This window comes from Gymnoscopelus braueri (genome assembly GCF_963280865.1).
Source record: "Gymnoscopelus braueri genome assembly, chromosome: 7".
NCBI lineage: Eukaryota > Metazoa > Chordata > Actinopteri > Myctophiformes > Myctophidae > Gymnoscopelus > Gymnoscopelus braueri.
Genome location: NC_137608.1, coordinates 29,443,342 through 29,587,520, shown reverse-complemented (window position 1 = coordinate 29,587,520; position 144,179 = coordinate 29,443,342). Strand labels below are relative to the sequence as shown.

The 144,179-nt window shown below is 42.0% G+C and overlaps 4 protein-coding genes across 4 annotated transcripts in view; 2 read left to right on the top strand and 2 right to left on the bottom strand.

Moving 5' to 3' along the window:
• The window catches only part of LOC308087894 (guanine nucleotide-binding protein G(q) subunit alpha), a 20,470-nt gene extending 1,827 nt beyond the window's left edge, over positions 1 to 18,643 (bottom strand). The window contains exons 1-7 of the mRNA XM_080432125.1: positions 17,620 to 18,643; positions 12,708 to 12,892; positions 6,223 to 6,377; positions 5,093 to 5,221; positions 4,094 to 4,223; positions 1,538 to 1,691; positions 1 to 1,238 (exon numbers count right to left, since the gene is read on the bottom strand). The exon at positions 1 to 1,238 is cut by the window's left edge and continues 1,827 nt beyond it. Of these exons, the coding sequence (XP_080288251.1) occupies positions 1,048 to 1,238; positions 1,538 to 1,691; positions 4,094 to 4,223; positions 5,093 to 5,221; positions 6,223 to 6,377; positions 12,708 to 12,892; positions 17,620 to 17,755 (1,080 nt within the window). The 5' untranslated portion in view covers positions 17,756 to 18,643 and the 3' untranslated portion in view covers positions 1 to 1,047. The remainder of the gene's footprint in view (positions 1,239 to 1,537; positions 1,692 to 4,093; positions 4,224 to 5,092; positions 5,222 to 6,222; positions 6,378 to 12,707; positions 12,893 to 17,619) is intronic.
• A 6,286-nt stretch (positions 18,644 to 24,929) lies between these two features.
• On the top strand, positions 24,930 to 34,910 carry wdr31 (WD repeat domain 31). Its single transcript, XM_080433999.1, has 10 exons — positions 24,930 to 25,180; positions 27,515 to 27,563; positions 27,977 to 28,109; positions 29,462 to 29,536; positions 29,700 to 29,844; positions 30,339 to 30,439; positions 32,193 to 32,260; positions 32,943 to 33,084; positions 34,086 to 34,248; positions 34,421 to 34,910. Exons 2-10 carry the CDS (start codon positions 27,517 to 27,519, stop codon positions 34,624 to 34,626), a joined length of 1,080 nt encoding a protein of 359 aa, XP_080290125.1. The 5' UTR covers positions 24,930 to 25,180; positions 27,515 to 27,516; the 3' UTR covers positions 34,627 to 34,910.
• An 8,507-nt stretch (positions 34,911 to 43,417) lies between these two features.
• On the bottom strand, positions 43,418 to 52,770 carry bri3bp (bri3 binding protein). Its single transcript, XM_080433331.1, has 3 exons — positions 52,439 to 52,770; positions 50,102 to 50,204; positions 43,418 to 49,899 (listed from the first exon to the last, which is right to left on the bottom strand). The coding sequence occupies exons 1-3, from the start codon at positions 52,622 to 52,624 to the stop codon at positions 49,478 to 49,480; spliced, it is 711 nt and encodes a 236-aa protein (XP_080289457.1). The 5' UTR covers positions 52,625 to 52,770; the 3' UTR covers positions 43,418 to 49,477.
• Positions 52,771 to 54,308: 1,538 nt separating this feature from the next.
• On the top strand, positions 54,309 to 138,544 carry stpg2 (sperm-tail PG-rich repeat containing 2; the record flags this gene model as incomplete). Its single annotated transcript, XM_080433561.1, has 15 exons — positions 54,309 to 54,414; positions 54,957 to 55,066; positions 56,809 to 56,976; positions 57,632 to 57,796; positions 62,229 to 62,344; positions 70,489 to 70,600; positions 75,442 to 75,549; positions 77,485 to 77,547; positions 79,149 to 79,175; positions 79,720 to 79,879; positions 80,990 to 81,153; positions 81,993 to 82,085; positions 116,861 to 117,029; positions 118,972 to 119,087; positions 138,365 to 138,544. 15 exons carry the CDS (start codon positions 54,309 to 54,311, stop codon positions 138,542 to 138,544), a joined length of 1,857 nt encoding a protein of 618 aa, XP_080289687.1.
• Positions 138,545 to 144,179: the final 5,635 nt, after the last annotated feature.

The following is a 144,179-nucleotide window of genomic DNA, read 5'->3' as shown; positions in this document are numbered from 1 at the left end:
AAAGCAATAATGTGGCACAGTTGAACATGATTATTAAACATTGTCTCATAAATTATCACGTCTTAAATTTGTCCACATCTACGGAAAGCAACCACCATTATCATTGTCATGGCACGTGTCAAGAGGAGACATTCCTCTGCACTTCCTAACCTAAATACTCCTCTCTTCAATGAGCAAAGCAAATCTTCTTCACGCCAGCTTCTTTCACGTTTCTGAACTCTGTGGTTATGCTTCAGAGATGGCAGGTGACCAAAACTCAAAGGAGGATTCAGGCTATTTCCTCAGACTCTCACCATGGCCATGTGCTTCCAGCGTCATACACAATCTACTCGCTGGATGTACCAAAGTCAATGCAATGTCATAATAATAATGATTAATGTGAATCAATATCAAATCAATATAAAATAATTTAAAAATCACAGTTTATACCTATATATCAAGATACCTGCCAATCAATCCTTCAAAGGCCACAGGAAACCATTAATTAGAGATCTTTGATGTAGTTTCCTGTTAGGCAGAGGAGGGAAAGAATTGCTTTGGAATGGACTGACAGAAAAGGAGGGAAGGTCCAAAGAAATTACTACCTTTTTCTTTCTTTTCTTTTTTTGTACAAAAAGGCAGGACCTTGCATTCCAGCTCTGAGGCTTCAGACAGGCTGACAAACAAACCCCTCCCCCCAGCCATCGAGTGCACAAACTAGTTAATTCCTTAAAATAAAATAAAACTTCACAACGCGCAAAGCCTAAAAATGAGGATTGGCGCCCACCCAACCTCATCCTGTCACATCGTGTCCCAGTCCTACCCTCCCTACATGTAATCAATTCCTTAAATAGTAAGAGAACATTTACTTTGCTTACCCCTTAAGGACCAAGGGGTTAACAAATGGCAAATAAATTAGTATTATGCAACCATTAGATATTTTTTTTCTTCTGATTTTTTTTTCTTCTTGTGTGTTTGTTTTATCTTTTCACAGATTGTGACAGTCAGTCAGTGTGTTGACGGCCACAAGTTCTGTCAGCACACCCAGCTCTGCTGCTCTCTGCGCCACTACACCAGGTTGTACTCCTTTAAATTGAGCTGCAGGATGGTGTCTTTGACAGCAGCGAAGACGAAACGGATGTTCTCCGTGTCGGTAGCACAGGTGAAGTGGGAATAGATGATCTTGTCACTGTCAGGGTTTAGGTCCACGAACATCTTGAGGATGAACTCCCTTCCTGCTTGGGGGTCCCTTTGAGGGCCTGGGTTAAACAGAGATGATAACTTATAGATACATCTGGAAAGAGTGTAATTCATGCAGATACATTATGGTGTCAATTTGAATCTTCTTGTTACCCAACTTAGGGCCAAGATGATGGAGCCTTGGACTAATGTTACAAATACTGTGTACATTTTTTATGATATTTACAAAAGGCTGTTGTGGAACGAATTAAACTGATTACTTACTCAATAATAATATAAAGTTTAGAAGATTAGATGTTTAAATTCAGAAGTTTATTAATTTAGAAGCTTGGACGTTGCTCTAACCTATGCTACTCACCATCATACTCTGGGAAGTAGTCGACCAGGTGGGAGTAATTGATTTTCTCCTCCAGCAGATCCTTTTTGTTGAGGAACAGAATGACTGAGGAATTCTGGAACCAAGGGTATGTGATTATCGTCCTGAACAACGCTTTACTCTCCTCCATCCGGTTCTGTGGAGAGGAGAATGGTGGGGGGGGAGAAAAGAGAGACAATGGAAAGAGAGACATAAATACTTCATTAAGCCAGTACTTCATACTCCAGTACAGGAAGGGTTAAACTGAGATTTGTAAGGAGGGGAGCCCTAGCCCATCTTCACATTTAAAAAACATTTTACTCTAATAGTTAATTACAGCCCCTTTATTCATATTTTCTCTCAGAACACATGCGCTTCAGCCAATGCATCTGAAACGCAAGCCGATGCGTCAGAAGCGTTTCAACAACAACATTTACCATGTTGTTGTTGAAAACTACAAACAATATGGCTGTGGGGTCAAACCACAGTGCTTCTGTCTCATTGGTTGGTGCCCGGTCAAGGTTCATCAATGTTGAACCCCATGCTTCACACACGCTTCAAAGCCATCAACGCGCCACAATGGGCCACTCCGCCTCTTTTCTCCCATATAATGGACAGGGAAGCTACCCCGCATGTGAGAGTCCAGCCTAAGGGGCCACTGAGGCGTTTTTTCCTGAATGTATGATTTTGACTATGGTGACATCGCAGTCTAACACTCATTCCGTAAGAAGTTTTATTTTTTTCTGCGAAAAAACTGTGCCCTTCTAATGTGGGCGCCCGTACAGTGGGTCGTACCGGGGACGGCTCGTTAGGTCTGGGCTGGCGAGCCACTTCCAACGGTGCCGGGCTTGAGTCTGTCCATCGCCCCCCCAGCCGAGGGACCACCGTGTTTTCACACTGTTACCACAGTCATAATTTTACATTTAGTATGTCAATTAGTTCTTGTTTATTGTTTTCAATGGGAGTGCCATGTAATTACGCTGTGCTGGAAACGACAGCAGTGTGATGAGGTGCTGAGCGTCTATTTTGCTGTGCGTTCACATGTGGCATTTTTATCTGCTTGCTGAGAGTTTAAATATTTTCAACTGTAAAAACCCTAGCGTCCCTATACTGGGACAAACAATCTGGAAAATAGCCGAACTACAAGCTGACAACTGATGATGCGAAATCATATTATTTATTATATTGCTTAGCATTGATGAGCTTGTTTTCCTAAAAAGCTGTGAGCTGAGAAACAGGGCTTAGTCTACTATCTGCTTACTGTAGATAAGGCCAGAATGTTAAGGTCGCAGGTCACAGCTGCAAGGGAGTAGAGTAAGCGTTTGTTTTATGACTATGCTCAGTAGAAGAGATGAAATGTTTTATTGTTTTCCTTTAGCCATTTATAAGCTGACAGTCAGGGAGGAGCAAGTCGTGTGCTCTGCTGGTGTATGATGTACGTGTATGTTGCAGCGTCACAACGCATCACAACGCGACACATTGTGAGCTGCAAGATATGATATTTTCAGCAAATACATTTGGTATAGAGGGAAAAAAGGAGCAGACATAGTAGATAGAGCACTGGCGGACACGGGTTATATAGAGTTCAACTTTAAGAGTGACCAAAACAGCTCTGTTCAGTGTGTACTACCTCACACTGTATACTGGAAAATGTATGTGACACACTTTCCCCCAAAACAGCCAAATAATAGATGTTATTATTATTGTGCTTTTGTCGGCTGCATACTTCCATACTTCCACTAACATCGAAACACACACACGCACGCACACACACACACACACGCGCGCACGCGCGAGCGCACACACATGCACGCACCCATGCACACACACACACACACACACACACACACACACACACACACACTGGCACACATATGGAGTGCCATCCGAAGAAGAGCCTGTGACCTGAGGCGGTATTCAAAACAGGCTCAAAACAGGTTGGCTGATCATTTACAAATGCTTTCCAAGGGAAAGAGAGGTCAGGATGCTAGGCAGAAGGAGGGAGCCTTATTTCCATTGTTGACAAGCTTTGTTTTCACCTTCAGACCCACGGAGAGAGAAAGAGGAACAAGTCTACACAGCCACATCACAACTACACTCAGCTTCAAGTACTTGAATTTTCCACTTCAGATAAAACAATGAGACACTCTGAATATAAAAAACATAGGATTTATATCACAAAGAGAAGTCCAACGTGCTTCAGCCAAGTTGTGAGTTGAAGGGCTCGGTGCTCAACAGTAGGACAATATAATATGAAAAGAAAGTTCCCTGGGCACTTCAAAATAGACTACCCAAATAAATTACTGGAGCACTCAACTGGATCTGCACGTTTTGTTAATTTGCAGGGGTGACTAGCGTCTTCCTCAGAGACAAACCAGCTGATTCTGAGGAAGATGCTGGTAGAAACGTCAGTCAGCCTTGCAAATGAATAAAACGTGAAGACCCAGTTGAGTGCCCCAGTAAGTTATCTGGGTAGTCTATTTTGAAGTGGCCAGGTATCTTTCTTTTCATGTTGGGATTAATGTGTTTGAGGATTCAACCCAAGCAGAGTCCACTCACCTCATTGTCAGATTCCACCAGAACTTGGTCGTACTCGCTGAGCGCCACCAGGAACATGATCGAGGTGACGTTTTCAAAACAGTGGATCCACTTCCTCCTTTCTGACCTCTGACCCCCCACATCCACCATCCTGACAAAGAGGGCCCACAGAAAGGATAGTTATTACACACAGTAAAATCCTCATGTTAATTTAACTCAGAAGAGAGTAAAATGGAACCAAAAACTTAAGGTGCAGATTTGATTCCATTGTACAATCTTTGGAATAAGTCAATTTGGGAAGGCCTGAGATTGTTAATAATCTCATCAAATATAATTTTCCGATCTCACTCAAACAGACCTAACTCGACCCCTTGCACACAGTGTGTGTGTTTACTCATACTCATACTAAAATAAAATGTATCAACACTCTTTTTTTCAAAGACACAAAAAGACAGTCCTGGTTTTCTGAAATCCTTCCATGGCGACAGAGGAAACAGGAAGTACCAGCGTCAATCACAATCAACTATGCTTAACTGAGCACAGTCGAGGACGTTGTGTTGACGTTTGTTAAGAAAACATTAAGTCATATACATTTTTTGTTCACAAGAAAAGGTGAAAGGTCAGTCAAATGTCAAAGTCATAAAGTGTGATATTGTGGGAACTACCTCAACCTTTACAACTTGGCAGCTAATTTGGGTGTGACTTCCTTGTGTTGAACTCTTAACCAGCAAGACAAAAGACTCACTATTAGCTTAAGATGCTAATTAAAGTTACTTGCATTATGTTTTGTTATTGAGAATTAAAGTGATCTGGGCCAATAATTAAAATTTCAGTTGCTTCCCTCCCAACAGTTAAGGTAATTTGATCTCAACACTAGAAAATGGTAGAAACAACATGAAATGAGCACCATCTACTGGTATATTTCTCCCTCTACACTTTCCTTCTCCCCTGACAATAAACCACAACCACTGGCAGAAGTACACAGCTGTCTTCCAGACCTGAATATATCTTCATGCTCACCTGAATATGACACTTTGTAGGTCGAAGGGGTACTCAATGATGCCTGTGGTTGGGACTCGAACCCTCAACACATCTTGCTGAGTTGGGAGGTAAGACGGCTCAGCGATCCTGTCCAACGCATTCAGGTAACTGGAGATAGAGTGTGAAAATTAATTATGGTCTGTTTTCATAATACTGAAGGGTGAATTCAGAAAGAATAGATTGTGCCCAATGATAGCACCATGAATTTCCCATCAATTGCGTCCGCTATCTGCCCCGTATTAAGGTCTGATTCACAAAAGATATTGCTCTAATCTAATGATATGCCGGTGCAAACATGGTCATAAAGTTTTGCAGCTGAGTGCAGTTTGACCTTGTTTTGTGTCTGATTGCATGTTCCCATCTGACAAAGTATAGCCTAAATGGTGGCTTTACGCCACAGTACTTATTTGTGTGGGGTGATGCAGGTTTGATTGTCACTGAGGAGTTTGTGAAGCTGGTGACAAGGCGTTATGTAGCAAAAGCCTGAAAATGGACAATACCAGTTTAATAAGCAAAAAAATAAAAAACATTATTAGAGCCAATGGAGCCATTGGCATTTTGACACGCTTCTGTCTTAAAATAATATTTTAAAAACTTTTCATATTTGTGAGGGTTTAGTGGCCTGAATTCGCTTCAGAGAGTGTATGCGTGCTTAAGAACATAACGCTGGATGTAATATGTGTCACTTCAAATTGAAATGAAACTAGAAAAAGTGCTCTTCGGAGTACAGGTCTCCGCCAGCAGGTCAGGTTGCAAAAATCGGCATCCTGGTGGCGCTAAAACAGGCGTGTGTGAACTTTCACAGCAATCGGACGCTGCATTCATGATTTGAGGCATTTTGTTCAAAATGCACCACTCCTGCAAACTTTGGAAGCCAATCTTAGCCAATCGGACAGTAGAAAAAAATATATTATCTGTTCACAGACAGACACACACACACACACACACACACACACACACACACACACACATGTGTATACATGTATACAATGTTCACTGTATAAATGCACTAAAAAGGAAATAAATTACATCCATCGCTGATTCGGACATTCACTAACATGGGAACAGTGTTTGTAGAATTTGACTGTTCTTTTTTTCAGTCTACTCACTATTTGGTGGAGTCCGAGAGTTGGTATTCCCTCCTCCTGTCATATGCCTCTTGGATGCCTGGGTCGTTCCATAAGCTCTTGATAGCATCTATGTAAGGGTTTTCAAACATGCTGATCTTCTCCACATCCACCTCTCTCAGGATGTTTGCATTGCCCTAGGAGAATGAAGAGATAACAACAGAGTCACTCTTTTTGTGAAAATTGCTTACCAAGAGTGCTAATAATACTAAAACAAAACACTTTTCTATTCCAGATACCAGTTTTAATGCTGTTATTGACATGTCAGTCTTATTGAATGGTCTGAAGCTGTGGTTCTCAAAGTTGGGTCCTTGAGGCGGTTCCATGGGGTCCCCAGCTAAATTATTAATAGTAAACAGTAGGAACCAAATGAATGGACCATTTGTGCACTCGGGGAGTTAAAGAGGTCCATGGGCCTAAACGCACACCAAACTGGGGATTAAAACATTTTTTGAAATTAAAACATTTGATAACCACTGGTCTAAAGATAAATCTACTTCCTATGTCACGTAATAAACCGTCCTAATTGTCTATGTCAATTATTATATCCTCGTATCCACGTATTCTATCTCTCCAGTGATTTTGTTTCTGCCCCAGGCTCTGGCATGGACCTAATACTGTAACCTCAATCCTGGTGGGCCTATTATTAATTTGAAAATAGGGGAATGTTTTTCATCGCCCCAGATACTCATTTAGAACTCTCCTGGGTTGAATGGCAAGATTAGCAGATAGATGTGTGTTCTGTCCAAGTTCTCCACAAGCTCATGTAATAATACATACTGATTATTACACCAGAGATGTCTTTACACCCTCAGTATGCTGAAGTTGAAATAGGATATTTATTTCTTCTAGTTTTATTTTGTGACATAATAGTAAAAAAATCTCTGGCTTTTAGCTAATTCAGGGAGTTAGTAAGACAAGCAGTATGCAGATGGCAAACACACAACAGTGTGAGCCAGATTGTCAATAACAAGGAGTCCGCCTACAGGTATGAGGTCACTTCATTGGCACTCTGGTGTCAGGAGAACAACCTCGCCAAGGGCTAATCATGGACTGCAGAAGGGCCGAGGAGAGAGCATGCATCTATCTTCATCGACGGTGTGGTGTGGCTGTAGAAAGGGTCCATGAGTTCAAGTTTCTCTGTGCGTACACATCGATGAGGAGCTCAGACCACGCAAGTGGTGAAAAGGGCTCAGCAGCGGCTGTACTGGATCCGTCGCCTGAAGAAGCATGGAGTGGGCCCCCGCAACCTCAGGCTCTTCTACAACACCTCCATTCTAAAGTGTCTGGTCAGGCTGTGTCACCACCTGGTTTAGGAACTGCACCGCCTGCGAACGGAAAAACCTACAGCGGGTGGTGCGGACGGCCCTGGGGTCGTTGTGGGAAGTGAGCTTCCCTCCCTCTAGGAATTATACGAGAAGCGGTGCGTAGTCAAAGCTCAGCGTATCATCAAAGACAATAACCAATCTGTTCTGTTCACGCCGCTGCTGTGACAACCGTCAGGCAAACTCTACCGCAGTATCAAGTGCCTGGACACCCGATTTCTGAACAGTTCCTACCCAGCTACCATCACTGTTAACAAGGCCTGAACACCACCTGTCGCCAGCAAGCTTTTCAGTTTTCATTTGGAGTAGTCGGTATTCGCTTTCAGAGTGTATTTCCGACAAGTGTGTACTGTGTAAAGGGGTAGCACCTGGAGAAGTTTGTTTGGACCATACCAAATCACAGACAGTGGAGCAGTTGTGCATTTGGAGTGCTACAGTACGTGCAGTGGAGACAACAGAGAATTTGGACTCATTGTGTCACAGTAATATATCGCAAATAATAAAAAATAATATATAATGAAAAGTAGAATTTACAATAATTTGCCCAGAGACTGGAGATTGCGGTGTGACAATATAGATGATTATGATTGTTGGATTATAATGTTTGAAAAGGTAAAAGACATTTTGATGGTGACATTATTGGCACAATTCCAAAGTAACACACCAGTTAATAACCTTTTAACTAGTATTTGCACACACACGCACGCACGCACGCACGCACGCCACACACACACACACACACACACACACACACACACACACACACACACACACACACACACACACACACACACACACACACACACAGAGAAAGATAAAGGAAGGATTGTTTGAAGAGTTCATGCTCATTTCCTTGATGATGTCAATGTATTTATCTTTCCTAGCTGCCTTCCTTTGCAGTGCCAGCAATGTCAGATCATGGGGAAGTTGCCAACAAAATATGATCACCACAATACACCAGAATTATATTACTCTTATCCTAATCTCTCAAGACAGATTCTTTTTTTTTGCAGATGGGTTCCCAGATTGCTCTTATCCAAATCACCTACGTGTCTGTGTGTGCGTATCATGTACTTGAGACCCTCCACCCAAGGCAACCCAGGAGTGTTGAATCTCAGTCAGTGCTGCTAAAATAAATTCAAACCCACAATGTTATTAGTCAAGATTCTGGCCATTATGTCATGAAAACTGAATCATAATGTTTTGAGCCCAACTTTTTTTGGGGGCTCTCATCAGCCCAACTTATAGCATGTAGTTTTCATTAGAATGATCGTTACCAGACCAATTGTTATTATTATTGTTATATTTCAAGCAAATAAGGACATTTCATTGCAGCTGTGTGAACCACTATAAAGCATTGCAAGATATAAAATTCAAGTAGGGCTGAAATTATCAAGCATTCTTTTTAGCAATTATTCTATTGACTTCTTTTCATAACTGAATAATCTTGAAACACTTTATTTCATTTTGATATATCAACTAATCCACGTGAACAATTTTGAATAGATGTTTTATAATTGACAACATCAATTAGTCTGATTAAAGCCCTATTTAACACTTTGTCGTACAACGGTGTTGTGCAAAAATACAGAAAATGGCCGATCTACAAGCTCACAATGCATACAGTATACCGGTATTATATTTTTAGCCTTCGACTTAACTGATATTGTGTATAAATCGATTTCTTAATAACAATGGTGATCAAGAAGGCATGGGAGCAGTTCCTGGTTATTTTCAACTTTACGTATTTATGTGATTTATGAGGACAGTGGAATTAAAGACTAACATCAATATCATTATCAGTGGTCATTTGAGGAGGCTTGTGCTGCAATTCCAAAAGTAATTCAAGCTTAACTACTACAGACGAGGATCAGCAAAAGATCCACAGACTCTGTGAAGAGGCACATGTATGAAACATAGACCATTGGGAAGTTCTGGATAAGCTGTTAGACATAATTCCCAGAGCTTACAGTAAAAGCAATGCCATGTTTTTGTTTTTTACCTTTTTACATACCGTATCTCTGTCTGTGAGTGTTTTTTTCCCCCACACTGACATACAGTACCTGAAAAATAAGTACAGGTCTAGGCTGGAGTCATAAAATGTGGCTCCAGCTACCTACTTTGTTTATGAAAGTAGGTAGCTGATATATTGCACTTTTACCTTAGCACTAGGTATACTCTTAGTTGCTTGTTTTAGAAGAGAATGCACTTAATACTTCTGGTGATTAGTAGTTTCGTTCCCTAACTATGTTGAATGCACTTATTGTAAGTCGCTTTGGATAAAAGCATCTGCTAAATGACTGTAATGTAAATGACTGTAATGTAATAAAATGATGTCGGATTCTGTCCCTGTCCACCACTATAGGCAAGAATAGACAGACAGACCTTAATCTTAACCCATATCCCCACTCGACACAAAAGAGGTACCCAGGTTGATTCTTAGGGACATTCACACCACAAAGTTGAATGATACTCAACTCAACTCAAACTTGATTTATATAGCAAGTTTACAACGACAAAGGTCGAACGAAAGTGCTGAACAAGAACAAGTTAAAAGCAAGCAAACAGATCAGAAGAAAAACAAATGAAAACGAAAGAAAATGAATTAATATACTGTAGTTATCCTTATAGTTATAGTGCTTAGTGTGAACGGCCCTTCAGTCAGGATGGTGGTCCCTGGCTCCCAATCAGCTGAACACGATGTGTTGTGGCTAGGGCGGACCAGGGGGACTAGGGATGCTAGGGTTCAAGTGGTTAAACTGCTACACTGAATAATAGAACTGAAAATAATTTCTGTGTTTCATCTTCAGTCCTTGAAAAGAACAATAAAGCACGCACATCCACTCACTAAAAACCAGGTTCTGGGCTGAGATCAGAATCCACAAAGAAACATTCTGCACACTGGATCATGCTCCGTGCTCATCATCAGTCCTTCCCAGTCTTTCCTCTGGACACATGTCTTGTCCTGCCAAACGTTTTGTCCGACCCTTTCACAGTACCTCCTCTACCGCCCTAAAGTAGGACTGAATCCTGAAAGTTTCATCCCAATGCAGAATGTGTCAGGCAATTATACAAGATATATTCCGTATAATTCCCACAAGGTCAATAACTGGGAGGGAATTCCTGAGATATCTGCTGATGAGACAGATCATCTCTGAGGAAATGTGTCGTATATGTTGAATCATGGCTTTTGCAAAAGTTAGAGATTCTCAGATGCCATACATCATAATCATTAGCCTTCTCTAGAACCACCAAAACAATTCTAAAACACAAATACATATACTTTACAGTAGGTATAGCATAAATGTGACTACCATAATACAATTATAAATTACACTTTCTAATATCTTATTTCATTATCTATCAAATATATTACAAAACCACTTTATCTGTCTTGCCCTAATCCTAGTGTCTCCCACATGGTAAAACATTCAAAAATAAAAGCAGTGGAGGAAATATCATAACATCCACTTAAATCTTTCCAAAGAAACATTTAGAGTGCAGAATGCCCTGTTTCCAGGCCAGAAAGCAATGGAAGCACTGGTCAGCCATCACCTCAGATGGTCTTATTTATGAAAAATTTGAAAAATAAAATCCCTGCTGAGATATCAGCACCTATACTTTTTCCTTTTTTCCGTTTCCTTTCATTTGCCACCCTCACTGGGAGAGAACTGCACGTGTGAGGTTATTGTCAGTTACCAAAGCTATGAATAAGAGGGCAAGTCTTTCAATTACCTAATATGTAATTATAATACATAATAATAAAAGGTGTGTCCAGTAGAGCGCAAATCTAAAAAAATAAATTCAATAACTGGGGTCAAACTGAGTGGAAACAATTCAGAGATTAAAAACAATAATACAAATAATTTAAAAAATAGCATCGCAGGACCATCCTTCATATTAGGATGGTATCAGGATTGGTTTTCAAAGCAATAGGCGTAGGTAGGTACTAGTAGGTTTGTTAGTGCTGATTTTCTCTGCCGTCCAAGCCCATTCAATGAAATTAGATTTCCCCAGACATGTCAGTAGGTGACTCTCATTGTCTGGCTACGCAAGACTTGCCCTAATAATAATAGTGATGTACTGTATGCAGTGAAATTACTACCTAGAGCCATGAAAGAGTAGGTACTGCGGCATGTGATTACCAGTTGTACATCATCTCTTCTGTCCCTCCATCTCTTTCACACACACAGAGAGAGTGAGAGACAGCTCAGACAGAGTTGAAGGTGCGCAGATATTAATTAATTTGGGACAGACACACACACACACACACACACACACACACACACACACACACACACACACACACACACACACACACACACACACACACACACACACACACACACACACACACACACACACACACACACACACACACACACACACACACACACAAAAGCTTTATCCTTATGGAGATAATAAAAGTGGACTGAGGAAGTAAGTTACTGAGGTCAAGTTTGGGTGAGTGGTCTGGCTTACTGACATTGACCTGAAGTTACATTGCACTGTACTGTAAGAGTACCCCCCCCCCCCCCCCACACACACACACACACACACACACACACACACACCAGGGGATGGGGGATGGGAGTGGTGTAAGGACACAGGAAACATAAAAAAGAACAGGAAGCGATTCTGGAGGGCTGCTTCAAATAAGATAGACAATACTGAAAAGAAACATGCACTCAATACATACAATTCTCATGGCATCTGCACCACTGTTTGCTCGCATACTAGTTGTCTCCTCTTCCTATATCCCATTTAGACCTGGAACACTTATACGTTGTTGAACTCTGGGATCAACTCTGTGTGTAGTTGTTGCTATACAGTATACAGCAACAATATATATAAATTTGAAGTTTTTCAGAAAACTCGGTTCTCTCCGGCCTAAATGGGATATACCAATTACTTTCAGTCCCAGTGCATTTCTCACAGTTCTATTTCATGAGCCTCTTTGTAATCGTTCAGATGAACCACTAAAGACCTATTCAAATATTTTTGAAAATGGCAGATCTACAAGCTCACAGCTCACTTTGTTTTGGAAAATGTTTGCCTATAATGACATGATCGAAATAGGAAGGCCAGGATGAAGGGGGTTAAATCAATTGTGGCTGCAAAACGGTGCAAGTGTAAACACACCTTATTGTGCTCATATTTGTAGGGGATCTTGAGTGAGTCTGTGGCTCGGACCATGGACTGCATCGCCGTGAAGATGTTCTGGTAGACCAATTTGGTGAAACCTCTCTTGTCGTCCTCTGTGTAGCCGGCTCCATGGATGATCCTCATCTGTTTGATGAAGGTACTTTTACCACTCTCCCCAGTACCTGGGAAAGCAGAGAGTTAACATTATTTAATTGCACACAAGGACAAGTGACAAAGCTCTGTCGCGTGTCCTTGCGTGCCATTAAATTAACACACACAATAAACATGGTAAATGGTGGATTTATATAGTACCTTTCTCCAAAATGCTTTACAATGTGCATTACATTGACAAACAACAATAGAACAGCCATGCAAGGCAGTTGCATGGTTGCAGTTAGGTCTTAAGTGCTTTGCTCACGGACACTTCGACACAAAGCCAGGGAGCCAGGAATGGAACCTGGTATCCTACTGATTCCAAGACAGCCACTCTACCTCCTGACCCAGTAGATTTGATCCTTTCCACACCTTTTGTCCCAGACAAAAAGTAGACCTTGAATTTATGGAATGGCTGCTGATAATATGTTGATATTATTGTCATGTGTGGCCTCACCAGGAATATTATAATAAGCATTTCGGCATCATGTTTCTTAATTTCAAGCTCACAATACAGCCTAGAACTGTTAAAGTGTTAAAAGATTGCATGCCTTTACACACACAGATATCTGCTCCCCAAAGGCACTCAGATCCTAGTTCATTTGGTCTGGTAGTGGACCAAGAATAACATCATGTCTCTATGGAGACAAGCACTATTTGGGTGTGAAGAGCTAAGAGCTGGCGTTTCTGTTGGGTTCTGTGAGAGGCTTGGCAAACCAATTCAAAAGTGTAACTTTACCTCACTTCAAACTCTTAAGCGTAGTTTGGCCTGTGTGCTTCATTCCTCTGTAGCCTACAGACCCTGGTTCAAGCCACTGATTACATGATATAGATGATAGAATATAGCCATTTTATGTAAAGAGAATATTTTTTCTAAAAAAAATCAGATCAGAAATTGGGTCAACACTATTCCTTAAATTCCTTAAATTAAAGAACAGGTATCTTTGTCTGACCGTGCACACAGATTTGCAGTATTTAAAATAATGCTTCTCTAAAGCAAACATTTTAAGGATCAATCTTCCATTTCACATTTCTTTTACTGAACAAAATGTCTCCCATCTCTCCTTGAGACAATGATAGCATAATGGTTTAACTGTCTCTGTCTGGCCAGCAGGGAAAAGCTGGGAAATGTAATGCAAAATGTTCTCCCCTCCCACAACCACTATTCTCAGCTACCCTCAGACCAGCACCCAAGTTTCTTGTGAGGTTGCTCAAGCAACTGCATGAAACAGTTGTACAACTGTGTGAAACTACAGTTGTACTGACATCATACTACTGGTGTAGAATGGTGTGTCCTCCTTCTTATAACTAGCCCACTTCAACAGGCTGCTTTTGTTTGTGTGTCCTTAGTCTATTCCCAAATTGAACATGGGTAAAATGCTATACCTCTCTAATGAATTACTTAAATCTAATGGATCATATTGAGAAAGGGAAAAGATGTTAAGATTTAAAGATTGAAACTGAAACACTCAGTGTGCAATCCCTGGGGAAAGAAAGCAATTAGTGAGTTTAAGAGACTGGAAAGGTTTAACAATTTGTGAAAAGATAGCAAGGACAAAATATATCGTCCAACCTAGGCTCATTGTAGCCTGACAGCGTGTCGCGGGTTCGACTCCCGATCCTGACGGCCTTTGCTGTGTGTCACTCCCCATTTCTCTCTCCCCATTTCCTGTCAGCCTACTGTCCTATCAATAAAGGCATAAAAAGCCCCCCCCCCAAAAAAACAAAAAAATAATAATAATAAGTTTGAAAACTTGCGATCAGTTTTTGTGTGTAGTATGTATGCCTGCCTGATGGCATGATGCAATCCTTTGGGACACAAAGCTATTACAGAGTTTGATGGCCCTCAATACACTCCAGGCATATAGGTTAATGGAGCGATATGGAGTATGCACCACTTCCTCCAGTTACTCAACAGTCCATCATTAATGGTTGCAGTAAGGCTCATATGGAGCAAACACATTTGAAATAACATTTGCTATGTCAAATGTGTGTTATGTGTTGCATACAAGGCTACTGTGTCGCAAGACAAATTTCAGTGAAAGCTGATAATAAAGTAGTATCGTATGGTATCGTATACTATTAAAGCACACACATATGATTTTACTGATAATTCAGGCCATATCAATATAATTTCTGGTCTGGCCAAGACCTGTCCTGTCAATTCTCACGGTCAGCTTCTCAAAACCACTACAGATATAATTTGCACGATGTACAACAATATGACTCAAAGAGGGTAACAAGCCAAGTAAAGCAACTGCTGGGATAAATAGAATTTCTCATCTCAAAACTTGGCATTCAATATTATCTATTCCATGCCAAAAATGCTATACATTCAGTTAACCTTTATGTAAAATGTGATTTTCAATATACTAAATGATGTTCAGTGATGTCATCTGTTATGGATTAGCCTAAGTTTAGCCTCACAAAACTGCAACATTATAATAGCGTGGGTCATATTGATTATAATCACTATCTCTTTAGTGGTTAAGTCCAAATGCACATGAAGTGAGCTAATGAACTAAATGAATATGGCCAGTCTTTGCCTTATTTATTGAATAGATAGCCAGAATTCTGACAGCAAACAGGGCTACAGATTTCTTTAGTTCAAATCATTTACTGAGATTACATTTTTGTATAATGAGGTAGTGGCTGTGTAATAAAGGAGAACTGGTCGCATACAGTCAGGAGCTAAACCATGGTTTCCTGATCCCCTACATTACAGGGTTAACATTTCAACAACTAACAAGGGCGTGAGAGAGATGCCTATACCCTCTTAAATCAACTCCCAACTGGCTAAACGCTATACTGCAATATGCCTACTTGCTTCATTCATGGGATGTTTTGGATTTACATCAAGACATTATAGAAAAGAACATAGCTAGCTCTATGTTTGAACACAGCTCTATGTTTGAACATAGCTTTTCACCTGATGCTGTCCTTGCATTTCTCAACAAATGTATGCATGAAAATAATGGTGTGTCAAACAAAATAAATGTTCTACGCCGGATTGCCACAGCCCCACCCTCAATGCTCAAAAATTCCCAAAATCATCACAAATAATTTGGTTTAGACTAAAGATAAGACATGGCAGTGAGAGAGTTTCATGAGGATTTTGAAACTGCTACATGATGGGGTTTAAATGAGTTAAAAGGATATGGTTTGATTGAACATGCACAAGCTTTAGGCTATGAGATCATGACATGCACCCACCCTCTAACCACTCATAGGCCTAAGATATGACAGTGTTGGGTCTAAACTGATATAGCCTACTCTTTGCTCCCAATAAAACGCGCTAGACTTTGGCCTTGTAGGTATAACATACCACCTAAACAGGCTTAGGCTTGCACAGATTGCAGCTGGGCAGGGCATATAGAAACATAGTTACTAGTCCAGGCCCGTAATGTTGTCTGACAATTGTTTCCTGGATGTTGACCGGCTGCAGTTATTCAAATCAGGTGGTTCATGCAGGGCTCGCTGAGCAACATTTCCTCATCCTAGAAAGAACTATCAATCTGGGCACGCGACTCTTATAACAAAATAGCAAACACCGTCCTTCCAACTTCATTTAGGTGTGCAGTGCAGCATAGTAAGACTAGAAAAAGTGCTCCTCTGAGCACAGGTCTCCGCCACGTCAGGTAGGTTATTGTGGGCCAGCAATGTTGATGGAATATGAAGAATCGGACAGATTCATCTCGATCACATGACTATAGACATAATGTGTACCGATTTGCGTGATGTTTGGACAAAATCTGTATAAAAGAATCGGCCTCCTGGTGGCACTATATTCGGGCAATGTTAAAAGGGTGGCATTTGTTCCTCAACGTAGTGCGAATGTGCATGCAAAGTTTCACGGCCATCGGACGCTGCGATCATGATTTGAGGCATTTTGTTCAAAGCAGGCCACTCCTGCAAACTTTAGATGTCAATCTTAGCCAATCAGGATGGAAATATGAAAAATCAAACAGATCCGTCTTGACCACATGACTATACAGATCATGTGTACCGATTTGCGTGAAATTTGGATAAAATCTGAAGGAGTAATATAAAGAAATTTACATAAATCGGCCTCCTGGTGGCGCTATAAAGGGCAGATGTGAAAAATGCAGGGCAAAGGTTTTTCCTTGGCCTAGGGAGTGCACATACAAGGTTTAACACAGATCGGTGCAGTTATAGGTAAAAATACGAATCGGCCTGTTATAGTGCCACCATGAGGCTGATTTGAACATTTTCAAGTGACATTTCTTCCTCTGCCTAGTGGGAATGTGCGTGCAAAATGTCACGGAAATCGCACACTGCGTTCAATATTTGAGGCATTTTGATCAAAATGGAGCACTCCTGCAAACTTTGGAAGCCAATCTTAGCCAATCAGGATAGAATATGAAAAATCTGAAAGACCCATTTCATTTAATGACTATAGAGATACTGTGTACCGATTTGCTGCCATCTAGGGAGTGTGCGTGCACAGTTTCGCTGAGATCGGCCCAACGGTGCCGGAGATTAGCTGGTCACACACACACACACACACACACCACACACGCACACGCACGCACACACGCACACTCGCACACATGCACGCATGCAGCAGGCACACACACACACACACACACACACACACACTCACGGACGGGCGGACGGGCGGACAGACGGATAGATAGGCTCAATAACAATAATTGCCCCCCCCCCCTCCCCCCCAGGAGTTGTTTGGGGTTTTGCATCACTCCTCCTCCTCCTCCTCCGCCCCTTACCAGCTTACCGAGAAGCAACAGTTTCAGTTCCCGGCGAGCGTCCCTCTTATCCCGACGGAGCTGCCTTTCGATCTCGTCGTTGATCCGCCTGGCTTCTTTCCCCTCTTCGCTGAGGCAACACGCCATTACGGATTCCAGGGTCATTCTCTCTTGTTTAAAAACACTTCTACGCCTTTGCCTCAACTAATTCATCCAGATTGGTTTAAAAACCGAGGCCTAAAAATGTAAGAAAAAACAAAAAACAACCCAAAAAAGAAAACCGCCCTTATACAGGCCTACTTGTGGATAAATACGGGTGGACGTTGTTGTAATAGCCTAAAGAGCGCACAGATTGGGGGGAAAGGAAAATGTATATTTCATAAATTGTCTCCCCCCTCCCCCCGTTTCGATTCGCTTGCAGGGCTCTCCTCTCCCGACAGCTTCAAACAATGTGCAAATCCGTTGATGTTTGAATATTTGTCCAATCTTATAATTGGCGTGTAACCTGCTTTTCCTTCTCAATATGATCAACAGATCCCTTTAAGACATTTCCTCCGTACGTACAGTTGTTATGTGTGATCTCGTCCCATCTGTGTCCAGTAACTCCGCAGGTCAAAGTCTTCAATGCTGTTGTTTTGTACCGATAATATCCCTTATGTTGATGTTATCGTCCTTAAAAATGGGCAACGGGAAAAAAATGTAGAATATAGGCTATGTGTCCGTTTCCAATAGCTCGACTCCCGGGCGTGGTAAGGCAGAATATGGCGGACTTTCACTCCGATCCGCTAGGCTGGGATACAGTACAGTTATCTCTTTCTGTCTGGACAAAACACCAAGAAAGCCATTATAGTCACAATTTCACCTAGGCCTCGCGATACGGCAAATAAATGGCCTAAAAAATATGTAAACATCCAAAACTCGGCGTTGGACGAAATGAGAAATCAGCTCGTTTCGTTTCCCAGCCAGTCTTCTCCTTTTCCTCACTCCTCAGTTCCCTTCATGTATTTTTATTACAGAGACCATCCACCAATGTGACGTCGGCTGGGGGAGTGGCACGTCGTTGCATTGCTGCTTATTTCCCACTCAACTTGTGGAATAGCCTACGACATTTGTTGAGCTGTTTGTAATATTACAATTCATGTTATAGTCCGATAGTTGCCTTGTTGTTTTGTACGTAAGCTATCAGCCAGATCTTGAAATATCATGTATATCCCATGATGCTAATGCATGTTGTCAAATATAAAAGTTCACAACTGGCAGATGTCAGCCGCAAATCCCTATTATCATATTATGTACACAGAACGGGTTGCAGCAATGTGTTAAGCTGTTTTTATGCCAGTGCAGTGTTATCAGTGAAGTTAGCCTTGTTTTCATGTCTAACAAGCCAACCAACAAAAAAAAGCATATATGCTACCGTGATTATCGATATTATTCACATCTGGATCAACAGAGATGGGGTCTTAAAATGAATCCCAGCCTAGTTCTACTACAGCCAAAATAGCTAGCCTAACAGATTTATTGATACTTGGTTAGCAGATTCATATTGTCATACAAAATAAATAATAATAGTAGAAACCATTTAGAGATCACTAAAATTATGCTTTCAGACAGATATAAGAATATTAGGCCTATTTAGCAAAAAAGTAAAACAAAAATAAAACCCAGCATAATTTGAATTATTGGCTTATCCCTCACAAAATGTCCAGGGGGTGAATTAATGGACCAATTCTAATTTAATTGGAAAAAAGAAAGAAAGAGAGAAATTCCCTTTATGTACATAAGACTGTAGATACGTCTGTTATGCATGTTATGGTCTAGTTTTGGTATGAATGGGCTGCTCTTTAAGTCACTGCTCAGACCTTCAGTATTATGTTGAACCAATTCTCTGCTCTGCTGTCTGTGTTGGGCTAACAACATGATAATAGAGACACTCCTCCCATGCTTACCTAAAACTTCAAAATGGAAATGGTCTCACTCAAATGAGCTGTGGTGCTATTGGGGCGCAAAGTATACCAATTTAATAGCATCGTAAAAGAGTTATAGTTTGTGGGCTTTGGGGCTGGGCTATGAGACACTCAACAGTGTGACACTACTACAGTAGAATTTGCTATACAGTATGGTAACTTCTCTTAACAGTGTGTGTGGGGCAATTGGATGTTGTGCCATAAAGGCAGCTGCTATGAGGACTATTAATAGCCCGTGAAAAAGCATGTATTTTTTATCAAGTGCGTTTGGTTTGCTGAAATGTGTAACTTAATCACTCTCCAAAGAGTATCATAAATTACAGGACATACTTTTTTATATGATTATATTTTTTTGTCAGTGCCATTTATAGAGCCATGAACGAGGAATACAGCAACAGAATTGAATTAAAACCAAAACATTGACATGCTCTCTTCAAACCATTCAGCTTACACAAGGTGCCATATTTGAAGTATACTTCAAATTCCTTTGTGGCATTCTTGTGACACTTCCTGTCATGACAGGAACATATTGACAACCATGTTCTTCATGCATGGTTTACAGCTTAAGTGTCATACCGCCACTGCAGTTCCATCGATGAAGATAGGCACATGCTCTCTCCTCTGCCTTCTGAAAGTCCACAATCAGCTCCTTGGTCTTGCTGACGTTGAGGGCGAGGCTGTTCACCGGGCACTAGAGTGTCAGTGCCAGTAAGCTGATCTCATCTTAGACCCATCATTGTTGACAATCTGGCCTACTTGAGGATGATGTTGGAGTCGTGTGTGGCTGTGCAGTCATGCATGTACAGGGAGTATAGGAGAGGGCTCAACACGCATCCCTGGGATGCTCCAGTGCTGACGGTCAGGGTGTCAGATGTGATACTGGCCATTTTAACTACCAGACGGCAGTTCGACAGGAAGTCTAGTATCCAGTCGCACATGCTTGGGTGTAGCTTTGTGTCAAGCCTTGCTGGCAAAAGCTGAGACCCCCCAGCCCCCACCTTTGCACGCATGCATGCACTTATGTTTTTCAGACATGTCAACCTCTCTCCTCTCGTCCTCTCTCTTCTCGTCCTCCCTTTGGTTGTGTGGGTTTGTGTCCGATTGGTACAATCGTAATTAACCCTGTACGGATTCACGCTCTAGTAAGGCCTGCCACTAATTCTACAACCGGGGACCCGCTCCCCGGAGTTTCTTTTATTTCCCACGTCCATGGACTGTCACTACGGACCCCCAGCTGCGGCTCAATGCTGTGACTGCGGACCGGGCCTCTCCATGGAGCACGACCGTGGATTTCTACTACACTACACTATACCACTACACTATACTGTATATTATCTTAACATTCTTATATTATACCATTATATACTGCATACACACTATTGCTGTACTATATTATATTATCATATACTATCTTACACTATTATATTTGCTACTATTGTTATTGTTACTACTTGCACTGTATCTCTTTCTGTCTCTCCTCTGTCTGTCTCTCCCTCTCTCTCTCTTCTTTCCCCCGACACGGTCGAGGCAGAAGGCCGCCACCCTAGAGCCTAGGGTCTGCCTGACGTTTCTTCCAGTTAAGAGGGAGTTTTTCGTTGCCACTGTCGCAAAATTGCTTGCTCAGGGTGGGATGTCGGGTCTCTTCTCTACATGTAAAGTGTCTTGAGACAACTTGTTGTGATTTGACACTTTAATAAAATTGAATTGAATTGAATTGAATTAATAACCAATATACAAGCTCACATGTTGTACCGTGTTGTGAGCTTGTAGATATATTTTCACTATTTTTAGGGGGAACGAATACCTATATACAATTATACATGCTATATTAGATTCTGTATGAGTTGGACTGATACATCACATTGAGAACATACAGACAGACAGTGGATGAAACAAACTTATTCTGTGCAACATGTAACATTTTGGACTAGCTCCTAACAGACATGGCCTCACCCCCCTGTGATATTTAGCCTAGAATTAAAGCAATACAAAAATAGTAAAATGGTGCCATCAGAATGAATGCTAGGTGTCCTGGGATATGTCTGATTTGTCCTAGATTTGCTGCCTTGGGAGCCATGTCAATGATGTCAACCTGTAGCTGAAATGGACCAAATCAACTAAAGGAACATCAGGATCAAGCAACAGGTTTAACATCATGACCTGTTCATTTGAACATTCTTCTGTCAAATAGAACCCTTGCATATCCCTTTATCCCATTATTTAGGCATGGCTCCATACATAATATATGTCATAACACGATCTAACCTGGAAAAGCCAGCCTATCTCGAAAGGTCATGTCCACAAACTAAGACAAAACTTCAGTCTTGAACATTAATTTAGTCAGTGTACATACAGTAAAAAGACTTTCCAAAGCTAGGCAAGCAACCCTAAATAAGAAGACCATTAGACGAGGGGTCTTCAACAGGGGTCCCCAGGCTCAGAGTTACTACAGGGCCAAATCTTTGTGTGATAGGATCTTTTTTTGTTTTGTTGCATTAACTACTTGAACCCTAGCATCCCCACTTACAAAACAAAACAGCAACTTACAATGAGCTTGTAGATCGGCTATTTTCGGCAAAGAGGTTTGTTTGGTGTGTAGACTGTAGAATGTGGAAAGAATAACAGACCAAGTACAGAGTGAAATGTCAAGTTTACTATTGTATTAACAGAATGACAGTTTAAGTGGTAAAATGTCTGAAAAAAAACACATTAACATGAATCCAACACGCTTGACAGTGCTGTCAAACAAGTCTATGAAGCTATCTATGAAACCAAGAAGAACACAATTTTATACAATATGTAGACTGGGGGTCCCTGTTTCATTTCTCATGTTCTTTCTCTCAGCTAAGGGACAGGTCGATTTTTAAAGAAGGGTACCCCTGGAGAAAATGTATGTGCCCTAATCTAAAATGCCATGACCCTCCCTTTGACTAAAAACAATCAATGACCCTCCCCAAGTGATTAAAACAAAGATTAACCCTCCCCGCCTATAGGAGTGTCACAATATATTGTCCCACGATATAGCCTATCGTGGTATTAAAATGTGACAATAGGTATTGTCATCACAGTCAAACTGTATCGTAATATTTTTTAAATATTTGTTTTGATAAAAAACTTTTTTTTGCCGGTGAAAGTTATAGGAGTTCTTACTGGTGTATGATATGAAATGTAAAGCTTATCATAATCACAGTAATTATTAATCATGTCTTCCATCATATTCAAGGTATTTTGGAGAGAAATGAAACAGACTCCAGTCACTCAGTTTAAAGCACTGCAGAGGGGAGGTGTTGTGTGTCAGCTGATGCTCGTTGACGCTCGTTAATGTGACACGCATCAAAGCAATTATGCCTCTGCACTCTCAAATAGGCCTACATATAATCTAAGATTGTTTACATGGTATTATACTGTATCTGGTATTATAGATTTTTTTTTAGCTGTTGGAAATAACTAGGCTGCACTTGGTTGGTAAAGTACAGATGCCAAAAATATGAGGTTTGTGGAATTTATAGTTATGCAGTGTTATATTATATTATATTTCTTATATTAGTGTCTATCTGTCCTCTGAAACAATGGGTTTATAGTTAGTGAGAACTTCACTTCTCCCTTAAGCTTGCACAAATGTATTTATTTGTGTGTACAAAGCACTTTGTAATAGATTTTTAAAGTGCTTTATAATTGTTATTTTAAACTAAAGATGATGGCCAATGTTGATGATACATGAGAAAAGAACATTAATAATGTATCATATCGATATCATATGCCCAACATCATGTAAGTATCGTGAAATTAGTGTATCTTGACACCCCTAACCCTCCCCATCAAATACAACATGACATTTAAAACTGATAATATGTCTGATGTTTTGCTTTCCACATTGATTAGAACATTACTGTAGTGTAGTCAGTCTTGCTAAATGCACAGTGTAGTGTCTGTAGTGGTAGCAGAATGGACAGTGTTCTCAACTTACATGTGGGAAACCCATTGAATCCTGGTCAGATTGAAGAAAGTTGAGTATTTGGTAGTCAGTCGTTTACAACTTTTGTCACTCTGCCCTTTTAATTATTAACTACCGTGACTACACTGTTGCCTACATCATGGGTTTTCAGCTGGTGATCCTTGGACCACTGGTGGTCCGTGAAGGTATTGCATGTGGTCCCTGACCATGCATTTAGTAATGTAGGAAAGTGACCACTAGTTGAGAAACAGTATGATGACGTATCATTGACATCCGACTTCCAAGTAACTGACAACATTGATGCCGCATCAATGTTGTCAGTTACTTGGAAGTCGGATGTCAAGAACTTCCACAGAAATGGGAGTTAGAATTTCAAGGGAAACTGTACCGGTTTACCTGGTTGAGACATCATTAGTAGGAAATGTGCCCATATCAATCGCATGTGCTTGTTCATACATATGTTGCAATGATTCAGTTAACATGAGTTCAATATAAGGTTAAGAGAACAGAATAAGGGCAACCATGGGAAAGGAATGGATCATCATCATCATGATTTGTGTGCATGGGGTTCTCATCTTAAACAAGCTTAGTGCTTAATGAGAGTTCCAGTTTAGTAGACCTTGTATTGTGAATTTGTACTTCCATATACTGTTATGTACTGTCATGTACTATTCTCATGTCTTACTAAATAAACTACATCAATCAATCAATCAATCAATCAATGGTTCTCAATCTTTTCTGAGCTCTGGACCACTAGCATATCTCAGTTAAATAATGACTGTTAAGGGCTTGATTTTATTCACCTCGAATTAACAAATTAAATTAAGCCCTTAACAGTCATTATATAATTTCAAGCCTTTTCCCCCACACCACGCCCATATCCCCCCTCCCAACACAACAGTGGTCCACTCCCCAGGTTGATTCTCAGTCAGGGTGGTGGTCCCTGGTTCATAATCAGTTGAAAACCCATGGCCTACATGTAACAAATTAGGCTATCAATTATGGCCTGATGATTCTGGTTTTACTTGTGGAGCTAGGCTGGCATCTATGCACAACTGTTCATATAGATCCAAATTAATCACATGTACAGAATTACTTCAAATGATTATGAATATCCAGTTATAAATTGGTCATTGTAACCTACCTGGTGTATGTAATTCTATGAGCAACAAAAACACACTTAAAAGAGGATATCTCTGTGTTGGAAATTGGGATAATGCATCTCTCCAATATGCCCAACGCCTGTTGAAGTGATGCTTAATTGTTCAACCACTTTGAATGAGCCGATGTGCGATTTGAGACCTCGGTGCAAAACGGCCGTCAGCTTTTATTTTGAAGGAGAGACTCGATCGTGTGGTCAGGTGACCTCCCTTTCGCTTAGTTACAGGGAAGCGTCGCTAAGGAGAGGAAAGTAGGATGGGTCCTCTGCAGTTTGAACATACTTCTCTATCCTTTGCCATTCTAACTTAAACGGTAAATGGTATATCATCTTCTCACCTTTTGCCAATGGCACCATCGCGGATTCGCCATTTGTACGTTCGGATTTGTACGATAATAGTTCATTCATGTCTTTTGGCATGAGAGATAAAGACAGATTAGTTAGCATGCTAGCGAGCTAACCAACCCCAACAACCCATCAGCGACCACGCCTGCTGCCCGGGCCGGTGACAGGTAAGAAATCTAGTCGCTCATTCTGTCTATAGACTAAAGCAGGGGTCTTCAGCGTTGTTCAATCAGGCCACGGACCCCCTAGCCGAGAGAGAGATGCAGCAGGGACCCCCTCTATATTGTATGACATTGTGTTTCAGATTAAACTTTTTTTTTGGTACTTGGTCTGCTCTTTTCCCCCTCTACACCAAACCTCTTTGCCAATGTTGTGACTGTGAGCTTGTAGATTGGCTATTTGTGGCCAAAAGTTCTCCTCAGAAAAGGGATGCTAGTGGTTAATGTGAAAACAATAATCATGTCACACAAAGATTTGGCGACCCCCCTGTAGTAACTCTTGAGGACCCCCTGTTGAAGGGGACTAAAGAATTCCCATTGCTGTTTGAAATGTGTACGGCAACATAACGACTTGGGGGTCATGGATGGTACATGGTAGTAGACAGTTCGCAGCAGGTGTCTACATGGCACTAAGTCCTAATGATGCGGCTTTAATAGGATTTTAGCAGTGTCTTTTCCTGCTGCTTGGTTGGGATTCTGGGAATTACATCAGGCAAGGATGAAGGAGCTTATATGTGTCAATGTGTTTGTGCGGATGGTTTAACCCAGCGTTTCCCAAACAGTGGGTCGGGACCCATGTTTGGGTCGCGGACTAATTTTTATGGGTCGCAAGTAAACATTGCTTTTATTTTTTGTTTCCGAGATTTTGTTTTTAATTATGATTTCAAAACATTTAAAAAAAAATCCCACAAAATTCACAATTTGTCATAAACTAAAAACTGATTCGGAAGAATTTCATAACCGATTACAACAATCTAAGGAATTTCATGAATTAGGAAAAAAACGTTTAAGAAATAGTGAGAATAGCCGATCTACAAGCTCACAACGCCATTGTGAGCTAGCTTGTAGATCTGCTATTTTCACAAGTTTGGGACATCAAATTTCTCTTTTGGGTCTCGAGCTAAAACGTTTGGGAACCACTGGTTTAACCTCAGTCGCCATTCATGTTGGTCTTAAAGGTGTAATAAACATTCTGCAACAGGTGTTATTGCATGGTATGCAAAGCATGTTAACCCTAAATTGCTATAAACAGGTTAATGGTGAATGCAACTCATAAGATTACATTAAAATGATAAAAAAAATGAGTTTTCACATACTAAGAACACACTATTACAAGGTTATTAAACTAAATCAACTGCAACCTTGCCCGCTTGTGTTAAATGGGTCAACAAAGTAGAACTTGCAATTAATAGTCCTCCCCCATTTTCTCTAATGGTTTACTTAAAGTGTATATTATATATATATATATTTTATATTTAATTCATTTCAAATGTAACTTTGCAAATCACCTTCTCTTCCTGGTGCCTGGACATCGGCATTAGGCACACCAGTCAAAGCATGAGGATGCAGCTGTAGATCAAATCAACAATTAATTGTTGACTGCACAGACGTTAAATACAGATCATGTCTTTCACAGATGATTTTATGTTATAAATGATAAAGCAAACATCACTAAACTAAAATATTTAATAAATCTAAACAAAATACTAATAACCACCAATAAACAATGAAAAACAGTCTTAACCAAAATACACTTACTTAAACAATGCTTCAGAGAAATACAACAGTTAAAGACTCCAATCCAGCATGCATGCCTCAAACAAATGAAAAAAGGTCACCTGCTGCAACTATGGCTGGCTGGATTAAGACTTTTTGGTGGCCGGGGTTACGACCCGGTTCTGTGACAGTGTTACAGCACCGATATAGGGCCTTTATTTTTCATGTCTATTTTCAAATCAAATCAACGACATTACATGCCTTCAGTACAAATTCAAATTATAACAAAATAAAATAACACAATAGAGGCAGCGATAATAATCTATTGATTCTGTCATTCAGAAGCTCTTTCTAGCTTTTTGAAACGTAAAGATCGCAAAGAGCAACTTATTGTAGGTGGCCGCTTACATTTTTAGACTGCTGTAGCACACTAAAATGTCAGTATGATGTAGTGATAATGAGCAGACCAGCTAATGAGAGTCTTGAATCACAGGTACTGAGGCACGAGGCATGCAGGCACGGGATGGGGGTAAAACAAAAGTGTAGTTGTTTGGTGCTGCCAGTGATTTTGAGCTCCCCAGTGCTTGGTGCCCCGGGCTGCTGCCCCGTGAGCCTGTGCATGAATCCGGGCCTTTTCAGGTGGGCCTCATTTAATCAGCCCAGGTGTGCCTACTTGGTTTGCGCCCAAACTCGGACTGGACGGGAGTGAGAATTTTCCACAAACTTTATTGACTATCTTCCCTGATTGATTGTATTGTCCTTTGTGGTTGCTGATTTCTATCACAGACATGGGCAAACTTCAGAGCAAGTTCCGCAAGAGATCCGAACTTTACAGGTGAGAATGACACACCAACGCTTTACTTGACTTAGTATTCATGCTATGTTGAACCTTCAAATACATTTATGATTTAATTTGAAATCATGAGACAGCTGATGTACAAAATATTCTGTCCGTGGCTTGTACATCATACCATAATCACAGCATCATCATCACACAATACCATCTGCTATATTATAAATCACAAATATGGGGTATATAAATAGTGTTTGCAGGATAATAATGCATCCAAACAAATCTAAATTGTGTAGACTTGATCTAAAACAAATATACCCCACTGTATACCTATACTACAAAATAAAGAAAAGGGTAAATAGAAGGTCTGTGCATACACTCGCATTCATGTACGTTTATGGTATACATGTTGTTGTGTTTGATTGCTTACTATGATAGATTATTTTTCTGTACAGGGCCTCACGGGGAGATGGGGAAGATAGCCCTGTTGACAGTCAGGTGGTACAGTATGAGCCGGCCCATCAAGGATCCATCAACACTGTTACCAACCTCAGTCCAGATCTTTGTGTATCTGGAGGGAGTGACCAGGTTAGAGAAAAAAGCTAAACAGAAAACAAAACAGCAACCTATGTAAGAGTACTGGGGCAGATGACACCAGAATTCTTGATTTAAATCGTTAATGACTTCATACGGGCAGAGGTTGCCCTGGCTATCACAGACCTTTACATAATTGGCTGTATTCACATAGCGACCATTTTGCTTTTTAGCAAAAGGGCCACTCTGCGAATATGGCCAAAGAGTCTGTTTCGTGCTGAGCTATCAGACTGAAGACTTAAGCAGACACAAATCTTTACAAATAAACACTTTGCAAAACACTCTTCTAAGCAAGATGGTAATATTGGAACAGAATCATACCTTTTAATTTAGACATTAGGGTGGCCTCATGTGAGTTAAAGGGGAATTTCGGACTAGCCTTTTTCTTACCTTTTATATGATGTTATTATATCCTAGACCTAGGACGAGTGGCACAGTAGAACATTTTCATAACTCCATACCGAGTCCACCGCAGCTAAAAACCTGAGCGGACGGTCCATGCTCTCTAGATCGTGTATTTTAATAGCTTTTTGTTGTTGTTGGTGAGATCTGACGTTCTTAATGACAGAACACACTCCACAGTGTTTGTCTTGAATGTGCCCCACAGGAAGTCTCGCTAGACGAGATTTCACCCGTGACAGGTTTTGAACACAAAAAAAAACAATTAAAATACGCGATCTAGAGCATGGAACGTCCGCTCAGGTTTTTAGCTGCGGTGGACTCGGTATGGAGTTATGAAACATTTCTACTGTACCACTCGTCCTAGGATATAATAACATATAAAGGTAAGAAAAAGGCTAGTCCGAAATTCCCCTTTAATAGACTAGGATACTACATGTCTTCAGTCGAGTTTCCATGTTACCTGCAATATTTGGGGATTGTGGTTTGATGTTAATCTGTTTAATTGGAAAAACATAGTAATCCTAGAATTTGCATTCAGTAGAGCAAAGACCTCCACCAAGGTGGTGTCAGTTTAAGGTGTTGCAGTGTTTCTTTTGGCCAATATAGCTTCATGATGCATTAGTCTACAAATGGGGTACCAACACTCAGTGGCCTCTGGAGGTTGACAATGAAACCGTGTGACGAGTTAATCAGTTCTTCCTGGGCCCATGATGAACCTTTTTTATGCAAGTTATTTGCATTTTTTTGTGTCAGGCCACGCCCCCCTTTTAGACAATCTGCTTGCAAAGTTCTTTGGACCAGGACCAACATTTCCACCAAGTTGTGTATGCTAATCTGTTAATAACCGCTCGATATCCTGCTACCAGACAGGCATACATTCAGACTGTCAAAACAAGACCTCCTTGGTGTAGGTAATAAACATATGTATGTTTGTGTATCCCTAGGCCGTGGTGGTGTATGACTGGAGACAAGGGACAATGTGTCAGTCCTTCCAGGGTCACAATCGAGAGGTTACCAAGGTAATGTTTAGGGGTATGTGTGTGGACATAATGAAATGTTAGCATGTTTAAAGATTTTACAAATTCGAGATGGATGTCTTATAGTGTCCTGTGCTGGCTATTATATTTCAGTGTGTGTTTAGGGGAAAGTGTGATTTTTCTCTTCTCACCCATTATCTTATAGGTCCTGTGTTATCCAGGCAGCACATGGATCTTCAGTGCATCACGTGATAAAAGTATTTTGATGTGGGACTTAAACCAGGGGGATGAACCTATTCAGGAATTTTGTGGACATGAGCTGGTGGTCAACGGAATAGCTGTCAGCCCTGGTACAGACAAGAAAACTGCGAAACAATTTCACCAGATTACATTACAAAACACGTTAATGTTAACCAAATTGAAGCCCAAACACTGACTTTTAACTGACTATAAATGAATGCCCTACTTCACACTTCTTCACATGACAGTGTGGCACAAAATAACAAAAATAACAGATCTACAAGCTCACAACAGGTCGCGATGCAATGTGTTGTTGCGTTGTAGGTCTGCTATCTTCCCTATTTGTGAAAAAAAGAATGAGTTTTGAAAAATTTGAGAAACGTTACCTTTTGAAAGTTGTTAAGTCTGTCTGTGGATTTAACACATGACACAACACAATGAAATGTATGTAACAAGAGCTTCTGACTAAATAACTACATTGGATACATTGGAACACAGATTATTATTTTTTCATTTCCTTAAAAGTAACGGTCTTGGACATACAAGGTTTCCAACGACAGTGTCAGTATGTCAGTGCATTATCATTGTTCTGTCTATATCTTAGATGGGAGGAAGCTGTGCAGTGGTTCCCGGGACAACTACATGTGCCTGTGGGATATAGAATCTGCAGAGTGTGAACAGAAACACAACGTATCCAGAAACCTGGTGAGAATTGTGTGTGTATGTGTGTGTGTGTGTTTGCATGAGATATGCTTTTGCCAAACAATTTGAAGCCAGCATATTTACACTGCTTGGGGGATAAGTATGTAAAAAAAAGCATAAAGCTTTTATTCAACACACCATTCATTATAGCTTTTGTGTCTATAGCTCAGATTTTGTAGACTTTAAACTATCCTTGGGTTGCAACAGTTACTCAAATTAATCAATTTACTTGGCGAAAGGGCCTTTCTGTGTGGAGTTTGCATGTTCTCCCGTGTCCCCTACGGTAGGTAGTACCCTCACAAAAAACATGCAGTAGTCTCTATACTGGCTTCCCCTGGTCAGCCGGGGCACCTGATGGAGGGGAAAGGAACTGGTTGGAATAACGTGTTCCTTCCACGCGCTACGTCCTACCGGGGAAACCCCCCCCCCCCCCCTGTCAGGTGATAAGAAACGGCCTGCTCACTCCTCATGCATTGAAGGAAGCATACATAGCTCAGTTCGGGGCTCTCCCCAGGCTGGTAGAGTGAGTGTAGCGTCCAGGATTACATGCTTAGGCAATTGGCACTGGGTGAAAAATATGGGTTACAAAATCGTGGGATAAGAATTTAGTCAAAAAAATGTTTAAAATAATCCATTTAATTTGAATAAAATTATCGATTTTCAAAAATGGAAAGCAAGATGATGCCTGAACAGTAGAGAGGAATATACTGGTACCCATTGTCAAGAACAAGGGCGATATACAGTATTGTAGTAACTACAGAAGTACAGTGTGAAGCTGATAAGCCACAGTATGGAGTTATGGGAAAGAGTAGTACAAGCTAGGCTAAGAGGAGAGGTGACAATTAGCGAGCAGCAGTAAGGGATTATGCCAGGGACTCGGGAGTGATTTGTGACAGAAGGGTACCAGCAAGAGTGAGAGGGAAGATGTATAAGACGGTAGGTAGGTAGGTAGTGAGACCAGCCATGCGGTATGGCTTGGAAACAGTGGCACGGAGGAAAAGACGGGACGGAGCTAGAGGTGACAGAATCGAGGATGCTACGAATCTCATTAAGAGTGACAAGGAGGGACACGATCAGAAATGAGAGGATCAGCCCAGATTTTAAGGTTTGGGGATAAAGCAAGAGAAGCGAGGTTGAGAGAGTTTTAACATGTGCAGAGGAGGGATGAGGGGTACATTGGGAGAATGATGCTGAAGATGTAGCTGCCAGGCAAGAGGAGAAGAGGACGGCCAAAGAGGAGGTTTATGGATGCAGTCAGAGAAGACCTGCAGGTGGTTGGAGTGACCAAGGAAGATGCATAAAACAAATGGAAACAGATGATCCGCTGTGGCGGCTCCTGATGGGATTTATCTGAAAGAATAAGAATCGATTTTCTAAAATAGCAAAAATAGCTGATCTACAAGCTCACGTGTGGCATGTTGTCAGCTTGTAGATCAGCTATTTTTCATTTTTGCACTACACCATTGTAGGACTAAGTATAAAATAGGGAATTATTATTATTATTCATTATCTCGGCTACATTGAAAATGAGGGCCTGCCCCTCAACTGTACTCCGAGCTGAAATAAAGGTTATGATGATGATGATGATGATATTTCACGTTGATTAGGTGATATATGTATAAAGAAATATCAACAAATGCCCTTCAAGATGATTTGATTAATCTGAAGATTTTTTTTTGGAAAAGAATCTATAGAATAATCGCAAAGATTATAATCAATAGTTGCAGCCCTAAACATTTTTGTCATGTCATTCCAGGTGACTCATGTGTGTTGGGTGCCAGGCAGCTCTTCTATAGTACAGACCTCTGAGGATAAAACCATCAGGTACAAAACTATACCCTTAGATAGAAGTAGATCTCTATCCCAGTTAAACTGATGTGATGTCTGGCCAGCATCGTTCTATCACTAATTAACTCATTCCCTGCCTAGAACGACTAAAACGACTTTTGTCCTTTAAGCCCCCTCTGCCAAGAACGACTAAAACGACTTTTTTTTTTCTTTCTTTTTTTTTTTTTCTTTTTTTTTTAACCCAAAGACCAAGGAGATATGATTTGTTGAAGATCTAGACAAGCTCATCCACTTCCTTGTTAACTTAAAACTTAAACATTTTGTATCTCGGCTCCTGAGTACTTTTTTTTTAATTAAAAATCTCTGGCAGTGGGCAAACGCAAAAAAATAAAGTTCTGGCAGTGAATGAGTTAAGTATTGATTATTTGTTGTTTGAACACATGAACCCTACGTGTCCCTATTCTGAGCATGACATGATAAGCGAACAAGATAGGTGTACGTTCAGTTAAAACTATCTACAAGCTCACTGAGCTTGTAGATCGGCTATTTTCGTCCAAGAGATTTTGGTGTAGAGGGGACCAACTGTAGACCCCTGGGGGACCCGGTCAACGAAGTAGGCTTTAAGTGGTTAAAACATGTTTCAATGATCTACATCAGACTTGTCTTTCATAGTGATTTCTTTTTGTGCGAATGCATCTAATAATGTGTGTGCATGCAGGGTATGGGACAGTCGCACGTGGCAAGTGACCAATACTTTCCCAGCCAAGCAGTACATTCAGACCCACTGCGATGTTTCTTCTAATGGCAACTATCTGGTGTCCAGCAGCAATGGCTTTGGAGGCCAGGGCTGTGAGAGCACGGTGAGATGGGTGGAAGCGTTGGGGTCTGAATAGATAGTAGACAGATAATTCAGCTTTCAAATAGCTTTCAGCTTTCACAATTACATCTTGCCATTCTGTCTGGTAAAAGTTGATCCCAGTACAAAGTAAACACTGTGTGAAGTTGCCCCACGTTGACCATATTGTTGCTGTCGGGTGGAAACCTTGTACATCCAAAACTCTTTACTTTTCAGGAAATGGAAAAAAGAAACTGTGTCCCAGTGCATCCAATGTAGTTTTTATTTAGCATTATTATTTGAAAATATTTATTAAAAACCACAGACAGACTTAACCACTTTCAACCTTGCGTCCCTATTTAGGGCATGTATAGGTGAAATAAATGAAAATGTTCAGAGTAATTAGTTATTAGTTATTAAGTAATTACTTAATGAAAAAACATAATATGAAATATGGAGAATGGAGATACAAGATTTCAATGATATTCACACAGCAGCCATTTTGAGACTCAGACTCTACAGACCGCTAAATGAATGCTATTGGTTGTGTAGCTTGTCAATCAAATCATCCCGCCCCTCCTAGAGCATAACCTACTTTATCGTCAATTTTAAAATAAATAGGACCATAATTGACCAAAACACATATCATGATACTGAGTGAAAGAAGACTTTAAACTAGCGACTGGAAGCATATAGTATTTATGACAATGTTTATTAAGGTAATAATAAAATCAAGTCTAAAGTTCGTCAAAAACCCACCCAGTTGAATGGAGAAAAATTCTTTCTGACACCAGTAGGGGTAAAACAGCGAAACTACAGGCCATTCATATGAACTGCCACTTCCTATATAGACTCAAATTCAAAGCAGGAAGCTGGGCCCTTGTATCCCGCCCTCACAAAAATGACCAAACAAAGAACAAAATGGCTGCCTTGTGAAAATGGTCAATGGCATATTGCCTTATATGTTAAGAGATGTTGAGATGTGTGTGTATGTGTGTGTGCGTGTGTGTGCGCATGCATGTGTAGCTATGGGATCTGCGTCAGCCTGGCTGTAAGGTTGTGGAGTACAGAGGGCACCGCGAGACCACAGCCTGTTGTATGTTTATACCCCCCCTTCCTGGTGCCAATCCCATGGTGGCAACCTCCTCCCACGACAGCTCCCTTAAAATCTGGGACCAGAATACTGCAGGTAACAGAGAAGCAATTGCAGAGAACACAAGAACCGATAAAGATTCATACGTACAGTATGCACACACCTGTATAAAGAAAGAAGATATTTTAGAAGATTTTTTTTAATGAATGTACAGTACGTAAATATAATTTACTTGTCCTGACCTCTCGCTCACCTTTTGCATATCCAGTCTGCTTAGGAACGTTGACTCTGGATGGTGCTGGCCCATTGGTTTCTTTGGCCCCCAGTGACGACTCCACTAACCTGATATGTGCCAGTTTCAACACGGGTCTCCACCATATCCACTTGGCCCAGGGATCAGGTCAGGTTCAGGGATCTGGGACAGGTTCAGGTGGCACCTCTGGACTAGACATTAAAGTGGTGTCGCGCTTCTAAAAACACACCTAGCCTGACCTGAGCACAACCAAAGCAACAGCATCGATGGATGTGGACGCCATCTCTATTCTTTTATTTCTATTGGACAGTATACAGAGGAGTTGTCACTCCTCTATAAAGAAAGGAGTGACAGAAATGTGATGACACACAAAGGTCATGCACTGGATAGGCACCTAAAGCCTAAATTACACTTTGTCATGAGTATGTGGAACACACCCTAGACAAGATTCTCAGCACTTAGCCACCTGGATGCCCATTATGTCCATTCATATCAACATTAGAAGAACTAGACACTAAAATGAGAGTGGACTAGAGATGGTCAATTAGGTTGATGCTTCTCAGATTAGGAGATGAGGCAAGAAGTTGTCCACTTTTGAAATAACAGGGTGGGGTTGTGGGGGGGGTATATCCTTAACAGTTCTGACAAATCAACTTCAGCTCAACTACCACCAATTCTAGGTAGCTACCTTCTGCAGTGACAGTGTGGTTAAAGGTAGTGTAAGTGATTCTTTGGTTAAAACAAAAAGTATTTTGTTAAAACATTAAAGCTCTACATTCTGATAGTAATCATTGCTATAGTGTTTGTTCAATAACAGGGGTCTCTCGCTGTCTCTCCAGCTCTTTAATAAACAGAAAATACATTTTCAGGTGGGTGCCCATTTATCAGCTTCAGTTTTATAGCGTTCCAGATCCAAATTATGTCTGCTCACTTCTTTGTGTCCTCCCTTCCAATTTCACTTGTTTGTCCTGTATGAGTTCTCTCTCTTGATTAGATGTCATTGGTATCCCGACCTGAAAATGCATTTTCTATTTACCTAAGAGGTGGAGAGACAGAGGGAGAACTCTGGTATTGAACAAGCAGTCTATAGCAATGATTGATATCAGAATATAACATTTAGACTATTTAAAATAAAATTAAAAATCACTAATGCTGCGATCACACTGGCAGCTACAAAGATACAGGCTACCATTCTATTTTTCAATAGAAGCCAGCGAAATGAAGATAGTAAGAAACATCTGATGTTTGTTGCTGCTACAAAAGCTACAACAGGTACAAAGCTACAAATATGCTGTAGTTTTGTATATTTTGTATCTGCCAGCATTACACCTTTAAGACACTGACTTCTTAAAACCAGAGTAAACAACCCCCCAAAAAAACCAGCAACAACCTTGTAACCATGGGCAAGGATCTTATATTTGAATTCAATTAGCTAATCCCCAGACAAAGACTCATGAGCTTAATTTAATAACTTGGGGACCAAGACTCCAGGGCACATGCCATTAGGATTACACTTGTCATACAGGGACACTTTTGACTGAAAGGACGTGGTGAATATGAAAGTTAAGTTTCAGGAGGTGTTGTAGATCATTTCTATTGAATCAGAAAGGCTTCCCAACAACGCTGCTTTTAAGAGGTTATAGAACGTGTTAACTTATTACTCAAAGTTACGACAGACAACGACGAATATAATCACATATTAGTTTATTCACATAGTCAGCCATCCATAAGCCAATAACACAAGCTGAAGCAGACCGCTGCAGGTCTGCCTAGGATTTCACAGGATTCAGGGTGTCTTTATACATGAGATGAATGTCGTCACAGTGTAATCCAAGTACATTCATTAATGTTATTCGTAAAACACTTTACCCATCTGAGAGCTTTGACCTTTCCAAGTCCATGTCACATTGACTGGTCAAACCGGGAACCCTGTCTTACATTTGCCAGTTCTTGTCTATAAGTAACCTGTTGACTTTAGGATGGGATATCCTAATGTCCGAATCTATGTTGTGCTGTGTCACCAGTCATGCATCTTAACTCGTGTGTCTAGGTTCTTATTACTGTGGTGGTCCGTGTATTTTGCAATGAGTCTTTCACAACTCCAGGTATGACATTACGTTACTGAGCGGACTGGGTGAGAGTTTAGAGTGTCAGTTTGCAGCAGGCTGCAAACTTTCCCGCCTCTGCCTCTGTCCTTCTGTCACCCTGTATCTGACAAGGCCTCTTACCCAGCTCTCTACTAATACATTCACAAAGTGGTAAACTTCATATATAACACTAAAAGAGTACAACATTCCCTCCTTCCAACGGTTAAAACCGTTGGATCTATAGTTATATATGTGCTTTAAGCCGATATGAGATCAATATTTCTCATTGGCACGTTTGCGCCATGTTTCCATGTTTATTTTAATAACTGCTGTTCTTACTTTGGACTCCTTGCAGATGAAAAAACTCCTTTTTACAATCATTTTAAACAGTGCTGTGTTTTACAGAGTTGGTTTACATATTTTTCAATACATATACAGTACATTCACATTTGTATTTCCTTGCTTAGTTACATTACATTTGTGTGAGACTTACACATTAATATCTTTTTATTAATATATCTTAGCTCTTTACACTCTTTGGGTAATTAATGTACATCAATACAAACTTTAACTTTACTTGTTGGGCTTTTTTACTGTGACCCCCAATGTTGGGACGTGTGTGGTGTCCCTCCTTGGTTTACATTTTTACTTCAAATATTTTATTTAAAATATGTCATTTTTCTTAATCTAAAATTACTATCTTCCCTCCTTGGCTAAATTCTTTTTCTCCATGTTTGTCAACAATGACTGTTGATAATGAGAAACTAATCTCTCATTATCTGCCAGCTTTAATCACATTCTTTGGAGTCGATGGTCTGAAATTACTGATTACTTGCGTATTTCCTCCCCTCGTTATTCCCGCATTCGAACATCCCGGAAGTCGATGGTTGAGACTCTTACGACCCTCTTCCTTCGTTGTTCCCGCTTTGGTGCTCCTGTGATTGAAGTGCCATAGTCCTGTTGACTACGGTCATCCCGACTGTTGTTTCATTTCTTCCTTTGTCATTCCACTCAGCCTCTGAGGAGACAGTATGTTGTCAGATGGGGGTCCTATTGTCTTTATCCTAGTCTCCACTCTCGGGTGAGGAGCCTGTGTGTGTGACAGAATTTCTGTCCACTCTGTGATCTGGCCATCTTGCTGTTGCCCACAGGCCGAACTCCTCTTTGTAGTCATTCGTCTGGGGTGTCATCCAACTTTAAGGCGGATGGGTTCACCCCACCTTCTTGGCTTTCTTTTGCTCAAGTGTTGTCTTCGGGTTCCTAAAGAACTGTTAACATATGTGCTACAAACATATTTTATTCCTCATAGCCTAATTATTTCTCTAGATTCTGATCTTATTTAGCATTTTACTTAGACCTTGTATTACTTTATCCAAGTTTTCTTATGCTACCGCATCGTGTATTTGACTGTAAACAAAACAAAAAACAAAAAAAAACATTATTTACGTTACAATCTGATGTCCTGTATATATTTTAATTTAAATAAGGCCCTCCTTTTTCCCTGTCTCTTCTCCAGCTCTCTCTTACAGTTTTTTACCTTTAATTTTTGGGCTCTTTGTTATTATTCTTTTAGCATAAACCAATGTTTTAATCAGATCGTGTACCGTACCACAGATATTTACCTTATTTATTATTTTTTCAGTATAGTTCATACTTTATAAAAAATAATAATGTGGTACTCCATGTCTCCAATGTTACACATGATATTGTAATAACAATAATAATCTTTACATAACTTTCATCAGTGAACTTAATATTTCATGAAATTTTTCCAGTATTGGTACCCTCCTGGTGCATGTCATGCACATTACACCTATATTGTTATTAGTGGAAAAACACACAATTTAATGCTATTTCCTATCACATATGTAGTTTCAAATGCCAGTTCCCTGTCACCCATTTATTGACTATGGGTTGTATGCTGCCTGTAAATCCAATCTATGCCTGTCCTGTTTTTGCTTGCAAGCCTGCTTCAAGCAGCTGGGGGGAATCCCTTGTGGCTGTGTGGGGTTGGTTATCTGGCCAGTAGAGGCGGGAAATTCTCTAGGAGCACGATCACATGAGACAAACATAGTTCTCACGTTACAGGGAAACCTGCATTCTGTGTGCAGTCGTTCCCCACCCTCCTATTACCCTGCCCCCCCCTTATTATTTTGGCGTTTTTTCTTCCCTCCCATGTTGTCAGTCACTCTGTGAGTGACGGCTTGATACGTTACAGCCACACCCCTCAGACGGATCCTTGACTAAAAACGAACCTATCCCGTCTGATGCACGTAACAGCATTTTATTGGCTGCTTAATGTTATTGAGACATGGCCTTGCACTTTCTGGTGGACACAAATTCACTGCTTTCAGACTGTCCGGTTTCATAGTTTGAACCACAGGCAGTTTGGGAAAAACCGGCTTTTGACTTTTAACATACCTAAATTACTTAGTTTTGATGTTATCATTATTCCAATTCTGTTTATTTTATCATTTCATATCCTAATACTTTTGATATTACAATATCTGGTGCACACTGTGTACTCACGATCTCACATTGGATGTAAATATTTTATTTTAAAATTGACCTACTCTGACAGCGTCCTTTACATCTGAGGGCTGTTTGAAGACTCTTGGCACCTTTGTTCTATTGGGATGCAGTCTAGGAGAGAGAGAAACAGAGAAAACGTTACCTATGTCCCCAATACACCTCATATGTATCATACGTTTGTCTACTTGGATATATACTTAAATTTGTCTGGGAGTCTTAAACTTCTTTCTTCGTTGGTTGGTGGCTTTCTAAACAACCCAAAAACAAACATCAGACAGTTACTCTTTAGCTTCTTTCAAATATGTCTAAAAATGTTGTATTGGACATCAATTATTTTAACTTAGTCTTTCACTGTACAGTACCATCCCTCTGACCCAGATTCTAGAGAACAGAGAGAGAGAGTTACTAGCATTATTTTATAACATGTTTAGTTAATATTAACAGTTTTCAGTCAAATATATCAATGCATCTAGCCATTATTTCAGCAAAACCCTGCAGGAGTCTCTCTATATTCTATTAATATATATAGCTCCTCAAGTGTCTTAATTTCTTTTGGCTTTTCTCCCGGAAATGCCAATGGAGTCTTAATTTCGCTGGGCCTGATTAAATTGCTATGTGGCAAAGTTCCCGGAAATACCTCAACTATTTTGAGTTCTTACAGACATTGCCTAGGTTAATTATAAGTTTTAAGTCGGTTGCCGACAACATCATATTTTTTCCTTAGTGCAAATCCTAAATAGAGTAAAACAGAAAATTTCAAAATGGAAAAGGACAGGTGAAACAGGTGTGCCTACAAGAATGGCGTTCCCCCTACCTCAGCTGCCTAACCACCTCTAAACTACCACAACTTGCCCTGATCTTCCGTGGTCCTCTCCGGGTTCCTCTTTCCAACTGAGCATCCCGGCGGTACCATCCAATCCCATCTTTTGTGGGACAGAATCTATCAAACCATACAAGAAAGAAACAAAAGCACAACGAATCCCACAGGGGGAAACGCCGTTATCCTATTTGGGTGGGGAACACCATCATCCCTCCTTTATAACTTAATTTCCAAATTATGTTTTAACTTGCATTCTCCACTTTAATTCAAAATTAAACTTATTGTCTATATCCGAGACTGTTAGTCAGTAGAGCATCATACAGTTATTTTCTGCTCTTAACATTTAAACACACATTCTCACATCTTTTCCACACATATTCTTACACATGTTTGTGGTCATATGCAAATAGCCGAATATGCTTTATCTTAAGTGTTTGAAGAAAAACATGTTTTTGATTGATCAGGTCACAACCATGCTTTTCACACAATCATCATACTTGTGCTGACATTGATTTTTATGCTGTTAGTAAGGTAAAGCTGTGACGTCACATTTATAGCACTTGGAATAGCAATGAGCAATTTGACATTTAAGCACATATATATTTTCTCAAATGGAATGTAGGCAAAAAGGCTTAACACAAAGGTCCTTATAAAAAATATATCCACACGTAGTTGAGAGATTTACTTTTTTTCAAATAAAACAAGTCTCAAGTTTTTAGACCCAGCTATGATTACCACGTCCACGAATCGTAAAATGCTCCGAAAATAAATCCCAACATCTTTCAGAAGAATTATGATGCCACAGGTTACCATCAACTACATTACCGGACTGCTTCTTCTGATTACGAAACTGTAAATACCTTCACCAGGTATAAGTGTGATCAATCTCAGAAACAATGAAACCACCCTTTGAATAAGAGTGAAAACGTTGTAGCTACTAATCATTGTTTGATTACGTCTCCCGTCACCCGGGAGTCATTGTTTGAGTATATCCCGTCACCCGGGAGTCAGCTGTGTCTAAGGATAGACTCAGTGTGTTAAACCCGAGCCAATGCACATACATTCCATACATTCCTGTGACCTCTCCAGTTTCAGCAGTCCGTTGGGCCTCTGGTACGTTTCCCTTAATAAGTTTGGTTTAAAGCAAAACTGAGACCATTTCGTGGTAGCCCTACGGAATCTTTTCTTCACATTTCATACATTCCTACCCTCATATTGTTATGTATATATATTTATATATAAAAAAAATACATCTTTCTATCAAAAAAAGGTAATCTACCTGCTTGTTCAGAAGGCCTTCTTTCTCAGGGAATGTGCGTCTGAGATTCCGTTTTTTGGCATCCAGTCTGGTCTCGTACTTTATCCTGTTCGATTGACGCCATTAATGTAGATCATTTCTATTGAATCAGAAAGGCTTCCCAACAACGCTGCTTTTAAGAGGTTATAGAACGTGTTAACTTATTACTCAAAGTTACGACAGACAACGACGAATATAATCACATATTAGTTTATTCACATAGTCAGCCATCCATAAGCCAATAACACAAGCTGAAGCAGACCGCTGCAGGTCTGCCTAGGATTTCACAGGATTCAGGGTGTCTTTATACATGAGATGAATGTCGTCACAGTGTAATCCAAGTACATTCATTAATGTTATTCGTAAAACACTTTACCCATCTGAGAGCTTTGACCTTTCCAAGTCCATGTCACATTGACTGGTCAAACCGGGAACCCTGTCTTACATTTGCCAGTTCTTGTCTATAAGTAACCTGTTGACTTTAGGATGGGATATCCTAATGTCCGAATCTATGTTGTGCTGTGTCACCAGTCATGCATCTTAACTCGTGTGTCTAGGTTCTTATTACTGTGGTGGTCCGTGTATTTTGCAATGAGTCTTTCACAACTCCAGGTATGACATTACGTTACTGAGCGGACTGGGTGAGAGTTTAGAGTGTCAGTTTGCAGCAGGCTGCAAACTTTCCCGCCTCTGCCTCTGTCCTTCTGTCACCCTGTATCTGACAAGGCCTCTTACCCAGCTCTCTACTAATACATTCACAAAGTGGTAAACTTCATATATAACACTAAAAGAGTACAACAGTGTTTAGGGGAAACCAGGGCACATCTTGCAATTATGTCAGAACTGTATAATTCCACATTTAGACCAGAGTTTGAGTTCCTCATAAATATTAATGTGAAAGGTTATGGTTAGCCAGATCATAAACCCAAGCTAGCTAGGTTACACAAGCAAGTTGAGTGAAAACTATATGTTTTAGGTAGTTATGTACAGTATTCAAATGTTACTAGAGTGCAAGTTCAGGCCTTTTGTATATTCTGAGTTAAAGACGATAGGTAGATAAGGTGTACTCTCAGGTGATTCTAAATATACTTAAAAGTTGCAGAAACATCACTTTATTAAATATATATTTTGAATTATTAGACATAGGGCTTTAAGCACTCACTCCAACGCGCTAATAATAACTCAAAACAGACAAGAAACGTAATGGGATTATGGTAGTCTAGAATTGTTTCCAGAAAGCAAACCTTGTCAAATGTAATGAGTGGTTTTGTCAGTGTTGGTAATGACCAGGTAAAACCAGGCTTAGTTTTATGCAAGTGAAACCATGGCAGGCTTCTAATACCTTTTATGGAGCCAAATAAGGCATCTAGTTGCTTAGAATGTAGGCAATTGTGTAAATGTACTTACATGAGAATAGAATCAAGGTCACCAGTTGATTAGGCATTGATGCACAATGATAAATTATTTCAGTTTAAGTCTGCTTCAGCCCTGTGGTCAGTGATTTTTTTTACAACGGGATAATACTTTGTCATACAAAAGGTGTGTATATGTACAGTATATACACATATGTGTATATGCACTACTGTATATAAAAATAAAGGGCCTTTTTAAAAGGCATTTACTGTAGTCTTTGCACATCCCTAGACTTTTGATCCTTAACTTTTATACGCTACAGTAGGTCACTCGTTCCCAAACTGGGGGTCCCCAAATAATTTTGGGGGGTCCCCAGATGATTAGCTTAATGTGCAACATTGTTTTCCCACTCAACAGTAAACACACCACCATACAGTACAAGTGTATACAGGGTATCTGCACATTTATAAAGTGACAATTTAAGGACTTTTAAGACCTTTAATAATGCCAAATATTATGTAAGAAAGAGGCAAACATTGAAAATAGCTGATCTACAAGCTTGTAGACCAAAATGGACAATATTTGGTATAGTTAGCTTGTAGATCGGCTATTTTCTTTTGACGTACAATGATGAAGAGGAAGAGCGGGTTTAAGTGGTAAAACAGTCCAGTTTAAATCCACACTCTGTAGTTAAAGCTGCACTATGCAACTTTCCTCTTCAACCCCGGATTTGAACCCGGTTTCGTGCGCAAGTGCTGACATTTTTACCAGTGACATTTTATCCCCTGCTTGCTCAGGGGATAAATTGAATCTCTACCATCAGGTCAAAATCCGTGTCAGATCCTGTGTCTAGGTGAGACATGACCTTTGACACGATCTAAAGGTCTCAATAGAAGAGTATTAACATACTCTTATCATACAGATTGGACAAAATTACATTTTATTCATTAAAGAAAAGTTACATTGTGCCGCTTTAACATACAGTATATGAGACCAGTTTACATATAGTTTGACATATGAATATCCTAACAGGGATTTTAAATGGCTCCATTTGATTAAAAAAATTGGAAAATGATTAAACAAAAACTGTTTTATTTCAGAACCACACCCTTTCCTCAAGTGAAGAAAATTGAATAAACGAGGAACTTTGGTGATTAAGTTCATTTTATTCAAATCTGGACCTCATTTTCACTGTAAAACATCTCTTTGAAAAGGATGATTTCTCCACAAACACATTCCAACACATGATACACAATTGACAACAGGCAGGCAAAAAGGGGTTGGCACACCCCACATCACTTTAGTACAGAACATCTTCAAATAAAGTTTCTAAAAATAGGAGGGGAATGCAAAAGAAAATGACTAAGTCCTCTTGTCCTCGAGTCTTGAGTAGAGAGTTAAGTGCTTGAACTGAAGAAGCATTGTACAGACAAAAAGGAAAACTTCTTGGCACAGCACATCTAAAATAGGCTACATAAATTTAAAAAGATGGAGTTGTATCTTTTTCTATCTCACTGCAATGCCAATGGTCATTCAGAAGACATTCAATCTCAACAGAGAATGCATGTCATATTTTCACTGTAGAATCTCAGCTGGTCATGATCAGCAGATATGAAGTAGACAGTGCATAACGCCTAGTTACAAGTATTAAGGGATTTTATCTAGTAGCAACTTAAAGCATACGATATATCTTGCATTTCAAGAAAACGTTAGAATTGACAGAAACCAATCAGTAAAGCCTGTTCCTGGGGCATTTAAGATGGTTGGGAATTTACTTTCTCAGAAATGGGCATGAACCTCCATTTTAGTAACAACTATGAGCATCTCATCCCACTTAAAGGGTGTGTAAGAGATATTGTTTTTGTTAAAATACACTGTTAAATAGCTTAATATTCCTATAGTAATCATTGTTTTAGAATGTTTCTTTAACAGGTCTCCCTGTCTCTCTAGCTCTTTAGTAAACAGAAAATGCCTTTACAGTGAATTTAAAAATAAAAAATAAAAAAATAAATTGTAACGCTATCAAATCAAAGCTGATAAATGTGTTCTCTCCTCCTGATTAGATGAAATTGATGACCCACCTGAAAATGTATTTTCAGTTTACTAAAGAGCTGGAGAGACGAGGAGACCCCTGTTGTTGAATAAACACTATAGCAAGTATAACTATGAGAATATAGACCTTTTAACCCAAAAAATATCACTTACTGCAATTTCAAGCCCGGGTTATACTTGGTTGTGCAAAAATAGCTGATCTACGAGCTCACAATGCACCGTGATAGATCTGCTATTTTGGTGTGCGACTCCTAAACTAAAGTGGGCAACTAAAGTGGTTTGAATGGTTTTGTATATAATATTCAGAGAAATCTGTCTCCTTTTCTCTGAAAGAAACATGGGTCTTGATTTACTATTTCACATTAAATATGATTAACTTTTATACAATAGAGAGCTGGACCTCTCCAACGCAGCTAAGCAAGATTACCTCAGTGACCTAGAATAGCAACAAGATAATTGCAGAGATGCATTGGGAGGCCAGGTCAAATCTTACTTAAATTACAGTGTACATGAATATTATCCACCAAATTACACATCATTATCAGTAATACATATACACAGGTCACTGCCTAAATACTCTTACATGATGCTGTGACAAATAACAAGTATTGATGGAAAACTATGGCCTTGGCATGGTATTTTAAATACTTAGGCTATGTTTGTGTAAAACGGGGGCTGGATCTGGGCTGAATCATAGTGTGAGCAAGGGCTGGGAGATATGGCCAAAATCTAATATATTTTTTTGACCAAATACCTCGATATTGTGGGGATGACTTTTGAGGTTTTCACTTAATATTTACACAATTACATTTTTGGGCGGTGAAACCGCCCCTATATGTGAGGTTTGGACATTTGCACCCCCCAACCCTGCGCTGTGATTGGCCACCAGTGTACCCCCCTAACCCTGCACCGTGATTGGCCAATCACAGTATATTCAGGACTGTGATTGGCTAGTGAAACATGACACATGTGCATAGCCCTATAAATAGGACTATGCACTTTAAAAAAACACATTTATGTTTTTTTTAAAGTTAGGGGTGTACAATGGTTGGTGCACAATATTACTTTTCTTTAAGTGAACTTCCATCACTGTGATGTCCACTGTGACCACACCGCCCACTTCACACTGGGTGTGATTTTTGATAAATAATCAATATACCTAATAAATACGTGGATAAAGGTAAATAATAGAACAACTAAAAGTCATGTAAGTTCAGAAATTCCGACTGTAATGCAGTCTTTAAAACGAAGAAGAGACAACACTTATCACAATATGACGATATCCAAAATCCCAGACAATATTTCCCAGTCCTGCCCTAAGAGAGGTGTATGGTTTGGTCAATATAGTAATCAGTGCAAAAGTTGACCCAAACTATACAGACTTATTGAAATACTTAGAAAATCCACACTATACTGGAAAACTGGCTTAATCTAGCACTACCAGTCACAGTAAGTGCTCACAATAAGATAAAAAAGCATATAATTTACAGTTTGGAACATTCAAATGAGATTCTTTTTTTAGATTGTAAGATTTTAAGCATAAAAAGTTTAAACAGCATGTAAGAAAATTGCAAGCTGTTTGGAACTGTGGCCACAAATCTTGGTAATTGAGGGAGTTTTTGTAGGGCACAAATTGGCCATATTAAACTTTGCCTATTACCACAAAAGTGTGTTAACAGCGTGTATAAATCAAGACAGTCTGCATTTGAATGGAAAAAACTGCTTTTATAGTGCTTTAAAAAATGCTCCATTAAATTCTATGATGGTTGATCAAGAAGAATTGTTCCACAAAAGGTCCCATTTTTGCAAGCCTCATGGCATGTCATCTAACAGTGGACTGCCCTCCAGTGGACATGCTATGAAATGCCATTGACATACCAAAACATTAACAGAGTAACAGATTGGAAGTTGCATTATTACTAGTATAATCTATGCTGTGACTACAGTGTGCTCTATGGCCGTTGCTAAGTAACCACACATTCTATATGTGAAAACTTTTTAGTTCAAGAAAAGAGACAACATACTGACAGAGCAAACTGGCCAAACCCTATTCTGGTGTTACACAATGGTACTGTGCTGCTGTGAAACCTATGAATAATTCAGACCTAACATCACAGACACCCTTCTAATGATTTCTGTGTCGCAAGCTCATAAATTAAATCAAATTAACAAGAGACAATGAAATTGTCTACTTGGATTTTAATCACCACAGCGCTAGGGTCACTTGTCCTTTAGTGCAATGGATAATAGGAATGGATAACTGTAAATATAACTATGGTTGGAGGAAAAATACAGTACTTGAGAAATGTAAAAAAATAAATAAAAGGCAAGATCAAATGATCAGAACGTAAAAAAAGATTGGTTACAGTCATGCACATTGACTAAGCATGCATCAGAAGCACTATGAAATAGAAGGTCGACATTAGCTAGGGTAGTGGCAAATTTGTCATTAAAGTATTGGTACAAGTCTCTATCTTTCACTAAGGTACAAACAGTAATACAATTTTGGAGACTTGTAAGCCAAATTGTCTAGAGAAAAGGTAATACCAGTTTTAACTAATCGTTTTACACATGGCTTAAAATTCCCCATGTTACTGTCACACATTGTTACTGTAGATACCAATCATATATGAGGACAAGGGCGAGCAGAATGTGAAGAACATGTGTATTCAAAATAAATCCTTCGTTTCGACTCGTTCCCCTGCTCAAAGGTCGATGCCTTGACTAGATTGCAACTTATACTAGGGATGTGCGCGGTTATTTGACTAAATGGTTAAATGGTGCTGCCTCTACTAAACGTCTACTGAAATACTATTAGTTTAAAAGTAGAATATAGATTTTGTATATAGACAAGTTTTGTTTTACACATTTGTGTTTTGCCCCGAAATTACGTTCATGTCTTAATAAAATGTCGCTTTAAAAGAGCTAAAAATACGTGGCAAAATTGTTAACACTGATATTCCCAGCAGCACTGCAGTGAATCGAAGTAGCTACAGGATGTCTGTTCGTCACACGATGGCCGCAATAGACAGGCCATTCAGCTTTGTTGAAGGCAAAGGCTTCAATAAACTGATGGGACTACATCGAGCCGGAATACACAGTGCTGCAGGGAAGGACAATGATAATGGCAGGTACCAACATTAATTCAGCAAATGTGTATACCATTCCAGGCAACCAGGTGTAAGTCATTCAACAACTTGTTTAAACGTGACATTTTGTCTGAAATGAATGCATTTGGAGGATAGCCACGAGCATTGAGATGATATAAAATAAATAAATGCTCTGTAATTCAATTTGCGGCCATGCATTATGCACAGATAATGAATAATTATTAATACATTTTGGATTAGTCGATTTTACAAAAAAACATTGTTTACTCGTCAATTAAATGAGTCGCTGCGCACATCCCTACTTAACACATACGTCTAACGGTGTTTTAATGTCAGTGGTGTTTAATGTAACAAAAAGGACAGAATTGCAAATGTTATTTAGGGGAATGATTAGTGATTTAGCCCTGTTAGCCCTGTTTGTCCCTGTGTGAGGGCAGCAAATACAGTACTATACAAGTCAATATAGATTCAAACATTAGTTCAGAATTCACTATTCTGACATGATCTTAGTTAAAACAGAAAGGATACATGCAGCATTCATCCTTAATTGCTGCAAATGTATGAGATTGATACAGCTGATGTCAATATCTAACGTTTTATGGATTATTTCTGTCCATGTCCCTGAGATATTGCTGCCTGTCCGCCTATTTTTCTACCAGTCTGATGGCTACTTCACAATATCCAGTGCTTTTAACATTTCCCAAGCAAGAAACAGATACAGACACGCACACAAACAAACGCTTGCTTGTGCATGACACTCGCATGAATTCTTTCAAGCACACAAGAAAAAGAGGTCCCGATATCTGCCGCTTCTATGGAATGGAGACTAAATGACACGGTGACATCTATGCCACTTCAAACTGTTTGGACGGAAATATGTCATAGCTCTTCCTGCTATCAGTCGTTTAACATCTGCTGCATTCGCTGCCTTCTAAATACACAAATACGGTGTTTGGATGACAAACCCTACCCCTGTCCCACTTTGATAGCCTCAGAAAGGAGAAGGGGGTGTATGCAGAAAGGGAGCATAGGCAGATCTACTACCCAGGCAGTTTCCTAACCCTGCTGCTGTATGAGCCAGCAGACCGATCGGAGTGCTCATTTTGTTTTTTTCAAAGTCCCATGTATGGATTAGCGCTGTTTTTTTTTCCAGACAAGAAATTTCTTAACAGGTGATAATAACCTACTTTGTTCACCATGGGTTGACAACTCGGACAGCGTGCTTATAGATAGCATTGCTATCGGTTGCCTCAAGGCCTCGCCTGCCTTGTTTTCCATTATTATCTTTAGATATTTTAATTCATGAAACGTAGTGTATTGTATATGTAACACTAAATTCACAATTTTCATTCTCAGTCAATGTCTATAGACAGGGATATTCGTGTTTAACATGGAAATGTCCAGTCTGGGTTTAAAACTGCCTGGGCTGTGGATCTGCCTCTTTAAGTGTTCAGACACCCCATATATAAAGAGAAAGACAATATTAGACCCATAAGTTACCCCTCAGAATATTAAAAAAAAAGGTAAAAAGAAACAAACATACATTTTATATGCTCATTCATAAATCGCAACCCCCGAAACTTGTAACCCCATTTGGAGAGTTCCTCTGAAGATGTAGGATTAGGGCTGAATTCCTTTTCTCTTTTAAATAATCTTGCACATCTCCTTTTCTTAGTACCTCTTGGCAGATGTAAATGCTTTAAAGGACTTAATGGACCATACACAGTCTGGTAGATTTTCAGATACCAAATATTAATATTACCCCTTCAGAGTAACCTCCCCTCCCTCCCCAGTATCTCCCCACCCACAATCCACCTTTCTCTACTGGTCCCCGGTACGCTCCAGGCTGTCTATGACGCGGCTCAGCCTTATGTTGAGCAGTCTGACCTGAGTGTCCAGGTGGTCGATTTTCTCTTCCAGCGAGGCCGACGCACCACCCCTGCGCCAGTATGCGCCCACGGGTCCCGTCATAAAGTACACGGCCATGATGAAGCAGAGTGGCAGGACAGCGCGCTCGGGGTCGCCCTCAAACTTTTGCAGGATGTAGAGGCAGGACAGGGCAAAGAGGGTGACGCGGGCAAGCCAGAAGAACCGGCCGAAGACGGCATGCAGTAGGTAAAAGAAACCCCCAAGGAACAAGGAGAGGAACCAGTACGCCACGAGCACGGCGGCCACGAGGAGCAGGGCACGTGCCGGGGAGCTAGTGAGGGAGGTGGGGCTGAAGTAGTGGCTGAGGTTGGAGGCTGGTGGAAGAGAACGTGGGGATACAAACAACAGAAAGTGGATGGAAGAAGAGAGAGAAGGTAAGATTATTGCTGTGTCTTTAAAAGTCACCTTGCCATAAGACAAGAAATTTAATGTAGAAAAACACATGCTTTGCTAGATCAATTGTTCTCTGTTGTAAAAGAAATGCCACAAATATAACCTTAAAGATCACAAACGTACAGTCAATGCCCATGACATCCAGTAGATCAGTCCAGATCTTCCATATGGCGTCAATGAATCCATCCACTCCATGAACAAACCGCTCCGTTGTCTTAGAGAAGAACTGCAGATTGGGAAGCAATAAATATGTTTGCATTCATACAGAATCCTGGAGTATGTTTCTTTTCATATTAAATCATATAATAATGGATTATACAAGGATTAATCAAAATGTACTTGAAACTTAACTTAAGTAAGCAGTTCGGGCTCATTGGCATACAGGTTGGTATCTTATGTAGGTACAACAAAATATATATCTAACTCAAACAAAATCTTCATATTGCCTGTACTATTGTGGATGTAAGGACAATCTATGTCTATGACATAAAACGCTATTGATTAGTTAAGCAATACATTATATTTAATTGATTCTCTCATTTGCACTGCAGTTTATTGGGTCTCCAGTTGAGTGAGTGCTTATCAGGAAGAATACAAAATGACTTTTTGGGATAGGGTTAGCCTATCCTTTGCTAAGATTATTATAAGTTACATTCTAACTAAACTCTTAGGCAGATACCATGTTCTCCATGTCACTGCTGATTCTGCCATTGGACTTGCAGAGGCAGACATTTGAATTGCATTACAAACTGCACACATAAACAACAAGTTATTTAGAAATTGTCATGAAAACTATTAATTGTTGAAATTATGCCACATTTTCTTTTTGTAAAAATAATATGGAGTGAGTCCAACATACAAGTAATGCTCATCTAAAAGTAGTCTAACATGTAGGCTGCTCAATTCAGGAAGGAAGAAATGTTAGATTTAAATACAGGAAGTTGGGGCTTAAAATTGACTTTGCAATATTTGAGTTTCCTGCTACATAAAAGTAAAAGTGATATGGAGATCTGCATATATGATATCTAAAGGTCTCAAAAGGTCTCAAAAGCTTTCAAATGTTTCCATTTGAAAAGTTGAAATACTCTGGTCGGCTCAATTTGAATGGCACTTCTGTGAACTGTGGGTGCAAAACCAGTTACCAAGAAATCATTAAATAGTTATGTGAATTATCAGATGGACAATATTGTTTTTCTTCCAGATTAATCATGAGAATGCTTATCATCAAGTCTGCGTGTTTTAATGTGATTGACTGGCCCAATTCGCCTGATCCTTTCAATGTCACTGAACGTGTACAGTACATGTAGAAAACAATAGGCTATTCACCTGTTTCCTAGGCTGTGTGTTTTCCACTTCCTGTCGATTTCATTGGATATCATTGGTCATCTGACCAGTTTCATTGGATTTCATTGGATCAAATCAACAGGAAGTGGAAAACACACAGCCTAGGAAACAGGTGAATATGGTGCATCCTTACAAGGCATACAAGACAGGTGGGCACTAGGGACATCTGGGCACCATGTTTTTGGGACGAGTGGGCACCTGGAGAGGTGGGCACCAGGACAACTGGGCACCAAAACAATCTGGGCACTAGGGACATGTGGGCACTTAGGGGTGGAGATATCTGGGCACCTGGAGAGGTGGGAACCGGGATAACTGGGCACTAGGACGAGTGGGCACTTAGAGGTGGAGATAACTGGTCACCTGGATGAGTGGGCACCTGAATTAGGAAGTGTTTATTTAACTTACAGCATGCTGCTTTGATATTGGTAAGTGATATTTAATACACTGTTCTTGAATCCTAATTCATGTGCCCACATGTCCATAGCGCCCAGTTGGTTTTGGTGCCCAGTTGTCCAGGTTCCCAGTTATCTCCACCCCTAAGTGCCCACTCGTCCAGGTGCCCACATGTCCCTAGTGCCCAGATAGTTGTGGTGCTCAGTTGTCTCTAGTGCCCAGATGGTTTTGATGCCCAATTGTCCCTAGTGCCCAGATGGTTTTGGTGCCCACCTGTCCTGACGAGAAGTGCTGCATTGACGGAAATTCATACCAAGGTGTTCTCGACCCAGGGACAATCTTGGATTACATCGAAATTAAGAAGACAGCTGTCACGACCTGGGCCTATAACTGTTCTACCATCTGTGATAGTAGCCTGGACTGGTAGGCTTCATGTGACAGTATTCTGCAATGCATTGCATAAACAGTCTGTCTTCAGTACAAAGAGACTATCCGCTTAAATAGACAAAATGATTAATTAGGATGAACTCCTTAGGTCTTGCTCGCATTTCTTATCCAAAATGGCAACCATGTACCGTATTTCTGGTCAGACCAGGCGCGCTTTTCTGTTCACCGCCCATGCTGCCCTACAGTACTACATCATGCATTAAAAGCTGCTGGGATGGCAGTTGAGAGCAGAGCAGGTGTGTCTGTGTGTGACGGGCCGTGGCCGGGGTCACTAACCTTGTACAGTCCTCTGATGTTGTCCTCTCCGAACACATTGCTCAGGGTCTGGTAGATGCCGTTGGCCGCCCGTTTGAAGCTGTTCTGGGTGCTGGAGGACTCTTTCCTCCTGGCCGCCTCGGCTGCACCACACAGCAGAGCCGCGAAAAGCACCGATACGATGACGACGCGCTGGATTCCCTTCATAGTAGCACCAAAAAGGCCCCGAGTTTCCCCCAAGCTGAATTTAGTATTAAAAAAATGGCTCAAGTGTGGATCTAAACGGTTTAGTTAGCTGCCTAAATTATTAAGCACCTTGGAGGGATGATGTCAAGACGACGGGATAGCGCTGTGATCAGAGTTGCCAGGTTATGCGAGAGAAATAAGAAACTAGGAAAACAAGCCCAAAAGTAGCCCTAGAATGTCTGTGATCTTACATACATTTCAATGTATTTCAAATACATGAAATGTATGTAAGATTACAGAAATTCTAGGGCAAGCCAAAACATTTAAAAATAGCCGATCTACAAGCGATGCGGCGCGTTGTGATCTGCTATTTTCAAAAACTCTTGCAATAAAATGTGGAATATTTGGAATATTCTTTAAACATTCCCTGGCACAAAACATTTTCATGAAAATATTTGAGAACCACTGGTTTGAATACAAATCAAAACATCTGGAAGCAAGCCTAAATAAGCAAGTACACTTTAGAAACAAGCCCAAAAAAACGCAACCCTTACCCGCCGCAACTACCAATTTTTACAACTTTACAGAAAAGTCGCTTATAATAAGCGGACATGGCAACGCTGTCTGTGATGGTGATTCTTCAGTATGCTAGAAGCTAGGTTAACGTCTTAAGGCGCACGGTTGCCCTCACCGGGTAGGGAGTGGTATAACAACTCCCTTGCATGTGTACTACAACCATAGGACTACAACTTAACTTACTAACTAGATACACTTGAGGTTCAATTCATAATTTAGTAATTTTAGCAGGCGGTCTTACAAAATGCAAGAGCAGTGCAATAAAGGCCCTGCCATGAATTTGAATTAATAACATGAATAAGTAACGTTTTATTATGGCATAAGGCCACTTCTTCTGCCACTTCACTTCATCCACTAGGGCTTAGGCTACCCAATGCTACCATCTAGTGGATAATACAAATATGACAGAAATGCACCTGCTCGCTCATTTCCCTCTTTTTTTAAAAGTGTCATGTTCGAACCGAACGGAAACCAATGTTATGATGATGACACACACACACACACACACACACACACACACACACACACACACACACACACACACACACACACACACACACACACACACACACACACACACACATATATATATAATATATATTTGTATGGTCGATACTAAGCTTGGATGATGACATCATGAACATCATATATTTCCGTTCGAACGAGCAAGCAGTTGCATTTCTGTCACATTTACATGTCCACTAGATGGTAGCACTGGGTAGCCTGGTGGAAAAGTGGATCGTCTAACTAGGCCTACTTCACAGTGAAATGGCCTTTTAGTTTTAACTTATGAGAGAATGACTACATTGTGTTTCACATTTGTTGATACGGATGTAGCCTACTACAGCAGCAGTAGAACAGAAAGACATTTTTGTGTGAATACATCCCATTTAGTGTGTCTTGATGTGCATTTTTGGGTGAAAGTGAAACGTGAACTCCACCACGCAGTGTCCAGGCAACGACGCACTAACAATAACATTGTCTCGCTAGCAGTAGACTCAGTAAGTGAAGGAATTTTCATCCCCAGTCTTTAGAAATGACTGTGACATATGCGGCGACAGAATGTCAAACGATCTAGATATTTGTAAACTTTGCGGTTTAAGCAATCATCTGCTTACTAGTAAGAAACATGTACGGACGCGCTCCAAGAGTCACCTATATGACCGTAGGCAGCACGTCTCCCGACGTTGGACCGGGGTCCTACGACCTAACCAGAGACAAGGACAAAATATCAGGCAAGTTTTATGGTTGCCATGCAGGAGGCAATTTAACTTCCAATGTCAAAGGTACAGGTATAGTCCAAAGGGAAATATTCACCCGTTGAATACAGACAAGTTTAAACACCCGTTATCGATAATGTCTCAAGAGTGATACTGTGGGCCAGGCTGGGGGAGCCAAGCTTGCCCTTAAGGGTCCATTTGGTTCCATTTTGTACACTCTCAGAGTTGCATTCAAGCACATAGGCCCACTGCAGCAAAAAAAGTTGTATTTGTAAAATGTTTGCATTTAATTTTAGCTTCTCATACTAGGCTAATTATTAATAAGCTATGTCTGTGTTTGTGCAAGCGGGTGGAAGATCAATATCTTGGAGAAATAATTAATTTGGGCAGATGGGTGGATTATTTATTTGTACACACGGATTCGGGTGACGTCAGAGGTAGAGCCCATCAGGACATCTTTATTGTCTATTCGGTGCACATTCACTTCTGGTGTTTTCATCTGGTCACAGAGAGTTCTATATTGTCAGACATTCTGTATAACATTTTTCATTTGTTAGGTTGCTATGCCCCCTTCCTGTCCCTCACCAACAGAGAGTCAATGCTCATCCAGACCAGTCAGAGCATGCCGTTGCCAGGACCTGGACAGTATGACTGCTCACAAGTCAAGGTACAGTACTTATTTATAAAAAATCACACCCAGTGTGAAGTGGGCGGGGCGGCGTGGTCATCACAGTGGTCATCATAGTGATGGAAGCTCACTTCCAAAAAAAATGGATTTTTGGAAGTGCATAATCCTATTTATAGGTTATTAATGTCATCATGTGTCTCGCTAGCCAATCACAGTGCTGAATAGAGTCAGCCAATCACAGTACAGCTAGGGGTGTACTAATGGGCCAATCACAGCGCAGGAAACTAATACTAATGAGGTGTCCCAACCCCACTTATAGGGGCGGCTACACCGCCCAAAAATCCTGGTAATACTTTAGTCAACTTGATAAGCTAAGGTTGGGTCAAATCAGCGTCAATAAAATAAAACATGTGCAACCATCTATATATACAATTGAGAAAAGTCAGCACTTCCTGTCCCCGGCTGAAGCCACCCCTATCTATATATACAAACCGCGAACCCTTTTCTACCATGCCGTCGAAGGCACAAGGGGGTTGGGCGGGCACGCGGGCGGGGACTTCTTTCCTCTACAATAGAAGAGTTAGGACGTCACATTCTAATACAACCCGAATACCCATTTTTAGCACCGGTCTCAGTGGCGCACCTCGCTAATCATTGGCCTAAAGATCCACCAGCTCTGGGAGTCTGGGTTTGCCTCCCGCTTAGGACAATACTTTTTCAAACAACCGCAGAATATTTTTTCCGCCGATAAAGTATAGTTTTGGACCATGACGGAGGCGCGCCGACTCAGCAGACCTTGAGGCCGAGGAGTCGCGCCCGAGCGCCTCCAGGCGCGAGTGCCCGCGACGACCGGCCGATGGACTGCTAGTCGACTAAGCGCCGTCCGAGTTATGTACCGATAGGCACAGAATCGTAAATAATATTGGTGGGGACTGCGTTTGCCCCAACTGCCACTCACTGCACTAACCTAGCCCGCCAGCCACGCCCCCTTGTGCCTTCAACGGCATGGTAGAACAGGGTTCGCATACAAACCCCCCTGGACAGGAAGTGCTGAGGTCAGACAACACACTCCATATTTGGGCATAGCTCCATTGGGAACATCTCCTAGTATGGCTTTATATATTATAGAGACCAACAAACACAAAGCACCGCGCAGCGGATAGGGGGGAGGGGCGCGCAGTGCCCCGACCCTCTAGTACTTTTACAAGTGTGTTTTTACATGTGTTCAATCAAACTTCTGTCTCAACTTAAGTTTTTACCTGTTTATTGTTGTTTGAGGTATTGCAGTTACTTATATGTAGATATATAATATGAATACAAGTAGATATACATTATGTAGATATTGCCAAGCATTCATTCTATTGGCTGCTAGTCACATGACACAGCTGTTAGCCATAAGCACTAGTTAGCCAATAGCTCTGTGCCATGGGCTCAGACAGTGAAAAGGTTTGGTCAGCACAACTCAGCCTTGATTTTGATGAAGAAGTTCATCACTTGTAAGTTCATTTGCTTAAAATACATTGTTGTCAATTCATGATGTTTGTGGTAAAAATGTTAAAATGCTAAGTAATGTGTTCTTAATTGAATTTATACCTGTATTTTTTGGTGATACTATTTCAAGGCATGTCTTAGTTTTGTATTGCATAGATGCAGACGTATTTACATTTACTTTATTCAGCACATGCTGACTGTATTTAATTTGAGTTGTTCATATACTGTACATTTTTGTGATATTGCCTGCCCGCCCTTCTCTCACCTCACCTCTCTCCTATACTCACCAGTCCAACATCCAAGGTGGCCAGAGTCTCAAGAATCGCTCCAAGCGTTTTGAGGAAGTGGTGTCTGAGGTTCCTGGCCCTGGGGCCTACAATGTCCTACCTGCTTCGGGGAACACACCGAAGACCATGCCAGCTTATATAGGACAGGCTGAGAGGCGTGGAAGCAAAATGGTAAACATCATTGATGAAGAAGGTTGGGGGGGGGGGGGGGGGTGACATTGCAAAGTAAGGTAAAGTTGTGATTTTGGCAGCCAACCTAAAGGCTGTTGATTAGCTTTTGTGCCCCAAATTTCGGTGCATAATGCGTGTATTGCACCATCGTTGGTAGCTGGTTGGTAGTCGTTGGTATACTCAATCATACAACTGATTAAGTATGTTGAATCTGTGTCAGGACGTGTTAGAGAGAGAGAGGGAGAGAGAGAGAATACTCAATCATACACCTGATTAAGTATGTTGAATCAGAGAGAGAGAGAGAGAGAGAGAGAGAGAGAGAGAGAGAGAGAGAGAGAGAGAGAGAGAGAGAGATGAAATACTAGTGTTCTTTATAGAAACATTAAAATAAATGGAACCAGAGATGAAATACTAGTGGTTAAGTGTTCTTTATAGAAACATTAAAATAAATGGAACCACCTCTTTCTGGAACCAAAAATGGTTATTCTATGGCATCACGCTGAAGAAACAGTTGCGGTTCTGGTTGGCACCTTTAATTCTCTGTGTGTGCCCCCCTCTGTTTTGGCTTCAGGCAAGTGCCTGGTTTGTAAAGTCAAACATCCTTGGCTCGTCTACTCTCTTCCTCCCTAACTTACCTGTTCTTCTGTGGCTGCAGGCAGTGCCTTACCGGCTCTGGGTGGTTCATCAGTCCGAGGTTCCATCCATCCCCTCCCCAGGTCAGGCCTATGGCTATGAGGAGAACACCCAGGGTGAACTCTGCAAACAGCAGCCCCCTCCCAGGGACACAACCTTAGGACCGGCCTACTACAATCCGCTGCTGGTGAGGTTTAATACTCAAACACTACTGCAAAAGATACACTCAGGCACGCACGCACGCACGTGCACACATACACACACTCAGACACGTGCATAGCCACACGCACGCACGCACACACACACACACACACACACGGACTCACTCATAGTATGTCCATCCATCAGTGAAAGGAGTACGTGCGTCCGTGCATACGTGTATTCATTAGTGTGTCTGTGTGTGTCTGAGTGCACTTACTCTGCCCGCAAGGCAAGCTCCATTAACATTAGACAGATCTAATGCACCACTATACACCCCCCTCCCCCTTCGCCTTCATTTGGCCCAAAACCCATTTCCATAGCTAATGAATGCAGCTCCACTTTAAAAAGTCACAGTGCACCAATGCTCATCCATTTTACATGTCAACAAAGAGAGCCATTAGTAATTATTCTTCAAGCTATATTACAATATTCACTTAAAATAATGCACACGCCTGCTGGTCTGGCTCTCAATTAAGCCATTTTTCATCTGTTAATGACCAGGCGAAGTCAACAGCGTCCTTGAGCATTGGCCGAGGTTGTGTCAACACAACAGCACAGGCACAGAGGACCGCTGTGATTTAGGGCCATCAATGGAGCATCAATCCACTGCTTTCATCTGCCTAGACTTCTGTTGTTCTCAAAGTTCAAACACTGCTTCTTTCTCTCTTTATTCTTCTGTTTTTCTCACTTTGTTTTCCCTTTAACTCAGCCTCCCAGTCTGTATGTCTTTCTCTTGCTTTCTCGTTGATTCATTTCAGAGGTGGACCTTGGAAAGCACCAATAACAATGTTGGTTCCTGGATGGAACACGATATTATAGAAGTTGTCCAATTATGATACCAAGGCCAAGCACAATTGTATATGTGTAATGTTTCTGAAATCAAAGAAAATCCACTGGGTTTTCTGCCTTTGTCACACAAAGATGGATGTAATTTCTCTGCATCTCTGCATCTATCTTTAAATTCCAGGAATCTCTGCATGTCTGCCAGTCCTGCGCATATCTCAACAACCGTTCTTCCAATCAACTTCAAACTTGGTGGGTGTATTGCTGAGGACCCATGGGAGTGTTGAGTGTGAAGTTGATCGGATGACCGGTTCTCCTGAACCGGCCTGCTCCAAACAGGCACACGTTTCGAATGGTTGTCACACCCTAAGCACTGCACTAGTCTATCTATAAATTTGAATAGTGTGTGTGTGTGTGTGGCTAGCCAGCCTCATTCCCAGCCTTTACTCATCGCAGAGGAGAAAAGCCTGGTCACAACCTAATGCAGAGAGTGTCTATAGGGGTGGGACTTCCGTCATATGTATTTCCCCCGGAAACAATCTTTTAAGGAGAATGTAAACAGATTTGTGAAGCCTCAATGTAATTTCCTTGGCCGGTACTTCTGCCAAACTTCCGTTTAGACACTCAAACGGCTAGGTCTTGCCCAGTGTGGTATGTATGTAGGTTCTGTACAGTTCTCCACACTGCAAGAAGCACTTGCACAGTTCTCAACCACACTGCAAGCAGCACTTCTGGGGGCCAAGGGGCCGCTTGGAGCCCGCTCTGAATGGGCAGGTGCCTCGAACGGCCACGCCCTGTATGTGCACTGCACAGTGTAATAGAGAATTATCGTTTGTATATTGTTCAGTAAAAGTAATATAACACACCTGTATATCTGTTGATAATTAAACTTGAATAGGCATGAATAAATGTGTTACATGGCATTATAAGAGTGAGAGATAAAATAACTGTCTGTTTTGACAGATTAGAAGAGGGTTGGTGAAGGGAGGTAAAAAGATGGCAGTTACTGTATCAGGACATGCTGCTGTTTCTAAAAAAGTTCTTAACGTTTAACTGAAATCCATGTTGCGTGAGTACTTTACTGGCAGCAGGCGTACGGGATGCATTCAAGTGTACTGAACGTCCTCTGCAAACTGACTTTCACTGCAATATAGAAGCAGATATGTTTTTGCTTTACTTGTCCACAGTTGAATATTAAGCAGCCTTGTACATGTTTATGCCTGTGAGTTTCTGTTTTGTCTCCTTGACAGTTTGTGACTCTGAGCTCAATGCCAGCTGCCTGCGATACTATCATAAACCTCTTAGTTCTTCAAGAAATCTCACATCCTTACTGTGTTTGTTCTTCAAAACAGATTGGATGAAAAGATCACAGGGGGCAGAACCTCAGATCTTGTCCTGCAGTGTCTGTGGAAAAGGAGATAAGGGAACAGGCGCTGCAAGGAGTGAAGGAGAAACTTTATGACACTGCTTCCATTGGATTGTGTATAAAATAATAATAAAAAATCACCTCAAGTTGTCCCCTTGGCATAGCTCACAGAATATAAATTGTAGGGGCTTGCATTTCTAAGAAATAAACTTCAAAGTTTTCCTTTTAGACATATCTGAATACAAGTCAGTGGGCAAAGAACATACATCACTTACAATCAAGTTTAGAAAACCACTTTCTAAAAAAGAAAAGACGCACCCTTTGGGGTGCTGATAGCCGAGTGGTTAATATGTGCTCTGATGCCTGGCATTGAGTAGCCTACCTGTTTTGATACCAGAGCCTTTGCTCCCTGGCTCTATTTCCCCATGTTCAAAAAAAGGAAAATAAAACCCACCTTAAGGTCTTTACACACTGGGAGCATGACGAATAAACAATCTGAATAGTGTCAGCGAATATTTTGCATTAAACTATTCATATACTGTAGGTGATGCCCATTCATACAGATACAGATGGATGCCTTTATTCACTGTGAAAAATGTACCTTGTTCCAAATAACAATTGTGTAGCGCTATCGCCTTCTAATCATGTTTTGTGTGGATCTAGTCATTTACATAATATTTTATCTTTTCCAACTTAATATAGGACATAACATCCCTGAGCCACATGGCGGTGGATGGTTCTTTGGAAGACCATAAAAGTAGGATACATCGTCTCGCCAATAGTAGGGATGTAAAAGCTAATAGTTGATCCGAGTACAAGAACCACTTGTGACCCCAAATATCGCTATTAGGGGGATCGTCTGTCGTCTGTATTTCGAAACCCAAAACCTTGGACAGGATATTGAAATATTCACTCCAAAATGTATTGAGTTTGGAGCAGAGATAAAACATGACTCGGGTTACATGGTGAGGAGTGGCATCTTTCACTTTGATCTTCTATGGATGGGCAGTGGTGCCTTATCCAATGGGCTTGAGGTGCTGAAGCACAGGGCACCAACCTGGGGGGGGGGGGGGCACCAAGCGGCGTGAAGAAAAAGAAAAAACTGCGAAAAACTTGCGAAATTTAGAAGCAGGGCTCCGCGCAGCACCGCCCCCACCGAACCGGGTCCAAGCACCGGGCACTACGAAGGGTTAATCCGCCCCTGTCGATGGGAATATTTTTAATAAAAAGTGAATAAGCAACTTCAACTTAAATGTATTGTTACATCACAACTTTACATCTGGTATAAAAGAGTGGGGGAAATTAATTTGTCCCATGAACTGCAGTTATACCCACCTTTTCCTCCCCATTGAAGTGCCCTTGCGCAAGGCACGGAATCCTGACTGCTCCAGTGGAGCTGCCCAGTGGCCAACAGTAAAGAGGGCCGTCCATACTAAGCACTTTAACTATAACTATAATATACTATGCTAAAAATAAACTGTTCTAACTCAAGTGGATGGCAGAGTTCACACCACAACTATTACGACAGCAGTGGTTAACAATACTTATTAACACAAGGTATAGTTATAGTGGTGTGGTGTGGAAGACTGTGGTTGTACTGGGCAGCTCCCATGTGTGAACGTGTGTAACTGTATCACACATTAATGGATGATAAACATAATGCATAGGAAGCAGGGTGTTGCTGAAAAAATAGTATTCATGCTAGGTGAACCTTCCCTGGATAACTAAAAGTAAAAAAGAAAACAACAAAAAACTGCCAAGTTTGAAAAAGTATGGCTTCTGCATGACACTGTTTAACTTTATCAATTTAAATTCTACCTCCTGTGTGTATCTTCTTTAACACACCGGTGGCTGGAAATGCCCTGCTTATTTCCAGATGTGACCTTTCTCAGTCATTAAGCTACAGGTCGGCTTGACATCCAACTGAAAGACCAGAGCCAGAGGTACACAAGGCAACAGGCTGTAAAACACTAACAGATAAGAATCTCTGACATTTGATTAATCTTCACATTCACAGGCTGTGGGAAACGAGATAATTGTGTCAATGCTATTTTCAGCTTTGTTAAACTATTTATACCATTGTTTTCCTGATTTCCCAGTTTCTTACTCTCTCTCTCCACCATTTTTCTTCATCTCCATCGATGCCATTGATTGTCTCCTCTTGTTCATTCTGACAGCTAAAGGTCAGAGTTCTGATAGTCGAGGAGACAAATGTACGATTCTATCTCTATTTCTCATTCTGTGTCTCTCTTTTCCTCTTTCTCTCCAGTCAGAGCCGAGTATTGCCCAGAAGTATAAAGGGGTCCACTTTGGCAACATGACAGAGAAGAGACTGCAGGTGAAGCTGTTGGAGGGCCCCGGTCCGGGCCAGTATCAGCCTGAAGAGTGAGTATCTCCCATTATGTGCTTCATGCAATGAGATTGCCTCTCCCACATGGGCAAGCATTCTTAAAGACTCAACCATTGTTTTTCAGGAAACCTCTTATATTATTACTACACAGCAGTAATAACATTATATAATAGTGTTAATTTAACTCTGGTCTCGCTTACTTTTGTTTTGGAAACCTAATCTAAATAGACAATTGGTCCTTGAAGATGCATGCAAACAAGACAAAGCCGAGTCAAACAGTTTTATTTGATTTTTTGTCTGGAATCAAACTTTTTACATTCCATTTTCTTTCTATTTTTCTACAATATTGCACAGTAGAGATAAACAAACACTGGCCATGACAGCAGAACGGCTGGGGAGCTAGCTAATACTGGAGGTTGACTTGTTGGGAAAAGAAGTTCTCCCAAAGTTAAACTTTACTTTGCTTTAATGCTTCTACCGTATGAGGCATTCTGTTTGACATCACCTACAGAGGCTTTCTATTGATGAGGTTTGCACCTTACTAAGCGCTTCTGGGCACCAAACACTGTTATTCTTCACGCATCAACAGCTCAATAGTCAGAAAGGCATCTGTAGATGCACATGGTTGCACCCACAGAAAGTCTTATAGATACACATGCACGCACGTGTATTAGAACACGCACACACACACACACACACACACACACAGGATTATTGGAATCTTAAAAAATGCTTTACAAAGTAAAACCTCTGCCCTCACAGTTGCTGAGAGTTGCCTTCTTCCAGTCTCCTCCTCTCTTTCATTCCTCTTTGCCTCTTACCTCGCTCTTTTTTTAACCCTATATGTCTTCACCTTTTTTTTTCATCACCTATGATTCCCTTGACTGTCTCCTTTTGTTCATTCCTACTGACAGCTAAAGGTCAGAGGTCTGATATGGTAGAGGAGCAGAATATACGATTATATCTATATTTCTCTCTTTCCATCTCATCTCATCTTTGCTTTGATTGAATGCTTTAGCGGTCAATAAAACAAATATTAATGCATTAATACATTTCATTTAGACACTTCGGCTCAGAAATAACCAGACAGTTAGTGAACCATTTACCATTTATTAACCATATACCATATTAACCATTACTCATATATGCAATAATGTTGCAATCAAGTTTGGCGGTGTGACTCTGCTCATGTGATATTAAACGATTCCTGTGCAAACATGACACAGATCTCCAATCACAACCCCCAGAGCAGAGCATCCAATTCAATTCAAGTGTCAAATCACAACAAGTTGTCTCAACACTTTACATGTAGAGAAGAGACCCGACAATCCCACCCTGAGCAAGCAATTTGCGACAGTGGCAACGAAAAACTCCCTCTTAACTTGGAGAAAACGTCAGGCAGACCCTAGGCTCTAGGGTGGCGGCCTGCTGCCTCGACCGTGTCGGGGGAAAAGAGAGAGGGAGAGACAGAGGAGAGACAGAAAGCATGAAACATAAAATACAGTTTTAACATAACATTGAACCTTCAATGCATAATTAAACAACCACAATCATAGTACAATCCAAAAACATAGTACAATACACAGAATCATAGAACCACAGTACAACACAGAATCAACCTATAACAATAATAACTAGATGCCACGGGGAGGAGGCCGGGGAGGTGGAGGGAATTTGAAAACAAGCAGCTGAACACACCGCTTAGACAGCGAAGTACGTAGACTGAACAGAGAACTGAGGCTGCTTAAATGAACCTCCAGAGTTGCACTGTGGGTATGAGGGCGTGAGTGAGTTAACTGTAGCAAATGAGATGACAGAAGTTTGACACGTACTGACTTAAAGGAGTACGACTGAATTACTATACGAATGGGGGGGTCCGGGGAGTATGAATGAATATTATAAACATACTGCCCTCCGTGTCTACATGAACTATCGTGTCACTGGATTTCATTTAGACACTTCGGCTCAGAAATAACCAGACAGTTAGTGAACCATTTACCATTTATTAACCATATACCATATTAACCATTACTCATATATGCAATAATGTTGCAATCAAGTTTGGCGGTGTGACTCTGCTCATGTGATATTAAACGATTCCTGTGCAAACATGACACAGATCTCCAATCACAACCCCCAACACACGCTCACTTGCAGTGAGCAATACAGCGCCACACCTTAATCTATATGAGAATGTTTATCAGTTAAAGCATCGAAGTGACGCAATTTCATTTAAAACCCTTTGAACTAAATGAAATATGCTACATGAATTAACTATGCGAGTGTCAGCAATGACGCATTTCCTTTAAATGCATACCGAGATGCCCTTCACATCTAAGCCGATATTCTGCGCCAGCAGCGACTATTAGATGCACATTTTGGCAAAACACTACTGTGTTTTGATGTTAAAGGAAATCGACTATAAATTATGAATAACTATGTGTATAGACAGCAATGTCAAATTCCCTCTATATGATGGCAGCAATGCAAACCCTTCAGGCAAGTCACGCTCGCCCGAGCGGTGACCTGATATAGACGGAATATACTATTTAGTGATTATCAATAATAACCCTACCTTCTAGACCACCATTAAGCAACGTGAGACCCAACACGACCAATGCTTAATGGTGTACCATAATAATACCACTGTAGCAACGTGAGACCCAACACGACCATGCTACTAGTGGCTTACCATACCGTAGTGATTTACCACCTACCATTAATACCACTGTAGCAACGTGAGACCCAACACGACCATGCTACTAGTGGTTTACCACCTACCCTTAATACCACTGTAGCAACGTGAGACCCAACACGACCATGCTACTAGTGGTTTACCACCTATCATTATACCACTGTAGCAACGTGAGACCCAACACGACCATGCTACTAGTGGTTTACCACCTACCATTAATACCACTGTAGCAACGTGAGACCCAACACGACCATGCTACTAGTGGTTTACCACCTACCATTAATACCACTGTAGCAACGTGAGACCCAACACGACCAATGCTACTAGTGGCTTACCATACATAACATTAATACCACAGTAGCAACGTGAGACCCAACACGACCATGCTACTAGTGGCTACCATACCTACCATTAATACCACTGTAGCAACGTGAGACCCAACATGACCATGCTACTAGTGGTTTACCACCTACCATTAATACCACTGTAGCAACGTGAGACCCAACACGACCATGCTACTTTACCACCTACCATTAATACCACTGTAGCAACGTGAGACCCAACACGACCATGCTACTAGTGGTTTACCACCCATCATTAATACCACTGTAGCAACGTGAGACCCAACACGACCATGCTACTTTACCACCTACCATTAATACCACTGTAGCAACGTGAGACCCAACACGACCATGCTACTAGTGGTTTACCACCCATCATTAATACCACTGTAGCAACGTGAGACCCAACACGACCATGCTACTAGTGGTTTACCACCCATCATTAATACCACTGTAGCAACGTGAGACCCAACACGACCATGCTACTAGTGGTTTACCACCTTAGTGATTTACCATCCCTTAAATGTACCTGACCCCCAACCTGCGCTCTGACAAGAGCAATACTTAACACACGATCAATTATGCAACTCCTGAATTATTCCATAATTGATCACACATAACACTCATAGCTTTTTGAGCTGCAAGAATTTCATCCGTATTTAAACGAATAAAATGTTCGTAAGCAGCAGACGACCAGGGACCCATGGCTTTTAAGTGAATAAAGACCAACAATGCTGCTGAGGTTGCTGCGCCGATCCGAAAGAAGTGAGGAGTATACGCTTGGGGCAGAGTCCACATTGCTGGCACACTGAACACAGCCTGGCAGCAAACCACGCCCTTGACATGCCTTCCCATCATCCAAGACGACAGGATCATTTCCGCCAGGATTAACCTCCATTTCAGGTAGCAGACATAGAAAAGAACGGACAAAAAGCGGTATCAGTTCTTACAATAAATGATATTCCATTAGGATGATAACTGATTAGGAGTGCTTAATTGAAACATGTGAGCTTTCAGTGCAAAGCAATGCATTTCCCATATCTAAGAACCCATAAGATGCTGATAGAACTAATCCAAACAATATCTACACAATATCTACATTAGATAGTTCCTTTCTCCACTTAATAAAACTTAATCCGATGATTAATGTGACCTGCAATTCCCATTACTTCTCACAGCTAACTGCGTTCATTCGACATGAGCCGAGTGATCCACCGCTACTCTTGAGTCAAATCATGATTTAATTGATATTTCACAATATCACAACCCCAACGTGGAATGTAGCGATTTGAATATCCATGAAATTAGCTCAAAGCAACCATCCCAGACTACTTAAATATCCAAGATCATTAACAATCCATACCATTTGATATTATACACCTGAATTGTATAGACGTTGAATCCTTATAACATGAGTGTGAGTGGATACGCAGATCAAGCAGTGAGCAGCCGACAAGGCTTTCAGTAGACTTAACCAGGATGAGTTTTAGATTTGATTAATGAATGACCTGCCTCTCATGGCTTCAGCAGAAGTAGATCCAGGTATACCACCGAGGTGATCTTGATTACTGCTGTGCAATGACCATGGCGCTGCAGTAAAAATGAAGACTGGCAGCAACCCAGAACCTGAAGATTCCCAGCATCCATGGTGGACAGAAGGTCATGCCATCATCAACCTTGGATCACCATAATGGGCAGTCGCTCATGAAACAGAAAACAGAAGCAGAATGAGATCAAGCAATGAACAAATATCCCTTACAATGACATGGTTAAGCTAAAAGAGAAGATAACATCCAAGTTAATTCATTCGTGTTTCATTAATATAGTCACAATCCAACCTAATGAATAATTAGTGCCATGTTATGACCTCTCAACGCGTGTGGTGGTACACAATAGACAGCTAACAGTAGCTTGAAGAGACGATAAGAAGCAGTGTTTGAATGCTTATACCTCTCCAACCAAAATTCCAAACCAGTTTTAAACTGAACAATCATGAGGGGTAGCACCAATAAATAATGCTCACTACATACATCCAATGAAATAACACAAGCATAAGGCTACCAGAAATGGAAACTAGCATTAGCTAGCATGAAACAAACAACCTGGATGCTAGCATTAGCCCAGTGCCAAACACAACTCTGTATTGGGGAAATCAAGATAATCGAACGCCACATGGCTACAATGCACAAGCATCTCAGCATATGATTGCAAATAAGTTAGCCTACAACGATACTTCCAAGCATATTACTGAAGTGGGAAGATAAGCCGATGCACTGGAACCGCATGGTATAAAGACTCAGACTGAACTGAGTTTACTAGGAACAATTAGTGTCCACTAGGGTCGCAAACCCACAAGAAGATACAATTACCCCAGTGACACTAGAGGGCGCCAAACTACGAACATAAAGTCAGTTCTAATAGACAACAGCGCCTTAACACCTTTAAAATTTAAACCTATAGGACCTTAACCTTTAAACACTACTACCACCTTAACTTTAACGCTTTTACCACAAATAAACTTTACTCTTTAAACCTTTACCACTACTAATACTTTACCCTTTAACTTTATTCATTATTTAATACCAATTACCTAATAAACGTCCTTAGAGCCTTAACCTTAGAACCATAACCTTTTAAGACTATTAATACTTAACTCTAAAACCTTTAACACTACTAATACTTAAAACCTTAACTACTAATACTTTAACCTTTAACACTACTAACACTTTAATACCTTTACCATCAATACTTAATACTATAAACAACCTTAGATATCCCACACAGTTTCTTCAGAAACAGTACTTCTAGTATAAGAACCTATTACACGGACCTTAGAAACAACTCTAAAAGAACTCGGTGGCAACAGTAATATCTAGTTGAGCATCTACAAACTAAAACCCCCATTATAGCTACCTGTAATTTAAGAGACAAATGAGTTGAATAACCCAACGAAATGATCAACAGCTTCACTGAGTGGATTATATACTTGAATATCCCGTTTAGTAAGTACCTACTTAACATAACACTGCCTAGTTAACATTACCATAATGCCTGCACTGCCTAGTTAACATTACCATAATGCCTGCACAATCCACCATCCAGTTGAGAATCACTCTTGCCTCTTCACATTACTCTAACACAGTAGAATTAAACTAATCCTAATATACTATGAATGTGGCGGTTGCATGGACTACATTACCCATAATGCTTTGCTGAGAGCCACTTCCTGTATACTCCCAGCGTGATCTAGTGTGAGAGTGACGACACTAGCATAGACTCCCATAGATAGAATGGAATGCAGAAACGCTATGACTATCTCAATGGAGAAGTTCCAATGTTAGGAACTATAGCAACCAGCTTTGCAGCGGGATCAAATAGTGACGGAACTCTCTCCCTCTATGGTTCTGGTTACTTCACGTTGACTCGTCAACAGTTTGTGTGTGAGAATGTGTGAGCGTTTAAACCAAACTCCGTCTGCATGGCCCGACGCTATTTAACACACAAAATAATCACATACACAATGACCTTTATCTCCATAATGATCACACACAGAGAAGATTAATAGCATCACCTGGCATGAAAGATCATTGAAGACGATCAGGAAATAACTGCAAGCAGCTTGGAAGTGGCTGTGTTAACAGAAATGACTCGCAGCGCAGATCCGCCTCGATGTCGACTTGTGTAGGATACGTTACAGACTTACAGCAGCGACAATGAAACCATTGACATCCACTATGAACCACGCTGTTTAGCGTCGTGCCCCACCTGATCTTTCACCCAAACACAACTGCTATTCGTGATCAGAATGACACTCCTGCAGATGAATTCAATGACGATAACGAGCACGATCCGCGATTACTGGTGAGTTGCAGCAACAAGTTGATGAAAAGTTTGAAAACAGCTGAAACCACCCGAACCAATGTAAAATTTGAAAACAAGCAGCTGAACACACCGCTTAGACAGCGAAGTACGTAGACTGAACAGAGAACTGAGGCTGCTTAAATGAACCTCCAGAGTTGCACTGTGGGTATGAGGGCGTGAGTGAGTTAACTGTAGCAAATGAGATGACAGAAGTTTGACACGTACTGACTTAAAGGAGTACGACTGAATTATTACGAATGGGGGGGTCCGGGGAGTATGAATGAATATTATAAACATACTGCCCTCCGTGTCTACATGAACTATCGTGTCACTGGATGTCATCAACAAATACAAACAACTATATTTAGGAGGAGGAGAAAAAGGATGCAAGAACAAATTTCATAAATGTCAAACTGTGATAACAGTCTGAAAACAGGGTGGTCGACCTCCGTGGGAGGTTTTTCGCACCCAGGCCGGCCGGGGAGCGACGGGCAGATTCGGGCACCGTTGTATGTGCCTCGCCAGCCTGGATTCATCGCGTAGATCTACAAGCACCGGCCAGCGAAAGCCGCCTGTGTTCGCTCTGAGGAGTGCTGTGGCCGGCCACTGAGGGCCAGATTATATGGTAGCACACTAGCATTGCATCACCTGCTAATGTCTATATGCTAAAGCTATACGAGCACACATACCTGAGATATACAACGTTTTTGAATCTTCCGACATCTCATGACATCTTTGCTGTTATTATCCTGTTCAGTGAAATGCGCAATTTCTAACTTCACGGCACTCTGTCAGCCATATCGAAATCTGTGACCGCCCCTCCAGAGCATGGGAACTTGAGAAGCGATATGCGAACCAATCAAAAAGTCCTGCGAAATGCCAACATTTTGAAGAAACGCCTACTTTTCGCCGGGTAAATGTAGTACTGGTCAGTGGTTACCCCATTCAAAAAGGGAAAACAGCGGCAGTGTATGACACCTCCTTTCAATGGGAATATAATCTAACTTCACATGTGGTCTTCTGATGCTTTTTCAGGCCAGTTCTGAAAGAAGCCAGTGATTCACATCCCTTAATGGATGGTGTCAGGGCGTTCCAGATTATGGTGGCAGAGCAGTAGAATGAGAGTTTGTTCTAAATTTGGGGGGTACCAGATCGTGGTTGCTCCCTCTGGTGTGGCTGTAACTCACTTTGGAGAAGTAGTTAGACAGGTATGAGGGCACTGTCCCTTTGAGTATCTTAAATACCTTACCATCTCATCTCTCTCTCTTTCTCTCTCTCTCAGAGTCCCAGTAACTCACTATGAGAATGTGAATCTTTGTAAGGAGCAGAAGAGCAGGGTGGAGCTTATCATCCCCCGTTACCATGAACTGGTGCCCATGCAGGAGGAGAAGAAGGTAAAAATGTTTTTTGTGTATTGTATATGCAAAAGTGTGTTTAATTGTTGAATGCATGCACAACTCTAAATTGTACTAATGATTCCTATAAAACACAGAGGTATTTTTGAAGCAGCTGTTATGTCCGCCAGGTACATACTGTAATTCAGTACAAATGGTCTTGTGAGTCATGTCACGTCAAAAACACTCACTGCCCATAGGGAGCGCCACAAATGCGAGTAGCACCGTATGTCGTACAGATGCTATCCCCTGTTTCCTCCTCCTTGATGGCTGCAACCCATGACTTACACAGCCCTGGCTAGGCAACCCAGCCTGGTGGAGATATACGCTCCGCAGAGTGTGCCTTTCCCATTATTTTCCCTGGATACATTGTTCACTGTGATCATGGCTTCTGTGCTACTGGTGGCTCTGTTGTACTCATCCCAGTAAAAGAGGTCCTCTTGAGCGAGGGATTCTCAGCCTTTTTAATTTAAAGGACCCCCAGCATTAGGCGGGCCGCAGACCCCCATTTCATACAATTCTTTATATCTGGGCCAATCTACACAGTAAAATCTTTTACAAATGGAACCGTACACTCTCTGAGTTACAGACCCGTAAAGGCTTAATTTGGTAACTATCATATCATCCCAAATATCAGCTGGGGACCCCCTGGAACCCCCCCAAGGACCCCTGGGGTTCCCCTGACACCACATTGAGAACCAGTGATCTTTGAGTATTTTTTCTATTATTTTATACTGTAAGCAGTTCTGATTGGTCAAATATCTGTTGTTATCATGCTTTAGGATTCTGATCACATATTGTATGAATATGACATTGGTTGCCCATTTAGAGCTGTTTAACCTATATGTGTATACCTTTCTATACGGGACAGCACCTGTGTCATACATTTTCTTTTTTAGTTTTCTGGAAAACTGTTTGGATTTAGAAGGCGTTTTTAGACATGGGTTAGGTAACGTGATCGCACTGGAGCTTGTTCACCATGTCTTTATGGTTTCTTGATAACCTTTCAATGAGATACATTGACCTCCTAGAGAACCCAGAGAGTCTTGCAATAGCCTATGTAGGTCATTGTACTGTAGAGTGACAGGAAACCAAGGGCAGAGAGAGAGGAGAGACATACGAAATAAGACAGGGGTTGGATTCAAACCAAGGTCCACACTCTCAACAGGAGCATAATGGTCTGTGCACCTACTGGCCAGTGGGTAACCTCGCGTCACCAGTCTTTCCACCTCGGAGGAAAGCCTGGTATGCGATATTAAAGACCCATATGATCCGGTCTAGGCCACGCCTACTGAAAAAAAAAGAAAGAAAAGAATTCTCTTTCCGGATTTTGCCCATCCGGTTTTGCGGTGCCGCTTTGTTTTGGTTCCCCAATCCCTATTTAAATGGAATAGAATTTCCCTGTGGGATAATACAGACGCTAAATAGTCTCCGGAAAGTGCATTCACATTTATATTAAAAAAATAAGCTAAACTATGCTGCATCAAGGATTTTATTAGGACGGACCTATTTTGGGGTGACGTCTTTCCGGATCTGCCCATCCGGCCACCTGATGACGCGGATGACGGGCCTGGTGACGTAGCGTTACTTCCGCTCCCGACCGGATCATAGACACGAAAAGATATGCTGCCCAGGCTAGCCAGTGGGCACCCTGTTTGGAAGTTTTTGTAATAGTGATAGGCACTATACTGTCATAGTTTTGGGGAAAAGTTGAGAAAGCACATTACATGCATCATCCTTACAAAATCGCACACTGCAAAATCTGTGATAATTGAACTCTGTGAGTTAAAAACTTTTAAAGTATATTAACCACAGTATATACTTTGTCTTATAATGAATAGGGAAATAATAGCCGATCTGCCGTTCTCAGTTTTTTTTTACATTTTGAAAATGTTCAAATGTTTATGCCTATAATGACATCCAAAATAGGGACAGGAGGTTGAAAGAGGTTAAATTCAAAATGCAACATGGCATAGGGGGGTCCAGTCATAATTCTGACATCCCATTATTCTGACCGTTAGGTGAGTGTGAGGTTAGGGTTAGGGATAGGGATAGGGTTAGTTATATTGGGGCCAGTCGAACCAACGGAACATTGGAATAATGAGCCGTCGGAATAATGACATAACATGGCACCGGCATAGGCACAATACTCCCAGTCCCAACTAAATCATGTCCTTTAACAATAAGCCAGATTGACCTCTATCTGCTTTGCGGTGCAGATGACAGATTCTTTTTTATTTGATCTTAAAGAGGATTTTAATATGGCAGGGCTGATAATAATTCATCATGTAGTTCTGAACTGAGCAGTTAGCCTTTCTCACATGTTATTCAGCAGTTATTTTCTGCCTCTAGAGTGCAGTAAAACACAAGATTTACTCAATGGTTGCACAGACACACAAACACATGCATACACATACACTTTCACACACAGACAGGCACACACGCGCACACACACACACACACACACAGTACACACACACACACACACACACACACACACACACACACACACACACACACACACACACACACACACACACACACACACACACACACACACACACACACGTAGAGTAAAGTTTGAGAAAGTCAGGACCAGATTTGTATTGACAGAGCGATAGACAGAGATGAACTTGCGTAGTTTTCAATTATTTGCTGGCTTTGTTTGTCTGTTGCCTAGACATGGGATCATGAATTTTACAATGAATTCAAACCATTAATTCTCTGTTTTCAGACATAATGTAGTATGTATGCACTGGGCAGGGATGTGTTGTTTCATGTATTGAGTAATAGAGAGCTAGTTTACTTTTTCTTTATAGAAGATGAAGGGAATATAAGGCAGCTGTAGATAAATATCAACATAAAAACATTTAATCACATACTGTGACTTAAGCAACAACTTACCCTAGGTGTATGCATGTGTCTGTGTGTGAGATGCACACATGCATGTGCATGCGTGTGCATGAGTCTCTGTCTACTGCTGTGCTGTGGTCAGACCCCTAACTGTGGAGACTGCGCCTCTATCCGTCATCATTAGCGAGATACCTGACACCTCGGCCCACCCGAACACCACACACGCACTGAGCAGGACAAACACCCTTCCCTCCTAGAGATCAGCCAAACAGTCACATCCCTAATGACATGAGAGCTATGGTCCCCCATGGTTCCACACACATGGGACTTCCTCCATTAAAGGTACACTGACAACTTCTCAGTAGTACAAATAACTCACCCTTCAGCAAAAGGTGCTGACAGTAGCTTACTGTCTGTGAAAATGACAACATTTTAATTGTGGAATTGTCTCTTCAGTTTACCTACCCGATAGGATTTAGAAGTCATTTTTCTGGAGGGGAAGCAAAGAGGTTTGGGTTGAACGGTTGCCTTTTGCTGTTTTGGGTAACTGATCCGTAGGACATTTGGCATCTCAATATGGCATTGTCAACGAGGGTTTTATTATAAATGTGCAGCCAACAAGTATCAGTTCTATCGAATGGTCAGATAAATGGCTTCCTCCACTAAACAGCCAGAGTCAGTCAGCTATTAATTGTTGGATGTCCTTCCTTAGAATGAATGATAATGATATACAAGGGCAAGAGGCAAGATGAGACTGGTTGTTATTCACAGGGCTCGGTTTGCTGGGGGTATCAAATACTTTTAATGTTCCCTCTGGTCATTCATTTTTATCCCTGCTTCTGGTCAGACTGGATTCAATACATGCATTTCCTCTTGGGAAGTGTGTATACTGCCAGAATGTTTTGAATATTTATGTTTGATAATATCACAATTTAACGATTTAATAAAAAAATGCCAAAATGTGTTAAAAGTGTTAAAAAAGTATGCGATGCGTTTTGGCTTTTCTGTAGATAGTCTATTTTTGCTTTGTCATACAAAGAAGTATTCAGGCTTAAGTGGTTAAGAAAATTCATCTTCGATTTGTTTTTTTTACAAACCAAACGCTGGTTATACAATATATGTTCCATTATCCTTGTCCAACTATTTACGGTCTTGCTATGAAACTGTGACTAAGTCTGGGGATTGGCTGATGTGACCTGACAGCTGATTAAGAGTTTCTTTGGTTTTTTGGCGGGATCAGTGGAGCTATGCAGGAATTTCCTGCTTGGTGTAAAGAATTTATGCTCGCTGTGACACAGCACAGTCTGTGTCACAGCACAGTGCACAGACTGTGCACAGATATTTTCCAGGGCAGGAAGCTAAACAATTTTTTTACAAAAGAAGAATGCCATTGACTCTCAAATGATATTCTAGGTGTCTTGGTCCATCATACCATACCATACCATGTCTGTTTTAATTGAAACCAATGATAAGTTAAGTCTTCCAAGAAAATGTACTGATGAACAAGTGCGGATGGCCAGCAGCTATATGGCGAGTCATGTCATGATCCAAGGAAACCAGGGAAATGTGTGTGTGTGTGTGTGTGTGTGTGTGTGTGTGGGCAACAGTAGTTTTCTCGCTTTTTTTATAGCTTGCACACAAACTATTCTGTGGCCAACTCAGGGTCTCTGCATTATTATTATTATTATTATTATTATTATACTGGAGTAAATAACACCAGTCCGCACACGCACGCACATTCTTTATTTAATATACAGTATATTTGTACAGTATATGGATTTACTGTATGTATGTGCATATGTTTTGTAATACAACTGTTTGTCTTTATAATACAGTGTCTCCTCCGTCTCATGCTGCCTCTCCCTTTTTCAATTTCACATAAACCTTACTGACATGAATGTAAAAGGACCAATATTGCCAAAGCCTTTCAGGGCATGACAAAGCAAATGTCACATTCCATTTACCTTGCTTATTCTCTGTGTTTCCAGGGGGTCCCAGGACCAGGCCAGTACCATATCAAAAGCCAGTTTGAGAAGTCGGCTAATCCCTATAGCAACCAGTCCGTCTGCACTCCCCCGTTCCTCTCTCACACTGAGGTACAAAGCATTCAGTCAGTTATGGGCTTGATATAAGACGTTGCATGTGGTCTCTCACACCGAAAATAGCAGATCTACAAGCTCACAACGCTTCGTGCTGCAACGCGCTGTGAGCTTGTAGATCAGCTATTTTTGGTTGCTTGACACCGGCGGCCAACTATGTTTAAATCTGGCTTCAGGATCCTTTCATACCACTGCCTGGGTGTGCTTGGTTTGTGACCTTGTGCATACACTTTTCTATGGTTTCTTTTAATCACGGGTCCATGCTTATTTATTAGAACTCTGGATTTTACAGTGCAGATACTGTAGAACGATGGAAACTAGAGACATTTGGAAGATGGGAGACATACATCAAAGTTTGTGCTTTTGAAAAAGGCAAAAGTTTTATTTTTGAGTGTGTCATGGCATCATGGATGAATCGTTCACTATTCCAATGCTGTCTTGGAAATAAATTAGACGTAAAAGTGCAGAAGAATCAGCTCCTACAAATTGGCTTTTACAGCTCTATTAAACATTGAGAATGGTGATTATTTTTTGTTTCCTTTTTTTCCTTTGAGAGTCAAATACATTTAGCATTTTCAGGTTGTACATACGGTAGGACTGGACACTCTATACCAGCTTTTGGATTGGTCCCCCATGAAACTACAGACTGATTGTACATTTAGGCCAACAAACGCTAACACAGACATTTAATGATATTCCCCTTTAGATTTGAGTTCAGGCTTACTGTAATAGACTTATTCCTCCACAAGTAGTAATCCAGTTGACCAGTAGTGAAACATTTTTTGAATAACGATCCACTAGAGAAAAACTAATTCCATCTACAATCACTCAAAGGAGACTGAATTTCAAATGAAACATGGCATCAACATTTAGCTGTACATCCTATACTCCAAATGATCTGATTTCTCACGGAGAAAAAGTGTGCTAGGCTCGCCTTGTTTAATTGATGCCCTGGGAGTGGAGGTTCTCTTCAGCTGGAGGTGAAGATGGATTTTTAAATCGGGGAGAAATCAGTTGCCTACAGTTCTCACTCATTGGAAAGTTTGACAGATGTTTTAATTATCAGTCTGACAAGTGCATGAATGCACACATACATACAGAGACAAACACAAAGGCATCTGCGATAGAGAACAGATACTTTCAAGGAAGCATTTGAAGTAGCACACGGACTGACAGCAGAGTAGCCTACATACTAACACACAAGAATACGCACGCACGCACGCACACACGCACGCACGCACGAGTGATGCAAGATTCCTAGGTGTAATTATGTGTGCATGCACATGCGCGTGTGTGTGTGTGTGTGCATATGCACATGTGTTTGTGTGGCTCTGACCCGGTTCTTCCGATCACATGCTGTGCAAGTACGTCACTCGACCTTGTGAAGTCATCCTCGCCGCCTGGTGAGCATGCATGTGAGCCCGTGTGTGTGTGTGTGTGTGCGTGTGTGTGCCGCACATCATATCTACAGCACACAGCTAAAGGAGACAGTTTTCTTAGATGTTGGTCCCCACCCAGCAAGGCCAGCATCATCTGATGCATCCAGGGGAATGGAAGAGAGGGGGGGGGGGGTGCTAGGCAAGGAAGGAAGGGATGATAACAGGACCAGCTGGAGTCCCCCCATTTCTCTCCTCTCTTTCCTCACACTGCTTCCCAATTTCCCAGTATCAAAGCGACAGTCTGACACTCCATTCCCCCCTTGCCCTTTCTCATCCCCTCATCCCATAATCTTTTTTTGTTCCTTCCCCCTATTCCCCTATCTCCTCTTTTCATACTTTTTTTCTATGTCCTCTGGCTGACAATTTATAAAACAAGTCACTTTTCCTTTGCCATTCTATTTCCTTTTTTTTGCCTCCCCTACCACTAGTAGTCATCTATTTCCATTTCCTGCTCCTCTCCCCTCATCTTTGATCATATTTCTCCTCTCACCAGCCCCCCTTCCTCCATGTTGTTCTCTCCTGCTGTTCCCTGGAGACCATCTTCCCCCTCATAGCAGTTTAGGTGAGAAAAACAACAACACCTCTGTCATCTCTGTCAATCATTTAGAAAATGGTATATAAACAACTGTACATCTGGTGCTTGTCATCTGTAATACTTTACTCCAAATGTCAACATAAAAAAACTTTCAGTTTAACAAAAATAGCAGATTTACAAGCTCACCATACTTGACAATGAGGCTCAGTAACTGCAATCGTATCTCGGGGCCCAGGCATTTAGAAAAGCTTGGGACCAGAAATGTGTTTGATTTGAATCCATGACCATTTTTAAACGTATTAGATGTGGATCAGAATCACACTCATCAGGGCACCAGGGCACTTACCATGATGACCAACGTCAACATTGTGACAAAGTAAAGTGACAACACTCAATTATTTGTCACTGGGAGGCCATTGAATAAGGCAAAAGGAGTAGTGTGCTGCAAGGATCAGAAAATAATCTCTTCATTACTTGAGACACTGGTTCTTTTTTGCTGCATTGTTCAAAATAGTAAAAAAAATAGCAAGCTCTGTGTAGTGGTTGGACATGGATAACCCTCATATTAACCTCCGAATTTGGTCAGATTGATACAGATTTGTACAAATCAAGTTCAAGTGTTCAAAAGTAAAAGTAACAAAGCCAGTATTGGGGCAACAGGGTTTTGCCAGGCAGTGTCAAACTCCAGTTAATTAGCAAGTTTCTAAGAATGTATTTTGGCATTAATGCAGAATGTCTGCCACCCTGCCCTCCTTCAGCTCAATTAAGGGGTACCTTTGTGGTCTATGTTTTCAATGACAACAAATGAAGGAGGCCCGGGCCGCTGGTGTGATGGGGCTGGGCACCTAGCCTGACAGCGTGTTGCGGGTTCGAATCCAGATCTCGACGACCTTTGCTGCGTGTCCCTCCCCATTTCCTGTCAGTCTACTGTCCTATCAAATAAAGGCATAAAAGCCCAAAAATAAATCTTTCAAAAAAACAAATGAAGGCACTGTATTAATTTACTACTACTACTACAACATTTCCTGCACTCTCTCACTCCATTCCTCCATTCCTCCTACCTACTTTTCCTCTTTTATCTGAATTTCTTTCACTTCTCCTTTTCAGTTTTTCCTCTGACTTCTCTCAGCTCAATAATTCAACTGTGCATTACTTGTAAACTTACTCACTCCTCTGTTTTTCCTTGGCATTCGTGTAGTTTAAATGGCTGGCGTGTTTCGACCAAATTAGGTCTTTTATAGGAATGTGCCTCAGTGTCTGTGACCTTGACTTTCACTGTGGATATGAGGGAATAGAAATGTACGTGTGCAGAATACTTAAGGCGGTTCTTTGGATGTTTACAGTTTACAGTATGTGTGTATGTAAATGGTGCGTTTATATAGCGCTTTTATCCAAAGCACTTTACATGGATTGTGCATTACATTCACCCATTCACACACACATTCATACACCGACGGCGGAGGAAACCATGCAAGGCACCAACCTGCTCATCGGGAGCAATTAGGGGTTCAGCGTCTTGCTTAAGGACACTTCGACACTAAGTCTGGGGTAGCCCGGGTCCCATCCGGCCGCTCTACCGGCCACACTACCCCTGAACCCTGTGTACTTTCCTGTTGTTGTAGGTGTCTTTGGTGTGCATGTGCGAGCATGTGAGTAGGAGTGTATGTGTAGTTGTGTGCATATGAGCATTGCTTTTTTTTCTTCATGTGTTAATTTGGAGATACAGCTCTCTGAAGAAGATGGTCCATTTGTTGATAACAACAAGCTCAAAACCTAATTTGAGAGCAGCAGCACAAGAGGAGGTTGAAGATAATTATCAAAGATAATTATCAAAGATAATTCACCTTGAGTCATTTTGAGTCTGAAAAGGCCTTGTAGGCACAAGGCTAAAATGAAGTGGATATACATAGATGAAATATCCACATTTATACACCGACTGAGACTCAATAATTGAAACGCTGAATCAGCAACCTAACAAAGAGAACAACCCACATTATACTGCTGAGTGTGTATAAAGATTTTGAGTTAAAGCTGATATGTATAGCATTTTGTCATTAGTGACTGTTTTATGCTACCTTCAAACACCAGACAGTTATGGTAAACACATAAAAACAAGATTAGGTCAAAACCTAGTAGGCTGCTCTAAATTCCTCCTTTCTTACTTTCTCTTTTTTATTTCTTCTATCCAATCAGAGGTTCAGCCTGGTGAAAGAGGTGGCGCCCCCTGTTGGCACGTACAATGACCCACGTTGTGCCCTGGAGCTGCTTAGGAGACCTGTAGGAGTGAAGAAAAGTCCCTTTGGACTCACTGCAGTCCGCTTCACCACAAAACACAACAAGCATGCCACGCCAGGTATGTGCTTGTGTGTGTGTGTGTACTTGCATTACTATACTGCCAAATGTCCCCTCAAGTATAGTTGAATTTGAGAAATAGACATTGTGAGGACAATTGACCTGGTCCTCACAATAGAAATGGTTATTTATAGTTTAAAATATATTTTGCAGTTGAGGCCTTTGCAAACGGACAATATAATATTTTTAATGAACACATGGTTCTCTATGACCTCATGCACACCGGCTCCGAATTTGCCGTGCGGCAAGTGGCTGAGGCAATGCGTTTTTTTTTTATCGAACCCAGTTCCATTTGTGCGTCTTTTCGCATGTGGTAAAAACTGATTGACCCATCGCACCCTGTCTGCAAAGGCCTTAACACATTCCACGCCAGAGTTTAATATCATAATGTACTCACATGCCAGCGAGGGAGGCCTACAATGAAATGTGAACCTGCAGGAAAAAAATAAAGACCACTTCGCATAGAACTACGCGACTGGCACGCTCCGCAATTATTTAGGTTCGCGTAGAACTACGCGATTGGCACGCAATGTGTTAAGGCTTACAATTAGTTACAATTTATAGGAAAGGATTCACGTTCGGATTAGGGTTAGGTTTTGGATTAGACTTAGAGAGAGAGAGAGAGAGAGAGAGAGAGATCAGTCTTTCAGTTCTCATGCTTAATATTTCACTTCGATATTCTTAAACGTTATTTCACAGATCAACTCTTCTCCATCATAGATCTCTCACAACCTATTAAAAATCTAGCTGCTTTGATTTAAGATGGGTTCATTTTTGCTGTGTTTTAATAGGCTAGTAGCCTTGTGGTGTGTGTTTGTGTACAGTATATGTGAGTAAATGTGCATTGTAGGCAAGTTTATTTCCCCCCGTACTTTGCATCCCTCAATGACAATGCTATGCTATTGCTTCTTACACACACACACACACACACACACACACACACACACACACACTCACACACACACACACACACACACACACACACACACACACACACACACACACACACACACACACACACACACACACACACACACACACACACACACACACACACACAAACACTCTCTGTCTCTTTTCTCTCTTTCTCTCTCTCTCTCTCTGTGGTCAGGTCCTGGATCATACAATGTGTTTGACTGCGGTTTAGCTCAGGAGAGTTTAAAGAAGGCCTATGCAGAGAGCACTATCAAAGGAGGCTTTGGTTCGACAGCTCAACGCACCACTATCTTCCACAAGAAGCAGGACCTTCAGGCCCCAGGTCCCGGACAATATAAAGTAGGAACATTCATTCATTCATTATCTTCGCCAGGCCGAAGGTCGGGGTGGTGTGTGTGTGTGTGTGTATGTGCTATTCTTGCAAACTGCTGGACTGATCGGCGCCACATTTCTCGTGCCGGCTGCCAGTAGGACAAGGAAGTCACTCCACCCCAACATTTTCAAATCGGCCTCATGGTGGCACTATTCCAGCCTGCTTTACGTTTTGGCCTGTAACTCTTAACCCATTTAGACATGTTGCCGATTCCAAAAACGGCTGCTAAATCCTGACCTAAGTTTTCTGGAAAAAAAACTAAATATTTATTTAAAAAAATTATACAATGTATTGCAATATACTGTACATAAAAAGGGGTTCCCGGATTGAAAGGTTTAATAACGTAAGGTGTTCCAGGTCTAAACCATTTTCTACTACTCCTGTGGTAGCTGCTACTACCAAAAATAGCCATATAAAATGAATGCAACATCCAATCAACCTCACATGTTGAGGGGCCTCTGTAGATTGTACCTTCAAAAGCGTTTTCACTTCAGTCCATAGGGAGTGCCACAAATGCAAAACGTTGAACCATAGAAACGCTATTTCCCCCGCAGCTTCCTTATTCATACACCCTTTCTCTGTCCTTTTTCTCCCTTGTTACCTTCCTCATCATCTCTGATCTGTCTATCTCTGTCTTCCTCCATCTTATGCATGCCATCCTAGCCTGCTTACGCACCTCTAAGCAAGAGATATGGCCAAGTCTTAATATTATGTGTGTGTGTGTGTGTGTGTGTGTGTGTGTGTGTGTGTGTGTGTGTGTTTGCATACGATTTATGTGTGTGTGTGTGTGTGTGTGTGTATTCAGGTGGAAAAGGAGATAGAGGAGCTTTATAAAAAGCAGCACACAGCACCTTTCAAATCAGCTACTGATCGTCTGTCATTACCATCGCGGGCCAAAGTAAGTCTCTCTTTCTGTTCGTCTCTCTTCTTGTATTTGATGCCACCTTTCCTCTAGTCCTCACTCTCTCCCTCTTCTGTCTCACCTTTCCACACTGAAGCGTGGCAAATACAACTATTTAAAAATGTGAAATGCAACGTTGTTGTTGCGATGTTGTGACTTGTGAGCTTGAAGATCTGCTATTTTCAGCATCGTACAACGGAGTATAAATGAAGCGGGTGACAATGCAAAAATGCCTGCGAATATTTCATATCAAAACTACTATAGGTGCTGCCTCAGTCATTCAGGTCTTTATTCGCAGTTTGGAAGCTTTGAAAAATCCTCCTCGTTCCGAATATTAAGTATGCCGCTTTATTGCTGCGTAATATTCACGATTTCACGTTCTGTGTGAATGTACTCATGACACAAGCAACAGGAATTAATCGCATGACAAAAACACCTCCGGTGTGCAAGGACCTTTACTGTCCTACAAGGGGCGGCCATAGTTGAGTGGTTAGTGAGCCCGCCTAGGGAGCCAGAGGCCCTGGTTGCCCCAGGTACGATTCCAGGCCACGCCAGCATATGTGTTGATGAAATGAAATTTGTCCCTGAGCAAGAATCTTAACCCCTAATTGCTCACAGGCCCTCATTGGAAACAAGCCCGCAAGGACTTTCATGAATGTCCTGTTAAAAGGAATTATCCTTACAACAACGGTGTCTGTTTTGGGGCTTTAGGATCTGCTGATCATGTTCACTTTTTACTTTCATAAATAGGCTGTCATAGCAGTAGACACTGATCCACCAGTGCTGTTTTTTAGCAATTATATTTTTATTTAAACCACCCTCCTAACCCTCATTTTGCTGAATGCCACCACGTCATGAAATTGGACACAATATTAATTTCCCTCTCCTCTTAACATGCTGCTCTAACTGATGTTATACGACCTGTGCAGGGCAGGGTGAAAAGTGAAGACTTGGGTACAGACAGAAGACTTGAAATTGGCCGACTTGAAATTTGCCGAAATAAACTAAACTAAACTTGAGCTTGAGAACAAACTGTGAACCTGTTGAATATAGCATAGTGTAGTGACAGTTTGCAAATGGACCAGCTAGGCAGAGGCCAGTCTGTCATCAGAGTGTCTTCCTTTGCATGTGTTATTATATATACCATATGTTATTTTTCTTTCAATATATTACTATACCAATCAGCAGCCATACAAAGAAAGTGCATGTAACATGAACACTGTCAGGGTTTCGGTCAAATTCTCAGTGGGAGTCAAAGGTTTGAGGGACTTGATTTCCACGGTGGCCACCCCTTCTACACATTTTGCATACATGGCACAGCACTTTGGATGCAACTCACAAATTAACATGTGATGATGACTGTCATTAGAGAAATTACAATATTATGTTAAGGACTGTAGTGTTAATAGTCTTTGTAATAGTATTTCCTTAATGCATTTATTTCAATGTTTTTGTTTTGCTTTCGTGACAAAGGCGCCATGCTGTTTTTTGTATGAAACCAGTTTGCCGATTCCTCACTCAGATGCTTAACCCTGTTTCACTCTGATGCAGATAGAAGAAATCCTTGATGGCAAACTTGAGAAGCTTATAGCCTTTTTAATCCCATGGAAACACAATCTATTGGCTTTTTTTTTTTTACATAATGTATATAGCGTGACGCGTCGTCCACTTCGCATCGCAGATCCACCTTACAGCCACCTCACAGTGTGAGAGAGAGTGTTGTGTGAACGTAGGGCAAAGTCGCTTATGATTTTCAGACATGGCAACGCTGTGGTGAAAAGTAAGGCAAATGCGCGTATAATCAGAGGACATGGCAACGCCCTTGGGGGTCCCTGGAGACCTACAGACACGGCGAAGGAAAATGCAAAACTGTAAAGCCACAGCCACACATGCAAGAGGTTGCACATGAACTCTGCAGCCGCACTGAGGCACTCCAACACAAACACTCTGACGCTCCCCTAAATCCACTCCAGGGTTTGAAAATACCCACTTCACAAACGGGTGACGTGCATCACCGTTCCAATGACCAAAACGCCACTTCTGGATTTCGCAAAGACCCACAAAAGCGTGTGTGTGTGTGTGTGTGTGTGTGTGTGTGTGTGTGTGTGTGTGTGTGTGTGTGTGTGTGTGTGTGTGTGTGTGTGTGTGACAGACAGCGTTGGATCGCGGTGTTTCGGTTTCGCTCGGCGGTGGTCGGTGCTGACACTAGGGAACAACATGGTCTACCCGTAATGTTGTCAGTTTGTGCTGGCCGCAATTTATTATGCTCCGAGGAGGCAAATGTGTGGTGAGCAATGAAAAGTAGCCTACGCCACCCGTAAATTAATTGCGTGCGTTGTGGCTTGTGTTGTTAGTGACATGTGATATGTTGTTGTTGTGTTTAGTGCGAAACAATGACACGGGAAAATGATGACGGGACTTCTCTCTAATGTAATATAGGATAGTTTGTGTAAATATCTTTCCACATTCCCAAATATATTGTAAAATACTATATAGATATGTATATCTCTCTTTATATATAGTAGAAGTAGATAACAAACATGCAACAAACTAGCATTGTTTGACATAGTCTTCCACATTTTAGTGCACTTCTGTGATTATGGACACCAATGTGATAACAACACAGCATCCATGCGATGAGCTAACCCATGCTCTTTAAAATAAATCTGCTACCACTGTGAATAGCTTTTAAAGATCCTCAGTATTAATTTTAATCTGAGGGCTCTATTTTGAGCTAGGTGAAGTGGAGTGAGGCGTGCAGAAAATTTGTCAATTTCCCGAGGTGCAGTGATGGGTTGCCCTCCCCTGTTTGTGTTTGGTATTTTGTGGATTCGGGAGCATCAGTGTGGAAGGAAAGGTGCAGTAGGGGTTGTGTCATTAGCAAATCAGGTCAAGACAATAAGGACCGCAGGTTCCACAACTTGCACCGCCTGCCGCCTGCCTGCTTGTACAAACAGCGTACAGAAAGGTACGTACTTATTCATTGCTATTTTTATCACTTTAGTTGGCGGAGGCCAATATTACACAAACCGACTTTATACACGTTATGATGGTCTGTTTCACCTTGGTATGAATCCCTCAAGCTTGAAAATATACAGTATTTTAGCATGTTTTTCATGCATTTTATCCCACACGTGACAATAGTTTGCTTGAATATTAAAAGCGTAATATCCATATAGGTTTCTCCTTACTTACTTACTCACTTACTTGACTGATTGGTCAACTAGATAGATAGATTATTACGTATATTGCCAGGTTCTGTTTGGCTCCTCACTGGACATCATCAAACCGTTTCTGAGCAGACATCCGCCTATGGGAGGTCTGCACAGCAGTCATTTTGCAGACGTCCATCTGTGATTTTAATTTGGTGATTATGAATTGGGCTTATGATCTGGGCTTTATACTGTGAAATGTTTTGCATAGAACCAGTGCCAGATGTATTAGATGCATTTGTTATTTCCTCCCAAGATAATCTTCCATCATCTGTGCTTGGCACTCTGTTTGAGGTGCTTTAGATTGATTGTTGATGACTCTGCACCTCCTGAACAAGGCCATAAGAATGAATGTTTCTGGGGCTTTTCGTCCATGACATTGTGGAAATTACCAATACGCCATTGTGCTGAGAAAGCTCTGTGCTCTTAAAGCTAATGAAAAGTGATCATTTGATTGGTCATGATTCCATTTCAATTTTCAATTTAATTTATATAGTGCCAAATCACAATACGTTTTCTCATAACACGTACATATAGATAGAGCAGGTAAAGACCATACTCTATTCCCAAACGAGCTTGGCTATGGTGGCAAGGAGAAACTCCTGGCTCTGGGTCGGCGGCCATCTGACTTGGCCTTAATGTTCAGTCTGGACACTCATGAATTGAATTTAAATATGAATGAATAAGATATAATGAATATAAAATGAATTTATTTTGGTTTGGCAATGAATGGATCTGCTTTTACTCTGAGGGTGCTCACTAAACCCCTCAAGAATCCCCCATAGTAAATAGGTGGAGGGTCAGTAGCGATCTATCTATCTGTGGTGATCTATCTAGCTGACCAATCAGTAAGCCTTTTATGAAGGCAAAATTGATATGGATATTATGCCTTCAATATTCTTTATACATCATGACGCACGACAGTGTAATTGCATACAGGCCTTCAATCACTATCGTGTAGGTTAGCACGGCATAACACACTAAAATATGTTTTCCAGCTTAAGGGCTTCATACCAAAGTTAAACAGACAAGTATAACATGCATAAAGCAGGTCTGTATGATTTTGGAGACATCTATCTGTGTGCCTCCACCCACTAAGTGTGCTGAAAATAGCACTGGATTGCACCTCTCCTCCCACACATCGGCACACAATGAGTCCCCAAAATACCAAACAATCGCAGGTGGGGAATAACACACCACTCCTCCACCGGAAATTGTGAGTTCACCCATTTGCTGCATGCATGCCTCACGCCAATCCACGTGCCCCAAAATAGGGCCCCGTGTCTTGCTTTTATTCCCTGTACTGTTCAATTTTTTTTTAACCTTCCCTCTCTTTCACTTAATCCCTTCTCCCTTCCGTCCCTACTGTATTTCTGTCACTGTGTCTGTCATACTCTTTCCCTTTCCCTGTTTCCGTCTCTATCTCTCTCTTTCTCTTTAACTCTCTCCTTCCCTCACTGGGTGGCGTCTGTCTGGCGTCTCTCAGTCTCCTGTGTAGTTGAGGATCTGAGGGACCAGCCACTGGCTCCACGCAGAGCTTCCTTTATGACCAGTTAATGAAACATCTCCCTGAGACGTCCCCAGCTTCAGCGTTTAGCCACATGCCACGCTACAGCCGCGGCTGCAGCCCTGGCAACGACCTCCCACAGAGACTAATATTAAAAGTGTCAAATCGGGAACCAATCAGGTCTTTTTTTTTTCATCTGAGAGAGAGGTGACGTGGGGAGAAGAAGAGAAGGGGGGGGGGGGGTGGGGGCAGCTGAAAGACTCCAATGTCTTTGCTATGCACTTTATCTTTGGAAGAATATTTCTTAAAAGCTTGTTCCAACAGTAGAGGTTAATATTTTATTTGAGCGAATGACTCAGACTGTGTGTCTTTTGAAGGCGGTAATATGAAAGAAGCACCATGTCAAATGAAATGATAGGAGCTGTCTCGTCCGGTACATAAAGCACCCTCGGGAAATCTGTTATCTCTCTCCCCAAGGACAGTGATTACTTTCGTCTGTTTGTGTTCTCTATTAACTGCTGGGCCTTCAGAGAAGCTGTACCTTTGAGTATCTTGGTATATTATTCAGTAGCGTTACGTTTCGACTTGTTTCATAAAAGTCTCCTTTGTTTCTGATTCGCGGGCATTTTAATATATTTTACTCTGCTGGTGCTGTGGCTGATACGGGGACAATCTGCTCTCATTAGGATTACATTTTGAATCATGATAACATCATTTTTATTGAATTTTATTGTCTTGCAGAGTAGTTTGTATGTGAAACCAAGGTTTATACGTCTCATCCTATTCTCCTCCCCTTCCTCTCACCAATCCAGTCCAGTCTCCATAGCCCTCTCTCCTCCGAGCATCCTCTCTCGTCCGATTGTCTTCCTCTCATTGCATCCTACAGTACTGTGGTTACCTCTCCTCTGCTCTTCCCATGCCTCCAGCACCTCTAATAACCTCTTCTCTGCCATACAAGCTGTAGAATAGAAAATAGAAATAGATCAGCTAAAGCAGCTAATCTACAAGCTCACAACACTGAGTTTGACTGGGGGTTTATAAATATTTAACCAACTAAAAGTATTAACAAGAGCTTGTGACTAAATAATAACTACACTGGATCTCCAAGGTTCTCCATTTCTTGAAAAGTAAAGGACATACAAGGTTTCTGCCCGACAGCGATGATACCCAGAGCCAACACTGGCTGTGAATGAGCACTTTTTGCTTCGAGGCAGTAGAATTCCTCTCCCTCTCTCTTCTAATCAGTGAAATATTGTCCGTTCCCCCGAAGGTTTGAGGCTTGACTAGAGGTGGACCGTCTGTCTGTCAACGATCTGTAATGAGTTTCCGTCTGCCGTTGCCTCTATCAATTTCAATCTGCGCTGTCACCATTGACACAGGGATGAAAGACAGATGGTAGTATTGAGTGCATGTCTTGGTGTTCAAGGATGAGGATGAGGGGGAGAGTGATGAGGCTGTTAATGGGGAGGTTATCAGTTTGTTTTCGAGGTCATGCCAGTATTTTTTTGTTGTAGGGTTTGGTTAAATGCTTGTGCTTCCTTGCTCATTTATTCTCCTCCAATAGTGAACAGTGGTTATTCTCAGAGACATTCACTGCAGGTAATTACTGTAGTAATATGGGTGTTAAACACATCCTTGCCAAGCCTAATTACCATTAGACCAGTGATTCTCAACATTTTTTATTTCAATGACACTCAGTTTGATATGCATTAGGTCACAGACTCCCATTTAATATATATATTTTCTTCTGGGACCTCAAACTACACTGTGAAATCCTCAGTATCACTTGAACTATTGACAGTGTACAAATGGAACCATTTGGGTCCATTTGATTCCACTTGTAGACTCGTTACAGACCCATAAGTGTCCATTTGGTTCTTAACTATAAATCATTTAGCTGGGAATCCCCTGGAACGCCCTCAAGGACCCCTGGGGGTCCCCGGACAACACGGTGATAACCAGTGCATTTACACACAGATGTCTCGCACAACAGCCTCTGCCTGCCTGTACAGTCCTAAGACACAAGTACAGGTAGCTGCCACTAACAAGCAGTGACACTGCCCGGGCGAAAACCTCATTACTGTCAATGACAGGAGATTGGAAAAATGCCACATTCCTCAGGGAGACGGGAAGAGAAGGCTAGAGAAGCACAGGAGTAAACACTGAAGAAAGGAGAGGCAGGTGGAGGTAGAGAGAGAGCAGGACGCGAGAGGGAGGAAGGGCAAGAAAGGAAAAAGTCTTAAGTGGGTGGATGGTGTACTTGTGTAATGTGCAATTATCTGTACGATTAGCTCTCATTTGGCTAATTAGAGTGTTTGCTTAACATACATTTATCGAACTGAAGCGCTGCGGAGGAGGCGGAACCAACCGAGCAGCAGATAAACATCAACAAAGGAACAGATACAGGCCAAAGGAATGACGGCGAGGCATCAGCTGATAGATAGATACTATACATGCTTGTATACACGCACACACATGGGTACGCACACACACGGGTACGCACACACACGGGTATGCTGCGTACACACACACACACACACACAAGACATTCCGTGAAGTATCCATGGATAGGGAATGTATGTTATGGCCCAGGGTTTTGTCACATCTTGACATTTCCTTTTGCCTGTGTGTTTCATTATGCCGTTATGATCCATCCATGGACAGCTTATGACATATCAACCCACCGCTTCTGTTCATCAGAGAGACAAGTGGCAACCGGATGACGAAGGCGCAGGAACAAAAAAACCCAGGAAAATAGGGTTATGGATTTTACTGTCAGCAGTCACGGCAATGATGATGATGATATGCAGGCCCTGTGGGAACACAAGTGCATGCACATGCAAACACATGTGTCCACCACACACGCGCACACACACACACACACACACACACACACACACACACACATGCACACACACACACACACACACACACACACACACACACACACACACACACACACACACACACACACACACACACACACACACACACACCATACACTCACATACATGAGCACGGAGAAACAGGGAAAGCACCCTCACAGACACTTTGGGGGGCAAGAATGCAGGTGCACACACGCACGTGTGATTAAGTGAGTCCCATGAGGAGCCATGCTTAGTGACATTTCAACCCGGAGGCCAAAGACGCCGTTAGTCTGCCATCATGTTCTACTCAATATTCTATCCACCACACTCATAGAAGAACGATGGGTAGAACAAAAGAGCGAGAGAGGGAGAGGAATATTCATAAAGAAATAGTGGTGGGAGTGACAGCCATGTCCAGCGGCTGTATTGACTTCTGTGTGTTCTGATGGGTGGTCTATCCCTCTCTCCTTCTCTTTCTTTCTTTTTTTACTCTTCTTTAAAAAAAATAAAAAAATAATAACAAAAATATGACTGCTTGCTTGCAGCAAGGTATTCTGTCTTCCTGCCATCATTTGTTTACTTTTGAGAGAGAGTTTATGTTCATCTGTCTGATCACCTGTCTGCATTGTTGCCTCTCGGGCTCCTGTATGTTCCATTAACTTTAACTCAAGAAAGGGGCAAACCTTTATTCAAAATGGCCAAGCCAAAGGTCCTGTTTGATGTAATCATACAGTGTTAGCAGCTATCTGTGGATACAGTTGGTCACATCACATCCTACACAAGATTTCAAAGGAGACAGCTATCATACTAGCCGGTGTATGTAACATGTATGTTATCTCCTTTAACAACATTTGTCATTGCATTCATCAAATATTCTTTAAAATATTTAAAACCTTTAAAACTGAAACTCAAAATCATGCTTTTCTGGGTAGAAAAGTTTTTCTTCCTTTATTACAGTCATATCTTTGCATCGGTGAATTGCGTACAAACTGTGGCCCATGTTAGCCAGTTAAATAATAAGGCTAAAATATAGCTGCAAGCAGCGATAAGCGGGGCCAGGGAAGAGAGAGACATGGAAACGGAATAGATTGAAGAGAGAGAGACATGGAAACATAATAGACTGAAGAGAGAGAGAGATGGAAGCAGAACGGATTGAATGGACATCTCAGCCTATTGCCATTAACAGGAATCGAACCCTCAACCTTTGGATTGACAGGCTGCAACACTACCTATAGTGCTATAGCTTTGTCTAGGCTGAGGTTGTCTGTTGAAGATAAAATTGAACCAGTGAAAGCAGCCGATCTACAAGCTCAGAAACACGTTGCTATCTGAAAAGTTTTGAGATTGTAGATCGGCTATTTTCAGAATGAAGTATGTCATACATTGAAAAGACATACTCTCAAATAAGCATTTCAGGTTATCTTTAACAATTGCACTTGCATTAATTGACACAAGTAAGACGCGCGAACGCTGGAAGCGAACGCAGATTGACTGAGGCTGCTATATTTCAACCACACTGTAGTAGTGCACTCTGCCGCACTCTGCCGGCTGTATACAGGCAGTGCAGCTGCTGGCATTTCAGCACAGAGTTTCGAGTCACATGGGGGCGCGAGCCAATGAGAGCGTGAACACACGCTGTATACAGGCAGTGCAGCTGCTGGCATTTCAGCACGGAGTTTCGAGTCACATGGGGGCGCGAGCCAATGAGAGCGTGAACACACACGGAAAGACCATAAATAAGGGACAGACACACACACACAACCCAAGCACGTGATATAGTAAGCTCCACTTGGTCGGAGGCCTCCTTCCGCTTTCGCAACAATCATGTTGTGTGCAATGCAACTTAAATGAAGTCTGCATTAAGTGAGGCTTGAACTGGCAACCTTGAGGTTTTAAGGCACACACTTAAGCGAGAAGCCATTGGAACAACAGACCTGACCTGGTGAATGAGAGAGAGAGAGAGAGAGAGAGAGAGAGAGAGAGAGAGAGAGAGAGAGAGAGAGAGAGAGAGAGAGAGAGAGAGAGAGAGAGAGAGAGAGAGAGAGAGAGAGAGAGAGAGAGAGAGACGGAATAGATTGAAGAGAGAGAGAGAGACACGGAAACGGAATAGATTGAAGAGAGAGAGAGAGACACGGAAACGGAATAGATTGAAGAGAGAGAGAGAGACACGGAAACGGAATAGATTGAAGAGAGAGAGAGAGACACGGAAACGGAATAGATTGAAGAGAGAGAGAGAGACACGGAAACGGAATAGATTGAAGAGAGAGAGAGATGGAAGCAGAATGGATTGATTGGACATCTCAACCTATTGCCATTAACAAGAATCGAACCATCAACCTTCGAATTGACAGGCTGCAACACTACCTATAGTGCTATAGCTTTGTCCAGGATGAGGTTGTCTGTTGAAGATAAAAGTGAACCAGTGAAAGCAGCCGATCTACAAGCTCAGAAAGAACGTTGCTATCTGAAAGGTTTTGAGATTGTAGATCGGCTATTTTCAGAATGAAGTATGTCATACATACTTCATACCCTCTCAAATAAGCATTTCAGGTTATCTTTATCAATTGCATATGTATTAATTGACACAATTACTGGTAGTGTCTGTTGATATTTATAAGTATTTCCGTCCATTATGAACCAAGCCTCTGTGTCCCGAACTACTCTAGATCACTGGTTCACAAACCATTTACCAATAAAGGCATTTTTGTGTCTCCTCGGAACGAAAACTAGTGAAAGTAGCCGATCTACAAGCTCACAAAACGTTGCTATCTGAAAAGTTGTGAGATTGTAGATCGGCTATTTTCACAATGAAGTTTGTCATACATTGCAAAAACATACTCTCTCCAAGAAGCATTTCATGTTACCTTTAACAGTTGCACATGCATTAATTGAGAGAGAGAGACATGGAAACATAATAGATTGAAGAGAGAGAGAGATGGAAGCAGAATGGATTGATTGGACATCTCAACCTATTGCCATTAACAGGACTCAAACCCTCAACCTTCGGATTGACATGCTGCAACACTACCTATAGTGCTATAGCTTTGACCAGGCTGAGGTTGTCTGTTGAAGATAAAACTGAACCAGTGAAAGCAGCCGATCTACAAGCTCAGAAACACGTTGCTATCTGAAAGGTTTTGAGATTGTAGATCGGCTATTTTCAGAATGAAGTATGTCATACATTGCAAAAACATACCTTCTCAGATAAGCATTTCATGTTATCTTTATCAATTGCATATGTATTCATTAATACAGTCTTGTTGTTTGCAATGCACTTTAAATGAAGTCTCTACCAAGTGAGGCTTGAACCGGCAACCTTGATGTTATGAAACATTCACTTAAGCGGGAAGCCATTAGACCAACAGACCTGATCCAGTGAAAACGGAGGTCAGACAGATGATACCATTTCACGCAAATAACTAAAAAATCCTGGGTTTAAGTGTTTTTCAAACTGCTCAAAATTGCGGACAATCTAAGGGCGGAGAGAGAGACATGGAAACGGAATAGATTGAAGAGAGAGAGACATGGAAACAATAGATTGAAGAGAGAGAAAGATGGAAGCAGAATGGATTGATTGGACGTGTCAACCTATTGCCATTAACAGGAATCGAACCCTCAACCTTTGGATTGACAGGCTGCAACACTACCTATAGTGCTATAGCTTTGACCAGGCTGAGGTTGTCTGTTGAAGATAAAACTGAACCAGTGAAAGCAGCCGATCTACAAGCTCAGAAACACGTTGCTATCTGAAAAGTTTTGAGATTGTAGATCGGCTATTTTCAGAATGAAGCATTTCATACATTGCAAAAACAGACCTTCTCAGATAAGCATTTCATGTTATCTTTATCAATTGCATATGTATTCATTAATACAGTCTTGTTGTTTGCAATGCACTTTAAATGAAGTCTCCACCAAGTGAGGCTTGAACCGGCAACCTTGATGTTGTGAAACATTCACTTAAGCGGGAAGCCATTGGACCAACAGACCTGATACAGTGAAAACGGAGGTCAGACAGATGATACCATTTCACGCAAATAACTGAAAAATCCTGGGTTTAAGTGTTTTTCAAACTGCTCAAAATTGCGGACAATCTAAGGGCGGAGAGAGAGACATGGAAACGGAATAGATTGAAGAGAGAGAGACATGGAAACAATAGATTGAAGAGAGAGAAGGATGGAAGCAGAATGGATTGATTGGACGTGTCAATCTATTGCCATTAACAGGAATCGAACCCTCGACCTTCGGATTGACGGGCTGCAACATTACCTATAGTGCTATAGCTTTGTCCAGGCTGAGGTTGTCTGTTGAAGATAAAAGTGAACCAGTGAAAGCAGCCGATCTACAAGCTCAGAAACACGTTGCTATCTGAAAAGTTTTGAGATTGTAGATCGGCTATTTTCAGAATGAAGTATGTCATACATTGCAAAAACATACCCTCTCAAATAAGTATTTCAGGTTACGTTTAACAATTGCACATGTATTAATTGACACAATCATGTTGTGTGCAATGCAACTTTAATGAAGTCCACATCAAGTGGGGCTTGAACTGGTAACCTTCAGGTTGTGAGGCACACGTTTAAGGGAGAAGCCATTGGACTAACAGACAAGAACCTGTGAAAAAGGAGATCACACAGATGATACAGTTTCACGCAAATAGCTGAAAAATCCTGGGTTTAAGTGTTTTTCAAACTGCTCAAAATTGCGGACAATCTAAGGGCGGAGCTTACTGGTCAACGTGATACATGTGTTCCTCATGAGTCAAGGCACATGTGTAAGCAGGTTTAATGGCTGTCGGCCAAACGAGGCATGACTTTTGCCTGTTTAAAGTTTGCACTTTCAAAAAATCGCTATAGCGCCCCCCTTTGACCAATTGGAGTAAGATTGGTTTCAGTAATATTTGGAATGACCCTCAACATTAACGCAAAGTTTCAAAGAAATGTGAGTCTGCATGTATGTGTTAGGGGCAGATGAATAATTGTCATAAAACTGCAATATTCATTGGCTCATTAAAGCTTAATTTTTTCACTTTCACAAAATCTTTTGTATAATTTTTTCGGCATAGGTCCAAAGTTCATGTGTAAAACGTTTCGTGCAGATTACTCAAAAATCCCAGGAGGAGATAGGTTTTAACTGTTTTTCATATAATTCAAAATGGTGGGAGATCTAAAGGTCAGAGGTCAAAAGTCAGAGGGTTAAAGTTGTTCATCATGAGTAGACGCATGTGTGTATTGAAGTTTTATGGCTGTAGGTCAAACAGGGCATGAGTTGTACCTGTTCAAAGTTGGCATTTTCAATTGAGTGCTATAGCGCCACCTTTTGACGAAAGATTGTGAGATTTATTTCTTGATAGTTTTTCATGACCATCTACCATATGGCCGAGTTTCGTAAAAAGCGACAGCACGGTTCACCCAGAACTGCGAAAAGTGGCAGAAGAAACAGAATACAGGGAATAATAAAACAGGTCCAGAGCTGAGCTCTGGCCCCGTAATAACCAATCTGAACCCACCTAAGCTCTTGCCTCTTATTGACCAATACTCCTTCACATCCACATACTACTGATTTCACCACATACTGTTGAATGCTTGAATGAAAAGTCATTTTCACAACTTTTTTTTGGTAATTTTGTTCAAATCTATGGTGAGACACAGGGAGGCAGAACATTGTATTATTTTCACCAATACAATACAATACAATAATCCCATATCCTGGATGGAAGTGACAGCTGTTATACCCCATAACTTGGGGGGACAGTTGCATTGTAATAGGCTCTGTGCATAGCTGTAGTCCCAGCTTTTCAGAAGAACCGGAAACCAGTAGTAAATGGTAAATGGTGCATTTATACAGCGCTTTTATCCAAAGCGTTTTACATAGATTGTGCATTACAGTACATTCACCCATTCACACACACACATTCATACACCGATGGCGGAGGAAACCATGCAAGGCACCAACCTGCTCATCGAGAGCAATTAGGGTAAATGTTAATGGAATATACGGGGGCCAGAGAGGCAACAAGGCAGACAGGTGATCAGACAGATGAACATAAACTCAAAAGTAAAACAAATGGTCAGACTACGTGACTGATGGCAGGAAGACAGAATACCTTGCTGCAAGCAGTCATATTTTTGTTGTTATAATTTTTAAAAAAAGAAGAAACAAAAAAGACAGGAAAGAGAAGGAGAGAGGGACAGACCACCCATCAGAAAACACATACAGTAAGTCAATACAGCCGCTGGACATGGCTGTCACTCCCACCACTATTTCTTTATGAATATTCCTCTCTCTCTCCCGCCAGTGGCAAATGGTCAGTGGCGGGTGCTAGGGAATATATATATATTTACCCATTTGGGTAGCATTTGCAAAAATGTGTATGATTTTTCAAAAATAGCAGATCTATAAGCTCATAGTGCGACACAAAGTGATGCGCTATGATCTTGTATATCGCCTATTTTTTAATAGCCAAAGTATAAAATGACACTTTTCTGGTTTTAATGGGATAAAATCTAGGAGGAAAAAAAACTACGTTGTCTAAAGTTACTGCTGTGGGCACACTAATCTTTACCATTGACTCCTGTTATAAGTTGTTGTACATGTTCACTCTTCAATGCAAGTGAACATAGTTTTTACATTGTGCAAGTGGCTTTTTCAGTCCACGTTCCAATCATTACATTTTCAAGCCATAACACAGCTCTGTAAATTTGAAATAACAGACTAATCAGAGAGAAGAATTTGCCTTCTAAGTTCTAATCATATTTCTTGTGCACTCTTCATTTTTTTCTCAAATAGGTCATGTACGGTATACTGTATGTCATGTAGAATTGCAGAGTAATCATCTGTCCAGGCTATATGATAAGTGTCCTGTCTGGCTATGGACCAGCACTATCCAATCACAGACAGGTTGTGCTGCTGCATGAACACAAACGTCCCCCTCCAATCTGAAGTCATGACAGCATTAAAAATTCAGCATTTATGTTTGTTGACAATGTTTTACAACTGGCAAATACTCATAATGAAAAAGTGGCATCTGTGACACCCTAACTGCATCAATATAATTAATATTACTTTATTAGGGGGCCCGGGAGCACACAACGACAGTGGGGCAGCAGTGGCTCAGGGGTAGAGTGGCCGGTAGAGCAGACGGATGGCAACCACGAGGTTCCCAGCTCGATTCCGGGCTCCCCCAGAGTTAGTGTCGAAGTGTCCTTGAGCAAGACGCTGAACCCCTAATTTGCCTTGCATGGTTTCCTCCACCATCGGTGTATGAATGTGTGCGTAATGCACACATCTATGTTAAGCGCTTTGGACAAAAGCGCCATATACATTTACCATTTACATAACAAATATGTATACTGTAATATATTACATACATACTGTACGTACGTATACATACTTACATATAAGTATATAAACCCTTTTTGTATGGGGAGTGTGGGGGACATGAGAGGATTCAGAAACGGGAAATGACCTTCCTCAAACAAAAATGGAAGCACACAATTGTCTGTATGTAATTGTAGCTGTAGTATTAAGATTTCCATTCACTGGAACAAAGGGCTTTAATTAGAAACACTAATTGGAAATGGGTCCACTGACTTTTGGTCATATCTTGTATGTGTGTGTCTGACTGGTCAAACATCCATTCAAACTGCACTATTAAATACAACTTGTTGCTATGGCAACTCTTGTGGTAACCAGTTGCGGTTGACTGTTGCCATTTATTTTTATATAATGGTTAGTATACTTGGAATAAAACTTCTCAGTCCATGCATACAGTACATTTGTAGCTGTTGTACAAATGCCATAATGTGAGTGTGTGTTTAATGCTCTCTCCTATATCACAACACATGTTTTTTTGTTTTGTTTGTTTGTTTTAGAACGAGATAGGTGCATACATAAGCAAAAGAAAGGAACAGTACATAAATGAAAAGCATGGAGTCGGAGATTGAGATGACTGGGGGAAGTGATGACACACTAGTGAGGCGAAGACAAGAGCCGGGAAGAGAGGGGAAGGAGACTTGAATGTGCTGGGACCACAGATGGGGAACTTGTCTGTGTAGCACTTTCAGATTTTATGATGTGTGGATGCTCCCAAGTTATCGCTTGGAGGAAAAGCTCACATACGCTCTGTTAAAGTCTCTTTCCTTCCTCTACTTCTCCTCCCATCCTCCCTTACTCTCTCTCTCTCTCTCTCTCTGTCCCTCTCTCTCTCTCTCTCTCTCACTGTGAAGCCATGGTTATTGTTTCTTCCCTGCTGTCTTGCTGTTATAAAACAACTCAAGTGCAACACAAGCCAAAAACGGCCCCTGAAAGTCGCTGTTCAGTGGGAACGGCTTTTTAATGTGTCAGGGTGGGTAATAACGAGACAGATTTTTTAAGTATTCTGTATCAGTAGTGGTAAAAGTACCATGCACCAATCCAGAATCAGCATACCCAGTGGAGGCCACAGTAAATGCATTTATTTATTGTGCTGTCAAAACAAGTAAAAAATGTATCACTTCTTATTTCTTGTATCATCTGGTAAGCTCTAGCTAGCTACCAACAAAAATAATTCACTGTATGTAAACTTTTGTCAGCATACCCCCCGACTTCAACATGTTTATTACACACGGACGCACGCACGCGTGATATCTATACGCTGACAACGTGCACGCACACGCGATATCTATACGCTGACAACGTGCATGCACACGCGATATCTATACGCTGACAATGTGTTTTCTTGCAACACGTTGTGAGCTTCAGCTTATAGATCGGCTATTTATGATGAAGAAATGTACTATAGAAGGAGCGAAACCAAGTATACAGAGCCCAGGGGGACCCCTGTCAACTAAGTGTATAAGGTTTAAGTTGTAACATGACCATGACAAATCAGCCCTATTCTCTGTCAGGTTTTTAATCCAATGCTCTGTCTCTCCTTTATACAGCATTGTTGTATGTTGGGGGCTTCATTGATGTGCCTATTAGTGCTAGGGCACACTACTGTGCTTCTACAGTAGGACTGCAGACTCATTCCACATTATCTGTCGCATTCTGAAAACTCAACTCAACTCTAATATCTACCTCACCTCCTAGCACTCTTCTCGATGCAGATGTATGTATTACTTGTTCATACGTATTGTATTACTTAATGTGTTATGTTATTTAGATACATAGATGGGCAAAAATACAAAAGTGTATCTTACAAAATAAAAACTACCCCAAAACAACAAGAATGTATTGAACTGTTACATAATTAATGTTCTTTTTAACTTTTTATAGCTTTTTACCCCTTTTATCTCCCCAATTTAGTCATTATGCCAATTGACTCCTCCCCACACACATTGCTGTGTGTTGTCACTGCTGTTGTATCCTAGTACTGACTCACCTGCCAGTGAAGAGCCCCCACCGGGAGGACGTAGAGCCTTCGTCCTATAGCCCAACACTGCCCGCTGACAGGTTCCGCCTAGGACTACGTGTAGTGACAAATACCACCCTCTCTGCCCGGCTTCCCTCCCCCAAACATGGGCCTATTGCGTTCGTATAGACGCTCGACAAAGCCGAATGCACCGCGGTGGATCCGGCTCCGCGGTGGTGGGCGAGTACTTCACCACTGCGCCACCCCAGCGGCCCACATCATTTATGTTCTAACATAGAAATGAAAATAACGTGTTTTGATTACCTTGGATGGAGCCACTAACATTTAACCCATTAAGACCTGAGGCCGCTTCTAAACATTTTCTAAATCCTAACAGTTTTTCGGAAAAAAATGAAAAACAATAATTTTCACGATTTTTCAAAAATAGCAGATCTACAAGCTCATAGCGCGGCACTCGGTGCCGCGCTATGAGCTTGTATATCTGCTATTTTTTAATAGCCTAAAGAAATCTAAAAGTGACACAGATGCGTTCCAGGTATTAATGGGTTAATTTGGACCTGCCTTTAACTGCAGCTGTCAGTAATGACAGTGGAGGTTAATAACAAACAATAATAATGTACAGAATGTCACGCTAGAATTGGCAGGCTAATCAGGGGCTGCTTGGTGAGGCCCCTGCCGGGAAGGGCGCGTCCTCTGTACCCCACTAGATTGCTGGTACATTCATACCAAATGTGTTGACGGACGGCAAATCAATGGATCCAATTAATTTCATATGGAGAGCTTGTGATGTGGCCGTGCGGTGCATGATGGATATGCCATTGCCAGGTTTTCGATCAGATGCTGTATCTGACATTTGCATGAAGTTGGTTGAGTTTAAGTGCAAATGAGGTCCATTCACCGCACACAGCTCGTGACAGTCTGGTCAAACGATCAAAGTAGGAAGTGCTGAGCTAATATGAATCATCATTCGTGTTTTTGCACTGCCTATTTATTGTATGCCCAACGAGACATACGTAACTGTGATATAGCAAACAGCAACGCCCTCTGGCAGGAGATTGGGGGTTCCGGTGTGTCTACTGTAGATGCATTGTCAACGCATTTTGTTCTGAATGCACCATTAGGCCACTGAAGCGTGTGCTCAGTATACTCAGCTGGATGACAAACGCGGTTGGTTATGAAGATATCAAGGATTCATCAGTGGTGTCAGCTTCTTTGTGTCTTGATGGCTGCACTGACCACTGACACAGGGTAGGCCTGGGTCGGCAACCCAGCCTGGCGGAGACCTGCGCTCTGAGGAGCGTACTTCTGTAGTTTTCTTTGCATTCTACTGACGTGACAATTTAACCTGTTATTTGCTGACTCGTTGCCCAGAAAAAAAACTGGGCAACGTATTTACTAAAGTAAATACAAAAATCACTACACTTAGTGACACTTTTATCTGTATTTGGTTTTTGGTGAGAAGATGAAAACAAGATATTTCCAAACGATCTATGATGCTGCGAACATGGCAGCAGCAAAGATGTATGCATGCTGCAAAGAGTGAAGTAAAACAATACTTGCTTTTAGAACTAAACACTGAGCTGTTGAGGGGGTTGTTGTACAAAAACTTTTACTTAGAAAGATCCCAGAATGGCAGCTACAAAATGGCAACAGATGGGAGCTGTAACATCGAGTTAGAAGCAAAGCATTTTACTGTCACCTGTCACTCCTTCCTACACAGAACTGCTGTGAATTCACCTGTTTTTCTGTCTTCCACTGGTGCTAGTTTTCCATCTCTGTCTTCTGTCTATACATGTATCCATAACTGTCTCTCTGTCTCTGTCACAGCCCCCCCATATAAATTCAGCTGTCACCTTGATGAATATGGAGTTTTTTAAGACTCTTCCAAGAGTCTTCAAATGAAGAAATATAGTCAGGTAGGGGCTTTGCCTTTGATACATGAAGTAATATCACATTATAGTTTAGATAAATGAAGCCTTTCAGGTACACCTTTTTTTCCATCTGGTGTCACATTCATGCATCTTCCGCCGCACGACCTATCCGTCAAATTCAATTTGTATCGACTCGCTTTTGAAAAAGTTAAGTCTGTCTGCGAGAGGCTGCATCCCATTTGTATGTATTTGTCTGAGAATAACCGAACAGTCAGCAGATAGAGGCGGACCTGTGACACTGGCCGGAATCTGGATCAGTTTTTAAATTGATTAAAAAGTTCTGCTCCGGTTTCAGATTGGGTTAGGGAAAGTGAGATGTCGGAAATGACCAAAGCCAGGTCATTCACTTTGAGGTTGCGTGTGTCGGGTATCAAGGTGGAGTCTTCCTTCTCCTGTCAATTTTTTCATGTCTTTCTCTCTTTCTTCCTCTCTGGTTTGGTTTTTACCTTGTATATCTGCTGTATATCTCACCCCCCCTTATGCTCCACTCCCCATGTGGCTTGCAGCTGTGTCTGTGCTGGACAACAGCTGTGTGTGTGTGTGTGTGTGTGTGTGTGTGTGTGTGTGTGTGTGTGTGTGTGTGTGTGTGTGTGTGTGTGTGTGTGCGTGTGCGTGTGTGTGTGTGTGTGTGTGTGTGCGTGTGTATATACTGTACATATGCTGCTCATATCCTCTGATTGCAGCAGCTGTGTGTTGTGTGTGTTTAGATGTGGACAGCTGTTAGGTAGCAGGTGAGGATCTCAGAAGCCAGACAGACAACCAGCCCCGGCAGACAGCCAGGGGATGCCAGGGAGAGACATGCCCAGCAAGGTGTGCTGGAGCTTGGACGTTTGCTCAGCCAAGATCCCCCCCCCAACTCCCACAATAACGCTGGTGGTTTAGCAGAGCCCCAGCTGTGGGTGTCAGTGTTTATACAGAAGGCTCAGCAATGCCAAACTCCACAGACGGCTCACTTAGCGCTGCATACACAGGAAGACAGATGAGACACAGGTTTGAGTTACACAGGCAGAAAAGATCTGGCTACAAACTCACTGTCACACAGTTGAGAGATAGCGGATAGAGGGAGAGAGAGACTGAGAAGGAATGAAAGAAGGTAAAAAGAAAGTAAGACCGATTCGAATATTAAAGAAAATTAAGTGATAAGAAGTAAAGAAAAAAACCCTGCAAAAATAAAAAAGATAAACAAAAACAAATAAGTATCTGAGTAGCAGAAAAGCTTCCTTGTCAGCGAAAGTGTTGGGCTAACCGTTACCTATAAAGTGTGAATGAAACGCCATCTGGTTTGTCCCTATCACTCCATCCACTTTAACAATCTCTCTAAAACCTCATTACCCTCGCCATACCTTCCCGACTAAAAACAGACACGCCATCAGTATGCTCCATCATGAGACACCAGGCGTGACGGTGACACAAAACCAACTCTCAAATTCATATAAGAAAAGGCTAGTCATCTGTTTCGGTACATGGAATGGACAGGGATGAAGGAAATAGAACAGAAAATGAATTATACTTAAGACAGATCTTTGTTGATCCCAGCAGGGAGATTCAGTTGTCATAGCAGCGCTGCAGTATTAGACACAGGACAGATACAGATACAGATAGAGTTAAAAAGATACACCAAGCATGTAGTTGTCCTCTCTTAACTGCTCTGAGACCTTACTGTATTTTAATGTACCCTGCTAAAAACAGCTGAGACTGCCAAACTTATAAAATGAGTCATCAAGTGCTGCACGACCTACAGTTTCTAGTTTCTCTGTCAGGATTCCATTTTTAGGAAAAAATACAAACTGAAGCGGGTAATCCCATCAGCCTTGAAAAATGTTATTCATACCTTGTGACAGTCTGTATTAGTGAACATGTACTTTACTCTTCTATAAACAAAAGTGGTTTTCCTGCCCGCTTAATCTGCAATGTGTGCATCAATAATCAAATGTTGTTCATAGATGTCACCAGGACGATGTTCTGCGGGTGAGAGTACATTTCATGGTTTGGGATTTTATTTAAAGTTTATATATAAGAAATATCAGTTCGTCAAGACATCTTTTATAAGATTCTGTCCCAAGGTCTTTAAAAAGAAAGGCACTCAGACTTAAGGACAAGACAAAGATGGCGGAAATCAGACTTCAAGATTCCTTAAGATTTGTTTATAGTATTAAAATGTTGTATTTAAGCAATATTACACGAGAGGGTGTGCGTTATCATGATATCGCAAGCATCACTAAGTGCCAATAATCACGATAAAGCCAACCTCAAATGTAATATTGCGATTATACAACAGTTACCGTCAAAATAAAACATACACAAATGTATTCATATTGTGGGGCATTTTGCTCTCAAAATAACAACCTGTCTGCGAGCGTTATCTCTCTGTTATCCTGGAAATACACAGGGTCTGAGTCCCTGTTTACTCAGCCAGTCCAGACCCAACATTGAGATGGCTGTGCGCTAGACAACTTAAAAAAATATATATTTTGATTAGGTGTGCTGTCATGCTCGTTTGAGCACGGTAGAGATCCTATTTCAACCAATCAGATTGCTTGGTCGGAACTACCTGTTGTATAATAGTATATAGAACACTCAAATAAAATAATAATACAATTGCGCTTGTGAATGTATTCATGTATGATTGACATACACAAATAGGATCTTTCTTTTTAATGCACATAGTATTTCTTTGATAGTTCAAGTAATCAAACAATCCCTCATGTGTGTACTGTTGCCATCCACCCAGGCCTTGATTATGTCAAATCTCCATTAAGCACTAGGATTTTAACGTCACAGATGGCTGAAACATTGGTCGGCGGGGACTTGGATCATGTCCTCACAGTAACTAAACCAACCAAATGTCAGCATCATCTCCCAGGATCTAGGATTTTCCTCCTGATTATAACTTTTTGTTGTGGACAAAATCCTGCAGACTACAGCTTTACTTTACTGTTGCAGCCCACCGGTGACATTTCAAGATTCAAGATTTTATTTGTTTCACATACAGGTACACAAGAGTTTTTTTTTTTCCAGCTCCTCAACATTGTAGCAAGAAAAATAATAGCAATAAAGTAACAAGATAAAAATAAATATAATGGTGTGTGTTCGGTGCTGTATGTGTGTACTGTTGTATTTTACTTGCACACTGAGATGCTGTAGAAAAAAAGGGGGAAAAAAGCTTATCTAATTATTTTTCTTTCTTCGTTTAAGCACCAGCTACCATGGTGATGGCAGGGATGGGGGTGGCATATCAAGTAGCCTGCGCCCCTCTTAGCAGTGGGCATAGACCAGACCACTTGTCAGGTGTAAACACATTTAAAATAATTCTCAAAGTGTTCCAATTTAGTCTGGCAGCCTAAAATGCCAATTATAGTGTTACACAGATCTTCACAGTCACCTGCTCCCAAACTGCTGATTCTTTTTTCTTCTTTTTTTACCTAGACTGTGGAAAAAAAGACTTGCATCTATTTCAAGAACAACAATATATAGTTTTAAAAGAGAGGCAAAAGAGTAATCATATATATGTGTATGTCACCTTACAGTATATATGCTTTAAACCAAGGTTCCAAAGTGTGCATTGCATTCACACACACACGCACATGCACGTTGAGATGTGTGTACTTATTGTAATGCAGAGATGTGAAATATGCCGATATACCAGTCGGAACACAGCATTCTGTGGTAGTGGATGAGAACATTCAAGAGAAATGAGCAGATCAGGAATGTCTTGCAATGGAGACACACACACACACACACACACACACACACACACACACACACACACACACACACACACACACACACACACACACACACACACACACACACACACACACACACACACACACACACACACACACACACACACACACACACACACACTTCATGTCTTATGCATGTTCGTTAGTCATAACTGTCCCTACATGGAAATGCACCGTTCATTTGTAGTATGGGAACTGTCAGATGTGCATATTTAGCAGGTCATTAGTGAGAACATGGTGAGAATCATGTGGCTATGACAAGATAAGAGGCAGTAACTTGCTTTGTTTCCCCCGCCCATTAAACTCTTAGTTGCCTGCAGAAACCTTTTTATTCTGATCACATTAATGAGCACTATGCTTTATGTTTTGTGTATGTTTTTTTTCTCTTTTGCATGTTGATTTAAAATATATTTATTAGATTAGCTGCCTTTGGCCTTCCAAAAGGGTTCCAATACCCTTATACTGGTAACTATCAAAATATGTGTCACATGGGCAGATTGACAGTACTTTATGGCTGCTTCTTTCTGTGCATATACTGTGCTTCATATATTGTACTTTGTGTTGTACTTCCTGTATTCATTTTCATAATTCATAACATACCACGAACATATTTAATTGGGGAAATATACACATTACATTGTATATAACATTTCCACTGCAGATACATTGTCTCAATTGTCTTGTATGCTGTTTATGTTAATTGTTTTGTTCATTGTCACGTTTTGTCTGTGAACTACAGTATGCAAGTGCCCTCTATTTTGGTACACTGTGTGGTGTCATGGCCATTTCACATGGCTTCTAGCTTGCTGCCTTTTTCTCAAATACACTGATGATGTTCAACATAAATAGAATGTAAATTGAAGTTGATCCTAACAAAATGAAACGAGTCAAAACAATCGGGCCTCGAGGGCATGCTCTACAAGCTGGCTCTAAACTGCAAAGCAGGCAGACACTCAGCAATACAGAACTTAATCAACTAGAAAAGTGTGCTCCTTGGAGCGCAGATCTCCGCCAGGCCAGGTTGTCTACCCAGGGTTGTGTCTGTCGTTCGGTGCAGCCATCAGGACACAAGCTGCAGGGAGAAATAGACATACGGGTGCTACTGTTCGCAGTTGTGGCGTGCCCTATGGCCAGACGTGAAAGTGCTTTTGGAAGTGCACTGTTCATGACATTGTTTGTAAGAAATAGGCCCTGCCCATAAATTTGTGAATCTAATTACCGGCAAATGGTATGGATTGTCAAAACCCTCTGTTTGACGGTCATTGTCGCATGACTCATGCGACTATCTGCCTAATTTTGTGAAGAAATCACGTTTCTGCAACAAAAAAAGAATATTTGTAGCTTTTGTGGCGCCCCCTATGGGTGTATGTGAAATCGTGTTTGGCTAGCCTGGGCATCATTCCTTTTCGGGTATATGATCCGGTCGGGAGCGGAAGTAAAAAAAAAGAAAAGTGGCCGGATGGGCAGAACCGGAAACACGTCTCACCACAAAATAGGTCTGTGCTAATAAAATCCTTGATTCGGCATAGTTTAGCTTATTTTTTAAATATAAATGTGCGTGCACTATCCGGAGACTATTTAGCGTCTGTATTATCCATAGAGTTAAGGTATTATCCCACGGGGAAATTCTATTCCATTTAAATAGGGATTGGGGAACCAAAACAAAGCGGCACCGCAAAAACCGGATGGGCAGAATCCGGAAACAGGATTCTTTTCTCTTTTTTTTTTCAGTAGACCGGATCATATGGGTCTTTAGTAACGAACACCAGGCTTTCCTCCGAGGTGGAAAGACTGGTGATGCGAGGTTAGTGTTTGGCTGTTCATTGATGGGAGGCTGCTCAATGTTTGATTACAATTTGGTGCAGAGCAGATACTCGCAAATGTTGGCTGCCAATATAGCCAATTTGAATGCAATAAAAAAATCTGACTAATACATCTTGATCACTTGACTCCATGCAGAGAGAATTAGTACGAATACAAAATCTGTAGTAGTAGCAGATTCAAAATGGTAGAAAATGTTGTCAGGCTAAAATAGTCTGGGCCTAAATAAAAAGTTGTCATGATCCAAGGCATCCAGGGATTTTCTTTAAGAGTTATAGGCCAAAATGTGAAGCAGCTTGTTATAGACTAGAGCCACCATGAGGACGATTTGTGCAAAGGTTTCACACTGATCTGTCCAGCGGTGTTCAAGATTAGCTGCTCACAGACACTCAGACAGAATCATGGGAGCAAAAACATGCCCCGGTTGTTCCGGCCTGTTGGAGATAAAAAGGCAACCTAGGTGTGCATAGTTGAGCCCCTTGTCCCGTTTTGTCTTTCATCTGGGCTGTCCAGTTGTGTGTTTCAGACCATCTTGGTGCTTTAAGCACCGTCATCCTTTGAATGTAGTTGTGGAGTGTGGAGACGCTGGTGTCTCTTGAGGTTACCTAACTGACTGAAAGCCTTGGCGCACTGTTTACAGTGGTACGGTTTTTCTCCAGTGTGGATACGCTGGTGTGTCTTCAGGTAACATAACATAATGAAACTCTTGTCACACTTTTCACAGAGGAAAGGTTTTTGTTGAATGTGGATCCGCTGGTGTCTGGTCAGGTCACCTGTCCAACTGAAACTCTTGTCACACTGCTGACAGTGGAACGGTGTCTCTCCAGTGTGGATGCGTTGGCGGTGTGTCTTCAGACTATCTAACCGATTAAAACTCTTTTTGCACTGTTCACAGAGGAAAGGTTTCTCTCCAGTGTGGAGACGCTGGTGTTTCTTCAACTGGCGTAAATGATTGAAACTCTCATCACACTGTTTACATACATGGGTTTTCTTTTCTGTGTAAGTTAGCTGATGTGTCTGTACCTCTCCTGGTTCAGTTAAAGTCTTGGTTAAGTGTTGATGATTGTGAGATGATCTTGGTTCTGTGTCTCCTTGTTCCTGGCTGGTGATTTGCTGACAGGCTGCTGAGGTAATCTGTCCATTGCGCTTCATTTGGCAGTAGACGTGGTTGTGGCTCCACTTCAAATGTTTATAGAGGAAGACCTGAGATGCGAAGGCATATGTACACTCAGGACAGGAGAAGACCAGAGACTGAGAAGATTGAGACTCACTCCTTCTAGGAGCGGCGCTTGATTCTTCGCCAACGTTGCTGCTATGCATTTTCCGTGATGGGGACGGAGTTCTGCTGGGACTGGAAGATTTCTCTTTCGTATGTGTTTCCTCTCCCATTTTCTCTCTTCTCGTTTTTGCTCTTCTCTCTCTCTGATTGATCCAAGTTGCCTTCAAGTTGTCTGTGTCAACAGGGTATGGTGTAATGAGTCTGACTCCTGTATTGTGTTGACAGGTGTTGAGAGGTTATTCTGGAAAAACCTATGCTTGTAAGCTCACTAGGGTGGAAGTAGGAGGTTTTTAAAGGAAGAGTCTTGGAGAGTCTCGGAATAGATACTCTGATATCAGATATCTGACGAATTGGAGAACTCTGATCGATCTGGGTGTCTCACATATTTTTGTTTATATGCGCTCATATACTGTCATCACGATGACGTCACAATGAGTCAGCCATGCCCAAATATGGAGTTCCATTTCTACGTAACCTCAGTCTGGTATAGAGTCCATCATACCAGACTTAGTTTCGAGCATTCTGACTAGCAGCAGTGGTAACTATAACAACCTATTACTCACGAAGACATAGTGAGTAAACATGTTGGCCTAAGATTGGCTAATGGATCAATCAATATGACATCATAATACTGACATCGTAGACTGGCCTGGACTCCATTTTTGGGCATGGCTGACATGGAACTCCATATATGGGCATTAAAGGGACACAGACAGACAGAGAGTGTGATCACCATATATGGTCATAAAGGGAACACATGGGCAGAGATTTCCATACAGTATATGGGCACAAAAGGGACACAAACAGACAAACGGGTACAACGGGTACAATGGGTAATGCATAACCAGGTGGGGCATGCATTCCCAATTTGCATCGGTCCTAAGGCTGTGAATGAATATCCCACAAAAATGAAGGTTCTCGCGAGACTCTGGGCGCTTGTAACCTTAAACGGCAGCTGGTCTCGCGAAATCACAGAGCTGTCAGTCTGAGAGATCACAAGCAGCAGTTCATACTTCATCGTAAGACGGTGTCGCGCGCGAACGTGAGCCAATCTACAAGTCCTCAATGCTTCGCTGATGCAACGCGTTGTGGGCTTGTAGATTTGCTGTGTTTGCCACGGAACACCGTCATACACCGAAGGATAAATCAGCTGCCGTCCGTGTGCGATTGGATGAATAGAATAGCACATTGTAAGGCACTTGGGATAAAGGCTCTGTAGAAATGCAGCAGACCAGTATTATTATTTAACATTCGCTGACCAAGTCCGTTGGCACTTCTACAGTGCATTTGTCAGTCTGTTACACTTGACCCCAGTTGTGAAAAACTGAAGAGAGTATAGATGTGCGTTCGCAAATTCATTCCAAGGACATTGGAGTACTCTCTTATCTTTGGGAAATGCAGAGCATTCAGTGTGAACCATTAGGTAATTCAGAGCTGCTCTCTGGGAGTGCACAGGGCGCACGCCAGATGCTCAAACAGGAGAGACGCTTTGTGCGAGCATCTGAACATTATGGCTGAAGATAAGGAAGCACACAGCTATTTGCAATAGCACATACCGTATATCAGTTGCACGCACGCACACATGCACGCACGCATGCACGCGCGTGCACACACACACACGCACACATACACTTGAATGTTTAACAACATGACTATTTTAATCTATTGGCATTTACATTTATATTTTAAACATGTCAAATGTACCATGGTTTTACAGTGTCTACTTCATGTTTGTGAATGTTTTGATCAAAATGCATTTTTAGAATTCTTAAAATTACTGTACTGTACATTTGAATGAAGAAAGATGCTCTAAAATGACCAGGACAATAGGCGTCTTGCTACAGTAGAGAATGTAGTTCACAGTTGGGAATGTCAGTCACAAACAGTGTTGGATAACGTTACTTTTAAAAGTAACTTGTTACGTTACAGGATTACTGGCATTAAAAAGTATTCCGTTACGTTACAGGATTACCTTCTGAGAAAAGTAACTCAATAGATTATTTTTGCGTTACCGACGATTACCGACGATAAACATAAAATCAAGTGTGCAACTGCAGGACCACATTGGAAATTGTCTCCTTATGCTTTAATGTGTTATCCTGGGTTCAAGTTATAGTGTGAATGATTTTGCTTGTTTATCTTTACCAAAATTAAATCAAATCAACTCAAAAGCATCCCTACTGGACTGACCAGTGACCACCAGTGTTGTGGAGGTGGAGCTGTGCTGGGCTTCACCAAGGCTATTCGCATCTCCTCTCCTCCTTTCACGAATAAATCCCAAAATCATGTAAATACTTCCACGACCGTACTAAATGGCAACCTCTCTGTCTTCTCTCAATCTCTGCCATTTTGTGAGAATTCTATGCCAGTGTCGGCAAAGGATGACGGACAGAGCTGTACAAGTTCGTCAGTCGAACTTCTGAAATCTAATCCTTGTTTGCCTTGTTTGTGCAGGCAGTCGGGGACTACTTAATTGTGGAAATTATTGTAAATGTTCACTTCTTTGTGTTTTGCTGGGGAATGTAAACCCGAGAGTTGTGAGGAGGAAACAGAAATCCCATAGCACATCCAGGCATCCAGGTGGTGCAGGGTAAAGTTCCTGCCCACCACTGCAGTGAATAGGGGGTTTGAATCCTTCACAGAGCATCTGGCTTGGCCGGGCGTTCCAAGAAACACAATTGGCCATGTTTGCGGGTGGGATGTGGGAAGCCAGCGGGGGGGAGGGTTATCTTTGTCGCTGCACTACCTCCATGGGTTGGTTGGGGCCCCTGTTCAGCGGGGCGCGGAACTGGGAAGAATGGCGTGTTCCTCTGCATGTGTTATGTCCTCCCGGTGAAACTCCTCACTGTCAGCGGCTGGCGACTTGTGTGTTGGAGGAGATGCATGCTGGGCTTTAGCAGTGACAGGGACTAACATGTGATGGGAAAAACTGGGAATTGGCATAATTACTAAATTGAGAGAAAGGGGGGGGGGGTGAAATCCCATAAAACCACCAGAACTCTTATTAAACTAGTTCCACTTATTCAAGGATAGCAGGAACCTCGGGAAAGCCTGCCTACCTGTATGTGTGGATAATATGTGCGTAGATCTTATGCAATGTAGTTGACAGTCTGTGTGTGTGTGTGTGTGTGTGTGTGTGTGTGTGCGTGTGCGTGCGTGCGTGCGTGCGTGCGTGCGTGTGCGTGCAAATGTGTGTTCTGCATGTGTTGGGTAGTGTGAGACATCTGTGTGAAGATGCGAATGAGACTGAATGTCGGTGCTGTATAATTAAAGCCAACCTGAGTGCTGTCATTAGGTGATAGCTGCTACTGAGAGCTGTTAGCTCCATATTCAGCTATAATTATCGACCATAGGGTTCCATGACAGGTGTGTGTGTGTGTGTGTGTGTGTGTGTGTGTGTGTGTGTGTGTGTGTGTGTGTGTGTGTGTGTGTGTGTGTGTGTGTGTGTGTGTGTGTGTGTGTGTGTGTGCGCGTGCGTGTGCGTGTGCATGTGTGCATGCAGGTTTGTTTCAACTGTGTCAAAGACTTTGAAAAATATGGCGTGGTGTTCTGAGATCCCTGACAGCTGAAAACAGTTAGAATAGGTATTATGTGTGAAAATGCATGTGTGTGTGTGTGTGTGTGTTTGTGCACGTGTGTATACTTTCCTATGTGCACGTGCTTGTATGACTATAGAGCATAGCAGTGGCGGCCATGTTGTGGTTCCACAGATGGAAAGCCATTCATTTTTATAGAGATTTCCCAAAAATATTTATATTAATTATTTTAAGCCTGTAACCAAGCCATCCAGGCTGGTGAATCATGACCATAAAGAATTTGTTTCTGTGTCATTTTTTTTTGAATATTTAATTATATTATATACTACTATATTTAATAAATACCCTTCTTCAAATATTTTGACAGATGTTTTATGTTCACCAGGAGCCTCGATGGCTTGGTTCTACTTCCAGGCTTTAAATAATTAATTTAAATATTTTCGGAAATCTCTATGGGAAAGTTCATGGGCTTTCTATCTGTGGAACCACAAAATGGCCACCACTGCTATGCTATATACTGTATTTTCATGTACAGTAAGTATGTCTATGCATGCATGTGCATGTGTATAGAATCTGTAGGCATTATATACTTCAGACTAACCTCAGAAACCAATACGAGCTGACATCTGCTTCAAACTTCCTCCTCATCGTTCCTTTCATAATTCATAATTAGTGTGGTTGCCCTAACAGGGCAACCAGACTATAGTAATCCTCACACTTTATTATTATTAGTGTGGTTGCCCTAACAGGGCAACCAGACTATTGTTCTAGGGATGCTATTTTCTTTCTAGATAAACAATACTTTGAACCGCATCTCCTCCCACAGTTTATTTTTCCCAATTTAGTGCCATATGTCAAAATGACCGGCTTCACCGGGAATCGTGTGCTTGTATTTTGCTAAGAGATTGGTTGCATAGTTTTATTGATATTGATTTATTAGTGCATTAAATTTCCCCATCCACTTTAATGGAAAAGTGAAAAAACTCAAATTCAAGTATTTTTTTCTCAGAAACCGTAAGAGCTAGAGTTACCAGATTTGGAGGGGAGGTTTATAATTAACTCCAAAATTATTAAAGAAAGAATTACACCAGTCGGCCTCATGGTGGCGCTATAACAGCCCCCTTTACGTTTTTGCCTATAACTCTTGAACCATAGGTCGTAAAATCAAAAAACCATTTCCCCTGGATTCCTTGGGTCATGACGCATCTCCCCATATAGGCCACGCCCATTTGCGTCTGGATAGATTTTCCGCCATTTTGAATTTTCTTCAAAACACACTTTTTGCTCCTTTTCCTACATATTTTGTCCAAATCTCACACAAATCGGTACAGGTCATCTATGGACCCATGCGATAAACATATCCAAACGACATTTTGATAGTCTTTACTGTTCGTCCGTAATTGGCTTCCAAAGTTAGTGGGAGGGGCCCGTTTTACCAAAAATGCCAAAAGTCACGAACAAAACGTCCAATCGATCCCAAATTTGAATCACATGTCGAGGGTGGTTTACTCAACGAATCCCCAAAAGCATTTCCACTTTGACCCATAGGGGGCGCCACAACTGTGCAAAACGTAACCGTTTGATGCAAAAACATGATTTTTGGGGGGATCACTCCTCTCAAATTGAAAAGCAGGTGATCTCAGGAGTGACATGACGATGTCATTGGCCCGCTACCTTTGTGGGAGGGGCTTATTTATTTTAGTGGGAGGGGCCTATTTCTTCAAATCAAAACGCCATGAATCACGAACGCAGGATCCAATCAGCACCAAATTCGAATGGCACGTCACGCGGCCTCCGATGGTATTCCTCCAAGCGTATTCCTCAAGTCCGGGCGGCGGCGACCTGCGACCGGCGTCGGCGCAACCACACTTTGCAATTGCCCTGAATTGCGACGCGTCTAGTTAGTGTGGTTGCCCTAACAGGGCAACCAGACTATAGTTCTAGGGATACTTTATTTCATGGTCTTCCAGATAAACAATACTTTGCCGCGCATCTCCTCCCACAGTTTATTTTTCCCAATTTAGTGCCATATGTCAAAATGACCGGCTTCACCGGGAATCGTGTGCTTGTATTTTGCTAAGAGATTGGTTGCATAGTTTTATTGATATTGATTTATTAGTGCATTAAATGTCCCCATCCGCTTTAATGTAAAAGTGAAAAAACTCAAATTCAAGTATTTTTTTCTCACAAACCGTATGAGCTAGAGTTACCAGATTTGGAGAGGAGGTTCATGATTTAGTCCGAAATTATTGAAAAAATAATTACACTAATCGGCCACATGGTGGCGCTATAACAGCGCTATTTACGTTTTGGCCTATAACTCTTGAACCCTAGGTCGTAAAATCAAAATGTCTTTTTCCCTGGATTCCTTGGGTCACTACGCATCTCCCCACATAGGCCACGCCCATTTGCGTCAGGATAGATTTTCCGCCATTTAGAATTTTCTTCAAAACACACTTTTTGCACCTTTTCCTAATTTTTTTTTCCAAATCTCACAAAAATCGGTACACGTGATCTATGCACTCATGCGATAAACCTATCCAAACGGCATTTTGATAGTCCTTACCGTTCGTCCGTAATTGGCTTCCAAAGTTAGTGGGAGGAGCCTGTTTTACCAAAAATGCCAAAAATCACGAACGAAACGTCCAATCTATCCCAAATTTGAATCACATGTCGAGGGTGGTTTACTCAACGAATCCCCAAAAGCATTTCCACTTTGACCCATAGGGGGCACCACAACTGTGCAAAACGTAACCGTTTGATGCAAAAACATGATTTTTGGGGGGATCACTCCTCTCAAATTGAAAAGCAGGTGATCTCAGGAGTGACATGACGATGTCATTGGCCCGCTACATTTGTGGGAGGGGCTTATTTATTTTAGTGGGAGGGGCCTATTTCTTCAAATCAAAACGCCATGTATCACGAACACAGGATCCAATCAGCACCAAATTCGAATGGCACGTCACGCGGCCTCCGACGGTATTCCTCCAAGCATATTCCTCAAGTCCGGGCGGCGGAAACCTGCGACCGGCGTCGGCGCAACCACACTTTGCAATTGCCCTGAATTGCGACGCGTCTAGTTATTAATATTATAGATAAACAATATTTTCAAGCGCATCACAGCCCACAGTTTATTTTTCCCAATTTAGTGCCATATGTCAAAATGACCGGCCTCACCGGGAATCGTGTGCTTGTATTTTGCTAAGAGATTGGTTGCATAGTTTTATTGATATTGATTTATTAGTGCATTAAATTTCCCCATCCACTTTAATGAAAAAGTGAAAAAACTCAAATTCAAGTATTTATTTCTCAGAAACCGTAAGAGCTAGAGTTACCAGATTTGGAAGGGAGGTTTATAATTTAGTCCAAAATTATTGAAAAAAATATTACACTAATCGGCCACATGGTGGCGCTATAACAGCCCCCTTTACGTTTTGGCCTATAACTCTTGAACCGTAGGTCGTAAAATCAAAATTTATTTTCCCCTAGTTTCCTTGGGTCATGACGCAACTCCCCATATAGGCCACGCCCATTTGCGTCAGGATAGATTTTCCGCCATTTTGAATTTTCTTCAAAACACACTTTTAGCTCCTCCTCCCATATATTTTGTTCAAATTTCACAAAAATCGGTACACATGATCTCTGGACCCATGCGATGGGTATTTATGCGACAGAATTTTGATAGTCCATACCGTTCGTCCGTAAATGGCTTCCAAAGTTAGCAGGAGGGGCCCGTTTTACAAAAAAGCCCACAAATCACGAACAAAACGTCCAGTCAATCCCAAATTTGAATCACATGTCAAGTGTGGATTACTCAACAAATCCCCAAAATAATTTCCACTTTGATCCATAGGGGGCGCCACAAATGCTCAAAATGTAACCTTTTGATGCAAAAACCATATGTTGGGGGGACCAATCCTCTCAAAATGAAACGCAAGTGATCTCAGGAGTTGCGTGACAATGTAATTGGCGCAGCCTCCGATGGTATTCCTCCCAGCGTATTCCTCGAGTCCCGGCGGCAGCGAACCGCGACTCGCGTCGGCGCAACCACACTCTGCAATTGCCCTGAATTGCGACGCGTCTAGTTGCTCACTTGCTGTGTATATTATGCATATTCTGCGGAAATGTGCTTGTGTGTGTGCACGTGCGCAAATATGTTTTGAGTGTGCATTTAGGAGTGCACATGTTTGTGTCTGTGTGCCCGTGTGCACGCATCTTTTTATTTTCTGCACTTTTTCCCCCTCCCGTCGTGTCTGTAATGAAAAGCCGGGGTTAGCAATGATTAAAGTTGTTCAGGTGCCTGAGAGGAGAGGCGCGGACAGCGGCAGGGAAATGACAGTTTGGCGGTAAATGACAGCTCTACTATCTGCAGGATAAATGGATCTCGCAGCTATATTCAGCCTTGGCCATCAATTATTCAAAGAGTCGGGGACAAGACAAATCCCCCAGTAACTCCAATTCTCGTGGAGTCATTTCTGGCGATGGCGCCCCATCCGCCCCACTGGGTGATGTGATTTCCATTGTCATCGCCCTCCCCTAACTCTGAGATTGTATAAATGGAACCAAAATACCAAATGGACCCATTTGGTTCCACTTGTACAGTCTTAGAGATACATCAACAACAGTATTTTACTGTTCCCTCTCATCATGACTTCAGCTGTGATTTACTTCTTGCTGTTGTCTGAAGAATCCCTCATGTGCTACACCACGTCCATTCACCTGTATTGAGTTATGTACACAGCCAATCCACGTCTTGGTGGCATCGTGGTGAGAGGAAACGTTTCTTTTTCTTGTTACCATATTAATATGTTGCCCATTTTGCTCTCGCATCCTACTCGGGGGTGGGGGCTACATCATACTGGACCCCCGACACAGCAGGTCTGATACTGTGCTGGTAATTTATTACAGTAAAAATTCTGCATTTATAGCGCCTTTAAAGCGCTTTGCAATAAGTTACAATACGTTACCTTCACCCATTCAGACACGCACGCACGCACGCACGCACGCACGCACACACACAAGTCAAGGCAAACCTAAAAGTGGACGCAAGGCTGTTCCAGAGTTTTGGACCAATCACAGAAAAAGCTTGGTCACCCTTTTGCTGTGTGTGGGTATGTGTGTGTGCGTGTGGGTGTGGGTGTGGGTGTGTGGGTGTGGGTGTGGGTGTGTGGGTGTGTGGTTAAAGTATGTGGAAATATTGTGTGTATGAGATTCCTTGTTTAAGTGCTCACGTGTTCATGTGTAAACATGTGTGCATGTTTGTGTGCTCATGTGTGCTCATGAGCCTCATGAGGTGAAACAAAACAGTAATTAGGTGCAATGTGTGTGCAGTCGCGGTCACATTTATGATGTTCTGTATTTAACTGTCAGCATTTTAAGCCCCCCACACACACAAACATTGCCCCATGCCAAGAACAGAAAATGGGGACAGAATGTGTCAACTCTTAAACAACTATTATGCCTATCACACTCTTCTCTTCTCTACCCTTCTCTACCCTCATCTCATCTCATCTCTCTGTAGTCTACCCCTGCTCCAAGCAGCTACAATGTGAGTGAGTCATTTGAGAAGACTTACGGCCGACCATCCTTCTCAGAACCCCGGAGTGAGGGAGCCAAGAAACGACGGAGCTGCTTCCTTTCTGCTGCCCCACGTGAGGTTTCCTTCCTACAATACGACCCCAATGGACCAGGTATGACAGCCAAGAGAGAGAGAGAGAGAGAGAGAGAGAGAGAATCATTGACCAATACCAACATTTTGCGAAGTGGGTGGCACTTGGCATTATAAGAAATGGCCAATATCTACCACAAAGTGAGCGTAGTCTACTACAGTATAGATGGGTTTCCGCGCAACGTCATCACAGAGCAGAGTGCGCAATCTGCGCATGCTTGGGGTAGAACGAACCGGAAGCGCCCATCACTCTGTTGTTTTGTTCGGGATTTAGATAATAGCAGCATAATGCTGCTATTATAGGCATAATAGGCATAATGCTGCTATTATATACAAACAGATCCAACTTCCGACAAATCATTTTTATTGAGTAAAGAAGATATTACAAACTGCATAATTTAATCTACTTTCATTAAACCCGGTGAAGACCATTTATTTTATGAATGTACAATGGCCAGAGCTGCTGCGGGTAATAGCGCCCTCTATAGGCTCATCCCTCCACTGCGCACGCATCATCCTGTCATGTTTACAAACAGGAAACCCATCTATGCAATTCCCATGAAGAATGTTAACAAAGCTGTATTCAGGTAAAGGTTAAATGTAGAGCAATCATGTGGGATCATTTATTTATAAAACCCACAGACAGAGTTAAACACTTTCTAACTGCCATCCATATTTGTGGCATTTTATTATAGGCAAATATTTTCAAACATGTGCTAGTTTCGCTAAACTAGCACATCTATTTCCCCTATTCTTGTGCACCACTGTCATACAATGTACAATAAAGCCTAATGAAAAAATATAAAAAGACGGAATATGGAGATACAAGGTTTCTGCCCGAAAGCGACGATATGCAAAACAAAACAAAAATCCAAACAAAACGTAAAAAAATAAAAATAAAGTAAGAGAGTCAACATATGTTTCGTAATCCTAACAACTGCTCTCCCTGAATGTCTCAACAATGCTGAACATGCACTGAACCAAACAGCCCCGCCCATTCAGCATGATCCGCTCCTATTAGTGTCATCTCTATGGGCCCCTAACCCAATATTTACCTCAATTACACTCCCATTGAAAAATGTTGTTTCAAAATGTGATAGATTCATGACTTATTTGGATAATTTATGAGCAGCCCTGTTTCACCGAGGGACTCAACCCGCAAGGCTCCCCAAACCATTTGACCAAAAAACAATTTGCATATAAATAGATTTGGACTGTTTGCAAAAGTGTTTCTTTCCAGCCGACCGACACACACCCTCTTGTACTGGCAGGCAAGCACGAGCACACACACACACACACACACACACACACACACACACACACACACACACACACACACACACACACACACACACACACAAAATGTACAATGCACAATGCCGACATACACAAGAACAGGCAGGCAGGCACTCATGTGCACATACACAACCCCCCCCCCCCCCCCCCCCCCCCCCCCCCCACACACACACACACACACACACACACACACACACACACAAACACAGGTGTGCGTCTGCATGTGCAAGCTTGCACTCACACTTGCTTACACACACACAAAGTCATTTTGCCGATTATCTAATTTGCATTTATACTGTAGATAGGTAAAGGAACATTGTCATTATTTTTCTCATTGTGTCCCTTCACCTGCGATCACATTTCTGATGTCCTGTTAATGGAAAATATATTTAACCATTCAGCATTTTAAGCCCCATTATAAGTGTGTGCGTGTAATCTGTATGGATGGGCGATTCTGTTTGTGTTTTTATGCATACGCATGTCAATGTCTCCTTGCTTGCCTGATCATGTATGAAAGAACCAATGAACTTGGCGCACACGCGCACACACGCACGCACGCACGCACGCACGCACGCACGCACGCACGCACGCACGCACGCACGCACACACACACACACATTTCTGTGATCATTACAGTATGTTTCAATGTGTGTGTATGTGTTTGTCAGGCCCAGGCCAGTACAGCCCCAGTATGAAGTCCTCTCCTCAGATGGCTCTGATCTCATTCAGGGAAGACAGATTCAAAGCCCCCAAGAACAACACCCCTGGACCTGGAGCTTATCAGGTACAGACCGTGAACTTAACATACAGCACATGCCTTTGACAGAGGCACATGTATCCCACAGCTAAATCTACAGTGTCCTTTTATGTCTGAGTTATGTCGGAACATTTTTTTTTTTTCACTGTACATTTACTGACCTTGGGCTGTACAAAAGAAACTAGACAAATGTGCTCCTCGGAGCACAGGTCTCCGCCAGGGCAGGTAGCTTACAGTATTGTGGGCCAGCAATGTTTCACGGCCATCGGATGCTGCGTTCATGATTTGAGGCATTTTGTTCAAAACGGGCCACTCCTGCAAACTTTGGAAGCCAATCTTAATCTTAGCATCAGGATGGAATGTGAAAAATCGGACAGATCCGTCTTGATCACATGACTATAGAGATGATGTTTACCGATTGGCGTGATGTTTGGACAAAATCTGTAGGAGTATCAAAACATTTCTTTTGCAAACATCGGCCTCCTGGTGGCGCTATAACAGGCCGATGTAGAAAACTTGGGGCAGTGGTTCTTCCTTGGCCTCCAGAGAGTGTGCATGCACAGTTTCATGCCGATCGGTCCAACGGTGCCGGAGATTAGCTGCTCACAGACGGACGGATGGACACACAGACTGACACACGGACGGACAGGTGCGAAAACATAGTCTCGGCCACGCCTCCGGCCTGGCGGAGACATTTAAAGAATCAAGCAGAAGAGTGCACTTTGTGGTCTATATAAGGTTCTTTTCATAGTGTGAAAAAAAATAAGTTCATGTATAGCAAGCTGCAAATAACACGTTGGCATAGATAAATGCACTGTGTACTTTTTTCATATACAGTACTATATAACGTGACCTTACTTCATGGTTTGAACTTAATTTCCTTTGCAAGTAAAGTCTCTCTCTCTCTCTCTCTCTCTCTCTCTCTCTCTCTCTCTCCCACTCTCTCTCAGTTAAAATTATATCTGTGGGATATGGATTTAGAGCTTTACAGACGCTGGTAAATGTATGAGAAATGATAGGGAGATCTCTTCCTTCCAATCTCTGGTGACTTAGCTGAAGCTAACCCACAAAATCCAAACTGTGATTTACAACCTTGCCTGCATGTAGGTAAATTTGGGACACAAGCGTCCCAACACGTCACGAGCCAGGGGTTGAATATACAAATACATTTATAGTGTATATCTATATACAGTATATATACTAGAGGTTCAGGCCGCTATGCGGCCCTCATACCTACGTCACACCTACGATACATCTCCTATCGGGTTTGTTTATGGTTATGTCTGAGTCAGAGTGACGTGGCCGTGGTCCTGCCTATGTTTGGGCGTATCGGGTTTGTTGATGGCTATGTCTAAGTCGGAGTGACTGGTCCGGCCGGCCCACCCTCCCATTAGCCAATTTTATTATATATATATACTGTATATAGGGTTGAACCGGTGACCTTCGATTTTCCTTTCTGTCTCTCTCTGTCTCTCTCTCTTTGTCTTTCTGTCTGCTGTCTGACATTGTATCTCAGGGCCGGCGTCACAGGGGGGCATGAACCGGACCATCTCACCCCCTCAGTCAAGACTGCCAGTTAATAAAACAAACCTTCTGGTACTTTTTAATTAATAACGTTCGGCATCAAGCCATCCTCAGCGTGTTAAGAAAGTGGTCAGTGGTGTTGTGTGTACCAAGAGGGACTGATAGACAGACAGACAGACAGGACAAGGACTTCAGCTGCTGTCGGTTAAAAATAAATAATAACCCCCCCACCGTTGTCGGCTAGCGCCGGCTCTGTTGTATCTGCTCTGCAGGGGTTTCAGTATACAGTATATATATATAAACAGTGTTTTGTATGGCTTTGTGCACATGCAGCAAAGGCAAAATTCTGCACATTCTTTTTTTTATAGACATTTTTACAACCTTCTCCTTCTCTGCATGGATACATGCTCCTGGATGTTCTTTTATCTCTCTCTCTTCTCTGTTTCACACCATTTGTCCCTCTCTCTGCTCCATTTCTCTCTGTTATGAAGAGAAAGTATAGCTGTGGGAATTCTTCTTCTACCATTGCTAGTAAAACTGTTCAAGTGTCTGATAATCATCCCGTCCTCTCCTCTCCTCTCCTCTCCTCTCCTCTCCTCTCCTATCCCATCCCCTTAATCCGAATCAGAATCAACTTTATTGTCACATCACAGGGTTACAGGTGTAAAACAGTGGGTGAAATGTTGTTTTTGTGCAAGGCAAGCTACATCATTTTGTTATTTCCATAAAAGTGAAAGGGAAGAAGAAGAAGGGGGGGGGGGGGGGGTAAGTACCTGAGGTAGGACATAAGGTGCAGGAAGTATCTGAGGTAAGACATCAAAACATGACTTATTTTCCATCAATTACACATCCCATGAAGCATTGAATTCATGGAGATGTTTTTGTTTTTGTCTCATTCCTAAGCCAATACTTTGATGACCGGCGAAGTGTCCGGTAGAAGACACAAAGAGTCTCCTACCTAGTCTCCTATTGACCTGGTCAACAAATTATTGGCTTAGGAATGCGACAAAAACTGAAAAGAATGTATTCAAGGCTTCATGGGGTGTGTAATTGATAGAAAATACGGGTGAACTACTCCTTTAAGGTGTGAGAATTTAAAAAATCAGCGCGTTGGGTTACATGGGATTATGGTCAGAATCATAATAATTTTGTTATCTCCATAAGAGAAAGGGGAACAGAAGAAAGGGGGGGGCAAGGGGAAGAGAGGGAGAGAGATAAAAACAACAAATTATCTAAAAGTGTCAGCACGTGTTGACCACATAGTCCACATAGTCCAAGTCACTGTCCCTGGTATAATCCACAGATAGGTCCATGAGGAAGAGAAAAAAGGTCCAAGTCCAGCCTGACGACAGGTGATCATGCCTAGTTCAGCAGTCATAGCCATGTGGAAGCTGTTCATGAACCTGGTGGTGTTGCCATTGATATGGTAGGCCTCCTTGCCCGGCCGCGGTCGGTTTAGGGGTATGAACAGTTTGTGGCTGGGGTGGTGCCTGTCCTTAGCTCCTCTCCCATTATGCACTCTGTCAGCTCCTCGGTCTGGTCGACGTTGAGGACGAGGTCGTTCTCCCGGCACCAGAGTGCCAGTGAGTTGATCTCATCACAATCCGGCCTATCACTGTCTTGTCGTCCGCGTACTTGATGATGGTGTTGGAGTCATGTGTGGCTGTACAGTCATGCGTGTACAGCGAGTAGAGGAGAGGGCTCAGGACGCATCCCTGGGGTGCTCCAGTGTTGAGGGTCAGGGGGTTAGATGTGATGCTGCCCATTCTCACCACCTGATGTCGCTTTGACAGGAAGTCTAGTATCCAGTCGCACATGCGTGGGTTTAGCTCTATAGGTCTCGGAGCTTTGTGTCAAGCTTTGCTGGGACAATGGCGTTGAATGAATGAACAGCTGGTCCACAAACAGCATACGTACATATTTGTCCTTCAGTTTCTTATCATCCATGTATGAGAGGATGGTGTGGGGAGCCATGGCAATCCCTTTTCATTCTGCTGCTCCTCCATCTAGCCCTTACAGACAGAGAGAGAGAGTGTGTGTGTGTGTGTGTGTGTGTGTGTGTGTGTGTGTGTGTGTGTGTGTGTGTGTGTGTGTGTGTGTGTGTGTGTGTGTGTGTGTGTGTGTGTGTGTGTGTGTGTGTGTGTGTGTGTGTGTCAGGGCGTAGCTAGACCCACCAATTAAATGCAACTCAGTACTCAGATGACACCTGTCACTGCAGAAGTCACATAAGATATTACCGACTCCATTTATCTGCCGGTAATGTCACTCAACGCGACTTGACTCCAATCTATATGCTACTGTACATCGACACAGACTATATACGTAACCTTGTTAGTGAAATAAATGTGCTATTCTTGATGTACCTCCCCTGCCTTTCTATACATAAATTTCTTGCGCAAGACTGACAGAATCTTCGTTTGCGATGTGTGAGGTGTCATGGAACAGTTTAGATTGACAAAAATAAATACTAAAACAGAGCAGCTCTTTGACAGTGAAACTCTGCTCTAAGCTCTCGTTGTGGTAATGACCTCTGCTCCTCCAAATCTATGAGACGTGTCTAGGCAGACTCTGAATGGGAACTCAGTCAAACAGAATAGACAAAATAAGGCACAGACAAATTCACAGTTTTAGAAGAATTGGTGATATATTTCTGATATCAAAAAGGAGCCTCAAACTTACATTTAAGCAGGACAAGAAATGTATGCAACCGCCAGTCTGAACTCAAGGAACACACTGAAAGGTTACAGGTTTTATACAAGTGACTTCAAACAATTCTCACAGCACCTCCTGGCCCACATGGACACCAATCACTCGGCTCATCCTCAGACTTGTTAATTTGTCACCTTAGCATGTGAAGTGAAACAAAAGAATGCAAATGTCTCTGTTAGGAGACAGGGTGTCTAGCAGGCAACCATTCCTAAAGCAGGGTGGAGCCCCAAGCAGAAGAACATCTTCATTTTAAATGTTAATGTTCAAATATCCTTGACATTTCCCCCATTTTAACATTTAAAATACCTTTACACAACATTACTCATAGCGACATATCACAGGGATAGGTGAAAAACCCATATTCAACTTTACAGGAAAATTCCTAACCAGCCTACCAAACAGATACGACCACCTTTCCGGCCAACGATATGTAGAAGTTCAACAAAACAAAAATGCATAGGGAAAAAGTCCATTCATGAACAGAAAAATACAGTTACAAAATACAGTTACAGATCACAAAAGAAAATAAAAACACATAAGCTCCGAAAAGTTCCTCCATCATGGGTCCCCTAGTCCATTGTTCCAGCCAACTCTTGCAGTAGGGAAAAAGCAATTGTAGAGCAAAACTTCGCAATCATCGAAAAGGTCAGGTCCAGCCAGTGAATGTCCCGTTGGCCATCCAATAAACGCTGTAGAACACACCAGCACTGGTTCACGGTCGTCCACGTCCGCGGCGCTCTGTGAAGAGTGGATCCACATCCTTGGGGGAGAACGCAGGTAGCTGTTTGGAGTCAGACACGAACATCCAGACCACAGGCAGAAATGGACACTTCACACCTAACCCATCTGCTCCACCTGCAAGGAAAGAGAAAACAATGTTTTTAAAAAACCCACATATGGTTGAACACAATATAGAAAATTATTTCACTTCCTAGAAAAAAACACTTAACGTGCAAAAGCAAACCACCGATACTATACCACACAAGTTGCCAAACCAGTATTCAGTACGTCCAATCTCCTTCTCTCAGAGCAAGCACTCCAACGGACCTTAAAAGAAAACTTAAAATAGCATTGTTAACATCACTCAACTAACCCTATCACCTTAAATTCTCACTACTTGTAAAACAAGCCAAACATTTTCTGCAGGTATAATAAACTTCACTGGGACCATATGTAGTGATGCAGCCCTGGCTAGCTTTATATTACTAAGAGAGAAGAAACCATTAGATAAAAACACACATTTAATAGAAATCTAAGTTGAAACAGAAACTGCACAATTCACTCAACTGTTACAAAATTAAAACATACTTACCCCCACAGCTTGGACGCCCAGAAAGTTTCACTCTTCCTCGTACCAAAGAAATTACAACACAATACTTTCCGACGCGCATGCCAATAGTTTAGGAATTAGTAATATTAGTAATTAGTTGTTAGTCACAGAAGGACACAAGATAAACACTCATAACATAGCAATATGAATTCACATCAAAATAACAGTCAGCCTCCCACGCATTAAATTCTGCAACCCTAAAGGAAACTGGGGACATTATAAAACAATCAACACATCATATATACATAACCTTTTCCTTATGTTCAAAACCTGGAGAAGAACACTTTAAGCAAGATATTAAGACAAGGAAAAACATCTCAATTTAGTACGGTCAATCTTTGCTCGTGAGGCGTCCCTCAGAGAGCAAAAACTCTTAAAATGGCTTACAAGGCGTCAACGTCGCATTCTCTCGCAAAATGACCAGGCTGATGACAGTTCCAACATAACCACTCATCTAATGTGGTCACATCAGCCGGACCACCATTATCTGGAGCATAGAATTCCAATTGAGCCATTAGCAGTCTATCACCCGTGGCTTTTGACTTTTTCAGTTGAAGAATTTCTTCTTCTCGTATTATCGTGTCCGCGTGCAGACAGTATTTCTTCACATCATTCAATCTGGCACTTTGCCATGCAATGCAATGTCTCACAAAGACTGCTCGCACCTCAGGGAGGAGCCCATCCACCAGAGTTTGAATGAACTGTCTTTCCCATGACGAATCTACTGCAATGTCTGTGCATTACCGCTGTGTGAATTAAAAACAGGCAATTTCCTAGCGAAATAATCATCAAATGTTTCATTTGGCTTCTGCACACATGAGTAGACCGTTGTCATGTTAATTACTGGTTTAAATGTATCCTCAAATGCAGTGGCTAGGGCAGCTAACTGTGTCTGATAAGGAGACGCTCCATCAGCTGACCAGGTCGCGTTCGAATTCCACGTCACAGGTTTTACTTCCCCCCAAAGGAGACCTAATTTAGTAATACACACGTGCTCTAGTTCTGCAGAAGTCGGACTACATTGGGCTGTCATTTTCTTAAAAGCAGTGGCAAATGTTACACCATTGCTCCTTGGGTCTGGCAGTGAACTTACTATTGCCTGAAGTTCTGCTATTTTCCAAGGCCTATAAACCCTCTGGATACCCCCCTGGCCATCCGGGCATTCCAACATTGGAAGAAGCATGTTGCTTCCAACCAGTGACAACTGCGGCTGGTATGATAAGCCAGATCTGGAAATGCTTGAATATTGACCAAGAGGTGCTACAGATCCTGGAAAAACATGGCTTCTTTCTATCAGGCCACTTGTGCTCACGGATTTAGATGGGAATCTAGAACTCTCTTGAATTTAGTCCATTATATTACTATATGATGGGGGCGCCAACAGCTGAGACTCAGCGGCAGCGCCGGGTGTCGGCAGCTTCTCTGGAAATGCTGGAGTAGGCACCAGGAGTGGGGCTCCCAGCTGTGAGCCCTGACTGTGAGGGGGGGTTACTGTCACTAGACAATCAACTTTGTGCATCTTTGTCCCCACCCCCCTTCGAGAGTTGGCCGTCTCCTCCCATAGCTTTAACCCATCGAGCTGTTTATTCCATTTAGCATTTAATTTAGCACAAGCAGACCCTTTGCTTTTATCAATTTTTTCTCCAAACTCTTTTGCCATCTTTTTCCTCAAAGATCGGAGCACAGGCTGTTTAAAGCTTCCATGTTCAGGAAAACCATAATTTTTATGCCATTTTGGCAGAAATGCAACCCCTTTAACTCCAAATTTGTCATGCACAATCCTTGCAGGACCCTGATATTCCTTCTTATATGCAAGTATTGCCCCCATGTTAAATTTAAAGCTCTCAATATGCAATTTAATATTATTACTACTATTATTATTATTGTACGCACTCAACCTAGGCGATATTATTTATATAATGTCTTATTTAATTAATGCTGTTCAATTTACTATAGTAAGTATTAAAACTCAAAGTATTAAAACTCAAATAATTCTGCCAAAATATATGTATATATAAATCAAGGCAATCTCTATTACAGACAACAAAAGGGACTTTCTTCTTGCAGGTTTCGTTCATAAATGGGAGGCAATTGAAAAATTCCTCCTCTAACAGACATAAACCAAGCCTCAAGAAAAATTAAAAGAACACTGTGTTGCTGAAAAGAACTTCCAAAATATCACAACAAAGTATAAAGACAAATGTACTTTGACTCACAAACAAACAAACATTCACTCAGCGCTTTTCATTGCTTTGTTAGCAAAAGGACCCTAGGCAAGGATAAACCTCCCTTTCTATAGTAGCTACTGAAGGCAAAACTTACGTCTCCCTTAGACCATTCAACTTGTATAGATGCAGCAAAATTAATGAATAATTCCCTGATCTACTTACTTGATTAGCAGCAGGTAAAAGAATAAAAACGAACAGACTGCATCACCACAAACAAAAACACCAGGAGACTGAACAACGTCGGCTTACATTAAGAAGCGTATTTCGTCTGACTACAAAAAGGCAAAACGCTGAATCAACCTACCTAATGAAAATGCTTACACTACAACAGTCAGAACTTCTCCACAACCTAACCCTCTCTATCAATATGAAGCGATATACTATATCCTTCAGTCTGAATGTCTATTAACACTAAACAATACAAACAAAGACATCACCAACACACTCCAAAACCACTGAACCACAGTCTGCCTTATACCAGCTACCCAAACAGATTTCACCAGAATTTACCGCTTGTGCTTGACTGAACAGTAAAAGATTGTCCTTACCCCCCACTGTACAGTCAAACACCGCGCCGCAGCAAAATCCAAGCCCAAAAGCAACGGCAAAGGACCTCCAAATGTCTAGGCAGACTCTGAATGGGAACTCAGTCAAACAGAATAGACAAAATAAGGCACAGACAAATTCACAGTTTTAGAAGAATTGGTGATATATTTCTGATATCAAAAAGGAGCCTCAAACTTACATTTAAGCAGGACAAGAAATGTATGCAACCGCCAGTCTGAACTCAAGGAACACTGTAACGGAGGTCCTCTTAATCTCCGTTACGTTACAGGACTTTGGGATATGTTCATGTATATGGCGGGGGACACACAGTTATACATGGTATGATATTGCACATGATAAATAAGTAGGAGACAAGTAATGGATTATAATTATAATCTTTATTATCTGTTGGCATGTATGTGTGTTCCAGAGTCAGACATCGGGGGAGGGGTCACCTGTGAAAGACAAACAGCAGAGTTAGAGTAGTTATGCTATGGGCTCTAAGAATAAATGTTATTGCTATGTTTCTCAACTTACCTTTCCTTTCCTGTCTCCTACTCCCAGGGTGCAGCATTAAAAGAGTCCCCGGGGAAACAACAGCTGCTTTTATAGTTCCGGGAGGGTTCCATCAGATAGGATTGTGCCAGGGGTGGGGAAAATGTTATATAGTTATGTTTGTGGGTTATTGTGGGGTTTGGGGATGGTAGTTAATTTAGATCAGTTAAGTGATGTCATATTGTGGTTTTCATAGTAGGTATATTGCTGGGGTTGGTATGCGGGGGGGTTTATGGGAAATTATTATGATAGAGCAACCCTGTAGTTGGTAGCACCTGAGGGTGGGGAGTATAAAAGGCTGCTTTCTATGCAGTCTGTAAGTAGGGCTGGTCAGAGTAACATGTGCCCAGAGGACATGATTTTATTGTTAGGATGTATATTATGAACACTGTAACTTTTTGGAATAAAGGCCCACCAAGTGGATTTTATATATTTCCTGCCTCTGCCTCCTCACTTCTGGTCATGACTGCTCGGTCAATCTAACAAGTGGTGTCGGAAGTGGGATTTTTTATTTTTTTTGACCTTGGTGAGGAGGTGAAGATGAGGAGAGGAGGAAGAAGAAATGAGGAACAGGAGGAGCCTGATAACGTAGAAGTGATGTCGGGAACTGACCAGGGGGCCACGGCAGTCCCCACCGGGGACACGCTGGAGGAGCTGTCTGGCATGATGAAAACTTTCATGAAAACTCAAGCAGCCAGAGAACAGAAGCATGACAAAGAACTGTCTCGCCAGGAGTTGAGATGGACAAATTTGGAGCTCCAGTTTCGCCAGATTGAGGGCCGAGTACAGGAGATGAGAGGAGAGGACGACGAGGAGCTAGAACTTGGAACGATGGACGATGATGACGGTGGGGGTGATGATGATCTGGAGGTGAGGCCCAGGCGCAGGTCACCTGTACATCGAGACCCAAAACTGTTGCCACTGTCTCCCGGAGATGACATAGAACAGTTTTTAACCACATTTGAAAGAATGGCGCGCGTTTGCCGTTGGCCTCCAGATGAGTGGGCTGTCCGTCTGGTCCCCCTCTTGACGGGGAAGGCCCGTAGTGCATACGTGCTCATGGACATGGCGGACTCAGAAAACTACAAGAAGGTGAGAAAGGCGATTCTTGTCAAATATGAAATCACCCCTGAAACTTATCGACAGAGATTTCGTGCCTTGAACATCCAGTCGGGTGAGACACCCTGTGAGCTATACGCCCGCCTGAAGGACATGTTTAACAAGTGGGTCCGAATAGAAACCACCACCATTAAAGACATGGCTGAACTTTTGATCCTTGAGCAGTTCCTGAGAATGGTGCAGCCAGAAATGGAAGTGTGGATTCGGGAGCATGATCCAAAGACTGCTGATGAGGCTGCCCGCCTTGCGGAAGTGTTCCTCTCTGCCAGGAGGGGCCGCCAAAGCTTTGCCGCCAACCAGAGTGGTCCCCCCGGTTGGAAAAGTAAGTCCTATGGGGATGAGAGGGGTGGTCATGGTCAGGCCCAGAGTAGAAACTCCAACAATAGGCAGGACCCCCCATTTAGACCCACCTATACCAAAAAGCCAGATAGGCCAGAGCTGAGGTGCTATCAATGTGATGAGTTAGGCCACACCCAGTACTCATGTCCTGTTGCTAGACAGAATAAAACTTCTCTTCACTGCTCTGTTCCTAGACCTACTGGGTTAACTGCTGTCAGTCAGGAAAGAGGTCGTATGGTGTCAGTGCTTATAAATGGTCAGCGGGAGAACGCACTTGTAGATTCAGGCAGTTTTCAGACTGTAGTGCGATCCAGCCTAGTCCCCAGAGAACAGTGGACTGATGACAGGGCTAACATTAGCTGTATCCATGGAGACGTAAAGGCCTACCCCACTGCTGAGGTCTATTTGACAGTGGAAGGGCAGACATTTCTTCTTTCAGTGGCACTAGCACCCAAGCTCCCATATCCGGTCATTTTAGGACTTGATGTTCCCACTTTATTAGATTTTTTACAACCCACAGAGCCACAAAATAGCCTGTCTAGTCACAAGTCTTTTACTCCCATTGAAACTGTGTCTGCAGTAGAAGTGGCCCAGGAGTCAGTGCTCTGTAAGGTCGAGTTGGAGGAGGATTCAGGGACCATATCAAAGTCCTGTAATGTGGCCACTAGGGCGCAGAGTGCAAGGGAGGCCCTCAGGGAACTACCGTTTTATGACGCTGAGCTGAAGGCAGGTCCAGAGAAGCCACTACGGTCCAAGACCCAAAAGCGAAGGGAAAAATTTTTGGGTACCCCTAGGGAAAGCGCAGAGTTGCCCAAACCCGACCACCCCTTAGACATGGACATTCCCCCTGATGTAGGTGTACTGCAGCGACAGGATCCTACACTGAAGTTATGGTTTCAGAAAGTATCAGAGGTTGAGGGGCGCAAACAGGCAAGGGTAGGCTGTTTGGAGGGAGCGACCTACGTAATTAAGAAAGGCATTCTGTACCAGTGTCAGGGCAGTAGTGAGGCCTTAGCATTACCCCAGTCCCTCAGGCATACAGTCATGGAGATTCAGTTCCTTGGGCCTTGGGCATATGGGGTTTTACAAAACATTGCGCAGAATCAGTAGCCGATTTGCATGGCCAGGTATGTACACCCAACTTTCACACTTTTGCAGCTCATGTGACACATGTCAGATTACCTCAAGGAGGAGAGTAGCGAAGGCCTCCTTACAGCCATTGCCCATTATTGAAACGCCCTTTGAAAGGATAGGCATGGATGTAGTAGGACCTTTAGAAAGGAGCGCCTCAGGTAACCGTTTCATTTTAGTTATTTGTGACTATGCCACTCGTTACCCAGAGGCATTTCCCCTGAGGTCAGTCAAAGCCAGACACGTGGCAAATTGCCTATTACAGTTGTTCTCCAGGGTAGGAGTAGCCAGAGAGATCCTCACTGACTGTGGAACTAATTTCTTGTCTAAATTATTGCAACAAGTGTATCAGCTGTTAGGTGTAAAAGGGATTAAAACCACCCCCTATCATCCCCAAACGGACGGGCTTGTTGAGCGGTACAACCAGACCCTAAAGGATATGCTGCGCAAGTTTGTGTCTCAAACAGGCTCCGACTGGGACCAGTGGTTGCCATACCTTCTTTTTGCCTACCGTGAGGTGCCACAAGCTTCTACTGGGTTCTCCCCTTTTGAACTGCTTTATGGACGGCAGGTGAGGGGGCCCCTGGACCTGTTGAGGGACTACTGGGAGGAGCCAAAGGGGCCAGGGGAGGATGTTGTTTCATACGTGGTGAAGATGAGGGAAAGACTGGAGAAGATGGCTGCTCTGGCAAAAGAGAACATGGTCACTGCTCAAGAGAGACAGAAAACGTGGTATGACAAGAATGCCAGGGAAAGGGTCTTACAACCAGGACAGAAAGTACTGCTGTTGCTACCGTCATGTGAAAGTAAGCTGCTGGCAAAATGGCAGGGGCCTTATGAAGTCACCAAACAGATCGGTAAGGTCACCTATGAAATCTATATGCCAGACAGAGTGAAAAAACATCAAAACTTTCACATTAACCTGTTAAAAGAATTCCATGTCCATCCAGATCCAGAGCCAGTTGTACAACAGTTCCTCATCCGACCTGCGGTGGTGGAGGAAGTGGAGGAGCTGGTGTTCCCGACCAGCACAGCAGAACCCAGCCCAGTGGATGTGACTCATCTCACAACCCCACAGCAGGAGGAGATGAAAGCTCTCCTAGATCCTCGGCTGTTCCAAGAGCGACCAGGGTTCACCAATCTAGTCCACCACAACATCTACCTTGAAAAGGTGGCACCCAGCCGGAAGAGAAGCTACCGTATCCCAGAGCGGTTAGTGCCAGCCTTGCAGCAAGAGATACAGATGATGTTGGAGATGAAAATCATTGAAGAATCGAACAGTGAGTGGTGCAGCCCTGTGGTCCTGGTGCCGAAGAAGGACGGCTCTTTAAGATTCTGCATTGACTTCAGGCACCTAAACTCCATTTCTAAGTTTGATTCATACCCGATGCCCAGAATTGATGAACTGCTAGAGAGGGTGGGTAAGGCAAAGTTTATCAGTACATTGGACCTGAGTAAAGGGTATTGGCAGGTGGCCTTAGCACCAGAAGCCAAATCACTGACTGCCTTTACAACACCTTCTGGTCTGTTCCAGTTTCGAGTTATGCCATTTGGCCTGCATGGTGCCCCTGCAACATTCCAGAGGCTTATGGACCAGGTCCTGCGAGATGTCTCTGGATTCTCTGCAGCCTACCTTGACGATGTGGTGGTCTTTAGCCAAACCTGGGAAGAACATCTGGCCCACCTACAACAGGTCCTCCATCGGATCAGGGCTGCTGGGCTGACAATCAACCCCCGTAAGTGCGTATTGGGGAAAAGGGAAGTGGAGTACCTAGGTTACGTCATTGGGGGCGGAGTCATCCGACCTCAAGTGAGTAAGGTGGAGGCTATTTCATCTTATCCTATCCCAACCACGAAGAGGAGACTAAGGTCCTATCTGGGGCTAATTGGTTGGTATCGCAAATTCATACCGCACATATCAGAGCGAGCTGCTGTCTTGACAGACCTAACTAAAGACTCTGCACCAACCAAGGTCCGGTGGACTGAAGAAAGTGACAAAGCCTTCAGAGACTTGAAACAGGCAATCAGTACCGAGTCCGTTCTACACAGTCCAGATTTTAACCAGCAGTTTACCCTTCAGACAGATGCCTCGGGGGTGGGCCTTGGGGCTGTGCTTTTACAGGAAGCGGAAGGGGAGCTGAAACCGGTTTTGTTCCTCAGTCGGAAGCTGCTGGACCGTGAGACCCGGTACTCAACAATTGAGAAGGAGTGCCTGGCCATGAAGTGGTCTATTGAGACGCTGAGATACTACTTGCTGGGGCGCAAGTTTATCTTGGAGACAGATCATCGGGCACTCCAATGGTTACATAAGATGAAGGATGCAAATATGCGCATTGCTGGATGGTACCTTTCTTTGCAACCCTACAACTTTACTGTCAAGTACCGGCCAGGGAAGTCCAACCAGGTAGCGGACTGGTTGTCCCGTAGGTCCGAATGTTGAGGTACTGTGCTTCTGGGGGGAGAGGGGGAAGGTAATGTAACGGAGGTCCTCTTAATCTCCGTTACGTTACAGGACTTTGGGATATGTTCATGTATATGGCGGGGGACACACAGTTATACATGGTATGATATTGCACATGATAAATAAGTAGGAGACAAGTAATGGATTATAATTATAATCTTTATTATCTGTTGGCATGTATGTGTGTTCCAGAGTCAGACATCGGGGGAGGGGTCACCTGTGAAAGACAAACAGCAGAGTTAGAGTAGTTATGCTATGGGCTCTAAGAATAAATGTTATTGCTATGTTTCTCAACTTACCTTTCCTTTCCTGTCTCCTACTCCCAGGGTGCAGCATTAAAAGAGTCCCCGGGGAAACAACAGCTGCTTTTATAGTTCCGGGAGGGTTCCATCAGATAGGATTGTGCCAGGGGTGGGGAAAATGTTATATAGTTATGTTTGTGGGTTATTGTGGGGTTTGGGGATGGTAGTTAATTTAGATCAGTTAAGTGATGTCATATTGTGGTTTTCATAGTAGGTATATTGCTGGGGTTGGTATGCGGGGGGGTTTATGGGAAATTATTATGATAGAGCAACCCTGTAGTTGGTAGCACCTGAGGGTGGGGAGTATAAAAGGCTGCTTTCTATGCAGTCTGTAAGTAGGGCTGGTCAGAGTAACATGTGCCCAGAGGACATGATTTTATTGTTAGGATGTATATTATGAACACTGTAACTTTTTGGAATAAAGGCCCACCAAGTGGATTTTATATATTTCCTGCCTCTGCCTCCTCACTTCTGGTCATGACTGCTCGGTCAATCTAACAAACACACTGAAAGGTTACAGGTTTTATACAAGTGACTTCAAACAATTCTCACAGCACCTCCTGGCCCACATGGACACCAATCACTCGGCTCATCCTCAGACTTGTTAATTTGTCACCTTAGCATGTGAAGTGAAACAAAAGAATGCAAATGTCTCTGTTAGGAGACAGGGTGTCTAGCAGGCAACCATTCCTAAAGCAGGGTGGAGCCCCAAGCAGAAGAACATCTTCATTTTAAATGTTAATGTTCAAATATCCTTGACAGACGCCACTTTCTAAAAATGGTTCGAGTTTTGTGCGCGTGTGTGTGTGTGTGTGTGTGTGTGTGTGTGTGTGTGTGTGTGTGTGTGTGTGTGGGGGGGGGGGGTAGCCTGGTTCCAGACCTCAGAGTGACTATTCACTACTTTCTTTACCTCGTCCCGCCCATTTTCCTGTCATGGAAAATGCTAAATCTGAAGAGAGAAAGGGAGAGGAAGTGGAGAAGACACTGAGAACGAGGCAATAAGGGAAGAGATTGTTAAATTCAACAGGCAAAATAAATCTGTCTGATGTTCTAGGCCTGCACCCCGAAGCGAGCAACTGTGTAATATCATGATTATCTGTTTGAGTATTCACCTCTGTGTGTGTGTGTGTGTGTGTGTGTGTGTGTGTGTGTGTGTGTGTGTGTGTGTGTGTGTGTGTGTGTGTGTGTGTGTGTGTGTGTGTGTGTGTGTGTGTGTGTGTGTGTGTGTGCGCGCGAGTGTGTGCGTGCATGTGTGCGTGCATGTGTGCGTGCATGCATGCGTGTTTGTGTGTGGGATGCCTGCCTTCTACTTCTTCTATGGCATTAGACCATAGTGAGGGTTCATTTACCATTTCCATTATGCGAAGGACAAAGAGGCTACCTGCTTCTGGATAGGCCTGAAATGAAGCTAAATTAGCCTTCTTTCTCACTAGTTGAGCTTAATTTAACACAGAGGCAGAGAAATAGAGCAGGAGAACATAAAACATAGCAGAGCAATGGTCATCAAAGGGAAGACATGTTGTAGCACAATGCAACAGTTGAAAGGAGATGTAAGTGTGCAGGAGCGGATTCAGAGTAGGTTCGGGGGATGGGGGGGGGGCACATGGTTGACCAACAGTTAAATATGGGGAGTGGGGTCACCCATAGGCGACAACAAAAATGATGGACGCCGCAGACCTCTTTGTCATATGATATTTATGACTCGTGAGCACTACATACTTTACTTTATTTGTTTATTTACGGGACAGTGCACGTTAATGAACATTCAATACAGATACAAATATTGCAGGTTTGAGATGTACAGCTAGGCGCAGAATGACGAGCCAGGCAGAGATGGTTTCAAAGTTGTGCAATTTACTGATAAACCAACAGCATTTACAAACATTACTTATGACAGCATGACCTCAGGCTGGCAGATAAAACAAATACAGTATCAGGTTCTTGAACTACTACATACACTCAGTACCCACTTAGCGACAGGTAAAAACTAATGTCTAATCAACTGAAGAAATACAGCACTAAATACTAAAATACCAAACTAACAAAACCCTCCAACTACACCCCTCTCTCTTCCGTGGCCCTTTGGTTCAGTATGACAAGGTAATTGCCAGGCTTAACAAGCTGATGGACTTCAGCTGGAGTCTTGAATCTGCCTCCTGTACTGTATGTGCACTCCCCTGAAACCCCTGCCTCCAGGAAGTAGACCTCAAAGAGAGGTTGATTAATAGGATGCCCACAATGGCACAACATAACCCAATAACCAAAATAAACATCATGTATTGTATTAGCATGTTTTGTCAATCACAACAGTCAATATACATGTCTGTTTTTCAGTGAGGGGGTGTTCTTCAGCTCCCTCACAGTTTTTTTTTGCCTTTTTCTGTGCGACGGAGCTCCAGAGTGCTTGACATGCACTGAGTGAGAGGCCCTGCTCAGTGATTGTGGGTGCTCCTCTCCAAAAGTAAAACTATTTTCTGCTTGAGGCGCCCATAGCATTCCGCCAAATAATGCTGGATGCCAAAACGAGATGCTCGGCACTAGGAAGAGGAGCTCTCCAGCACACCTTTACCAGAAATGCATGACAGAAAGGCGCTGGCAGCTCAGAACGCTTTCTGAGGACACGGCCCCTGAATCAATTACCTTTTTCCTTTGTATATGTGTGGGCATGTGCTCATGCATGAGTTGTGATCACTCACATATTGAATGGAGATTGCTGTTCTGTGTATGCAATGTGAACGTGTATTGCTGGAAATTGTTTGCATGCTTTGTGTGCGCACATGCACACATGCATAAGGGATACACACACACATGCATTACATGCACACAGTTGCACACACGGTGACCCCCTGCTCGCCCTGACTCCTCAGTCTTAACCCATTGACCTTATGAAACATCCCATAATCTCCTTCATCATTGCCATGCCGATGGCATCATTATTTCCAAGGGGACTCCCCATCCACCCTGCGCCTCTTGGGCAACCCCAAGGACGACCTGGCGATGAACCCACAACCTCTTTCCCAGCAGGATCAATGCTGAGATCTGAGCCGGCCTAGCCAGTGTGTCTAAATCCTAGATCTGCCATCTTCTGCATACCGATGGAGGGGTGGGGGGGGGAGGGGGGGGGGTGTGGGGAAGGGAGAGAAAACATATCATGGCTGTTGGTCAGAAACCTTGTATCTCCATATTTCATATTTTTATGTTTTTTCATATAAATTCCCTATTTTATACTTGGTCGTATGACTTGGTCGTAAATGCTGAAAAACGCGATTGTTTGTAAACGTTCGCCTATAAAAACATACCCAAAATAGGGAGGTTGAAAGTGGTTAAGTCTGTCTGTGGGTTTTATAAATACTTAACCAGTGAGAAGTATTAACAAGAGCTTGTGACTAAATAATAACTACAACAATTTTTTCTATTTCCTGAAAAGTTACGCTTTTGGACATACAAGGTTTCTGCCTGACAGCGACGTGAGGATTTCTCTGGTGTGTGTGTGTGTGTGTGTGTGTGTGTGTGTGTGTGTGTGTGTGTGTGTGTGTGTGTGTGTGTGTTCGCGCGCGTGCGTGTGGTTTGTATTTTTATGCACTATTGAGTGTGTAGCAATGTGAATGTCTTTAGAATGCTGAATGTCTGTGTGTGTTTGTTTGTTTGTTTGTTTGTGTGTGTGTGTGTGTGTTTGTGTGTTTGTGTGTGTGTATGTGCACATGTTAGCGTGTGTTCGTGTGCAGGTTTGTGTGAGGGAGGTGATTTTGAGGTCAGACTTTGAAGCTCATGCAGGATTTCCTCTTTTTGTGCCGTTGGCGTTTTGCTGCCCCTCTCAAGACCTGGGACATGCAGAGAGTGAGAGAGACAGAGAGATAGTGTGTGTGTGTGTGTGTGTGTGTGTGTGTGTGTGTGTGTGTGTGTGTGTGTGTGTGTGTGTGTGTGTGTGTGTGTGTAGTAGTACATGTGTAGACTCAACTGCACTTAACCCTCATGCCTTCTTTCTCTTGAATACAGATCAGAGTGTGTTTCTGGTGTAGCATATGTCATGTTTACTTATGAGTGTGTGTGTGAGTGCGTGCGTATGTGCTGTGCATGCGTGCGTGTGTGTACATGCATATATGGAAATGAGAGAAAAATAGAAAAAGACATTTGAGAGGAATTTGTACATGTGTAGCACTAGCATATGCATACTACAGCACCTTTCCTTATACCATCTCTTATGCGGTAAGTGTGCTGCTCTTTGATAAGCTCCCATTTCTCTCTCTCTCTCTCTCTCTCTCTCTCTCTCACTCTCTCTCTCTCTCTCTCTCTCCCCTCTCTCTCTCTCTCTCTCTCTCTCTCTCTCTCTCTCTCTCTCTCTCTCTCTCTCTCTCTCTCTCTCTCTCTCTCTGTCAGTGCCAGCTGACCTAACAAATAAAATCCAAGTTGTGACATGTCTTCTTTCATCAACTTTAATGCATCCCCTCCCCCGAAATTACTAATTGTCAACACCTTTGCGCAAGACATTGTGAAATTGTTTAAATAAACAAGGGCAGGTATTTTGAAAAATGCAGGAACATGATGGTGAATACACAGTTTGTGTAAGGTTTGATTGGACCGTTTTATACAGCGACACGCGATAATTAGTCACTAGTACAAGTACTGTTTATTTAAACCCTTGTTCCATTTCATATATATTAATTATTTTATAAATATCACAACAAATCATAAATCAAAAGCCAGAACCTCCCAGCAGCTCCCTTCCCCAAGTAGCAAATCAATCCTACAGAGGGAAGAACACAGTCTTCTACAATTACAACACCATTGCACTGATTAGACAGAATCATAAACCTTCACACAAATCTTTAGGACTGATTGAATTTTGCAGTAATTCCGGTGCACAACTACGAAACCTGAAGGAATGTGTTCAATATGTGTGTATGTGTGGGTTTATGTTCATGCACGTGCACTTGTGTGTACTCCGTGTGTGTGTGTGTGTGTGTGTGTGTGTGTGTGCGTGCATATACATATCCATGCACTTCACATATACATGACATCAAATTTGTCATTTTTCACCCTGGCTGTTTGTCTTTCTCCAGCTGAGTCCAGGCGTCATGGATACCGTGCTGAAGGGCACCTTCAACGTTACGCTAAACAACCCTCTGGTCTCCCGCTGTTCCTCCTCTGTCCCCCATGGTCACCACATACCAGACCCCAAGGTCACCACCGGAGGCGGCCGTGTCCCTCACAACCCCTTCACCACGGTCGGCACTTCCTAGCCGCCCCCCCAGGGGTCAGCGTTCAAAGGTGAGGGGTGAATAGGTTAGAAGGGCAAAATAACATTTCATTCCATTTCAATACATTTCTTAGGCTGTTCAGTTTTTTGTTCATCAATATTTATGGTTATATCCATTTCTGTTGAATGTATAATTGATAGAGAGTGGCCCTATTTTCAATGATTGAATATTATTGAATTGTGCTGGAAGCTAGCTTATTAACTGACTGAGCTGACCCGTGGTCAGATTGTTAGCCTTTAGAATTAACCAAGCAGAGCACCGGGAAATTGAGCTGAACCATGTAGCATTTTCTCTAAATATATTTTTTTATATGAATGAACTGTCATGACATTTAGCAATGCATTCACCTGTACATTTCTGTCTATGCAAAGGGTTTTTGTGTATTTTATAGGCACAAAAGGCAAATTAATAACAAACTGCACATAAGTTCACCTGAGAGGATAAAATGACTGTGACTAAAATGAGTTTGTGACTAAATAATAACTGCATTGGATCCATTGGAACACAGGTTCTGTTTTGTTCATTTCCTGAATCTGTCCTTCGCATATCTTGAGAACCGTCCGACCGATCGACTTTACACTTATGTCATATATATGCAGAGAAGCTCAGAGCCTCTGCCTGAAGAAAAAGCCTAATATCTCCCCTAACCAAGGGGGATTCCCCTTCAGGCTAGTGGATACAATGTTTGGCCTTAGGGTCCCTTTCCCCACAGGAGACCCGGGTTAGAATCCTTAGAAAAAGGTTACAAGGTGGTCTTTATTGTTCTAGTCTGTCTTGCGTACCGGTACATTCGAGATTTCGAGTACAATCAATTTTTGTTATGGCTCTTGACATTGTAGTAGCATTTCTTATAGTTATTTTAAAAAATAACAAACATACATACACAACAACAGGTATAATAAGAAAAAAAAGAAGGGGGAATATAAGAAGCAAACAGTTTTTACCATTGTCCTTAAGGTGCTTAAGGTGCTTGAAGATGTAATGTTCTTATTCTCAGGTTAACGGCATCTTATGTAGCAGGACATAGAACTCATACAGGATACAAACGTTTGAAATTGGGAGTGATGACACAAAGACGTGAGCAGACAAATTTTAAACTGGAACGCTATAAAATTGAAGCTAATAAATAGGTACTCCCTTCTAATTGGATGAAATTGGCAAGCCACCTGAACATTTATTTTCTGTTTATTAAAGAGCTGGAGAGACAGGGACACCCCCTGTTACTGAACAAACACTTCATAGAAAGAATTATGGGGCGGCAGTGGCTCAGGGAGAGCGGCCGGATGGGAACCGTGAGGTTACCAGTTAGATTCCGGGCTCCCCCAGAGTTAGTGTCGAAGTGTCCTTGAGCAAAACACTGAACCCCTAATTGCTCCCGATGAGCAGGTTGGTGCCTTGCATGGTTTCCTCCGCCATCGGTGTGTGAATGTGTGTGTGAATGGGTGAATGTAATGCACATCTACTGTATGTAAAGCGCTTTGGATAAAAGCGCTATATAAATGCACCATGACATTTACCATTTATTACTTTCTGAATATAGAGCTTTTACCCCCCCAAAAAAAGTGTTCCCACCTTTCATGCTGTGTTGAGGAATTTAATCTACAAATGTATGTCAGCTAACTGAGCCTAAACAAAGCAAAGGTATTCCGCTTATCATGAACGAATAGTATGTATTTTAGTCTTTTTATAGTGTGTGTCCTTGTGTTGTTACTGTATGTTATGTCCTGTCTTTTCTCTGTCTGGACCCAGAGTCCGTAATAAAGTTTGAATTGCATGGGTCAATAAAGTGATATTAGAGCTCCTAAAGATTCACGGGGACACATTAGCATGCATGAATCATAAAGTCATTCATTATGGATGTTTGTGCCAAATACCAGCCGAACAGGAGTGAAAGTCATAGAGAAGACTCATAACTTATGTACCAGGACTGTAGCACGCTAATATGCTTTGCTCATTAATCAAACTCGCTCCGCCCTCTGTTTAAAGCAACACACGCATGCACACACGCAATTGGTCCCATTCCAGGTGCGATGTGTAGGGCGTCATTTTGTCTGTAAGACCTGGCTCTAACAGAGCATGGACAAGGCAGCGCAAGTTATAAACATTTTTTACAGACTGGGTCTGTCTGACTACAGCATGAAATATTAACTGTACAATGCTCTGCTGCCCTGCAACAGATGTAGCAGGGGAAAGAGAGAGATAAAGAGCGAGAGAGAGAGAGAGAGAGAGAGAGAGAGAGAGAGAGAGAGAGAGAGAGAGAGAATAGTAAAATCCAGAGTGTGACTTTAACTGAGAGTGTAAGATGGGGGAGAAACAAAGCCCCGTGGAGAACAGTTTGAGTTTTCTGTCTTTTCTGTCATGTCTGTACTGGGTATGCTGCAAAATTAATTGCCCTTTGGGATAAATAAAGTCGTCTGATTCTGAAGTATGAAGACATGATAGAGATAACAGAAAAAAAGGACACACAACGGAAGGAATGTGATGAAGAGAGAATTAACAAAATTGTTGGGGGGAGAGAACGAGGGATGTTTCTCTTATCCAGCTTTTATGTTTCAAAACCTTTCTCTTCAATCAATTTATTCAATATTTCTGCAGGAGATGAGATGACTAAAAGATGATGCTGTAATGCAATAATAATTGATACACGTTTGAAACAAGGGGCTAGCCTCCGGCTTGTAAATTGAGGCTATATAGGAAGTGTGACAGTTCAAATGGATGACCTGTAGTCTCGCTGTTTCACCGCTGTTTCACCGCTGTTTCACCGCTGTTTCACTGCTGTTTCACCGCTGTTTCACTGCTGTTTCACCGCTGTTTCACCGCTGTTTCACCCCTGCTGGTTGCAGAAGCAATTAGGCTATATTGAAGTGGATGGGTTTTTGGCCGAACTTTACACTTGATTTTATTACCTTAATAAAAATTGTCATAAATACTATATGCTTCCAGTTGCTAGTTTAAAGTCTTCTTTCAATCAGGATGATATGCGTTTTGGTAAATTATGGTCCTATTTATTTAAAAATTAATGATAAAGTAGGGTATGTTTCTAGGGTTTCTACTGATTCTACCGAGTGAAGACCCGCCTTCGCTGCGGTTTCAGCCAATAATTTCCGTTTGCATTTCGGACCGGATATCAACCGGAAATAGAAAGATGGACGATTTGATATCGCTGCGAAATAGGCTCCATTTACGGTCTGTGACGCTGTCCATATTTATTTCACGGCCTATGGTTTGAAACCAAAATGTTTTGCGATGGTTAATAGTTTTCTGTTTTGTTTCTGTTTTGTTGTTGTTTTGTTGTCCCAGGCTAAATATTCACTGCATGAATTGAAATACATTTTAATATTGTTTTTCCCACACCCTACCCCCGACAAATTGTGTTCCCCCAAAAGCCACGGTATGTGTGCTGTAATTCAACCACTGCTTTGACGATTGCCTGTGTGAAGGGTACATGTGTGTGTCCTTAGAAGTCCATAAAACAAGGTGAGAGAGACAAAGAGAAAAATAAGCAGAGCACTGTCTGTGCAATGTCTCCTCACATTCATACACCTCGCTGTGTTCAAAGCGCTTCAGAGTAACAGGTCCAGAATGGCTCTGATTGTTCCTGCAGGCCTTTTAGCCTAATGAGGTGTTTACCCCCTATCATTATTCAACTGGGAGGAGGAGAATAAAGGTGGGAGGGTGGGTGGGGAGAGGCGGAGAGGGGTTTGCAGAGACAAGACTGAGAGTGGATACACTATAGCAGAGCGTGGGTGTCTAGGAAGAGAGAGAGAAAGAGAATAGATGTAGATAGATATATCTATCGATCGATCGATAGATAGTTGGATAGGAGAAGAGCAGAGTGAAAGATGGATGGATGGAGCCAGGTGGATGCAGGGAGGAAGGAGAAGGAGATGAAGAGGAGAGTAGAGGAACAAAAAGAAGTGAGGGGAAAAGGGAAAAGTAAAAAGAAAGACAAAAAAAAAATAAGCGAGGGGGATAGGAGATCGTTGAAAGAAAATGAGAGGGGGGGAGCGAGAGAGAGAGAGAGAGAGAGAGAGAGAGAGAGATAGAGAGAGATGGGGGGGCTTGATGTTATTTATATCTCCCTTGGCACTCGTCTTTACCTTTTCTTCCCTGTGAGCTGTTTTACATCAGTGATCTAATTAAATCAAATAAATCACACACACACACACACACACACACACACACACACACACACACACACACACACACACACACACACACACACACACACACGCCTACAGCCCCACCAGCCCCCCCCCCCCGAACCTCGTATTGAATAAATCTCGATTATGGTGCATTACGTGGTACATCATTCATGTTGTTTATAGGCTTGAAATATGCAAACAGACTAGCGGTGTAAACGTGATTGATGGTCAAATTGGCCCCCTTTTGCTGCTCCTAAACACCAAGCACCTTGACAGAGAGATGGGCCAGGAACATATTGCGTTGTCCTCGTGTTGTCCTCTCCTAATGGCCGTTGTCATTGTCTGTGGGCAGGCATTAAGATGCGGTTTCTATTTTAATCTCCTTGCGTGTTTGAGCACTCTGTAGTCTGGACTGTGTCGTAATTAAAGCTAATTACTTTTGGCGAGCCTTGAAGGTGTCCCAAAGGATGTTTGATAATTGAAAGTGAGGAAAAGGGTAGTTTTGATTGGTGTTTTTTATTGGTAAATAAATACAAAAACTTGCCAGGGAGTCTTTTTAACAAATGAAGAACAGGTACAGTATGTGTCTGGCATCTGCTCAAGCTGACAATTAGCTGACAGCTAAATGTTCACATGAGGATCAATTAAGTTTATCTTATCTTATGTTATCTATAACATTACTGCTTTCTAGTCTATAATCTTTTAGGCAAATCATGGATGAAAATTAATTGCTGTCTTTGTTATATAAAAAAAAAATCCCTTTTTCTACCCAATTTAGTCATTATGCCAATTAATTCCTCCCCACAGGCCCACACACATTTCTGTGTGTTGTCAGTTGGTGTACGAAACAACAAAGTATACGATGTAGTGTGTTGTTGTACCTTACTGGCTGCCAGTAAGGAGCCCTCACCGGGAGGACTTAGCGCCTCCGTCCTACTGCTCCCGCCCGAACACTGCCGACAGGTTTGAGAGTTTGAGGATCCCATGGTCCAAAGCCACTTCCATTTGCCTTGCCACCGCTTCCATGAAAAACAGGCAAAAAGAGGCGCTACGTAGGTTGTTGTGATTTGATTTGCTTTGTCACTGATTATAGCTTTCTTTGGTACAAGGGGTAAGTACATACAATCAATGACAAAACTCACCAGAGGTCAAAGTTAGTTTACTGTTCCATTGCAAATTCAACACTCACACTGTCGATAAATGCAAATCATGTGGTAATGCCTCGCCTTAGATATAATCACCTAGAGATGACACGCACGCACGCACGCACGCACGCACGCACGCACGCACGCACGCAGGCAGGCAGGCAGGCAGGCAGGCGCGCGCACACACACACACACACACACACACACACACACACACACACACACACACACACACACACACACACACACAGGAGGGAGTACAGTAGCAAAGCGAGATTAGTGGCTGTCTTTAATTAAAAGAGATGTACAGTAGTGCAGAGGAATCGA

Excerpts from the sequence above, each read along its gene's own strand:
- wdr31 (XM_080433999.1), top strand. The coding sequence starts at position 27,517 with ATGGGCAAACTTCAGAGCAAGTTCCGCAAGAGATCCGAACTTTACAG. Across the intron at positions 32,261-32,942 it reads TCTGAGGATAAAACCATCAG|GGTATGGGACAGTCGCACGT; the intron begins GTACAAAACTAT and ends GTGTGCATGCAG. Across the intron at positions 33,085-34,085 it reads GCCAGGGCTGTGAGAGCACG|CTATGGGATCTGCGTCAGCC; the intron begins GTGAGATGGGTG and ends ATGCATGTGTAG.
- bri3bp (XM_080433331.1), bottom strand. The coding sequence starts at position 52,624 with ATGAAGGGAATCCAGCGCGTCGTCATCGTATCGGTGCTTTTCGCGGCT. Across the intron at positions 50,205-52,438 it reads ACATCAGAGGACTGTACAAG|TTCTTCTCTAAGACAACGGA; the intron begins GTTAGTGACCCC and ends CCCAATCTGCAG. Across the intron at positions 49,900-50,101 it reads GGATGTCATGGGCATTGACT|CCTCCAACCTCAGCCACTAC; the intron begins GTACGTTTGTGA and ends CTCTTCCACCAG.